Source organism: Rhinoraja longicauda, chromosome 29 (genome assembly GCF_053455715.1).
Source record: "Rhinoraja longicauda isolate Sanriku21f chromosome 29, sRhiLon1.1, whole genome shotgun sequence".
Lineage (NCBI taxonomy): Eukaryota > Metazoa > Chordata > Chondrichthyes > Rajiformes > Arhynchobatidae > Rhinoraja > Rhinoraja longicauda.
In genome coordinates, this window is record NC_135981.1 from 30,014,165 (window position 1) to 30,140,889 (window position 126,725).

The window sequence follows — 126,725 nt, forward strand, 5'->3', positions numbered from 1 at the left end:
CAATATGACATAGAGTCTCTCATTGGAGACTGGTATAAGATGATCAATGAGAGTATCTTCCAAACGGTATGTGCCTGGAAACGAAACAAAATTATACTCGTGATAGATATTGTTTCAGAGATAAAGAATGGAAACAGGCCCTTCAGCCACAGAGTCCACGCCAACTATCAGCCACCCATTCACACTACCTCTATGTTATACCACATTCTTATCCACATCCTACATTTACAGAGGCCAATTTACAGAGGCCAATTAACCTACAAACCCACACGTCTTTAGGATGTAGGAGGAAACTGGAACACCTGGAGAAAACCTTCTGGCTCTGTGAGACAGCAGCTCCACCAGCTGCATCATTATGTAACAATAATATTCAGTGGGGTCGTTAAAAATGGTACTGCCTCGCAGTGCCAGAGACCCGGGTTAGATTCTAACCTTGGGTTAAAGATGGGGTACTGCCTCACAGCGCCAGAGACCCGGGTTAGATTCTAACCTTAGGTTAAAGATGGTACTGCCTCGCAGTGCCAGAGACCCGGGTTAGATTCTAACTTGGGTACTGTCTGTGGAGTTTGCATGGTCTCACTGCGACCGCATGGGTTTTCCCCAGCTCCAGTTTCCTCCCACATGCCAAAGATGTGCAGGTTTATAGGCCTCTGTAAATTGCCGTTAGTTTGTAGGGAGAGGATGCCATACAATACGATAGAACTGTATTTATCCCAGGAGTGAAATTATCTACCAACAGTCATAAAAACACAAAATACATGAAACGTGAAGTTAAAGTGATGTAGAATGGCTTGGAGAAGGGTCTGAAGAAGGGTCTCGACCCGAAACGTCACCCATTCCTTCTCTCCCGAGATGCTGCCTGACCTGCTGAGTTACTCCAGCATTTTGTGAATAAATAGAATGGCTTGGAGATGTGCAAAGATTGGGGAGGGGAAGGGGGAGGGGAGTCAATCTCAATCTACCCCACAGAATGGGTAGGAGTTGTAAAGTTTGATAGCCACAGGGAAGAAGGATCTCCTGTGGCGTTCTGTGCTGCATCTTGGTGGAACCAGTCTGTTGTTGAAGGTACTCCTCAGATTGACCAGTGTGTCATGGAGGGGGTGAGCTGTATTGTCGAAGATGCTCCACAGTTTGAGGAGCATGCTTCCCTCCAAAACCACCCCCCATGAATCCAAATCCACCCCCAGGACGGAGCCAGCCTTTCATGAGAGTTTGTTGATCCTATTGGTGTCCGCGGCCTTGGCACAAGGCAGCGAAGAAGATGGCACTGGCTACCACCGATTGGAAGAACATCTACAGCATCTTATTGCAGATGTTGAACTGCAGCACTTTCTCAAAAAGTACAGCAGGCTCTGTCCCTTCATGTACAGCGTTCCTGGACCAGTCCAGTTTACTGTCCAGGTACATTCCAAGGTCTTCCCTGGTCAACTGCACATCCACACCATCGATGGAGACAGGGGATACGGGTGTTCCTCTCCTCCTAAAGTCCACCACCAACTCTTTTGTCTTGGTGTTGAGCTGCAGGTGATTCAGCCCACCCCACTCAACAAAGTCATGGACTACACCTCTGTATTCAGCTTCCCTCCCCTCACTAATGCAGCCCACAATTGTAGAGTCACCTGTAAACTTCTGCAGGTGGCAGGAGCCGAGTTGTATCTGAAGTCCGAGGTGTAGATGGTGAACAGGAAGGGAGAGAGGACCGTCTTCTGTGGGGCCCCTGTGTTGCTCACCACCATGCCTGAGACACAGTTCTGTAGCCTGACATATTGTGGTCATCCAGTCTGGAGGTTGGTGATCCAGGACACCAATGGTTCATCCACCGGCACCTATGTCAGAGAATGTAGAATAACAAAGAACTAGTGTAAATGGGTGGTTGATGGTCAGTGTGGACTCTGTGGCTTTAGGGCTGTTTCCATGCTGTATCTCTAAACTAATAATGGGTATTACTTGCCCCCGAGAAGATGGAGGGGAGTATCCATCCTGATCAGTGCAGCCCGGATGGCTAGATGATCAGATGGTGAAGGAACTCCCGAAGTGTTGTTTTATCATTTTGATCCAGCAATAAAGCAACGTGTTGTAGCACAGCTTGTGTATCATGGTGTTTCCATGCATCTGCTGCCTTTGTACCCCTGGGGTTGGAGGTCTGACACTTTGGATGACATTTTATTTCTAAACGATATTCCAGTTTTAAGATTTTTAAAAACTGTCTGTTTCTTCCCATTTCCCTACTATCTCCATATATGGTGTGTTGTGGGTTTTGTCGATCTGTTGTTGGTGAAATATGAAAGTGGGTCTGGAAATACTAAAAGTATTCCCATTCAAGCTTCTACTCTGATTCCTTCATGGAAACATCGAGAGTGGTGTGTTTACTCTGCAAACTTTGCATGGTTAATCTTCCCGTTTCCCTTCAAGATGGACTCAGTGAGCACAGAAGAGGTTGACTCTGCTCATGACACAGCCAGTCCGGAGAGGCTCAACAACAAAGAGAAGGACGAGAAGCGAAACCGCCGTAAGTCTTTGAAATGTTATCAAAAAAGCAACAATGATGAAGATGTCCAATATCAATAGCACTGAGCAAAATAATTGACAAAATAAAAGTAGTTAGAGGTTTTTAGTACTGGAGTACTTATTAGTTCATGACAAAATAGGCCGGTCAACATGGTTTTGTGAAGGGGAGGTCTTGCTTGACCAATTTGTTGGAATTCTTTGAAGCAATAAATAGCAGGACAGGCAAAGTTGGTGGATGTTATCTATATTGTCAGAAAGCCTTTGATAAGGTGCCACAGGTGAGGCTGCTCAGGAAGATGAGAGCCCATGGTATCAAAGGGCAGATATTAGCTTGGATAGCAGGTTGGCTGGATGGCAGAAGGCAAAGAAGGGGCAATAAAGGGGGTTTTTACTGGCTGGCTGCCAGTGATTAGCGGAATTCCACGGGGTCTGTGCTGGGGCCGACTCTTCACGTTGTATATTAATGATTTGGACGAGGGGATTGAAGGCTTTGTGGCAAAGTTTGCAGATGATACGAAAAAAAGTGGAGTAGTGGAGAGAAACCAGGGACTCTGCTGAAGGACTTGGACAGGTTGGGAGAGTGGGCAGAGAAGTGGCAGATGGAATATAGTGGAGCTAAGTGTGGAGTCCTGCATTTTGGTAGTAGGAATAATGGCATAGACTATTTTCTAAATGGGGAGAGAATCCAGAAATCGGAGGTGCAAAGGGACTTGGGGATGCTGGTGCAGGATTCCCAAAAAGTGAATCTGCAAGTCAAATTGGTAGTAAAGAAAGCAAACGTAATGCTAGCATTTATTTGAAGATGTCTAGAATACAAAAACGGATGTAATACTGAGGTTCTATAAGGCTCTGGTCAGGCCGCATTTGGTGTATTGTGAGCAATTTTGGGCACTGATCTGAGGAAGGATGTGCTGGCTCTGGAGAGGGTCCTAAGGAAGTTTATTAGAATAATCCCAGGAATGAGTGGGTTAACATATGATGAGTGTTTGTCAGCACTGGGCCTGTACTTGCTGGAGTTTAGAAGGATGAGGGGGGGAGTTCATTGCAATGTATCGAATAGTGAAAGGCTTGGATAGAGTGGGTGAGGAGAGGATGTTTCCACTAGTGGGAGAGTCTCAGACTAGAGGGCATAGCCTCAGAATTTAAGGACGTTCCTTTAGGAAGGAAATGAGGAACAGTTTTTTTAGTCCGAGGTTGATGAATCTGTGGACTTCTTTGCCACAGAAGGCCGTCAATGGATATTTTTAAAGCAGAGATAGATATTCTTGATTAGTATGGGTGTCAGAGGTTATGGGAAGAAGGCAGGAAAATTAGGTTAGATGGGAGAGATGGATTAGCCATGATTGAGTGGCAGACTACACGATGGGCCGAATGACCTAACTCTATTATCACATGAGCTAAGTAAGACCAGTCCTGTCAGTAGCCAGATCACTGGGGTGAAAAAAGAGGAATGAGAGCTTCAATCGTATGTCGGGCGGCACAGTGATGCAGTGGGTGGAGCTGCTGCCTCAGCGCCAGAGACCTGCCGTCCATCCTGGCCTTGGGTGCAGTCTGTGTGGAGTCGGCAAGCTCTCCCTGTGACCATGGGTTTTTTCCCGATGCTCCGGTTTCCTCCCACATCACAAAGAAGTGCAAGATTGCTGCTTCATTGGCCTCTGTAAATTGCCCCTAGTGTGTAGGGAGTGGATGAGAAAGTGGGACCACATAGAATTGCGTGTGGGTGATCGATGATCGGTTTGGACTCGATGGGCCGAAGGATCTGTTTGTAGTATCTCTAAACTAAGCTATGGTAGCCAAGACTTGCCCAGAAATGTGGTTCTTGGGTCTGCTCAAAGCTTCAAGTAACCTTGAATCTTCAAGATGTACATTTCCAGCACTCTGGCTGTGGTCCCTGCTGCTCCTGTTAGTAATGGGTTTGGGAGAGATGGCAACGAGGCCCATCTGCTTCAGGGTGTGGGCTGTGGGGGTAGATGTTGGACTGACTGCTTGAATGGTGGTGAGAGGGGCTGTTGCAACACCAGTTTACATGCTGCTGATCCCAAGGTGGTGAATTGGGTGGCAAATGATTGGGAGGTGGGTGGGAGTTGTGGGGGGGTGGTGGGGGGGGGGGGTGGTGGGGGGGGTGGTGGGGGGGGGGGAGCACACACACATACTCCCAGTGAAAAGAAATGTGTGGAAATGATTGCTACTGTACTGCACTTTGGGGGGATGTATATCAATTTTTAATGTAGTTCAATTCCCGCTCAACAAATTCTACTTCCATAAGATTAACAGATACGTCTATATTTCAGTTATTATGGAATTTAATCCCGTGTTTCCAACATCAGTATAAAATACCTCGGGAGCATTGGCCATGATTGGAAAATAAATGAATGTAAAACTGACCTTGTATAGACATGTGGCACAGTGCCTCCACGCTGTTCACCTCAGTCCATTGCCGTACTCCCCTGCCCGATACCCGCTGTGACATTGCCTGGTGGCGTGAAGGCCAGGGTTTCACTGCCCACCAGTGGGTCGGGTCTGCCCTCGCCCATCCCTCTGCTTGTGCCATATTCCTTGCACAGAAATCAACACAATCATGAGCACTATTTCCTCTTAGACAATTTTTCCAGAACAGTTTTATCATGATCAGTTTTGACCAAGGACGTCCATTAATTCACTGTATCTCACCTTCCCTGAACATCAGCCATGCTGCCATCCCATTACTGCATCTGACAGTTTCTCAGAGTAATCTAGTGTCTTGTCCTGGTAATCTGTTTAGAGTCATAGAGTAATAAATTATGGAAACGGGCCCTAAAGCCCAACTCATTCATAACCAAGTTGCCTTTGCTGGCATTTGCTGGCATTTAGTCCAAACCCCTCTGGGCCTTTCCTATCCATGCACCTGTCCAAGTGTTTCTTAAATGTTGTATTGTCCCTGCCTCAACCAACCTCTCTGGCAGCTTGTTCCATTTACATGGAGAACATAGAATATTGAACAAGGAACAATGCAGCCCTTTGGCCCACAATATCCCCGACATGATGCGAATTCCAATTCTTATCAGCCTGCACATAATCCAGTTCCTTCCATTCTCTGCACATTGATATGCCTATCCAAAAGTCTCTGAAATACCACTATTATATTTGCCTCCACCACCACCCCTGGCATTACATTCCAGCACCCACCACCCTCTGTGTAAACAAAAAAAACTGCCCCTCGCATCTCCTTTAAAAGTTGCCCCTCTGACTTTAAAACTACGTGTATTTGTTATATCAATCCTGGGGAAAAGTTCTGACTGTAAACATTCTGTATGCCCCTTATAATGTTATATGCATAAGGTCATAAGTGATCGGAGCAGAGTTAGGCCACACAATCAAGTCTACTCAGCCATTCAATCATGGCTGATCCATTAGTTCTACAGATACTTCTATCAGTTGTATCCTCAACTTCCAGTGTGTTGCAGAGAAAACAGTTCAAGTCTGTCCAATCTCTCCCCATAGCTAATACCCCCTAACCAAGGCAGCATTCTGGTAAGCCCCCTCATGCTTTCCAATGCATCCTGGCCCCTCCTGTATTGAGGTGACAAGAGCTGAATGCATTACTCCAAGTGCAGCCTAATCAAAGTTGTATAAAGTTGTACATGACTTCCTGACCCATGCGCACAATGCCCCTACCAATGAGGGCAAGCATACCGTAACCCTTTCCACTCTCTACCTGGTTGTGTTGCCACTTTCAGGGAGTTATGGACACAGACCCCAAGATTCTTTTCTACATCAATGCTGTTTGTATATTTTCCCCTTGCAATTCACCCCCCACAGTGCAACATCTCAAACTCGCTGGATTGAACTCTATCTGCCATTTTTCCACCAATGATTGTAGTTGATCTATATCCCACCATATACTCTGACAGCCTTCCTCACAGTCTGCAACCCCAGCTATCTTGGTGTCGTCTGCAAACTTTCTAACCAACCCAACTATGTGTACATCCAAATATATATGTATAACACCGGAAGTTATAGAGTCATACAACACAGAATCAGGTCCTTCAGCCCACCTTGTCCATGCCGACCAAGATGCTACATTTAAGCTAGACTGATTTGTCTGCATTTGGCCCATATCACTCTAACCTTTCCTATCCACGATCCTGTCTTTGAAATGTTGTTGTGGTATCTGCCTCAACTTTCTCCTCTGACATCTCATTTCATATACCCACTACCCTTTGAGTGAAAGCATTGCCCCTTTTGGTTAAACCAATGAAGGAAAGCATACCACACACCTTTCCCACTTTATCTACTTGTGTTTTCTCAGTGTATTTTATTGCAAAGAGTTGATGGGCTGCTTTGTCTCTTCAGCAGCTGTCTCCAAGAACCCTGTGGTTAGCACCGAAACTGCGGACACCAAGAAAATAAAAACCAAACTAAAGAAGTTCCTACAGCGGAGACCTACGCTGCAGACTGTGAAGGACAAAGGTTATATCCAAGGTAAGGGTATTAGACTGCTCACAAACTGGTGAAATTCACTGGGCAGAGTTGAGGCAGCCATTTATTTTCAGCCACTTTGCTTTAACTGGAGTACCTCAGAATTAAATGGTGTTTCAAATGAACTCATTATTTCTAACCCTGGTAACAAACTGATCAGCATCCAGTGAGACCACTTTGGTGCAGGCTGCAACTTTACTGTGTCACCATGTTGTGGGTTGAGCGAGCTGCACCTGTTTTTGGACAGAAGCCCCAAGGGCAACTCTTCTGCATGGTTTTTCATTCCTGTCCGTTCACTAAATAATTACTGCCTACACAAATGCAACAGTAAGCAGTGGACATCCTGTTGCAACTGGGTGAACAGAGCACAGGGAAATATTGCCCGCAGTGAAGATCGCAGAAAGCAAACTGTCATATTTTTACTACAATACTAGACCAAGTGGACCTGTTGGGCCCATTCCTCGTGGAGGGGGGACAGGGAAGGGGAGAGGGTGTGAGTGAGTGAGCCCTGGACCCAAAGCCTCTCCTGTATTGGTGTAGCACCCTCAACTCCTCCACTCAATCCCCCTTACCCCCCCCTCCTCCACCCACTGACCCACTCCATCCCCCCTACCCACCCCACTTGCCCCTCCCCTGCCCCCACCCCCACTTGCCCCTCCCCCACTTGCCCCTCCTCTACCCCCACTCCCCCCAGCCCTGTCTCCACCCCCATTTCCCCCTCCCCACCCGTATTCCCCCTCCCCCTTCCCTCACCCCCACCTCCCTCCCCTCCTACCCCCACTCTCCCTGCCTGCACACCACTCCCCCCCACCCCCAATCTTCCCTCCTACCCACCCCCACTCTCCCCCACCCCAACTCTTCCCTCCTCCCAACCCCCACCCTACCCTCCCCACCCCCACTGTCCCCCCCACTCTTTCCGCCCCCCCCACCCCCGCCCCCTCCTCCCCAACCCCCCCACTCTCTGCTCCCCCACCCCCCTTTCCCCCCCACTCTCTCCTCCCTCCCCTCTTCCCCACCCCCATTCTCCCCTGCCCCTCACTGTCCCCCTTCCCCCCCCACCCCTACTCTCTCTTACCCCAACCCCCTCACACCCACCCTCCCCTGCATCCCACCCCCACTGTCCCCCTTCCCCACACTCCTCCTCCCCCCACTCCCACTCTCCCTCGACCCCCTCCCCCCCCCACCCCCACTCTCTCCTCCCACCCCCCCTCCCACACTCTCTCCTTCCCCCCCACACCACTCCTACCTCCACCCTCCCCTCGACCCACTAGACCCCCCTCCTCCTCCCCCCTCCTCCTCCCCCCCCTCCTCCTCCCCCCCTCCTCCTCCCCCCACCCCCCTCCTCCTCCTCCCCCCCATCCCCCTGTCCTCACCCCCCACACCCACTCGACCTCCCCTCCTCCTCCCCCACCCCCTCCTCCTCTTACCCCCCATTCCCCCTCACCTACTTGACCCCCCCCTCCTCCTCCCCCACCCCGCCTCCTCCTCCCCCCACCCCTCCTCACCCAATCCATCCCCCCTCCTCCTCATCCCCCCATACCCCCCTCACCCACTCCATCCCCACCCCCTCCATCACCCCTCCTCACCCACCCCTCTCCTCCTCCCCCCTCCTCCAACTCCCCATCCTTCCCCTGACGCTCTCGTCACCCCCTCCCCTCCCCCCATTGGCCACTGCTGTCACTCGGGCTGGTTTGTTAACTATTTTAACGGCTTTTTTGGCTGTGGGCCCGGCAACGCAGCTTTAAGCTCCTCTGGGGTTGCGGGCGTTTGAGGGGAGAGAGGAAAGGGGAGAGGAAGGCACTCAGCATGGCATTCCCATCAATCGGGCGGGAGTCCACCCCCCCTCGGAGTGGGATAGGCGACGACACCTCCCGACGGTCAGCTCTGCCCGATCTGAGGAATGTCAGGCACGAGGCATGCCGGGACGGGCGGCGGTGCACCGGGACGGGCGGCGGTGCACCGGGACGGGCGGCGGTGCACCGGGGGGGGGGAGGGGGGGAGCGCGAGCTCATCTCCTGAAGACCTGCGGCTGCCATTGTGACGTCACACGCTGAAGACCTTCAAGAAATGGGTTAGGAAGGAAATTTTTAAACCTTAAAATCTCTCTAGTTTTAAAAATGTAGCTTCAATTTGAATGAGAGTTGTTCGACATTATGCCCAGGATAATGGTGAGTAACGTGGGCCAAACATTGTGGCACTATGGTGTACCGTTTTGGCTGTGCAAACCACAAAAGTTATGGTGGACACATACACACAAACAGAGAGTTTTAGTAATATACTAGACCAAGTGGACCCGTTGGGCCCATTCCTCGTAGAGTGGGGACAGGGAAGGGGAGAGGGTGTGACTGAGTGAGCCCTGGACCTAAAGCCTCTCCTGTATTGGTGTAGCAACCTCAATCCCCCCACTCAATCCCCCTTATCCCCCCATCCTCCCCCCACTGACAAACTTCATCCCCCCTACGCACCCCCACTTGCACGTCCCCACCCCCAGTCCCCCAGCCCTGCCTCCACCTCCATTCCCCCTCCACACCCCTGTTCCCCTCTCCCCTCACCCCCACCTCCCTGCCTGCACCCCACTCTCCCCCCACCCCCAATCTTCCCTCCTCCCCACCCCCTCTCCCCTCCTCCCCACCCCCACTCTCCCCTACCCCCCTTCCCCCCACCCCACTCTCTCTTACCCATCCCCCCCATTCACCCCTCCCCCAACCCTGGCTCATCCACTCCATCCCCACCCCCTCCAACCCCCCTCACCCATCCCTCACCCTCTCCACTCCCCTCCTCCTCCCCATCCTCCTCCTCCCCATCCTCCTCCTCCCTCATCCCACCTCCTCCCCCCTTCCTCCACCCTCCTCCTCTGATGCTCTCGTCACCCCATCCCGCTCCCCCTCCCCCCCATTGGCCACTGCAGTCACTCGGTCGAGCTCTGCCCCCCCCGGGTTTGTTAACTTACTTGGATGGATGGATGGATGGATGGATGGATGGATGGATGGATGGATGGATGGATGGATGGATGGATGGATGGATGGATGGATGGATGGATGGATGGATGGATGGATGGATGGATGGATGGATGGATGGATGGGTGGATGGATGGGTGGGTGGGTGGGTGGGTGGGTGGGTGGGTGGATGGATGGATGGATGGATGGATGGATGGATTGATTGATTGATTGATTGGTTGGTGGATTGGTGGATTGGTGGATGGATGGATGGATTGATTGATTGATGGGTGGATTGATTGATGGGTGGATTGATTGATGGGTGGATTGATTGATTGATGGGTGGATTGATTGATGGGTGGATTGATTGATGGGTGGATTGATTGATGGGTGGATTGATTGATGGGTGGATTGATTGATGGGTGGATTGATTGATGGGTGGATTGATTGATGGGTGGATTGATTGATGGGTGGATTGATTGATGGGTGGATTGATTGATGGGTGGATTGATTGATGGGTGGATTGATTGATGGGTGGATTGATTGATGGGTGGATTGATTGATGGGTGGATTGATTGATGGGTGGATTGATTGATGGGTGGATTGATTGATGGGTGGATTGATTGATGGGTGGATTGATTGATGGGTGGATTGATTGATGGGTGGATTGATTGATGGGTGGATTGATTGATGGGTGGATTGATTGATGGGTGGATTGATTGATGGGTGGATTGATTGATGGGTGGATTGATTGATGGGTGGATTGATTGATGGGTGGATTGATTGATGGGTGGATTGATTGATTGGGTGGATTGATTGATTGATTGGGTGGATTGATTGATTGATTGGGTGGATTGATTGATTGATTGGGTGGATTGATTGATTGATTGGGTGGATTGATTGATTGATTGGGTGGATTGATTGATTGATTGGGTGGATTGATTGATTGATTGGGTGGATTGATTGATTGATTGGGTGGATTGATTGATTGATTGGGTGGATTGATTGATTGATTGGGTGGATTGATTGATTGATTGGGTGGATTGATTGATTGATTGGGTGGATTGATTGATTGATTGGGTGGATTGATTGATTGATTGGGTGGATTGATTGATTGATTGGGTGGATTGATTGATTGATTGGGTGGATTGATTGATTGATTGGGTGGATTGATTGATTGATTGGGTGGATTGATTGATTGATTGGGTGGATTGATTGATTGATGCATGCATCCATCCATCCAATTTTAGACTGCGCTTCATGGTCACGATGGCGGTCTCTTGATGAGGTGAGATTCACCCCATTCAATGTGTGTTGTGATGCATATGTTTCTCCAATTGCACTGGATGAAGTTCAGCCCAGACCATCACACAAACCAAATTCTCTTCCATTGACTCCATCTATACCACACGCTGCTTCGGCAAGGCCAGCAGCATAATCAAGGTTGACTCGCACCCTGGCCATTTCCTTTTCTCCCCTCTCCCATCAGGCAAAAGGTACAGAAGTGTGAAAGCGCACACCTCCAGATTCAGGGACAGTTTCTTCCCAGCTGTTGTCAGGCATGTCCACATCCTACCACAACCAGAGAGCAGTCCTGAACTACTATCGACCTCACTGGGGATCCTCGGTCTATCTCTGATCGGACATTATTAGCTTTACCTTGCACTAAACGTTATTCCCTTATGTAACTGTGTACTGTAAATGGCTCGATTGCAATCATGTATCGTGTTTCCGCTGGCTGGTTAACACGCAACACAAGCTTTTCACTGTACCTCTGTGCACATGGATCTGGAAAAGAGGAATTGTTTGATGCAGGAAATGTTGGATTATATCAGGCAAATGTTGCTGGCCTCAGAGATGGGGTAGTCAACAATATGTCATTCAGTAGGTGACGAGCACTTGCCCAATATTGATCTCTCACCCCAATATTGATCTCTCACCCCAATATTGATCTCTCACCCCAATAATCAGCAGGCTGATATTGCTTCAATGGAATATGAATGTGATGGTCGATGTAACTGATCTACAATAATATAGTTATGTCTCCCATTATTAATGTTTTTATTCAATTTATTGCGTGCAGCTACATTGATGTCCGAGCTCCCTCATGTTAATGTACATAACTATAATCGCAAAAAGTCCATTCAGCCCATTGATTAACAGAGCAATCCCATTAACAAATACCTTTCACTGCAGCGTATGCAACTGATGTATTGTGTGTATGTTGCCAGCGTTAATGAAGTGATACACATTGTTTTGAAAACGTGGTCTATGTGAATTCTAGACTGAGGATACAAGTATATTTATATCAATGTATTTGGAGATGAATACATTTATGTCTGAAAAAGGGTCTCAACCCCAAATGTCACCTATTCCTTTACTCCAGAGATGCTGTTTGACCCGCTGAGTTACTCCAGCTTTGTGTGTCTATCTTACATTTATGTTCTCTGTGTAGGTGCAGATAGACAATGGGGTGACAGTCCCACTGCTGTATATTGGCCATATTCAGTTTGATCTTTGTCCTTTTCCTGCTCTCTTCTTTTGCTGGGTTATTTGTAGTGTGGCTGCTGTGGTTCAACGTCAAAGTCAGAGACTCAGTGCTTGTCTGGTTTTTGTTTTCCAGACCAGGTATTTGGCTGTGAGTTGGCGGACCTGTGCCGAAGGGAAGGCACCACAGTGCCACGCTTTGTGCTGAAATGCATCCAAGATGTTGAGAGACGAGGTAATGGTCCCATCACCCATGTGGAGGTGACATCTTGGATTACTTGTTCCCAGCAGAAGAATATATTTTCAGCTCTATTTTTCATGATTACTCTTAAATATCCAATGGCACACATTAACAGGAAAGATAATCCTCCCTGTCCTTTCTCTACAATAATGATTTTACTCCTCTCCTTTCTTTAATAGGTGTAGAAGGATCTGGACCAATTGCAGGCAAATAGAATGAACTTATATAGGCTATCCTGGCTAGCAGACGAGATGGGCCAAAGGGCCTATTTCCATGCCCTCTGACTCTATGACTCTTTTAGCCCCTGTGTAACATTACACCATTAACTCTTTCTAACACTTTGCCTTCCATACTTTACAGTTTGCATTTATGGGCACTTGTGTAACAGGTGACTTATGTAAACTCACATTAACATGAGAAAATCTTTAAGCCCACTGATGCCCCTGGTGTCTGACGCGCTATGTTCTGCCAGCCCTGGATATTATTCTCAATTTGCTAGAAACAGGAGTCAGCCTGTCCATCCCTGAAACTTGCTTCGCTGCCCGATAAGATCATGACTGAAGATAGACACAAAATGCTGAAGTAACTCAACAAGACCGCTGAAGAAAGGTCTCGACCCGAAACATCACCATTCCTTCCCTCCAGTGATGCTGCCTGTCCTGCTGAGTTACTCCAGCATTTTGTGTCTATCTCTGGTGTAAACCAGCACCTGCAGGTCCTTCCTGCACTAGATCATGAGTAATGTGGTCTTGGTCTCAGCACCACTGTCTCACACACTTGGAATTCAAATATCTGCCAGTCTCCATCTCCTCCCATTTCTTAGACGTGAGAGTTTGTACATTTGGTCTCTGTAAATTGTTCCTCCATTTGGATCATAGATGGAAGACCTTATTCTGAAACTTGCCTCCCTATTTCAAGATGCCTCTGTGAAAGGAAACATCCTCTCAGCATCTACTCTATCCGTGCCTCTGAGTCTTTACATGGAGCATGAATAACTGGAGGAATGCATTGATTTATAACAACTACAGCATGGAAACAGGCCTGTCCGGCCCTACCAGTCCACGCCGACCATTCTCCCTGACCTAGTCTCATCTACCTGCACTCAGACCATAACCCTCTAACCCTCTAAACAAACGACATTCTCCTCTCCTCCGACGCTGGCAACCTCAACATCCTCATCCTACTTGACCTCAGCGCCGCCTTTGACACCATAAATCACTCCATTCTCCTCACCCGACTTGAAACCTCCCTTAACATCACCGGCACAGCCCTATCCTGGTTTAAATCTTACCTCTCTGACAGACACCAGTTCATCTCCATTAACAACTGTAAATCCCCCACCGCTCCCCTCCCCCAAGGTGTCCCCCAAGGCTCAGTCCTTGGCCCCCTCCTCTTCATCCTCTACCTGTTCCCCCTTGGTCAATTAATCCGCCGTCATGGTCTCAACTTCCACTGCTTCGCCGATGATATCCAGCTCCTCATCTCCACCAAGTCAATCTCCTCCACCACACACTCTACACTGACAAACTGCATTACTGAAATAAAATCTTGGCTTCAATCAAACTTCCTCAAACTCAATTGCAACAAATCTGAAATCATCATCATTGGTCCAAAAATGCTCACCAAATCCACCCAAAACTTCATCCTCAACATTGATGGTCTCCCAGTATCCACCTCACCTCACATCCGGAATCTTGGAATCATCCTTGATCAAACCCTCTCCTTCGACAAACACATCAAACACATCACAAAGACAGCCTTCTTCCACCTCAAAAACATTGCCCGTCTCCGTCCATCCCTCTCCTCCACAGCTGCAGAAACCCTCATCCACGCCTTCATCACCTCCCGTCTGGACTACTGCAACAGCCTCCTCTATGGCGCACCCTCAAAAATCATCAATAAACTTCAATACATTAAAAACTCCGCTGCCCGTCTACTCACACACACCTCGATCCGTGACCATATCACCCCCGTCCTTTATAAACTCCACTGGCTCCCCATCCCCCAGAGAATCCAGTACAAAATCCTCCTCATAACCTACAAAGCCCTCCATAACCTGGCCCCATCCTACCTGACCGACCTCCTCCACAGGCACACTCCCACCTGCACCCTCCGCTCTGCCGCTGCCAATCTCCTATCCCCCCACATCCGGACTAAACTCAGATCCTGGGGGGACAGGGCTTTCTCCATCGCTGCTCCCACCCTATGGAACTCACTACCCCAAACCGTTAGAGACTCCCCCACACTCACCACATTCAAAACATCGCTGAAGTCTCACCTGTTCAGTACTGCCTTCAACCACTGAAGGTCACCTCACCTACTGTCTCCTTTCTCTGTTCATTTATTTATTTACTTATTTATCTATTTATTAATTTCCCTATGTTCTCAAAATCTCTGTAAAGCGTCTTTGAGTATATGAAAAGCGCTATATAAATAAAATGTATTATTATTATTATTATTAATCCCCTCTTATCCATATACCTATCCAATTTACTCTTAAATAATAAAATCGAGCCAGCCTCCACCACTTCCACCGGAAGCCCATTCCATACAGCCACAACCCTCTGAGTAAAGAAGTTCCCCCTCATGTTACCCCTAAACCTTTGTCCCTCAATTCTGAAGCTATGTCCCCTTGTTGGAATCTTCCCCACTCTCAAAGGGAAAAGCCTACCCACGTCAACTCTGTCCGTCCCTCTCAAAATTTTAAAAACCTCTATCAAGTCCCCCCTCAACCTTCTACGCTCCAAAGAATAAAGACCCAACCTGTTCAACCTCTCTCTGTAGCCAAAGTGCTGAAACCCAGGCAACATTCTAGTAAATCTCCTCTGTACCCTCTCCATTTTGTCGACATCCTTCCTATAATTTGGCGACCAGAACTGCACACCATACTCCAGATTCGGCCTCACCAATGCCCTGTACAATTTCAACATTACATCCCAACTTCTATACTCGATGCTCTGATTTATAAAGGCAAGCATACCAAACGCCTTCTTCACCACCCTATCCACATGAGATTCCACCTTCAGGGAACAATGCACAGTTATTCCCAGATCCCTCTGTTCCACTGCATTCCTCAATTCCCTACCATTTACCCTGTACGTCCTATTTTGATTGATTTGAATCTCCTTTCTCTGCACTTTCCAATTGAGGCATTCAATCTTTATCATTGCAGTGTCTACTCCTAATTTCCTTGTAATTAATGATTTGGTGCTAATTAACTGAAGACAGGGTGGTGCAGCTGGTCGAGCTGCTGCCTCATAATGCCAGAGACCTGGATTTGATCTTATGTCGGCAGCTGCACGTTCTCCCTGTGACCACGTTCTCCCTGTGACCATCCTCTGGGTGCACTGGTCTCCTTGGATATCTCACACATGAATGTCTCTGTAAATTGCCTGGAGTATTTAGGGAGTTGGTGAGAACGTTGGTTAACGTAGAACTACTATGAATGGATGAACAATGGTTGGTATGGACTCAGTGGGCCGAAGGGCCTGTTTCCATGCTCAATCTTTCAATTTAATCAAAAGGTGTACGATACTGCTGCCTCTGATAGCCTTGTTTGATGCCACAATGTTTTCAGTGCAATTCTAACTGAAGATGATCCATGCAGAGGTTGTTTACTGATGTCTCTTTGTTGATAGGTTTGGATATTGATGGTTTGTACCGAGTCAGTGGGAATCTGGCTGTCATTCAGAAACTACGGTTCAAGATCGATCACGGTAAGCCACCGTCACATTGTAATGTCTTTTTTCACACCCAACAGTTTGCATTTACAGGCACTTGTGTAACAGGTGACTTATGTAAACTCACATTAACATGAGAAAATCTTTAAGCCCACTGATGCCGCTGTGGTCTCTGGGCTGGAGCTCCCCCCCCACCCCCGTGGTCTCCACCCTGGAGCCCCCCCCCCCCCCACCGTGGGCTCTGCACTGGAGCTCCCCCGTGGTCTCCACCCTGGAGCTCACCCCCCCACCGTGGGCTCTGCGCTGGAGCTCCCCCCTCCCCCGTGGTCTCCACCCTGGAGCTCACCCCCCCACTGTGGGCTCTGCGCTGGAGCTCCCCCCCTCCCCCGTGGTCTCCACCCTGGAGCTCACCCCCCCACCGTTGGCTCTGCGCTGGAGTTCCCCCCCTCCCCCGTGGTCTCCACCCTGGAGCTCACCCCCCCACCGTGGGCTCTGCGCTGGAGCTTCCCCCCTCCCCCTCCCCCCCCCAGTGGTCTCCACGCTGGAGCTCCCCCCCTCCCCTCTGTGCTGAATAGTAAACGTATGTATGCATAGTGAGAACTTGCCTTACATCCGACTTGCACGAAGGTCTGCAGAACATAACCCTTATGTACGTCAGGAGGCATCTGTATAGGGTACAGTTAACAATAAATGTGGCAGGGGTGCTTTGAAGGAGTGATAGGAAACTGGATCACTGCCTTGCTAATGCTAGTCACCTTGGGGAGTCCCAATACCATGCAGCATGGCGATGACCTTGTGTGCAAACGTTTGTAGGCAAGACATGAACCCTTGGGAGAGGAGGATTGTCATTTGCACTGAAAAATGTTTGACATTTGCCCTGGGCAGGGGTTGACCTTTTCTCTGGGGATGGGGTTGACCTTTGCCCTGGGGATGGGGTTGACCTTTGCCCTGGGGATGGGGTTGACCTTTTCCCTGGGCTGTTTGACCTTTGCCCTGGGGATGGGGTTGACCTTTGCCCTGAGGATGGGGTTGACCTTTGCCCTGAGGATGTGGTTGACCTTTGCCCTGGGCAGTTTGACCTTTGCCCTGGGGATGGGTTGATCTTTGCCCTGGGGATGGGGGTGACCTTTGCCCTGGGCAGTTTGACCTTTACCCTGGGGATGGGTTGATCTTTGCCCTGGGGATGGGTTGATCTTTGCCCTGGGGATGGGGGTGACCTTTGTTCTGGGCAGTGTTTGTCCTGGGGCCAACTCAGTGGAAGCAGATCGTGATGGTACTTTCCCTCTTCCTGGCCAGACGAGAACGTGAACCTTAATGATGGCCCGTGGGATGATGTTCACGTTATCACGGGGGCTCTGAAACTCTTCTTCCGGGAGCTGCCTGAGCCACTCTTTCCATTCAACTACTTCAACAATTTCATTGCCGCAATCAGTAAGTAAAAATGGAAGGTGTTTTTGCGATCCTATCACTCTTTGCAGTTATTACCTTTCCCAACAGTTATTGCTAAAATCGCTAAATTGTCTGTGATCGTTTCATGAGCAAAACACGAAGTGCTGGAGGAACTCAGGGGTTCGGGCAGCATCTGGGGAGGAAATTTCTTCAGACCGGTTCCTCAAAACTTGCATTCAGCGGTCTGAAGATATGTTCCAACTCAAGACGACACCTGCACATTCCCTCCCCAGATCCTGCCTGACCCACTGAGTTCCTCCAGCAATTTGTGTTTTGCTCAAAATTCCAATGGCTGCTGTCCCTTGTGTATCATAGAAACATAGAAAATAGGTGCAGGAGGAGGTCATTTGGCCCTTCGAGCCAGCACCGCCATTCTTTGTGATCATGGCTGATCATCCACAATCAGTAACCCGTGCCTGCCTTCTCCCCATATCCCCTGATTCCGCTAGCCCCGATAGCTCTATCTAACTCTCTTTTAAATTCATCCAGTGAATTGTCCTCTACTGCCTTCTGTGGCAGAGAATTCCACAAATTCACAACACTGGGTGAAAAAGTTTTTTCTCACTTCAGTTTTAAATTGCCTCCCCTTTATTCTTGGACTGTGGACCCTGGTTCTGGACTCCCCCAACATTGGGAACATTTTTTCTGCATCTAGCTTGTCCAGTCCTTTTATAATTTTATACGTTTCTATAAGCTCCTCTCTCATCCTTCTAAACTCTCGTGTATGCAAGCCAATCTTTCCTCATCCGACAGTCCTGCCATCCCGGGGATTAACCTCGTGAAACTACGCTGCACTGCCTTGAGAGCAAAGATGTCCTTCCTCAAATTAGGAGACTAAAACTGCACACAACACTCCAGATGTGGTCTCACTGGGGCCCTATACAACTGCAGAAGGACCTCTTTACTCCTATACTCAAATCCTCTCGTTATGAAGGCCAACATGCCATTAGCTTTCTTCACTGCCAGCTGTACCTGCACGTTTACTTTCAGTGACTGATGTACAAGGACACTCGGGTCTCCTTGCACTTCCCTTTTTCCTAATCTGACGCAATTGAGATAATAATCTGCCTCCTTGTTCTTGCCTCCGAAGTGGATAACCTCACATTTATCTACATTATACTGCATCTGCCATGCATCTGCCCACTCACTAAACCTGTCCAAGTAACCCTGCAACCTCCTAGCATCCTCTTCGCAGTTCACACTGCCTTCTAGCTTTGTGTCATCTGCAAATCTGCTAGTGTTTTAATTCCATCATCTCAATCATTAATATATATTGTAAATAGTTGCGGCCCCAGCACCGAGCCTTGCGGCACTCCACTCGCCTCTGCCTGCCATTCTGACAGGGACCCATTTATTCCTACTCTTTGTTTCCTCTCTGCCAACCAATTGTCTATCCATGTCAATACCCTACCCCCAATACCATGTGCTCTAAATTTGCCCACTAATCTCATTTGTGGGACCTTATCAAAGGCTTTCGGAAAATCCAGATACATTCCCTTTTTTGTTACCTTCTGTTGTCCTTTGAAAGTTTCCCAATCCTCTGGCGTCCCGTTACTCTTTGCTATGTTATACCCCTTTTCTTTTAGTTTTATTCCATTCCTAACTTCCCTTGACAGCCTCTTACTCCCCTTAGAATCTTTCTTCCTCTTTGGAATAAAATGACCCTGCATCTTCTGGATTATGCCTAGAAATTCCTGCCATTGCTGTTCCACCGTCATTCCTGCTAGGATCCTTTCCCAGTCAACCTTGGCCAGCTCCTCTCTCATGCCTTCATAGTCCCCTTTGTTTAACTGCAACACTGACACTTCTGATGAAACCTTCTCCCTCTCAATTTGCAGATTAAAACTTACCAAATTATGGTCACTACCTCCTCGCAGTTCCTTTACCTTGAGTTCCCTTATTAAGTCTGGTTCATTGGACAACACTAAATCCAGAATTGCCTTCTCTCTAGTAGGCTCAAGTACAAGCTGCTCTAAGAATCCATCTCAGAGGCACTCTACAAACTCCCTTTCTTGCGGTCCAGAACCGACCTGATTTTCCCAGTCTACCTGCATATTGAAATCTCCCATAACCACAGTGGCATTACCTTTGTTACATGCCAGCTTTAACTCCTGCTGCAACTTACGCCCTACATCCAGGCTACTGTTTGGGGGTCTGTAGATAACTCCCATTAGTGTCTTCTTACCTTTACAATTCCTCAATTCTATCCACAGCGTCTCCCAATGTCACCCCTCGCAAGGGATTGAATTCCATCGCTCACCAACAGAGCTACCCCACCTCCTCTGCCCACCTGCCTGTCCTTTTTACAGGACATATAACGCAGAATATTCAGTTCCCAGTCCCGATCCTCCTGCCGCCATGTCTCTGTAATCCCCATAGTGCCATATCTACCAATCTCTAACTGAGCCTCAAGCCCATCCACTTTACTTCTTATACATTGCACATTCATATTTCATACTTTTAATCCATTACTTACCTCACCTTTCACATCAATTCCTATTTCACTTGGCCATACTCACCTCTCCCTTCATGAGCTTTTTGTTCCCTTAATTCTGGTGTCTTTCTTAACTTTTTCAATACTCTCTTTCCCTTTAACTCCAGCCTTGTTTACCCCATTTGACCCCCCCCCCCCCCCTCCCACTATTTAGCTTAAACCCACCCGTGTAGCAGTGGCAAACCTGCCTGCCAGAATGCTGGTCCCCCGCCTGTTGAGGTGCAACCCGTCCCTTTTATCAATTCACCCTTACTCCAAAACAGATCCCAGTGGTCTAAGAATCTAAATCCCTGCCCCCTGCACCAGCTCCTCAGCCACACATTCAGGTCCCATATCTCCCTGTTCCTGCCTTCACCAGCACGAGGAACTGGAAGCAGACCGGAGATAACCACCCTGGAGGTCCTGCTTTTCAGCCTTCTTCCGAGCTGTCCAATGTCGTGTTGCAGAATCTCTTTCCTCTTGTTCCCGACGTAATTTGTGCTGACATGCACGACCACTTCCCACTGCTCACCTTCACACTTGATGATAGACACAAAATGCTGGAGTATCTCAGGGACATCATTGTTTCGCTCAACAGCTTCGCCCAGTCCGCTTTAACCAACCTGATCTCCCGGTGGCTCAGCACTTCAACTCCCCCTCCCATTCCCAATCTGACCTTTCTGGCCTGGGCCTCCTCCATTGTCATAGTGTGGCCCAGTGCAAATTGGAGGAACAGCATCTCATATTTTGCTTGGGCGGTTTACACCCCAGCGGTATGAACATTGACTTCTCCAACTTCAGATAGTTCCTCTGTCCCTCTCTTTCCCCTCCCCCTTCCCAGCTCTCCCATTATCTTCCTGTCTCCTACTGCATCCTATCTTTGTCTCACCCCCTCCCCTGACATCAGTCTGAAGAAGGGTCTCGACCCGAAACGTCACCCATTCCATCTCTCCCGATATGCTGCCTGACCCGCTGAGTTACTCCAGCATTTTGTGTCTACCTTCGATTTAAACCAGCATCTGCAGTTTTTTTCCTACCCTTTCACCCTTGAGGATGCTCGGCAATCAATAGACAATAGACAATAGGTACAGGAGGAGGCCATTCGGCCCTTCGAGCCAGCACCACCATTCAATGTGATCATGGCTGATCATTCTCAATCAGTACCCCGTTCCTGCTTTCTCCCCATACCCCTTGACTCCGCTATACTTAAGAGCTCTATCTAGCTCTCTCTTGAGAGTGATCAGCCATGATCGCATTGAATGGCGGTGCTGGCTCGAAGGGCTGAATGGCCTACTCCTGCACCTATTGTCTATTGTCTATTGAATGCATTCAGAGAATTTGCCTCCACTGCCTTCTGAGGCAGAGAATTCCACAGATTCACATCTCTCTGACTGAAAAAGTTCTTCCTCATCTCAGTTCTAAATGGCCTACCCCTTATTCTTAAACTGTGACCCCTGGTTCTGGACTCCCCCAACATTGGGAACATGTTTCCTGCCTCTAACGTGTCCAACCCCTTAATAATCTTATACGTTTTGATAAAATCTCCTCTCATCCTTCTAAATTCCAGTGTATACAAGCCTAGTCGCTCCAGTCTTTCAACATATGATAGTCGCGCCATTCTGGGAATTAACCTAGTAAACCTACGCTGCACGCCCTCAATAGCAAGAATATCCTTCCTCAAATTTGGAGACAGGTACTCCAGGTGCGGTCTCACTAGGGCCCTGTACAACTGCAGAAGGACCTCTTTGCTCCTATACTCAACTCCTCTTGTTATGAAGGCCAACATTCCATTGGCTTTCTTCACTGCCTGCTGTACCTGCATGCTTCCTTTCAGTGACTGATGCACTAGGACACCCAGATCTCGTTGTACGTCCCCTGTTCCTAACTTGACACCATTCAGACAATACTCTGCGTTCCTATTCTTACCACCAAAGTGGATAACCTCACACTTATCCACATTAAACTGCATCTGTCATGCATCCGCCCATTCACACAACCTGTCCAAGTCACCCTGCAACCTCATAGCATCTTCCTCACAGTTCACACTACCACCCAGCTTTGTATCATCTGCAAATTTGCTAATGGTACTTTTAATCCCTTCATCCAAGTCATTAACGTATATTGTAAATCAGTCCGTGATGTCCTGGATCCTGGCACCAGAAAGGCAACACACCATCCTTGAATCCCGCTTGTTGCCGCAGAAACCCCTGTCTGTACCTCTCACGATGGAGTCCCCTACTACCACGGCTCTGCCTGACGTCGGTCTCTTCGGCTTTGCCTCAGCGCCACGTTTTGCCTCGCAGTCCTGTCCGCCGCTCAGACTGGCAGTGTCTTCTGTCCCAACAGCTTCCAAGAGGGTGAACCTGTTTTCAAGAGGTACAACCCCCGGGGTCTCCTGCACTCCAAGCTTCCATCCCTTCCTCACCGTCACCCACCTTCTCTCTTCCAGTTCCTTTGGTGTAACAATCTCACTGAAGGCCTTGTCCAGGAATGTCTCGTTTTCTCGGATGATCCTGAGGTCATCCAATTGCCTCACCAGTGCCTCAACACGGTCCTTCAGGAGCTGAACCTGGACACACTTTCCACAGTTGTAGCAGCCAGAGGCACCAGCGGTGTCCCTGACCTCCCACATCCTGCAAACATCACACTGACTCAGCTTACCTGTCATTTCTTCACTGTGTCTCACCCTCTCCAACTTTTGGGCGTAATCTCCTCCCTCAGCCTCCTCGCCAAAGACTCTCGAGCCAAAGACTCGCACTTTTCTCACAAGGCATTTCCCTCGACAAGGCCGCTCCCCTTCTTAGCCAATCCCCGCACTCACTCCTTCACCTGCCGCTCCTCTGCCAACTCACTCCTTCACCTGCCGCTCCTCTGCCGACCTTGAAGGTGTCTGTGCTCAGTTCATGATTGAATAAAGACAACATTGAGTAAGTCTGTGATTGTTAGACTACAGACCCATCTGCTGGCCAGCCCCTGCCAATACAAAGGAATAACTGTGGTTGCAGAGGAATTGGGGACAGCGTGATCATTGTGCTATTTTAAAAGGCATTCTTAATACTGCTGTAAAAATGACATTGAACCCATAAAGCAGGAACATTTTGGTTGTATTGTAAGATTTGTCTTGCAGTTTCTCCTCACTGAACTAGCACTGGAGGGTGTGAGCTATAGGGAGAGGTTGAGTAGGCTTGGACTCTATTCCCTGGAGTGCAGGAGGATGAGGGGTGATCTTATAGAGGTGTATAAAATCATGAGAGGAATAGCATAGAGTCTCTTGTCCAGGGTAGATGAATCGAGGAACAGGGGACATAGGTTTAAGTTGAAGGGGAAAAGATTTAATAGGAATCTGAGGGGTAATGTTTTCACACAAAGGGTAGTGGGTGTATGGAACAAGCTGCCAGTTGAGGTTGGAACTATCTCATTGTTTAAGAAACAATTAGACAGGTACATGGATAGGACAGGTTTGGAGGGATATAGACCAAGCGCAGGCAGGTGGGACTAGTGTAGCTGGGACATGTTGGCTGGTGTGGGCAAGTTGGGCCAAAAGGCCTGTTTCCACATTGCCACTCTAAGACTCTTTAAACTTGTGCAATGTGTTTACAGTCACAAGCAGCCAGGGTGTGTAATGGGCTACATGATAACAGGGTGTGTAATGGGCTACATGATAACAGGGTGTGTAATGGGCTACATGATAACAGGGTGTGTAATGGGCTACATGATGAACAGATGTGGATTTGCATGACTCTCTAGATCTTAGCTGTGGCTTCCTTATTTCTCTGCATGCCTGACAGAATAGAAAATGTTTAATATGAATTAAATAATTGTCATAAGTTAAGCTTTGGTCTGCATGCATCTTTACTGAAGTGTTAGTTTTTTTTAATTTATTTCTAATGCTCTCTACCCAGTTCAATGTAGTTCTTCGAAGTTGGACATGGGAGTCATAGAGTGATACAGTGTGGAAACTGCCCCACATACAGTTTCAGGACACCTTCTGGGATCCATCTCATAAATTCTGCCCCGTGTAAGCCTTTAGCACTGAGCAAGCCCCGATCAATATTGGAAGAATTAAAGTTGCTCAGTGTGACAGTCTGTTGCTTTGGCTTGTTTCTGTGATCTGTCTATATATCTGTTGATCCTGTCTATCTCTATCTATTGGGAGGCCAATTGTATAATCCAATTAGAGTGACTATGGCTTTCTTTAATTTTGAGCTCAACCCATACAGTCTCAGTGGACAAACCTTCCATGTCTCTGTGCCGCTGAATCCTTGATATGTCAAGTAACTCCTCCACCTGTCTGTCACGTCTGAAGTATTGAAACTCTGGAACAATGAGCTGTCAGATGGTTCCTCTAATAATCAAGTCTCCATAATGGCCCCCAACATCATGGTTCCAAGCATTGATTCAGGCTCTATGTTCATCAGCTTTACCTACGATAGTCTTTGCGTTAGATTAAACACACTTCAGGCCATTAGTTTCATGCTATTCCTTACCCTCTCCCTGCTTGTCGTATGACATTAATATTCGACCCATCAAAAAAACCCAGGCCTGCATCCACCATCTCTTGCCAGACTTTGTCCTGCCCCATCACCCAGCTTTATCCCCAATCAGAAAAAGAGTCCCAACACAAAACATCACCTATCCATGTTCTTCAGAGATGCTGCCTGACCGCTGAGTTACTCCAACATTTTTTTTTGTAAACCAGCAATGTTCATACCGCTGGGATGTAAGCTGCCCAAGCGAAATATGAGGTGCTGTTCCTCCAATTTGTGCTGGGCCTCACTATGACACTGGAGGAGGCCCATGACAGAAAGGTCAGACTGGGGGTGGGAGGGGGAGTTGAAGTGCTTGGCCACCGGGAGATCAGGTTGGTTAAGGCAGACTGAGCGAAGGTGTTGAGCGAAACGATCACCGTCTGTTAAGTGGCTGTAGGTAAGAATGTCATTGTTCCATTGTCAGTATATGTTAGAATTGAGCACCTGTGACTTTTGGATTTGCCTCTGAAGAGATCCCAATGGTCCAAAAGTCTGAATCCCTGCCCCCTGCACCAACCCCGAGCTGCCAGATGAAGTAGTTGAGGCAGATACAATAACATTTAAAAGACACTTGGATAGGTACATGGATGGTAGAGGTTTAGAGGGACATGGGCTGGGCACAGGCAGCTGGGACTAGGTTGGATGGGGCATCTTGGTCAGCATGGACGAAGTGGCTGATGAGCCACCTCCCTGCTTTATGACTCTTTAACTCCTTGTATTCCACCAGATCCCAGATCGTCTTTGGGATCTGGATCGAAATGGCAATACTCAAAGGAAACTGATGCAGTTTCATGGGGAAACCTTGCAAACTCCACTTAGTCAGCACTGGAGGTCAGTATTGAACCTGGGTCACTGGAGCTGTGAGGCAGCAGCTCTCCGATCTGCACCACTGTGATATTCTGGTACGAGAGGCCTTGCCTTCACTATCTGCCAATGTGAACATTTACTAATAGCAACCCTCTGCTGGACGCTCTGTTAGCCCTCATTGCACTGACCTTTGGTGGACTTGCACAGCTTTATTTCTGTCAGAATAGTACACACCACCACCCTGGGAGGGGGACCATTCCCAAAATTTGAATTTTGTGATTTTGTTCCCGACACATTCAAATTGCTGCCATTTATTTTCCAGAACTGGGAGACCCTGTTCAGCGTTTGAGCTACATGAAGGAACTAATCAATTCACTCCCTGAACCCAACCATGACACCATGCAAGTTCTCTTCAGACACCTGTGCAAGTGAGTATTGCCCACACGCACCCCCTCCCCCACCAGCGATGAATATGAATGCACTCCAGCCTGCAGTTCCTGGCCGCACTTGCCTTTAATGGTGTAGATAAGGTAGACAGTCAGAACCTATTTCCCAGGATGAAAAACACAAAGAGCAGAAGGCACAGCTTTAAGGTGTGAGGGGCAAAGTTTAAAGGAGATGTGCAGGGCACATTTTTTAACACAGGATGGATGGTGAGTGCCTGTAATGTGTGCCTGGAAGGCGGTGGTTGAGGGAGGTACAATAGTGATTTTTAAGAGATGTTTGAATAGGTATATGGATATGCAGAGAATGGATGGATATGGATTATGTGCAGGTACATAGGAATTGGTCTTGTCATGTTCAGCACAGTCATTGTGGGCTGAAGGGCCTGGTCTTGTGCTGTACCACTCTATGTTCTAATGGTGTTAGTTGATGCAGTGAAGTGGTATGTTTGAAGCCAAAGACAGATATCTTTTTAAATGGTGGCGATTGTTGACATTTTTGTAAATAAAAGAGTAGGAATCCCTTTAACTTCACCATGGCTGCATCCCCACCCACAGCCTCTACTCGCATACAGTTGCCTCTTCTGCTTATTTTAATAATTTTCTTTGCCTCTTTTGACTCCCTCCATCTCTCCTATATCTCTGACAGCTAAGGAAGCATTTCGTATTAATATCTTACTTCTGAAGTGTTTTTGCCAATGAAACTCCTCTGTGCCAATTGCTTTCATCAATTTGAGAATGTTTAGTACTCATCAATTAAACTAAAGACATTACCCCATGCAACAGGGCGTGTGGTCCAGCAGGTGCTTGTTGGTGCTCCATGTACATCCAGGCAAATAATTCTAAACACATTCCCCCTGCTTCTACAATGCCTCTTAAAGATGGGTCCTTGTCCTTAGATCCAGTTTTCAATTCATTCAATGTTGCATCTACACCTTCATTCTGGACACTCAAACTACTGGAAGCAATCTGCCCTGATCTACCTTTTCCCATCCATTCATCACTTTAGTTTAATTTAGAGATACAGAATAGAAACAGGCCCTTCAGCCCACTGGGACAGCACCGACCAATGATCCCTGTACACTAGCACCGTCCAACACACTAGGAACAATTTACAATTTTAACCGAAGCCAATTAACCTACAAACCTGTATGCCTTTGGAGTGTGGAGGAAACCAGAGCACCCGGAAAAAACCCCACTCAGTCACAGGGAGAATGTACAAACTTGTAAAGACAGCACCCGTAGTCAGGATTGAACCGGTTCTCTGGTGCTGTAAGGCAGCAATTCTACCCACTGCGCCACTGTGCCACCCTCAAAATCACTTGATAAATAGAGAATGTTTTACCCTATAAGTTGCTAGCAACATTGTGTGCTCATTGATTGCATAAAATTACTTGTGACCTGTACTTTAGGATGTCTTGAGATGTCTTGAGATTATGAATGACACCATAGAAAGACAGTCACAAACAAACACAGCAGGGAATTGGGAGGAAGCTATTTCCAGAAACTGCTTATAAAGTGGGATGTGCTATCACAAAGTGTAGTGGTGTAAATACCAGGGAAGGTTATGCTGACAAAGTTAGTTAAGGGAAGGTGGAAACTTAGACACCAACATGGACCAATGGGCCGAATGTTCCTGTGCCACACCTCCACGTAATTTCATATTGCCTCAACAAGGTTTAACAGTTAGAGTTCATCTCTGCAGGTGTGAGGAAGAGATTCTGTCATTGGATCTGCATCTGACCAACTGATTCTAGATCACCCCATGATTGTCACACCAACTGATGCTTTTTGGAGAATAAAACACCAATGCGCTGGTTATGTTTATTTAAAATGTTTGCCCCCTGTTCTAGATCAAAGCCGCCTCACAACAAATCAAAGCATTTAGATTATTTTGTTGTATGAATAATCAATGGAGCATGAAATAGCTCCAGTCTTTCAGGTGAAATGTGTCAGAGGGAACTGCAGATGCTGGTTTACACCAAAGATACACAAAATGCTGGTATAACTCAGCGGGTCAGGCAGCATCTCTGGAGAGAAGGAATGGGTGACGTTTTGGGTCAAGACCCTTCAATCTGACTCTACTCCAGAGAAGCTGCCTGTCCCGCTGAGTTACTCCACCATTTTGGTCTATTTCCAGGCTTTGCAGAGTTTTCAATACCTCTCCCTTTCTCTTGCAGTGTGATAGGTTATCGTAGTCAGAATCGGATGACCTCGCAGAGCATGGCCATTGTGTTTGGCCCCACCCTTCTGAAACCTGAAGTGGAAACGGGAAACATGGCAATCCACATGGTCTACCAAAACCAGATTGTTGAGTTTATCCTCAATCAGTTCCAGCATCTTTTCAATGAAAACCAGGAGTTGGCGGGTATTAGATGAGCAATGGTGTGAGTGGAGCGTGCGCGTGTGTGTGTACATAGTGAAATGAGACAGAGGTGTCTGCATGCACTAGATCCAGCAAACTCGGCCGTGACAAAGACTATACTTCAAGACAGGATGGATTTCAACTTCAAGACAAGCCCAGTAAAGAAATTATTCAAAGTAGTGGGTGAACTTTTCGGACCCAGGCCCATGTAAATCAGCCTTCACCTGCAGATGGATGACTCTGCTAATCCATTGATCCTGTCTTTAAAGACAAAGTTGGTTGTTTCTGCATTTGAGAAGAGATGCCATGCTGCCTACAACATCCTCCTGGGAGCCACATCTGGGTGCTTCTGTCTGCAGCTGTTTCTCTCTGTGTAATGGTGGTTCCTGGGACTTGACTTAATAGGAAGTGCTTGCAATGAATCTGCACACAGCATGTTAATACATGCTTCTCTCTCTGTTGCTCAAGACATCTTTTAAAAGACTTGAAACCATTGATAAGGAAACTGTCAAAGGCTGATGGTGATTTGTGTTCAAGAAGCCCTCGTTCTGCTGGGTGAGATTGCACTGAAATCAAAATGCATGATTTTATAAAAACACAATTGAAATGGGACAAAGTTAACACTGGAGAATAAGTCTGGCATGAGGAGCTGAAACCCAGATGTGAAGTGTTCTGATGACTCGGATAGCAAAGCACATGAGGGATTACGTGTGGTTGTCTGTTCAGGATGACCAAATCTTCCATTAACCTAAATACTCGGTCTCTTCTGACACTTTAGACCAAAGAAGAAAATTTACTTAAACAAGAAAAATACTGACAATTGGGGGAGAATATAAAATTGAGTATAGGTAATACTGGGCTTGAGAAACCAGGACAGATGACCAATGAGCAAGGACAAATGTGTTCCCTTAACTCCAATTAACCAGCAAGCATTTTTGTTTTGAAAGATGGAATTAATTTTTTTAAGGCCAAAATCCATTGTGCAGAGCACCAAGGAAAGCTGAGGTGAGGTAAATGAACATGTGGCACGGTGGCGCAGCGGTAGAGTTGCTGCCTTACAGCGAATGCAGCGCCGGAGACTCAGGTTCGATCCTGACTACGGGCGCCGTCTGTACGGAGTTTGTACGTTCTCCCCGTCACCTGCGTGGCGTTTCTCCGAGATCTTCGGTTTCCTCCCACACTCCAAAGACGTACAGGTATGTAGGTTAATTGGCTGGGCAAATGTAAAAATTGTCCCTGGGGTGTGTAGGATAGTGTTAATGCGCGGGGATCGCTGGGCGGCGCGGACCCGGTGGGCCGAAGGGCCTGTTTCTGCGCTGTATCTCTAAATCTAAAAAAAAAAACAATGGTTTCAGAATAAAGGAGAAGGGTTTTGGATTGTGGAATTTCATCCCTGAAGTCCTGGTTAAGGATGAACTGGATTAGCAAAAGAGTAGCTCAGGACCACGGTCCTTTATTCCATGTCATTAGTATATCTCTAGTGATGCCAATCATAAATGAAGTCTTAATCTCCATCTGACATGAAGGTTGATAAAGGACGACTGCCTGACTCTGCGTTTCCAATGAGAAGCATTGGCAGGAACATTGAAAGTGCCAATTCATTTCCCTTGTTGTTTTTCATTATAGCAGAATGTTACTAATGGAGCATTACAATGGAGTAATGTCAGATTGGATGGATTATTGGGAGGGGCCCAGGAAATCTATATTGTTGTGGGGTTAAAGGATACAGTTTTATGCTTTGATCACTTGCACTAAACATGCAATTCACTAGTGGCTTTGTGGATACTTGGAGTGCTTCCAAAATCCAGGTCCATTGTGAAAGTGAATTGTGGAAACAACAGCAGCCTACAGCCACTGTTTTATTGCATGTTCAGCACATAGATACATAGGCAATTGGTGCAGGAGTAGGCTATTTGGCCCTTTGAGCCAGCATCGCCATTCAATGTGATCATGGCTGATCATCCACAATCAGTACCCTGTTCCTGCCCTCCCCATATGCTTTGAATCCGCCCGCCCTAAGAGCTCTACCTAACTTTCTTTTGAATGCATCCAGTGAATTGGCCTCCACTGCCTTCTGAGGCAGAGAATTCCACAAATTTACAACTCTGTGTGAAAAAGTTTTTCTTCATCTCAGTTCTAAATGGCTTGTGTGCACAAGCTTTTTTTATAAAGTAAAAGTGCACAAATGAGGGGAAGTTACAACAAGGCATTCAGAGTGTGAACGGGGACACGCTGGAGAATGATGGGTGGAATCAAACCAAAAGTGATCAGAAATGAAAAAAAACCACTTATGGTGAAGTGAATTAGCAGAAGAAATTTGGATGGGTTTAATGAAGTGCAGACCGCAGCCACATTGCCCATGTATACTGTGCTGAGATCACCACTGTATGAGCTCTGTGCACATGGACCAACACACACATTGCTGCCTTGTGCACATATTTTACACTTTAGAGAAGTACATCGCAAAACATTGACCAGAAATGTGGACAGATCCTTGCAGTGATCTGACATGTTAGTGTCGTTGGTACTCCACACTGTTAGATGGTCTGGCATTAATCACTCTAAAACGATTAAAGGTGGGAACTTGTTTCATTCTCCTTTCATCCCTTCCATTCACCAGTGTGGAACACTGTATCCCCATTGACTGACAAGGCCTTTTGCACATTAAACATTAAGGATGGGAGCAATCTGAGAGATGGAACCCTCGAATACTTTCCTTTTTAAAAATGTTCTACTTTCTTTAATAAAATTGGTACTCTGGTGATGATTATCCCAATTAAATGGAAAGATTAAATGGAAAAATACTTACAAACAAAAAATAAATTCAGCGGAAAATCTTGATTTAATTCCTGTAAGATCTGCCTTAGCTGCCCATGCAAGAATAATAGAATGATGGAACAATCCTGTTCTTTAACTTGGTTAATCATGTTAGCATCATGGTTAACACGCAGTACAATAACTTCATCAGATCGTTATTTGGTAGAGTAGTTACATCATGTGCAAAACTCTTAACCATAATTTCTGCAATAAGGGACCATTTTACATGTTACTTAGACAAGTGGCTTTCTAAGCAGGTAATATTGAGGTTTGCTGCACATTTTCTTGGGATTAATTTTAATCCTACTTTAATACTTGCTCCCAAATCCCTTAAAACTCAAAGGTATGTTTTTGGCAAGGTGCAGTTTGCTTCTGCTAATTTGCTTATTTAATGTTTGTGCCTGCTTCCTGTGTTCCTTCAGAGCCTATACTTTTGAACATTGTAAATAGCTTTTAGAAAGAGACTCAAAAGTATGTATATTATTTTAAATCAGTTTAAATGAAAGCAAACTGTGGATCTGGGTTTGTTGTTTTAAGAATAGTTTTATAGCATTAACTCTGAAACTGCTGGTTTTGAATGCAATGAAGTCTCCAGCCTCTGCTCTTACAGTAGTCGTTGGTGTCGGATGTTTTAAAACTTTAAATATGGTGCTGGTCACCTGACAAGAATTAAAGCTTGAAATCCTTCTCTTAATATGCTGAATTTAATGTCCAGCATTAAAATACCAAATGTGATCAATTCATGCTTCCAAGATGGCACCGAACCCAGGCGATTGCTTGCTAGCCACAGAAGCAGATCTACAATCACACGTTACAATCGCTCCACACTCTTAAATCTCTACCTTATCTTGTACCTACACTGTAAATGGCTCGATTGTAATCATGTATTGACTTGCTGCTGACTGGTTAGCACACAACAAAAGCTTTTCACTGTACCTGACAATAAACTAAACTGAATTGAGATATCCAGTGTGGGCAGAGGGGAGAGATTAATTTTCCACACAGTCCCTGTGTGGGCCTCTTCCTTGTATGCTCAGAATCTGTCACACAGTCCCTGTGTGGGCCTCTTCCTTGTATGCTCAGAATCTGCCACACAGTCCCTGTGTGGGCCTCTTCCTTGTATGCTCAGAATCTGCCACCCACCACTGTCCGTTTTACAGCAGCTTCTCTGTTCCCTGCAGAAGCAAGATCCCTGCTTCTGTTTTGGAGTTTGGAGAGGTTCCTCAGATCAGGGGACGACTGCCTCCATTCCCCGCTCTCCAGTAACACTGGACAATTCCTCAAATCACGGTACTTAGGCCCACTGGGTGTGAAGCTACTTTGCCCCTGTGCCTCCCTCTCAGCTCCTCAGACCCTCCAGAGATCTGCAGCTTGCTGGTGCCTTCAGTCTATCCCCATAGTTCAACCCTTCCATTCCCACTAGTGTTCCCCCATCCTCCAGCAACATTCCCTGCAACATTCAGCCTGTAAATGACGAGCCCCCTCACCCTTCCTGTCTCGCTCCTCATCCCACTGCATAAAGTGCACTGAGACTTCTCAATTTAAATACTTGTTCTTGTACATACATAAAAAATAAAGTATTGTTCGGAAATTGTAACTTCAGCTCTCTCGTTCCACCTGATGCTTCTACCTGGTACCTCTACTGGAACATGAATGTATATTGATAAGCAATGACATTGTTGGAGATTGCAGGTTATGTACAATACTTTTTTCCATTAATAAAGAAATGGAAATGTTATCATGCCATTTAAAAGTTTATAATTTATTTTTAAAATGTTAACTTGATTAATTTATTGCATAATTGTAGGGGAGATGGTTGTAGTCGCGGAGAAGGTAGAGAAACAAAGAACTACATAGAGTGATACAGTGTGGAAACAGGCCCTGCAGCCCAACTTGCCTACACTGAACAACATATCCCATCTACACCAGTCCCACCCGTCTGCATTTGGCCCATATATCCTTGTACCTGTCTAATCATTTCTTAAACATTGTGATAGTCCCTGCCTCAACTACCTCCTCTGGCAGCTCGTTCCAACACCCACCACCCTATGCGTGAAAAAGTTACCCCTCATTTCTATTAAATCTTTCACCTTAAACTGCAGATGCTGGTTAATATACAAAAGGATACAAAGTGCTGGAGTAACTCAGCAGGTCAGGCAGCATCTCTGCAGAATGAGGATAAATGACATTTCAGGACGAGACCTTTCTTTAGACTCAAGTGGAGAGCGGCAGGAATCACAGCGGTGGTGCAGTGAGAGAGGGTCTTAGAACTCCTGTCAGAGAGGAGGAGAACTTCTTCATAGCAGGCGTAACTTGAGAGTTTGCAGTGGTGCAGTTAAAATGCAGAAAGAACTGCATATGCTGGTTAATACACAAGGACACAAAGTGCTGGAGTAGCCCCAATGGGTCAGGCATGAAACAAAGAAAAACAGTAAATTAAGGATGATTACTATGTTATTACCACACATAAACACAATCCCACATTAAGTACAAAGTATGTAGAAATAGCCCACTGAGAACATATACAAGAGTTGCCAGTTTTTGGCTCCATTTTCAAGGTCCAAGTTGCAGCTGTCCGTAAAGGCCCGTTGTCCTGGTGGCATTGCAGGGTTGGCCTGGCCGAGTGAAGTTGTAGGCGTGCTTCACCATTGCTCCACTGCTCCATGCTGTTGTACTTCGTGGTCCGGTACCTTTTGTACCTTTGTTGAGACTCTGGACGGACCACAAGTACACGTATGTAAAAGGTTACAATGCTGGAGCTTCACTCCAGGCAGTTTATTCCGTGGCCACCTGGAACCAGAGTGGCCGCCTAATCACATCAATCACTTATTTACACAGGCATACAAAGTAGTCCTTGTGACCAACAAAGTAGTCCTAGCAATATCACAACATCCCCCTTGTCTTATATATTACAACATCCCCCTTGTCTTATATAAAATCTTTGTTTTGTCTACATCTTGTTTTTTGTATTGTTTTCTTTACCATTCTAGGGCTAAAATATATTTAACAAACAAAACCAAAATACCATTGCATTTTGCAAACAAAACCAATAACACAACTAAACACAATTGCTTTTTTCGCCTTCATGGTGGTCACTCCTCTGCGGGAGTTCACTCATCTCCGGGTGGTCACCCATCTCCGGGTGGTCACCCATCTCCGGGTGGTCACCCATCTCCGGGTGGTCACCCATCTCCGGGTGGTCACTCATCTCCGGGTGGTCACTCATCTCCGGGTGGTCACCCATCTCCGGGTGGTCACTCATCTCCGGGTGGTCACCCATCTCCGGGTCACTCCGCAGATATATACATATATATACCAGAGCATCAAATATAATACATTAAGCTTTCAGTACACAGATCATTACACAGATCATAAACACAAAATATTCATTTTGTTCCATATCTTCCCCTCAAGAAGACTTGCTGTGGAGATCAAACATAGTGTAGGCTCTAGATGCTCCACCACCATGATTTGGCTCTCACAACGCTGGGCTCGCAAAACGCTGGGCTCCCACTGCTGGGCAGCCACTGCTGGGCTCCCACTGCTGGGCTCCCACTGCTGGGCTCCCAGCTGCTGTAACCGCGGTGCAATCGGGCCTTGGCTGCGGTGCGCGCTGGCCCTGCCCACAGGTGCTCCCGGCCACTGCCGCTCAAATTCGAACGCGCTGCCTCGGGCCCAGGGCGGTCCCGACTCTCCGGTCACCGCGCCTGGGTAAGTACGCAGTGCCTTGGCCTTACTGGCCGCCGCACCTCCGCGGGTGGTCGGTCCCTCCGGTCGCCGACCCCCTCCGGTCGCCGCACACCTCCCTGGGTGTCGGGTCTCCCGGTCTCCTCCAGTCACCGCACACCTCCGTGGGTGTCGGTCTCCCCCGGTCGCCGCACACCTCCCTGGGTGTCGGTCTGCTCCAGTCACCGCACACCTCCGTGGGTGTCGGTCTCCTCCAGTCACCACACACCTCCGTGGGTGTCGGTCTCCCCCGGTCACCACACATCTCCCTGGGTGTCGGTCTTCCCCGGTCGCCGCACACCTCCGTGGGTGTCGGATCTCCCGGTATCTCTCCCCCGCGAAGCAGTCGCAGGCTCCTAATCTCGGGCCTGCACAGGTGCTGGGGCGTGATGTGGGCTTTCACACACCGCCCTCAGCAGCTTGCAGCGTCACGTCGGCAGCCCGGCGCCGACTACTGAACAGGTAAGTATACCTACAATTATTGGCCCCGTCGAGTTGCACTCCTAGCATCCCGGACCCAGCTGGAAACTTTCTTTCTTTAGGGCTCTATTTTTTTTTTTTTTTCCTGTTAACCTCTTACTTGGGTTCCTTTTTGTTAACCTTTTTTTGTTCTTTGGTTTCTCATTACCTTTCTAGGCTAATCACCAAACCGCTGCTACCATGTTGTACTTCGTGGTCCGGCACCTTTTGTACCTTTGTGGAGACTCTGGACGGACCACAAGTACACGTGTGTAAAAGGTTACAATGCTGGAGCTTCACTCCAGGCTGTTTATTCCGTGGCCACCTGGAACCAGAGTGGCCGCCTAATCACACCAATCACTTATATACACAGGCATACAAAGTAGTCCTTGTGACCAACAAAGTACTCCTAGCAATATCACAACACATGCCACTGCAGGTCACGTCTGGTCTCTTGGCCGGATCCAGGTGAGCCCCAGGCCGTTACAGGGCCTACAGCCGTCGCCTTGGTCCGGATCGACCAGCGAATCATCGTCCCTCTCCTCGCCCGGCCACCATTCAGTCCTTGTGCTCCGGGGGGTGCCTCGTTTGCTCTTGTACCTGTCGTTGACTCTCTCCACCCTCTTCTCCTGTACCTGGGGATGAACGGGGGCCGGGCTCGGAGGCTTCCCTCCCTGCAGGTTTCCTGGTTCCGTGGCAGGTGAGCCAGGCACCACGGTCTTAAAGCCTGAAGTCTTTTAGTGCAAACAAGATAGTTCATAGTCTAGTTGGTGTCGCGTTCAAAAACCTGATGGTTGTTGGGAATAAACTGTTCATGAACCTGGATGTTTCACCTTTTAGACTCCTGTACTTTCTTCCGCATGGCAGGAGTGAAACAGGAGTGTGGCCAGGGTGGCGTGGGTCATTTTTGATGCAGCACCTCCAGTGGACCCCTTCGATGGTGGAGAGGTCAGTACCCCTGATGGACCAGGCAGTGCCCACCACATTTTATCATCACCTTCATTCCTGGGCATTCAAATTACCCACACAAGCTGTGATGCAACCAATCAATCTCCTGTCTTAAAGGAATATTGAAAATCAGAGTAAATAAGTGAATTTTTTTTTTTACAAATTGTTGACTCATATTTTAATCGTTTTTCTGTCAACAACCTCAGGGGTAGTGTTGCCATACGGCAGCAAGCACATCATGCAGGTTGACCAAAGATACACACAAGATGCTGGAGTGACTCAATGGGACAGGCAGCATCTCTGGAGAGAAAGGGTGGGTGATATTTCAGGTCGAGACAGTCTTGGCCCAAAACATCACCCATTCTTTCTCTCCAGAGATGCTGCCTGTCCCGCTGAGTTACTCCAGCATTTTGTGTGTATCTTCAGTTTAAACCAATATGTACAGTTCCTTCCTACACATGTAGGTTGGCCATCCGATGGTGCTCTCGTTCAGGCCCCAGTTCTCAGCAGATGGTAAACAAGAACATACATTGTTCTCCGATTATTATCTGAATGGTGTCAGTTTAGGAAAAGAGGAGGTGCAACGAGAGCGCGGCATCCTCATACATCAGTATGAAAGTAAGCATGCAAGTACAGCAGGCTAATGGCATGTTGGCCTGCATAGCGATTGGATTGAGTAATGGAGCAAGGAGGCCCTACTGCAGCTGTACAGGGCCCTGGTGAGACCTTATCTAGAGTATAGTGTGCAGTTTTGGTCTCCTAATTGAAGGACGAAGGTTCTTGCTATTGAGGGAGTGCAGCGTAGGTTCACCGGGATGGCGGGACTGACATATGATGAAAGAATGGATCGACTGGGCTTGTATTCATTGGAATTTAGATGGATGAGAGGAGATCTTCTGGAAACATATAAAATTCTTAATGGATAATTTTGGATGATAAGCCATGATCATATTGAATGGCGGTGCGAGCTCGAAGGGCCGAATGGCCTACTCCTGTACCTATTTTCTATGTTTCTTAGCTGGATGTCATGTGGTGCTATTTTGAGGAAGAGCAAGTGAAGTTCTGCTCTGTCCCTGACACATGAACAAGAAGCTGAATTCTAAATTCAACAGCGTACAAACAGAAAACAAACATTACAGCACAGGAACACGTCTTTGGCACACGTCTGTACCTTGCATGATGCTGTTAAACTAATCTCCTCTGCCTGCCTGCCTGTAACTGCAGAGGCTGCATATCCATATGCCTATCTAAAAGCCTCCACCACCCCAGGCAGTGGATTCCAGGTACTCCCTGTGTGAATAATCTGCTTTAATCTTTGATGCTCTCATCGTAAAGCTATGCCCTCACGTCATTGACATTTCCACCCGAAGAACGATTGTTCTGACTGTCTACTTTTTAGCAGCGCCCTGGCAAGCAGCGGCCAATCCCACGAGCAGCTTTGGCTGGGCTGGGCTGAGCTGAGCTGGGCTGGGCTGGGCTGGACTGGACTGGGCTGGGCTGGGCTGAGCTGCGCTGGGCTGGGCTGGGCTACCGTGGAGCGGGGACTCGTTTGCCGTGGACAGGGGACTGAGGATCGCCCGGCTCTCCCACCGTGGACCGACAACAGAGGACCGACAACGGAGGACCGACAACGGAGGACCGACAACGGAGGACCGACAACGGAGGACCGACAACGGAGGACCGACAACGGAGGACCGACAACGGAGGACCGACAACGGAGGACCGACAACGGAGGACCGGCTGGAGAGACCAGCTCATCCACCACAGGCTCCGAACTTGGACCCGAACCACCAGTGTCGACGGTCCCAGTGCCGCCGACAGCCAGGAGCGACCCCTGGGCAAGGTGGTCCGTGGAGAGTGAGGTGGCCACCTAAGAGCGAGGGTCGTGACCCACGCGGCCGGAGATACCCAGCGGGAGGCCGCCAGGAATGTAGAGGGGACCCAGTGGGGGGGGCACCGAGAATGATGGGAGAACCCGGTGGGTTGGTGAGAATGAAGGGCCCGGTGGGCGGGGGGTCGTTGAGAATGAAGTGCGGCCTGGTGGGGGGGGGGGGGGGGGGGGGTGTGGTTGGTGAGAATGAAGGGACGCCCGGCGCGGGCCACCTGTGGCCTTTTGTGGTAGGAGGTCTGGTTTGCCGTCGTGAGCAGGAGATAAAACTGTACGATTAACCTTTTGTAACTTTGTCGGCACCAGAAACGTGGTGACACTTGTGTGCTGCCTGGGTGAGGGCTGCTACATGTTCTTACTGGGTTCTAAGCAAAACAAAGCCTTTCACCGTACCTAGGTACATGTGACAATAACGTTTCATTGAATCATTGATGTTTTCTGTGCCTCTCCTAATTTTCTATATCTGTATCAGGTGTCCCCTCATCATCTGATGCTCATTTGTCTGGATAGAGTGGATGTGGAGAGGATGTTTCCACTAGTGGGAGAGTCTAGGACCAGAGGTCAGAGCTTCAGAATTAAGGGACGTTCCTTTAGGCAGATGAGGAGGAATTTCTTTAGGCAAAGGGTGGTGAATCTGTGGAATTCTTTGCCACAGAAGGCTGTGGAGGCCAAGTCAATGGGTATTTTTAAGGCAGAGATAGATAGATTCTTGATTAGTACGTGTGTCAGGGGTTATGGAGAGAAGGCAGGAGAATGGGGTTGGGAGGGAGATATAGATCATCCATGATTGAATGGCGGAGTAGACGATGGGCTAAATTCTGTTCCTATCACTTGTGACCTTATGACCTCTCCTTCTAGCTCATAGCCTATAATCCAGGCATCATTCTGGTAAACCTCCTCTGCACCCTCTTCGCAAAGCCTTCACATCCTTCCTGGATTGGAGTGACCAGAACTGTACACAATAGGCAAATGCAGCCAAAACAAAGTCCAATACAGCTGCAAGGTGACTTCCTGACTCATAGACACCCCATTAAGTCCTTCAGCACTGTCCTAATTTGCCAATTACTCCTCATGAATCTAACATGCCACTCCAGGAAGCAAGCTGGTGAACGTGTGCTGCACACCCTGACCTCACGATCATCCCCAGGGAGACCCATCCCATACACAATACTTCAGGTGCAGTATCAGCAGGGGACTGTATCATTGGTACAGACATCTCCTGATTGCAGAAGTCAGTTACGTGCAGTGCATGCAACATATTTCTTTCTCAATAACTCACCATTTAATATTGAAAAAGCCCTTGTTTTGGTGCTTTAAGCATTATTTTTCTGATTAACCGGTGTAAATGCTGCGGGGCAGATTCTATTCATCTGTTGCTTTAGACAGGAGGATAGTATTTGTGTTGCTGTCTGTTCTGTCTGTTGAAGTAGCATGGCGAGCCGGCAAAGTAATGCACAGGAAGTCCTGAGATCTGTGAAGCTGTGTTGGGTTTATATGGGGAGTCTCGGTGCACATATCGAAGCACACATACATCATACAACGAGGTCACACTCAGTAAGGATACACAGTTTAGTTTAGTGTAGGGATCGAGTGTGGTAACAGGCCCCTTGCCCACCGAGTCCATGCCGACCAGTCATCTCCACACACTAACACTATCCTACACACACTAGGGACAACTTACAATTTTACCGGAGCCAATTAACCTACAAACCTATATGTCTATGGAGTGTGGGAGGAAACTGGAGCACCCGGAGAAAAACCACAGGGTCACGGGGAGAACGTACAAACTGTGTACAGACAGCACCTGTAGACAGGATCGAACACGGGTTTCTGGCGCTGCAAGGCAGCAACTATACTGAGCCGCACCTAAACATTAAATAAGAATTGCTGACTCCCATTATAAAACTGGAATGCCTTCTGGAGGCGCACACACACTGTGCAGGGATTTTATACAGGAAATGGAAATGACAAGGGTAAGAGATGTGGAATGGCAAGATGCAGCTGGACTGAAGAAGACAAGGCGTGGGGGGAGGTGGGGAGGATGGAAAGTGAGCCTGTTTTCAGTGTGCACAGTTCAGTGTCTTTCCACAGTCCCCTCTCCCTGAGCATGTCAAACAAGCAGTTTGTTTAGGAAGGTGTACATATTCTGTGCACAGCAACAAAAAGTTAATATTATACAACATTGGAGAAAATATATTTTGAAGAAAATAGTTCATTTTGAAACAAGCCAGTTTCTGCAGGGTCTCCACATCCACACATCCACAGCTGACAAACCAGATACAGGGGTTTATTACATAGAAAATAGGTGCAGGAGGAGGCCATTCGGCCCTCTGAGCCAACACTGCCATTCATTGTGATCATGGCTGATCATCCACAATCAGTAATCTATGCCCAACTTCTCCCCCTATCCCTTGATTCCACTAGCCCCAAGAGGTCTATCTAACTCTCTCTTAAATCTATCCAGTGATTTGGCTTCCACTGCCCTCTGTGGCAGAGAATTCCACAAATTCACAACTCTCTGGGTGAAAAAGTTCCTTCTCACCTCAGTTTTAAATTGCCTCCGCTTGATTCTAAGACTGTGGCCCCTGGTTCTGGACTCGCCCAACATTGGGAACATTTTTCCTGTATCTAGCTTGTCCAGTACTTTTATAATTTTATACGTCTCTATAAGATCCCCTCTCATCCTTCTAAACCCATGTGAATACAAGCCTAGTCTTTTCAATCTTTCCTCATATGACAGTCCCGCCATCCCAGGGATCAATCTCGTGAACCTACGCTGCACTGCCTCAAGTACAAGGATGTCCTCCCTCAAATTAGGAGACCAAAACTGTACACAATACTCCAGATGTGGTTTGACCAGGGCCCTATACAACTGCAGAAGAACCTCTTTACTCCCATACCGAAATCCTCTCGTTATGAAGGCCAACATGCCATTAGCCTTCACTGCCTGCTGTACCTGCACGCCAACTTTCAGTGACTGGTGTACAAGGACACCCAGGTCTCGCTGCACTTCCCCCTTACCTAACATGACAACATTGAGATAATAATCTGCCTCCTTGTTTTTGCCGCCAAAGTGGATAATCTCACATTTATCTACATTATACTGTGACAATAGCCCGACGTAGAGTGATGCTAAAATCTGACATTATCACAGTGCCACTCAGACAGCAAATTATGTGGTATACTTAATGTTTCCAAACAACTGCTACACTTCAATGTGTTTCATCAAAGATTGTCTCAGATACAGAAGCAAGTGTGGCACGGTGGCACAGTGGTAGAGTTGCTGCCTTGAGGCACCAGAGACCCTGGTTCGATCCTGACTGTGGGTGCTATCTGTACGGAGTTTGCCATAGAGTCATAGATACAGTGTGGAAATAGGCCCTTTGGCCCAACTTGCCTACACCGGCCAACATGTCCCAGCTACACGTCCCACCCGCCCACGTTTGGTCCATATCCCCTCCAAACCTGTTCTTTCCATGTACCTGTCTAACTGTTTCTTAAATGTTGGGATAGTCCCTGCCTCAACAACCTCCGGCAGCTTGTTCCATACACCCATCACCCTTTGTGTGAAAAAGTTACCTCTCAGATTCCCATTAAATCTTTTCCCCTTCACCTTGAACCTATGTCCTCGAGTCCTCGATTCCCCTACTCTGGGCAGGAGACTGTGCATCTACCCAATCTATTCCTCTCATGATTCTGTACACCTATATAAGATCACCCCTCATCCTCCTGTGCTCCAAGGAATAGAGTACCAACCTACTCAACCTCTCCCTATAGTTCAGACCCTCTAGCACTGGAAACATCCTTGTAAATCCTCTCTGTAACCTTTCCAGATTGACAACATCTTTCCTAAAACACGGTGCTCAGAACTGAACACAATACTATAAATGCGGCCTCACCTACATCTTATGCAACTGCAATATGACCTCCCAACTTCTATACTCAATAATCTGACTGAAGGCCAATGTGCCAAACACCTTTTTGACCATCTGCGATTCTACCTTCAAGGAACCAGGCACCTAGATCCTAGATCCCTCTGCTCTACAACACTCCCCAGAGACCTACCATTCAGTGTACGTCTTACCCATGTCAGTCTTTCCAAAATGCAACACCCCACATTTCTCTTTATTAAATTCCATCAACCATTACTCAGCCCACCTGGCCAATCGATCCTGTTGCAATTTTACACAACCATCTTCACTATCTGCAAAACTACCCAATTTTGTATCATCAGCAAACTTGCTAATCTTGCTCTGTAAGTTCTCATTCAAATCATTGATATAGATGACAAACAGTAACGGGCTCAGCGCCGAATCCTGAGGAACACAACTAGTCACAGGCCTCCAGCCCAAGAAGCAACCTTCCACCATCACCCTCTGCTTCCTTCCATGAAGCCAATTTGCTGTCCATTCAGCTATCTCTCCTTGAATCCCATGCGATCTAACCTTCCAGAGCAGCCTACCATGCAGAGTTTGTACATCCTCCCCTTGACCGCATGGGTTTTCTCCGGGTGCTCTGGTTTCCTCCCACACTCCAAAGACGTGCAGTTTTGTTGGTTAATTGTAGGCAAATTGTCCCTAGTGTGTAGGATTTGCTGTTGTACGGGGATCACTAGTTATGGTCTTGGTGGGTCGAATAGAAACATAGAACCATGGAAACTAGGTGCAGGAGTAGGCCATTCGGTCCTTCGGGCCAGCAGTGCCATTCAATATGATCATGGCTGATCTCCCAAAATCACTACCCATTCACGCTTTTTCTCCATATCCCTTGATTCCATTAGCCCTAAGAACTACATCTAACTCTATCTTGAAACCATCTAGTGAATTGGCCTCCACTGCCTTCTGCGACAGAGAATTCCACAGATTCACAACTCTCCAGGTGAATTTTTTTTCCTCATCTCAGTCCTAAATGGCCTACCCCTTATTCTTAAACTGTGACCCTTAGTTCTGGGCTCCCCCAACATCGGGAACATTTTTCCTGCATCTAGCCTGTCCAATCCCTTAAATATTTTATATGTTTCTACAAGATCCCAACTCATCTTTCTAAATTCCAGTGAATATAAGCCCAGTCGACCCATTCTTTCATTATTTGTCTGTCCAGCCATCCCGGGAATTAAACTGGTGAACCTACGCTGCACTTCCTCAATAGGAAGAATGTCCTTCCTCAAAATAGGAGACTAAAACTGCACACAATATTCCAGGTGCAGTCTCCCCAGAGCCCTGTACAACTGCTGTAAGACCTCCTTGCTCCTGTACTCAAATCCTCTCGCTATGAAGGCCAATATGCCATTAGCTTTCTTCACTGCCTGCTGTACCTGCATGCTTACTTTCAGTGACTGATGTACAAGCACACCCAGGTCTCGTTGCACCTCTCCTTTTCTGAATCTGACACCATTCAGATAATAATCTGCCTTCCTGTTCTTGCCAACAAAGTGGATAACCTCACATTTACCCACATTATACTGCATTTGCCATGCATCTACCCACTCACACAACCTATCCAAGTTACCCTGCAGCCTCTTAGCATCCTCCTCGCAGCTCACACTGCCACCCAGCTTTGTGTCATCCGTAAACTTGGAGATGTTACAGTTAATTCCCTTGTCTAAATCATTAATATATATTGTAAATAACTGTGGTCCCAGCACTGAGCCTTGCGGCACCTCACTAGTCACTGCCTGCCATTCTGAAAAGGACCCGTTAATTCCTACTCTTTGCTTCCTGTCTGACAACCAGTTCTCTATCCATGTCAATACCCTAACCCCAATACCATATGCTCCAATTTTGCCCACTAATCTCTTGTGTGGGACCTTGTCAAAGGTTTTTTGAAAGTCCAGATACACCACATCCACGGGCTCTTCCTTATCCATTCTACTTATTATACCCTCAAAAATTCCAGAAGATTAGTCAAGCATGATTTCCTCTTCATAAATCTATGCTAACTTTGTCACTGCTTTCCAAATGTGCTGCTATTACATCTTTAATAAAGGACTCAAGCATCTTCCCCAGTCGACTCAAGGCCATCTGGTCTATAATTCCGTTTTGTCTCTCCCTCCTTTCTTAAAAAGTGGAGTTACATTGTCTACCCTCTAGTCCACAGGAACTTATCCAGAGTCGAGAGAACATTGGAAAATGATCACTAACGATTTCTAGGGCCACGTCCTTGAGTATTCTGGGATGCAGACTATCAGGCCCTGGGAATTTATCTGCGTTCAGTCCCAACAGTTTACCGAACATCATTTCCTGACTAATGTGGATTCCCTTCAGTTCCTTCCTCCCACCAGATCCTCGGTTCCCGAGTATTTTGGGAGATTGTTTGTGTCTTCCTTCGTGAAGACAGAACCAGAGTACTTGCTTAACTGATCTGCCATTTCTTTGTTTCCCTTTATAAATTCACCTGTTTCCGCGTGGTATCGCTGAACTGAACTAAACTAACCTAACCCAAACTAAACTAAACTAGGATACTCTACACCTCCATCACCACCATCAAGGCCTTAAAGTCTCGACTGCAGAACCATCCAATATCCCTCTACTTACATGCTATTCCATCTAACCGACCTGGTCGTCACCCTTAACAACTTATCCTTCAACTCCCCCCACTTCCTCCAATTCAAAGGCATAGCTATGGGCACCTGCATGGGTCCCAGCTATGCCTGCCATTTTGTAGGGCAGGTTGAACAATCCCTGTTCCAGGTGTACTCTGACCCTATCCCCAAACTCTATCTCCATTACATTGACGTCTGCATCGCTGCTCCCAATTCCTCCGTCTGTGCCCAAGATGAGGTGTTCCATACCAGGACATCACAGTTGTCCTCATTCTTTAGGGAACAAGGGTTTCCCTCTCCCATCATAGATGGGGCCCTCACACCTGTCTCCTCGGTACCCCGCAGCTATGCTCTTGCTCCCCCTCTGCCTAGTCGCAACAGAGACAGAGTCCCCCAAACCCTTACTTTTCACCCATTAGCCGTCGCATACAACACATAATACTCCGACATTTTTGCCACCTCCACCACTAGTCACATCTTGCAATCTCCACTCCTTTCCGCCTTCCGCAGAGACCGTTCCCTCCGCAACTCCCTGGTTAACTCATCCCTTCCCATCCAAGCTACTACCTCCCCAGTTACCTTCCCCTGCAACCGCAGGAGATGAAACACCTGTCCTTATACCTCCTCTCTCGACTCTGTCCAGAGAACCCAACAGTCCTTTCAGGTTAGGTAGAGGTTCACTTGCACCTCCTCCAACCTCATCGACTGTATCCATTGTTCAAGGTATGGACACTTATACATTGGCGAGACCAAACATAGACTGGGCAGTCATTTTGCTGAACACCTTCACTCAGTCTGCCTGGACCTACCTGATCTCCCAGTTGTTGAACACTTTAATTCCCCTTCCCATTTCCACACTGACCTTTCTGTCCTGGGCCTCCTCCATTGTCAGAGTGAGGCCAAACGCAAATTGGAGGAACAGCACCTCATATTTCCCTTGGGCAGCTTACAACCCATTGATTTTTCTCACTTCAAGTGACCCTTGCATCCACTCTCTTTACCCCACCCAAGTCATTCGTCTAGTTGTCTCATTGTCTGTATCTTGTTTTCACCTAGCCCACAGCTAATAATGTTACTTTTTTGCATATCTTTCATTCATTTGTTCCATATCTCTCTACATCACTGTCTATATCTCTCGTTTCCCTTTCCCCTGACTTTCAGTATGAAGAAGAGTCTCTACCCGTAATGTCATCTCTTCCTTTTCTCCAGAGATGCTGTCTGACCCGCTGAGTCATTCCAGCTTTTTGTAACTATTTAAGATACATCAGACCTTGGTTATGGAACAGCTCTGCCCAAGACCGTAAGAAATTGCAGAGAGTTGTGGATGTAGCCCAATCCATCACAATGACCAGATTGCCCACCATTTACTCCATCTACACTTCATACTGCCACGGAAAAGCAGCCAACAAAATCAAAGACTAATCCCATGCTGATCATTCCTCCTTCTTCCCACTCCCATCAGGCAGAAGATATGAAGCTTCAAAGCTGCTGAAACTGTTCTTCCATAAGCTATGTCCATCTGAGCAGGCATCGCTCAATGCACTCGACAATCCTGAGGAATTCCTGCCCTTCATCTTCAGCAGCAAGCGATGCAGAGAGCGCGGACCCTGGCCCAGAGGGGCAGAAAGCATCTCTGCTCAGGTTTAGAATGAGTACTTACCCCACTATTCAGTTCTGCGCACCATGTTATAGGAAAGATATTGTCAAGCTTGAAAAGATTCAGAGAAGATTTACACAGATGTTGCCAGGAATAGAGGGTCTGAGCTATATGGAGAGGTTGAGTAGGCTGGGTCTCTATTCCTTGGAGCGCAGAAGGATGAACGGGGATCTTATCGAGGTGTATAAAATCATGAGAGGAATAAACCGGTTAGATGCACAGAATCTCTTTCCCAGAGTAGGGGAATCGAGGACCAGAGGACATAGGTTCAACATGAAGGGGAAAAGATTTAATAGGAATCTGAGGGGTAACTTTTTCACACAAAGAGTGGTGGGTGTATGGAACAAGCTGCCAGAGGAGGTAGTTGAAGCTGGGACTATCCCAAGGTTTAAGAAACAGTTAGACAGGTACATGGACAGAACAAGTTTGGAGGGATATGGACCAAACGCGGGCAGGTGGGACTAGTGTAGCTGGGACATGTTGGCTGGTGTGGTCATGTTGGCTGGTGTGGTCATGTTGGCTGGTGTGGTCATGTTGGCTGGTGTGGTCATGTTGGCTGGTGTGGTCATGTTGGCTGGTGTGGTCATGTTGGCTGGTGTGGTCATGTTGGCTGGTGTGGTCATGTTGGCTGGTGTGGTCATGTTGGCTGGTGTGGTCATGTTGGCTGGTGTGGTCATGTTGGCTGGTGTGGTCATGTTGGCTGGTGTGGTCATGTTGGCTGGTGTGGTCATGTTGGCTGGTGTGGTCATGTTGGCTGGTGTGGACATGTTGGCTGGTGTGGTCATGTTGGCTGGTGTGGTCATGTTGGCTGGTGTGGTCATGTTGGCTGGTGTGGTCATGTTGGCTGGTGTGGTCATGTTGGCTGGTGTGGTCATGTTGGCTGGTGTGGTCATGTTGGCTGGTGTGGACATGTTGGCTGGTGTGGTCATGTTGGCTGGTGTGGTCATGTTGGCTGGTGTGGTCATGTTGGCTGGTGTGGTCATGTTGGCTGGTGTGGTCATGTTGGCTGGTGTGGTCATGTTGGCTGGTGTGGTCATGTTGGCTGGTGTGGTCATGTTGGCTGGTGTGGTCATGTTGGCTGGTGTGGTCATGTTGGCTGGTGTGGTCATGTTGGAACTCTGCATCACTCTATGAATCATCGCAAACTGAGGACCCTCTGGCCACAATGACATTGCTGGGATGGTAACCAGACTGAAGGCCGGCAGAGGAGGGAGGACAATAGAGGGGATGAGATACCCTGGAATGTAGCTAAATGTTGATTAATAGGATCAGGGCGCAATACAGCCAGATCACAACACATCCAGATTGTCCAATTTACTTCCACTTCATTGCGGACAATGAACTTTGTCTCGGGAACTGATGTGCAACAATGCTGACACTATATTCTGCACTCTGTATCTTTGGTTTTGCTTTAATTATTGTCATTGAGTTTGACTTGAATGTATTGAATGTAATCTTTGACTTGATTGGAATGCGTGCAAAACAAGGCCATTCACTGTATCTTGGTACGTATGACAATAATAAACCAAAACCTAAATAAAAACTTGGGAGACTCAAGGAACTGCAGATTGGGGTTTATAAAAGAAGACACAAAATGCTGGAGAAATTCAGCAAGTCAGGCTGCATCTCTGGAGAACATGTATGGGTGACGTTTTGGGTCAGGATGGTAGACACAAAATGCTGGAGTAACTCAGCGGGTCAGGCAGCATCTCTGGAGAGAAGGAATGGGTGACATTTCGGGTCGAGACCCTTCTTCAGACTGATGTCAGGGGATAGGGCGGGACAAAGATAGGTTGTAGTAGGAGACAGGAAGACTAGTGGAAGAACTGGGAAGGGGAGGTGATAGAGAGGGAAAGCAGGGACTATCTGAAGTTAGAGAAGTCAATGTTGATACCGCTAAACTACCCAAGCGAAATATGAGGTGATGTTCCTCCAATTTGTGCTGGGCCTGACTTTGGCAATGGAGGAGGCCCAGGACAGAAAGATCAGATTGGGAATGGGAGGGGGAGTTAAAGTGCTGAGCCACCGGAATATCAGATTGGTTAAGACGGACTGAGCGGAGGTATTCAGTGAAACGATCGCCGAGCTTGCGCTTGGTCTCGCCGATATAGAAAAGTTGACACCTGGAACAGCGGATACAGGAGATGAGGTTGGAGGAGGTGCAAGTGAACCTCTGCCTCACCTGGATTGACTGTTTGGGTCCTTGGATAGAGTCGAGGGGTAAGGTAAAGGGACAGGTGTTGCATCTCCTGCGGTTGCAGGGGAAAGAACCTAGGGAGGGGGTGGTTTAGGTGGGAAGGGACGAGTGGACCAGGGAGTTTCAGAGGGAAAGGTCTCTGCGGAAAGCAGAAAGGGGTGGAGATGGGAAGATGTGGCCAGTAGTGGGATCCCGTTGGAGGTGGCGGAAATGTTGGAGGATAATATGTTACATCCGACGGCTGATGGGGTGGAAGGTGAGGACAAGGAGGACTCTGTCCTTGTTACGAATAGGGCGAGGGGGAGCAAGAGCAGAGCTGCGGGATATAGAGGAGGCCCTAGTGAGAGCCTCATCTATCACGGAAGAATTTCCCTAAAGAATGAGGACATCTCTGATGCCCTAGTGTGGAACACCTCATCCTGAGCGCAGATGTGGCGTAGACGGAAGAATTGGGAGTAGGGGATAGCATTTTTACAGGAAACAGAGTGGGAAGAAGTGTATTCAAGATAGCTATGGGAGTTAGTAGGTTTGTAGTAGATGTCGGTCACTAGTCTGTCTCCTGCGATGGAGATGGTGAGATCCAGAAACGATAGGGAGATTTTGAAGGTGGTCCAAGTATATCTAAGAACAGGATGGAAATTAATGGTGAAATTGATGAAGTCCATGAGTTCTGCATGGGTACAAGAGGTAGCACCAATACAGTCGTCAATGTAGCGGAGGTAGAGTTCGGGGATAGGGCCAGTGTATGCCTGGAACAGGTATTGTTCGACGTACCCTACAAAGAGGCAGGCATGGCTGGGGCTCATGTGAGTGCCCATAGCTACACTTTGGATTTGGAGGAAGTGGAAGGAGTCGAAGGAGAAGTTGTTGAGGGTAAAGACCAGCTCTGCCAGGCGGAGGAGAGTGTTGGTAGATGGAAATTGGCTGGTTCTACGGACGAGGAAGAAATGGAGACCCTCCTGATGGGGGTTGGAGGTGTAGAGTGACGACATCCACAGTAAAGATGAGGGAGTGGGGGCCTGGAAAAAAGGAAGTTATTGAGGAGACAGAGAGCATGTGAGGTGTATTGGACATCGGTAGGAAGGGATTGGACCAGGGGGGATAGGATGGAGTCGAGGTAGGTGGAAATTAATTTGGTGGGACATGAACAGACAGAAACAATGAGTCTGCCAGGACAGTTCTCTTTGTGGATTTTGGGGAGAAGTTAAAATCGGGCCGTGCAGGGCTGGGGAATGATAAGGTTGGAGGCTTTAGAGGGCAGAGAGCCGGAAGTGATGAGATCAGTGATGGTCTTTGAGATTAAAGGGCCTGTCCTACTTCCGCCATTTTTAAGACGATTGCTGGCGACTGTCAAAGTCGTAGCAGATCGCCGAAAAACCCTACGACAATGCCTACGTCTCCCCCTACGACAATGCCTACGTCTCCCCCTACGACAATGCCTACGACAAGCTATGACAACCTACCACCTAGGCGATGGCCAGCTGCCGGCGACCCAGTTGTCGCGACCTAGGACGTCCACCTACGACAGCATCTACGACAAGCTACGACAACCGAAGTCAACCTACCTCCACCCTCGACAAGCTACGACCTGTCGGTCACAACTGATGACAACGGTTGCTGTTTCACGTACGTTTGGCGCAGAAATGGGTTTGGATAGTCTCCGATCATTCAACATCATGACTGCCAGGAAGCAACATATGATGGCATTGCTCTTACATCAAACGCAAGCCCTGCTGCTTGCAGTGGCCGTCATGCTTAAAATTCTGCAAGACAGAAGGACAAGAAGAATGGGGATGAAGAAACCCAAGAAGAGGTCTGTGTGGTTGAAGCACTTGTCCCTGAAGGGACCCAATACAGTGCAATGTCAAAATAAATGAAAAGAGTTCGCTTTTCAATGCAGTGCAATGCTTGTGTTTGTGTTTGTTTTATTGGTCAAAATAAATGAAATTAAAATATTTGAAAGAGATGCCGTGAGAAACTACTCTAAAATACAATAACTTCAAACATCAATCTTTGGTCAAAATGTCCAAAATTTACTTTATTCAAACAAACAAAATTCTTATAAAAGGTGGATCAGCACCGGCGACAACCAAAGTCACCTGGGCGACAACCTGGCGACAGGAATCGACAAGCAATGATCATTGGCGTCAAGCCAGCTGTCGCCGAAAATTTTCGTCCTGAGAGAAATTTCCGCGATGGTCCGAGAACAGCTACGACTCATTGGAGATGACTCACGACCGTGCGGCGACACCCTGGCAACCGTGCCCGCGACACCCCGGCAACCGTGCCCGCGACACCCCAGCAACCGTGCGGCGACACCCCGGCAACCGTGCGGCGACAGCCTAGTCGCCGGCAGTCGCCTTAATAATCGCCGAAGTGGGACAGGCCAGTGGACAGGCAGACAGGCTCGTCTGTGGGGTCATGACACAAAATGCTGGAGTAACTCAGCGGGTCGGGCAGCATCTCCGGAGAGAAGGAATGGGTGACATTTTGGGTCAAGACCCTTCTTCAGACTGATGTCAGGGGATGGAGCGGGACAAAGATAGGATGTAGTAGGAGACAAGAAGACTGGTGGGAGAACTGGGAAGGGGGAAGGGGATAGAGAGGGAAAGCAGGGACTATCTGAAGTTAGAGAAGTCAATGTTGATGCCAAAACGGTCAGGACTGTAATGTATTCATGCATATTGAACCAACCTGAAACATCACCGACCCAGGAGATGTGTGTGGCCTGTATTTTACATGGAGAATGGCGCGTATCGGTAGTGCCAGGGGTGGTAGTGGAGGGAGATACAACGATAGTGTATCAGATGGCAGATAGTGGAGGACACAGTCTGAAGAAGGGTCTCAATCCAAAACATCACCTATTCCTTTTCTCCAGAGATGCTGAGTTACTCCAGCTTTGTGTGTCTTTTCGGTTTAAACCAGCATCTGCAGTTCCTTCCTACAAACTTCTGTCAGACTCAGCCATGCTCAGGCTTGTAGTTAGTTGTGTGTTCATAACGATCATCCCGTGCAGATGTGAGTGTGGGGAGTTAATGAGAAACATACTGTCGGTCTGTGGGGGAGGGGGGAGTGAGTGCAGATGACTTGGTTGAATGGAGTTGCTCCGTGCAGTGGGGGGAGGTGCAGACTCCGGCTGGATTGTGCTCTGATCCTATTAAAGGCATTAGCAACATTCCAGGGTACCTCATTCTCCCTCTGGGCCACTTCCTGCCTCTGGGCTGGATCTCTCCCCAGCCATGTAACTGGGCGGAGGGTCCTTGGCTTGCCGTGGGGGTGAGTACCATGCAGTGTAGCCGCTTGCTGTCTGTGTGTCTGTTGGTGTCAGGGGCAGGGGCAGGGTCTGGGCCGGTCTTGCTGCTGAATATTGAAGGGCAGGGATTGCTCAGCATTGCCCAGTGTACCGAGTGTTGTCTGCTCTGTCTGTTACCTCGCGGCCCCGGGCGGCTTCTGTCAAACACGGGCAAGACCCACCCTCTGAAACTTCTTCACAGAGGTCCCCGAGGTGGGAAGTTGGTGTGATCGTTCGCTGGCGGGAGGGTTGCAACTCTGGCGGTGCCGGGCAGCGGTGCATCTGTTGCGGTGGCCAGGTGGGTCAGGAGGGTGTTGAGGGGGTCATAGTTTTCATGGGGATTGGGGGGGGGGGGGGGATGAAACCTGGCCGGCCAATTTCACCAGCCCCCCCCCCCCCCCCCCCCCCCGGTGTTTTCTCAATGAAAGACGAAGACTTCTTTGAGTTTTGTAAAGGTTTGAAGATTTGATCTTGAAACTCCCCTCTCCTCTATAATCAAGGGTCCTCGAGCATATTAAAGAAATTACACATTTCGTTTTACGATACGATAGAAGTTTATTTATCCCAGGAGGAAATTGGTCTGCCAACAGTCATAAACACAAGGTACATGAAATTAAAGTGATCAGTGGAAAGGATTGGGGGTGTGCAAAGATTGTGGCTGGGTGGGGGGGGGGGGGGGGGGGAGGGGAGAGGAGTGGGGGGAGTGGGGGGTCAGTCTAGCCCACGACAGAAGTTGTGCAGTTTGATAGCCACAGGGAAGAAGGATCTCCTGTGGCGTTCTGTGCTCCATCTTGGTGGGACCAGTCTGTTGCTGAAGGTGCTCCTCAGGTTGACCAGTATGTCATGAGCTGTATTGTCCAGGATGCTCCGCAGTTTGAGGAGCATCTTCCCCTCCAAGACCGTAGCATAGGGACAGGCGTTACATCTTCTGCGGTTGCTGGGGAAAGTACCTGGGGAGCGGGTGGTTTGGGTGGGAAGGACGAGTGAAGCAAGGAGTTGAGGAGGGAACAGTCTTTGCGGAAAGCAGTAAGGAATGGAGATGGGGAAGGTGACTGGTGGTGGGATTACATTGAAGATGGCAGACATGTCAGAGAAATATGTGTTGGATGTGGAGGCTGGTGGGGTAAAAGTTAAAGCCAGGGCAATACTGTTCTGTCTGGGGAGAGGGAAAGCAAGAGCTGAACTAGAGCAAGAGCACAGAGGAGGCACAGGTGGGGGACCCATCTATGACAGGCTGGGAGAAACTACATTGGCTAAAGAAAGACATCTCAGATATCCTAGAATGGAAAATCCTCAACTTAGAAGCAAATGAAGCAAACATAGAAAAATTGAGTGTAGGCAGTAGCATCTTTGCCAGATGCAGGTGGGAGGAGGTATAGTCCAGATAGCTGTGGGAATCAGTCGGTTTATAGTAGCTGGACACAAAATACTGGACACAGAGATATGGAAGATAAGGTGTGAAAATGATACATCAAAGGGGACGTAGCTCAAGCAAAATGTAGAATAGATCACTGTTAGCCAGGGGAAGGTGACATCGAAGCTACAAAGATGAAATTTAATCAGGGACTAGGATGGAAGAGGGATGGAGAGAGAGGGAAAGCAAGGGTTACGTGACGTTAGAGAAGTAGATATCAATCATAGAAACATAGAAAATAGGTGCGGGAGGAGGCCATTTGGCCCTTCGAGCCAGCACCGCCATTCATTGTGATCATGGCTGATCATCCACAATCAGTAACCTGTGCCCAATTTCTCCCCATATCCCTTGATTCCACTAGCCCCCAGAGCTCTATCTAACTCTCTATTAAATTCATCCAGTGATTTGGCCTCCACTACCCTCTGTGGAGAGAATTCCACAAATTCACAACTCTGAGTGAAAAAGTTCCTTCTCACTTCAATCGGCAGTTGATGGTATGATGGTTAGTTACCTAAAATTGGAGAATTCAACTATTGCACTGACATAATGGTGTCCCCAGTAAGCTATCCTGGGGAGGATTCCGGCAGAATATGAGGTGCTCTTCCTCCAATTTGCGTGTGGCCTCACTCTGGCAATGGAGGAGGCTCAGGATAGAAAGGTCCACATGAGAATGGGATGGGGAGTTAAAATGGTTAACAACCAGGAGATTTGGCAGAACGAGTATATAAAATAATGAGCGGAATAGATCGGGTAGATGCACAGAGTCTTTTACCCAGAGTAGGGGAACCTAGGACCAGAGGACATAGGTTCAAGGTGAAGGGGAAAAGATTTAATTGGAATCCGAGGGGTAACTTTTTCACACAGAGGATGATGGGTGTATGGAGCAAGCTACCAGAGGAGGTTTGGACTATCCCATCATTTAAGAAACAGTTGGACAGGTTTGGAGGGTTATGGACCAAGCGCAGGCAAGTGGGATTAAGGTAGCTGGGACATTGTTGGCTGGTGTGAGTGAGTTGGGCCGAAGGGCCTGTTTCCACACTGTATCAATCTATGACTATGACTATGAGTGCAAGTTCGGCAAAACAGTCAACTCGTCTACACTTGGTCTTGCCGATGTACAGGAGGCCACATCGGGAACACCAGATACAGTAGATGAGGTTTGAGGAGGTGCACGTAAACCTCTGTCTCACCTGGAAGGACTGCTGAACTCCCTGGATGGAGGTGAGCGAGGAGGTGTAGGGACAGGTGTCACATCTCGTGCTGTTGCTGGGGAAAGTACCTGGAGAGGGGCTTGGGTGAGAAAGGATGAGTTAACCAAAGAGTTGTGGAAGCAGTGATCTCTGAGGAAAGGGGTGGGAATGGGAAGGTGTGTTTGATGGTGAGGTCACATTGAAGGCAGAAACTCATGTGAGTTGTCAGTAGGTTATTGGGTAATCATAGCATGCAGGGCGAAGCCAAACAAGACCGAAGATAAAAGTCTCGATCCACAATCTGCACCAAATGGATCTCAATTAGGACAACATATCAATAGGCCACTGGGCATAGATGAGATGAATGAATGCAGTCTTGATCTCAGGGAAGGAAAATCAAACACCTGAGGACATAGATTTAGAGAGAAAGATCTAAAAGGGTCCTGAGGGACAACTTTTTCCACAGAGAAAGAGATATATGGAATGAGCTGCCAGTGAAAGTGGTTGAGGCCGGTATAACATCACTTAAAATACATTTGGACAGGTTTATGGATAGGAATGTTAAGAGAGATGTGGGTCAAATATGGGCAAATTGAATTAGCTTGGATAAGCACAGCGGTAGAGTTGCTGCCTTACAGTGCCAGAGACCTGGGTTCGATTCTGACTGCGGGTGCTGTCTGTACGGAGTTTGTACGTTCTCCCTGTGACCACGTGGGTTTTCTCCAGGTGCTCTGGTTTCATAAGTGATAGGAGCAGAATTAGGCCATTCAAGCCTACTCCGCCATTCAATCACGGCTGATCTATCTCTCCCTCCAAACCCCATTCTCCAGCCTTCTCCCCATAACCCCTGACAGCCATACTAATCAAGAATCTATCTATCTCTGCCTTAAATATATCCACTGACTTAGCCTCCACAGCCTTCTGTGGCAAAGAATTCTTCCCACATTCTAAATACGTGCAGGTGTTTAGGTTAATTGGCTTTCGGAAATTGTCCCTCGTGTGTACAATAGAACTAATGTGCTGGTGGGCCAAAGGGCCTGTTTCCATGCTATATCTCTAAAACGCATGTGTCGGCATTGACGAGTTTGACTGGTCGACTGTGTTGTATTGCTCTATAAAGTTATGGTATACCCACCACTATAATCTGCTTCATTGAGTCTAGACATGAAATGAGGACACCAGGTGACATTCACATTCCGGACTCCCACCCATAACCCAACAGGCAGGCAGGCTCGAGTATGGACATTGTGGGAGAAACAGTGAAATCCCCCACAACAGGGTGGACTGTTCTCCATCACACCAGATGCCAAAGTAGAGAAAGGTGTGCAACAATAGAGACAGGTGAGAAACAATATGGAAACTCAGAACCATTTGCCTTAACTTTTCTAAGGTTAATTCAATACTGGAATGCAGACTTGAATATTGAGCATTGTCAGTGGCGATTTACTATTTTGATGAAAGCAGGAACTGGAAGCTGTCATCATCATGTGTGGATGTCAGTCATCATCAGGTGTGGATTGTTACTGGGGTTTAAGCTTGGAGCCAGAGTGACTGAACTGGGGACAAATGCAGTCTGCTCCAACAGTCTTCCAAAACACCAACTGATCAGTCAATGTGAGCACCAGATAACGATCGGTGTTTGGAAAGGTCATTCCATCAGCCTGGGTACTGAGTAATCAGTGTGGGTACAGGTGGTCAGTGTGGGTACAGATGACTACAGTCAGTGTGGGTACAGGTGGTCAGTGTGGGTACAGATGACCACAGTCAGTGTGGGTACAGGTGGTCAGTGTGGGTACAGGTGGTCAGTGTGGGTACAGGTGACCACAGCCAGTGCGGTTACAAGTGATCAGTGTGGGTACAGGTGGTCAGTGTGGGTACAGGTGGTCAGTGTGGGTACAGGTGGTCAGTGTGGGTACAGGTGACCACAGCCAATGTGGGTACAGATGGTCAGTGTGGGGACAGATGACCAGTCAGTGAGGGTACAGGTGGTCAGTGTGGGTACAAGTGACCACAGTCAGTGTGGGTACAGGTGGTCAGTGTGGGTACAGGTAGTCAGTGTGGGTACAGGTGACCACAGTCAGTGTGGGTACAGGTGACTGCAGTCAGTGTGGGTACAGGTGACTGCAGTCAGTGTGGGTACAGGTGACCACAGTCAGTGTGGGTACAGGTGACTGCAGTCAGTGTGGGTACAGGTGGTCAGTGTGGGTACAGGTGGTTAGTGTGGGTCCAGGTGATCAATGTGGGTACAGGTGATCACGGAGAGTTGGCCTGGAGTTGTCAACCTGTTGTCCCATGGCACTAGTCTGGTTGAGCTTTTCAGATGTGACTTGGTTGGTAGATAGGTTGTTGGCAATGTCTATGAGGACTGTCATAAGGTCATTTACTTAATAGGCCTATTACTTAATAGGCATAGGAATTAGGCTAATCATGACTGATCTATCTCTCCCTCCTAACCCCATTCCCTTGTTTTCTCCCCATAACCCCTGACACCTGAACTTATCAAGAATCTATCTATTTCTACCTTAAAAATATCCATTGACGGCCTCCATAGTCATGTGTGGCAAATAATTCCACAGATTCACCATCCTCTGACTAAAGAAATTCCTTGTCATCTCCTTCCTAAAGGAACATCCTTTACAGTCGGATATGGACCAGCTGCAGAAATGGGCAGACGAATGGCAGATGGAGTTTAACCCGAGCAAATGTGAGGTGTTGCACATTGGGTGGTTGAATGTAGGGGAAAGTATGGATAGAGTCACAGTGAATGGTGAGACCCTAAATTGCATTGATGAGCAGGGGGATCTTGGAGTCCGTTCATCTATATATTAATACTTGGGAGGGGGGGGCGGACAAGGGAGGGGGGGGAGGAAAGGGTGCTGCACCAATGCAGGAGAGGTTTGGGCCCATCGGTCCACTTGGTCTAGTAACTCACTAAAGGTGGCAGCATAAGTAATTACAGTAGTAATGAAGGCGTATGGTATGCTTCATTGCTGGGAGCATTGAGAAAATAAGTCAGGAAGTCATAATGGTTTTGGTTGAGAATTATACTGGGTACAGAAAGTAGGGTGATCCCTTGGTAGTTGTTACATTTTTTTAGGTCACCTTTTTTTGGCAGTTTCACATTGTGTCCCTCTGCCCATTCTGTGGGTGTCTTTTCCTCCTCCCAAATTCTCCCAAAGTAGCCGTCGAGCATGCCTGTTGATGAGTCTATATCTACTTTAGGGGCTTCAGGTGGAATATTATCAGGGCCAGCTGCCTTGCCAGTTTTCAGTTGCTTGATTGCAGCCTTTATTTCTGATTTTGTTGGTCTATCACACTTAATATGTAGTGGTATCCTGGTTTTGGGAATATGTGGCTGCACTGCCGGTGGTGGCCTGTTTAGGACTTCTTCGAAATGCTCTACCCATCTGTCCAGCTGCTCCTCCTGGGTTGAAAGCAGTTGGCCGTTTTTGTCTGTAATTGGTTTATTACCGTGCAGGTGTGTTCCGGACAGTTTCCTTGTGATGGTATACAACTCCCTCATGTTCCTTTGAGTCGCCACAATTTCTGCCTCCTTGGCTAGCCTCTCCACTAGTGTTCTCTTGTCCCTCCTGATGTTCTTTCGCACTTCTTTGTGGCACCTGTTGTACTCCTTTTAGGCCAAAGCCTTTTCAGCTTTTCTTGAGTTGTTCACCTTCTCTTTGAACTTTCTCGTCTGTTGGATTGTGTTGAGGGTTTCTAGTGTTATCCACTCCTTGTGCTTTTGGGTCCTTCTCAACCGGGTCATCCTCAACCGTGTTTAGGAAGCTGTAGACGAGAGGCTACGGGACCAGCAAGCAGGATTCAGGAAGGATCGCTCATGCACAGACCACATAGCAACACTACGCATCATCATTGAACAGTCTATTGAATGGAACATGTCCCTGTACATCAACTTCATCGACTTTGAGAAAACGTTTGACAGCTTAGACAGGACAGGTGCCTAATGGACCACTATGGAATTCCCACCAAGATCATAAACTTAATCAAGAACTCGTATGATGGAACCTCATGCAAAGTTATGCATGCAGGCCAGCTCTCCCAGAGCTTTAGTGTCAAGACGGGCGTCAAGCAGGGATGTCTACTGTCACCATTCCTGTTCCTCCTGGCAATTGACTGGATCATGATGGAAACAACGGAAGGGAAAAGAAATGGAATTCAGTGGACAATATGGGAGCAGCTAGATGACCTTGATTTTGCAGACGACATAGCTCTCCTTTCACACACACAGATACAATGCAGGAGAAGACGGACAGACTCTTACAAGCTGCAACAAAACTTGGTCTTACACCCAATACAGCGAAGACACAGGTGATGAAGATCCACTCCAAAACCACCAACCCTATCCTCATGCACAGCACTGCCCTGGAGGAGGTAGAAACATTCACATACCTAGGCAGTGTTGTGGACACCACCGGAGGGGCAGGTGCAGACATAAAAAGCAGAATCAATAAGGCTAGGGTGATGTTTAACATGCTCAGGAAGATCTGGAGTTTAAAATACATCTCAATCAACACCAAAATATGCATCTTTAATTCAAATGTGAAACAGGTAATGCTGTATGGATCAGAGACATGGAAAACAACAAAACACACAACAAACAGGCTGCAAACATTCATTAACACCTGCCTCAGGAGAATACTAAACATCTGGAGGAGAGACAAAGTAAGCAATGTGGACCTGTGGAAAAGAACAAGCCAGGATCCCATTGACTTACAAATTCGAAAGAGAAAATGGAGTTGGATTGCACACACCCTCAGAAAACCTGCCACAAACATCACCGGCAAGCACTGAAATGGAACCCCCAAGGAAAAGGTAAAGAGGTCGCCCCAGGAACAGCTGGAGAAGAGGTGTCCAGGCAGAAATGTCTGGGAGTGGCTCAACTGGGGAGATCTCGAAAGAACCGCCAACAACCGAGTGAGGTGGAGGACATTTGTCAATGGCCTATGCTCCCTAGAGGAGCAAAGGGCTTAAGAAGAAGAAGATATGATTTTGGTTAGGCCTCATTTAGAGTATTGTGTACAGTTCTGATCGCCCCATTACAGGAAAGATGTGGAGAGTTTGAAGAAGGGTGCAGAGGATGTTCAACAGAATGCTGCCTGGATTAGAGGTTTCAGCTACGGGGAGAGGTTGGATAGACTTGGATTGTTTTCTCTGGAACATTGGAGGTTGAGGGGATGCTTGATAGAATTATATAAAATTAGGAGAGGCATAGATAGGGTAGACAATCAGAACCTTGGGGCTTGGGGCTACTCACTATCTCGCGGTCTAGGCTTAAGCTCAGGGGTGACCGCACTTTTGCGGTTGTAGCTCCTAGACTGTGGAACAGCATCCCTCTCCCCATCAGAACTGCCCCCTCTATCGACTCCTTTAAGTCCCTAGCATTTGGAGCCCTCTGAGGGGGCACTGTGAACTGTTTATGTATGTGCTGTTATGTTTGTGTGCCATTGTATGTTCATTCTTCGTACCTGAACTGATGTACAGCACTTTGGTCAACATGTGGGTTGTTTTTAAATGTGCTATACAAATAAAATTGACGACTTTATTCCCAGATAGAAATGCCCAACACTGGAGGGCATGGCTAAAATGTGAAAGGGGGAAAGTTTAATGGAGGTGTGGTGGTGGAGGCAGATGTGATAATGTCCATTATGAGGCTTTTAGATATACATGTGGAAGTGCAGGGAAGAGAGGGATATAGATCACAGAGTCATAGAGTCCTACAGCACAGAAAGAGGCCCTTCGGCCCGTCGTGTTCGTGCCGCCGTTACCAAACACAGTCTAATTTTAATCCCATTTTCCCGCATTTGGACCGTAGCCCTGAATGTTGTAGCATTTCAAGTGCCCATCCAAATGCCTCTTAAACGTTGTGAGTGTTCCCGCCTCCACCACCACCCCAGGCAGTGAGTTCCAGACTCCAACCACCCTCTGGGTGAAAAAGTTATTTCTCACATCTCCCCGAAACCTCCCTCCCCTTACCCTGTATCTATGTCCCCTCGTTGTTGAACCTTCCACCAGTGGAAGAAGTTCCCCGCCATCTACCTTATCTATGCCCCTCATGATCTTGTACACCTCGATCATGTCCCCTCTCAGCCTTCTCTGCTCCAGGGAAAACAACCCCAGTCTGCTCAGTCTCTCCTCATAGCCGAGGCCTTTCATCCCTGGCAGCATCCTGGTGAATCTCATGTGCAGGTAGAGGAGATCAGCTTAACGGCATTATGTTTGGCACAAACATTGTGGGCTGGAAGGCCCATTTCTGCGCTGTACTATTCATTCTCAATAACTTGGAAGTGATGGTACCAAGCCAAAAGTGTAGGTTTGCACAGGACAATAAACTGGGAGACACAGTAAGTTGTAAGCCAGGAAAGAACATAGACTGTAATTGGACAGTGTTAAGGTAGGTGGATTTTGATGATGGAAACTTTGGATGAAATGTTGACAAATCAAATGTACTGAGTGCCTGGTGTGCCGAGGGTCCAAGATACGGATCAAGAGCTGGAGAACAAGAGAGGGAAGGTGGTGCTCACTTATGCGAGCTTTGAAAGGCTTGGACAGAGTGAATGTGGAGAAGATGTTTCCACTTGTGGGAGACTCTAGGACCAGAGGCCATTGGTTCAAAATAAAAGAACATAACCTTTGAAAGGAGATGTGGAGGAATTTCTTTCGACAGAGGGTGGTGAATCTGTGGAATTCATTGCCACAAACGGCTGTGGAGGTCAAATCAATGGATATTTTTAAGGCAGAGATTGGCAGATTCTTGATTAGTACGGGTGTCAGGGATTATGGGGAGAAGGCAGGAGAATGGGGTTGAGAGGGAAAGATAGATCAGCCATGATTGAATGGTGGAGTAGACTTGATGGGCCGAATGGTCTAATTCTGCACCTAGAACTTATAAACTTGTGATGTTTGGCTTGACTGTATCTCAGGTACTGTGTTCATTTTGGACAGTGCATCAGAAAGTGTACAGTGGCGTTGCAGAGAGTCCAGTACAGATTCATCTCTCTGAAACCAGAATTTAAAGGGTTAAATTGTGAAAAAAGACAAGCTCTAGTGTTTGTGATTAGAGGTTGGGCAAATTAAGATGTAATAAAAAGGATTCAGTACAAAGGTTGAGTGAGCACATTATTTCCGAGAATTACATTAACATGCATAATATAAACACTGTTTGTTATGTAGGTTTGGTGAGGAGAAGCAAACTGTGTTGAAAACCAGCATTTACACTGCAGGTTTACACAAGCTCCTGGTCTCTATGGAGAACTGGCTATTAGTTCTGGTTGTTCTGGAGATGGGGGCCTGCAGTTTAACTTACGGTTCACTTCATCAGATTCAAATGATTTTATATCGGAGTGAAAACCCTGTAAAACCTTTAGATACTTTGTGGGCAATTTTTTGCAATTTCTGTTTATGCTTTTAACAATATGAAACACACCAATTTCAACAACTCTCTCAATATCTCTCAACACAAGTTGCCGGAGGAAGTAGTTGAGACAGGGACTATCCCAACATTGAAGAAACGTTTTGACATGGATATGGGCAGGCAGGTCGGACTAGTGCAGATGGGACCTGGACCAGAACCAGGGGTCACAGTTTAAGAATAAGGGGTAAGCCATTTAGGACTGAGATGAGGAAAAACTTCTTCACCCAGAGAGTTGTGAATCTGTCGAATTCTCTGCCACAGTGGCCAATTCACTGGATGTTTTCAAGAGAGATTTAGATTTAGCTCTTAGGGCTAAGGGAATCAAGGAGAAAGCAGGAGCGGGGTACTGATTTTAGATGATCAGCCATGATCACATTGAATGGCAGTGCTGGCTCAAAGGGTCAAATGGCCTACTCCTGCACCTATTTTTCTATGTTTCTATGACGTATAGGCCGGTTTGGGCCAAAGGGCCTGTTTCCACGCTGTGAGACTCTATGGCTAACTGACCTCTGGTAAGTCCCACACTAAATAAAGTAGCAACAATACTGGCAGCAGTTGGTCATAGAGTCATAGCATCAAACTATGTCCATTTGTCTTATAAAGGCTGTTATAGTACCTGCATCAATGACCTCCTCTAGTAGCTTTATCCATAAACCAACCATCCTTTTAGTGAAAAAGTTGCTCCTCAGGTCCCCATTAAGTCTTTCTCCTCTCACCTTAAATTGCTGGAATAAACATCTGTCCATGCTGCACTGCAATAAACATCTATCTGTACAACACTGTAAGAAATAGTTGCATGCGTAGTGCAGGGATAACCTCTGTCTGTGCATCATGGAATAAACATCTGTCTGTGCAACGCTGGAATAAACATCTGTCTACAAAACTGTAAGAAATAGTTGCATGCGTAGTGCAGGGATAACCTCTGTCTGTGCATCATGGAATAAACATCTGTCTGTGCATCATGGAATAAACATCTGTCTGTGCAACGCTGGAATAAACATCTGTCTACAAAGCTGTAAGAAATAGTTGGGTTAACCTTTTTCTGTGCAGCGGTGAAATACCAGCTGTCCCTGTTTAGTCTCTTGTAATTGGAGAGGCAGGCTAAGCAGTGCAGTGTATATGTGACTCCCTAATAGAGCCAGCAAAATCAATATCCCCAGTGCAAACCAAGTGATCCTCCTCACACTCCATTCCCAATATCAAGATAGTCAATAAATAATCAGGCAGGAGGAACCAATTGCCATAACCAACTGGATAAAGCAACCTGCTCTAATGTAACTATGAGGATGTAAATCTCTGCTCCAATTGTAGCTTACTAAACCATTTTTCTAATTCTTGATGTGTGTGCCTTGTTTAACAACCCCCACTTAAACTAGACTTTCTCTGGTGATCTGCATCTAGCAGGTCTATGCTGCCGTGTGCATCTTAATATCTCTTGTGAGATCATGAAACTTCTTTCATCATTGCCCCATGATGTGAAGATTTTCATTCTTAATGGGCACCACTTAATCACCTCGTTTCAGGTTCTACTGGGGTGCCCCGACCCTCCTCACTCATGGACCCATTCTAACTCATGAAGCTGAACTGGTATGTTGCTTTAGTGAGAGCTGTCTCCCTCTCCTCTTGTACCTTTCCAGGTCAGTCAACGTGTGAGATGGCAGTGGGTTGCTACCAGAGGGATATCTGACAGATGTAGTGTGGATATTTCCCCAGACTAAGTGTCTAGTACATAGTTTCAGACTATGAATGGTGAGGTAAATTTTCTTCAGTCACGATGCTGGCATCTGGAATTCTCTGAGAGCCATGGTCTAATTCATTGAGTTCATTCAGAGCAGAGATCAATAGATTTCTGGACATAGGCCTTCAAGTAATGTGGGAATAGTGAAGGAAAATGGGTTTGAGATGAGAGATCAGTTAATCTTGCTAAAGGGTGGATGGCTCCTGCTCTGACATTCCTATGTGATTTAATGTGATGTTCCTATGTGACGTTCCTATGTGATTTAACACCTGATGCTGTTCTCTAATTAAATGTGGTGAGATGTGTGAAATTGGATGACATTGATTGGACTGAAAAATTTACAGGTCTTGATTTACAATTTCTTTCTGGCGCTAAAACATCCAAGCACATTTTCAAAATGGATTTGGGCCAATGTTCAATAAATTCCAGGACCCAGGTAGGCACAAAGTCAAACAGCATGAGAACAGGCCCTTTGGTCCAACTTGCCCATGCTGATCAACATGTCCAATTTATACCAGTCCCACCTGCCTGTGGTTGGTTGATATCCTTCTAAACCTTTCCTATCCATGTACCTGTCCCAATGTTTTTTCACTGTTGTGATAATATCTGTCTCAATTACCTCCTCCAGCAGCTCTTTCCATTTGCCTACAACTGTGTGAAAAAGTTGCTCCTCGGGTTCCAATTAAATTTTCCCCAGTCACCTTAAACCTATGTCCTTTGTTTCTTGATTCTCCTACTCTAGGTAAAGGACTGTGTAGTTATCCTATCTCCCCTTCATACGATCTTAATTGCCTCTATAAGATCACCCCTCATCCTCCTTTGCTCCAAGGAACAGAGGAGTCCTAGCTTGCTCAACCTCTCCCTATAGCTCAGGCTCTTGAATCCTGGCAACATCCTCGTAAATCTTCTCTGCATCCTTTCCAGTTTGACAACATCTTTCTTTTAAAAGGGGTGACTGAAACTGATCACAATACTCCAAATGTGAATTTACCAATGTCTTGTACAACTGTAACATGACCTCCCAACGTCTATGCTCAACATCCCAACGTCTAAACTCACTTGAGATAAATGTGCACATATCCTTGCAGTCTAGACCAGCTACAAATTAATTTCTAGACAATTGATTTTTGCACTTATCAGTATTAGTGTGCAGTACATGAGATATCTCCCTTCCTGCCTGCCCTGTGTTTGAGGACTTTTGAAAAATAATTTGTCAAGAGATTCTAAGAGGGACTGAGCTAAGTTAAGGTAGTCCAATGATCAGCCAATGATCAGCCTCTGCTAGGAGATGGCGCTGTTTTGTGTAATAATCTTAGTTAGTGATTGGGTCAAATGTCAAACCAAGCCTTTGCTGTTTACTTTCCAAATGATTGGAGCAGGTTTGGAAACAATTGCTCAGACGGATGGCTTGAGAGCGAATGACAGTGTTTAGGAAGTCTATCCACCGGAGAAAAGTAAGTAAAGGATATTATGACCAGTGCTCACAACTTATTCTTCGATTTGTCATTTATCCTTTTTTTCCGGGTTATGTGAAATGCCAACAGGTATCATGAGATGCCAAACTGAAATCTGCAAACTGTGAATTGATTGTGGGAATGGTTACTTGGAGAATGATTGTATCAAGGGCAGGGCATTCAGTGGAAAACACAACAGTGGCTTCTCAAATACAAGTTGCTTGATAGCGAAAGGGGGAAGTCTTTGACTAGGCCTGGAGCAACAAGAGGGAACCATTGTGGGCTCACCTTTCCTGTGCCGGCTCTGATTTGTTCTGAACCTTTTCATATCTCGAGTTTCCCTCCACCCTGACTCTCAGCCTGAGGAAAGGTTTCGACCCGAAACGTCACCTATTCCTTATCTCCAGAGAAGCTCCCTGACCCGCTGAGTTACTCCAGCTTTTTGTGTCTATCTTTTTGTGTTCAGCAGTGAACTGGTTGCACTTAGTTCTGTAGATCATTACTGAGCCTTATTACTGAGTGGTCTTATCAATGTGTAACAGCTGAGGAAAGCATATCTACTTGGAACAACTAGCTGAAGATTCTGCCACAGGGCATGATGTGATTTCAGTTTAGGTAGCGATGTTACAGTTTGCTCCTCAGTACCATCTTATGATCACCACACAGTAAGCTTTGCTCGGAAGCTGGGGTAGTGGGTAGGGTTAGGTTTATTTATGTTGCCCCTATAATGCAGTAAGGGATCCATCCATGACCTCGTGGGCTCCCTGTAGGAAGTTTGCTGGGTGTCACCGAGTTGTATTCCCACTGAAGTCGTGGAGAAAGGACACAACAAATGTTTGGGAATGCAGACACAGCTGCTGACCTGCTGCCTCTCAGTACCAGAGATCATGGTTCAATCTTGACCTTGTGTTTTGCCTGTGTGGAGTTTGCATGTTCTCCCTGTGACCACGTGGGTTTCTCCGGGTGCTCGGGTTTCCTCCCACCTCCCAAAGGCATGCATGTTTGTAGGGTTAATTGGTCCCTGCAAATTGCCCCTAGGTTGGATGTGAAAGTGGCTTGACATGGAACTGGTGTGAACGGGTGATCGATGGTCAGCTTGGACTCGGTGGGCCGAAGGGCCATGTCCACACTGTACCTTTTTTTATCAATTCAATCAATCTCAACTCTACCCTTGTAATCTGTTCTCATGAATTCACCCAAAAACTGTCCGAAGTCATTGAAGAAAGTCCACAAGTAAAGTTTCATGTTTTCTGCGAAGATGGACACAAAATGCTGGAGTAACTCAGCGGGGCAGGCAGCATCTCTGGAGAGAAGGAATGGGTGACGTTTCGGGTCGAGACCCTTCTTGAAACTGATCTGATTCTATTTAGACCAGCATCTGCAGTTCCTTCCTACACTTTATGTTTTCTGCCTTTTGTTGAACCATTGGATAGTATCAGGTACAAGCATTGCATGCATTGTTCTGCACAAAGTACCGCAACACTTGCTGAGGTGAGGGGAGGAAAGGGGTCACAGTTCTCCAGTGGTGTGTTAAGGCGAAGGACAATCACCTGGACTATTTTTCTGCAGATCTAGGATGGGCTGGTTTAATTTAGTTTATTGTAGAGACAGTGTGGAAATAGGCTCTTCAGCCCACTGTCCATCACTCGTACATTAGTTCCAGTTTTGCACTGTGGGCAATTTACAGAGGACAATTAACCTACAAACCTGCGCGCCTTCCCATCCCTTGATTTTTAGTTTAGTTTAGTTCATTTTATTGTCATGTGTACTGAGGTACAGTGAAAAACTCTTGTTGCGTGCTGACCAGTCAAGGGAAAGTCTTATACATGATTACAATTGAGCCATCCACAGGGAACAGATACATGATAGTTTAGTGCAAGATAAAGTCCGATTGAAGATAGCCTTCGAGTCTCCAGTGAGGTAAATAGTAGCTATGGACTGCTCTCTAGTTGTTGACAGAATGGTTCAGTTGCCTGATGACAGCTGGGAAGAAACTGTCCCTGAATCTGGACATGTGCGTTTTCCAGTATCTTTTCTGGATGTGGCAGGTTTTCTCTTACCTCTTGCGATCCAGGCTTTGAAAGCTTGCTTCCAATCTCCAATGGTCTAGAACCTGTAATTCTCCGAAGGCCAGAATCTGACTTCCCAAAGTCATCAACTGACTGAGTCACACCAAATTGCCCTCCAGGGTTTCTGCATCTGCTCCTTCACCTCCACCCCCCATACACCATCCCTATCCCGGCCACTTCACCTGCTGGTGGCTCTCAGCTCTGGCCTTGATCCTTGGCTTACTTGCCGATAATTGAAGGGTAAGGCATTGGGTTAGTGCAGGGAAGTGATGCTGAGGGAGGAGATTTGATTGGTGATGATCATACTGAATTGCAGAGCAGGCATGAGCTGCTGGATGGCTGCCTTCTGTTACTGTTCCTTACATTATAGATTGGTAAAGTCATGGAGTCACAGGGTTGCACAGCACAGACACGGCCCTCTGGTCCATCGTGCTGACCTCTAGAGCTGCTGACCCTGTTGCCCTCTGACACTTCCAGGCTCCACATTTTCAACACACAAGGGCGCAACTGTAGAGTTGCTGTCTTACAACATTTACAGTGCCAGAGAACTGTATTCAATCTGGCTTGTGTGTACGGAGTTTTACCTTCTCCCCATGACCGTGTGGGATTTCTCTGAGAACTTCGGTTTCCTCCCACACTCCAAAGACGTACAGGCTTGCAAGTTAATTGGCTTGGTATAAATGTACCAAAAAATGGCCCTAGTGTAGGATAGTGTTAGTGTGCGGGGATCGCTGGTCGGTAAGGACTCAGTGGGCCGAAGGGCCTGATTCCACGCTGTATCTCTAAACTAAACAAAACAAGGTCTCTGAACTCTGAAAGTTGCAAGGACCAGACCACAACAGGAATAGCCATTTTGCACATTGTGGCACACCACCATCTAACACACTCATGTAGTATAAGAAGATAACTGCAGATGCTGGTACAAATCAAAGGTATTTATTCATAAAATGCTGGAGTAACTCAGCAGGTCAGGCAGCATCTCGGGAGAGAAGGAATGGGTGATGTTTCGGGTCGAGACCCTTCTTCACACCACCATCTAACACACTCATCACTGAAATTACCAGTCAAATACTCCAGTCCTGGTTTATTGCTGGAGGGGTAAGTCTGTTTGCTTTTCTGCAGCTTTAGTCTTATCATTAAACAAATCTTCTGATTTGTCTTTTTCAAATCCAGAGTGAAAGATCTGAGACATTGCCACACCTAACTCCAGTTATTGTCCGGCCAAATGTTTCTTTGTGCAGTCCTGCCTTCACCAATTCCTTGTGGTTTCTGCTCTAATATCACGTTCATACTTGAATAAACAACTCCCTCTGAGTCGGGTGTTAGTTCATGTGGCCCCAGTGCAGATGCCTGCACTGTAAACTTCAATGGCTCAGCAACCTCCGGCTGAACTGGTTGCCTTAACAACAGTGAGGAAACCAGTTTGCAAATCACCAGGCTGACTTCTCTGCTGCACAGTTTATGTGGAGACCAGCAGGGACGGTATGCCAAATAAATCATCAATAATCTTGGAATAGTTTGTCCATGAATTTGATCTGTACACCCAGATCTGTACTGTGATTGCCAGCTAGGTATATGAATGGGAGATACAACATTATAACATGTTAAATTGTGCTGTTTTGAAAAGGGGGTGGCAACTCCATGACAGCAAGGCTGTGAGCAATGGTGGGCAGCAAGGCTGTGAGCAATGGTGGCAAGGCTGTGAGCAATGGTGGGCAGCAAGGCTGTGAGCAATGGTGGGCAGCAAGGCTGTGAGCAATGGTGGCAAGGCTGTGAGCAATGGTGGCAAGGCTGTGAGCAATGGTGGCAAGGCTGTGAGCAATGGTGGCAAGGCTGTGAGCAATGGTGGGCAGCAAGGCTGTGAGCAATGGTGGCAAGGCTGTGAGCAATGGTGGCAAGGCTGTGAGCAATGGTGGCAAGGCTGTGAGCAATGGTGGGAATTGAAACTACCATTAGCATCGTGGCTTTCCAAGTCTAGGGAGATTTGTGCAGGAAGGAACTGCAGATGCTGGTTTATACTGAAGATAGGCACAAAATGCTGGAGTAACTCAGGCAGCATCTCTGGAGAGAAGGAATGGGTGACGTTTCAGATCAAGAAGGCTCTCGACCTGAAACGTCATCCATTCTTTCTCGCCTGTCCCGCTGAGTTACTCCAGCATTTTGTGTCTATCTAAGGAAGGTTGATGGGCATGAGGGAAGAATGAAATAGGAACAGTGCTGAATGGTCATTGTGGACTCGCAGTGCTGAAGGCCCCATTTCCATCCTGTATGTTTGGATGAATCTATTATGCGGTAATATAAAAAATCCACATTTGGAGTATAGTGTGCAGTTCTGGTCGCTCCGTTTCAGGAAGGTTGTGGAGGCTTTGCAGAGGGTGCAGAAGAAGTGTAGCAGAATGATGCCTGGATTAGTGGCTATAAGGAGACGGATACATTTGGATTGTTTTCTCTGGGGTGCTGGAGGGTGAGGGGAGATCTAAGTGAAGTATCTAAAATTCTGAGAGGTATAGATAGAGTGGACAGTCAGAACCTTTCTCCAGGAGTGTTCTGGAGGTCATAGCTTTAAGGTCAAAGGGAAAACGTTTCAAGGAGATGCGGGAATTGGATGGGTATAGATAACCTGCTGACAGATGAGATATGTTTAGTTTGGCATCAGGTTTGGCACAAACAGTGCAGGATGCAGGGCCTGTTCCTGTGCTGCTCTGTCCTATGCTCACCAGTGTAATTCAATGGCATCAGAGGAGAGGATAGTTAGAAACATAGAAAATAGGTGCAGGAGTAGGCCATTCGGCCCTTCGAGCCTGCACCGCCATTCAATATGATCATGGCTGATCATCCAGCTCAGTAACCTGTACCTGCCTTCTCTCCATACCCCCTGATCCATTTAGCCACAAGGGCCACATCTAACTCCCTCTTAAATATAGCCAATGAACTGGCCTCAACTACCTTCTGTGGCAGAGAATTCCACAGACTCACCACTCTCTGTGTGAAGAAATGTTTTCTCATCTCGGTCCTAAAAGACTTCCCCCTTATCCTTAAGCTGTGACCCCTGGTTCTGGACTCCCCCAACATCGGGAACAAGTTGGGGTGACAAGGCATAATAAAGTCATTCCTAAAAAGAACAGAATCAGATCCAGGAGGTTTGTAGACCATGCCACAAGTTGGTAAGATGTGGGTCAATGAGCATTTATGTGCGTTTGTTTATTTGTGCTTGGGATGTGGGCAGTGCTGGCTAAGCCGTTCGCAGGCTCATTCTTGCTCACCCAGACAGGTTAAGAATCAACCACAACATTGTGTTTGGATGATGAACAAGGAGACAGGTTGGTCTGGGGTATTGCAACCAAACATACAGCAATCGGGGTGGCATATAGTAGTGGTGCAGTGGTAGAGTTGCTACTTTATAGTGCCAGAGACCTCGGTTCGATCTTGACGACGGATGCTGTCTGGACAAAGTTTGTACATTCTCCTTGTGACTGTGATGTTCAGACACTGTGGCAGGGCTTGAATGCCATCACTTCCTACAAGGCAAAATCAGGGGGCAGCTCAAGCACCACTCCCTGACAAGGTCAATGTGTTCTAAGCACGTTTGATAGGGAGAATACTGATGTGCCTTTCACAGTTACAGAGGCCGATGCAGTAGATCATTCAGGGGGGTGAACCCGTGGGGTGGGAAAGCACCTGGCCCTGACGGTATACGTGGTCGAGTTCTCAAAACCTGTGCAGACCAAGTGGCTGGAGTGTTTGCAGACATTTTCAGCCTCTCATTACTGAGGTCTGAGGTTCCCACCTGCTTTAAGAGGGCATCAATAATACCGGTGCCCAAGAAGAGCAAGGTGACGTGCCTCAACCACTGTCGACCAGTGGCAGTAATGTCCGTGGTGATGAAGTGCTTTGAGAGGTTGGTTATGGTGGATGTCAACTCCTACCTCAACAAGAACCTCGAGCCACTACAGTTTGCTTACCGTCACAACAGGTGGACAGAGGATGCGATAGACGAGGTAGTTGAGGCTGGGACTATCCCAACATTTAAGAAACAGTTAGAGAGGTACATGGATAGGACAGGTTTGGAAGGATATGGACCAAGCAGAGGCAGGTGGGACTAGTGTAGTTGGGACATGTTGGCCAGTGTGGGCAAGTTGGGCCGAAGGGCCTGTTTCCACACTGTATGACTCTATGACTCTATGACTTGATGGTAATGAGTCAGAGTATAGAAGTGAGATCGATCGATTGACCAAATGGTGCAAGCACAAAAACCTGGCTCCCGATATCAGTAAGACCAAGGAACTCAATGTGGACTTTGGAAGAGGAAGGATTAGGACCCACAAACCTGTCTATATCGACAGGATGATGGTGGAGAGAATCAAAAGCTACAACTTCCTGGGTGTGCGTATTTCTGAAGATATTTCCTGCACCACCACACCGATGCAATTATAAAGAAAGCCCATCAATACCTCTACTTCCTGGGAAGATTACGGAGATTTAGTACGTTGAGAGGATTCTCTTGAACTTCTGTGTGTACAGCGGATAACGTATTGACTGGTTGCATCACGGCCTGGAGAGCAACTTGAACGAAGCAGACTGCAAAAAGTTGTGAACACTGCCCAGTCCATCACTGCTGTGACCTCCTCACCATCGAAGGGATTTATTGGAGTCGCTGCCTTAAAAAGGGAGCCAGCATCATCAGAGACCCACACCACCCTGGCCACACTGGCCCACACCACCCTGGCCACACTCTCACTGACCCACACCACCCTGGCCACACTCTCACTGACCCACACCACCCTGGCCACACTCTCACTGACCCACACCACCCTGGCCACACTCTCACTGACCCACACCACCCTGGCCACACTCTCACTGACCCACACCACACTGACCCACACCACCCTGATATTTGACTCTGCATTAAAATTTGATAAGCAAGTCAATGCTGTGGTAAAAGCCAGCTTCTTCCAACTTCGAACCATAGCTAAAATCAAACCTTTCCTCCAATTCGACGACACAGAAAAAATCATTCACGCTTTGATTTCCTCCCGCCTAGACTACTGCAACTCCCTATACACTGGGATCAGCCAATCTTCCCTGTCCCGCCTGCAACTGGTCCAAAACGCCGCAGCGAGACTCCTGACGGGTACCCGTAAAAGGGACCACATGACCCCGATTCTGGCCTCTCACCACTGGCTCCCTGTACGGTACAGAATCAACTTCAAGCTCCTCCTATTCACGTATAAAGCCCTAAATGGACATTCCCCCCCCCCCCCCCCCCCACATCAAAAATCTTCTAACCCACCTCTCCAGGACTCCAGGTCCCTCAGGTCGGCCGACTTGGGGCTACTCACTATCCCGCGGTCTAGGCTTAAGCTCAGGGGTGACCGCGCTTTTGCGGTTGCAGCTCCTAGACTGTGGAACAGCATCCCTCTCCCCATCAGAACTGCCCCCTCCATCGACTCCTTTAAGTCCAGGCTCAAAACCTATTTCTACTCCCTAGCGTTTGAGGCTCATTGAGGAGGCGCTGTGAACTGTTTGCGTGCTACTGTATGTTTCATTTTTTTTCCTCCTCCATTGGAACCTAATCAGATGTACAGCACTTTGGTCAACGTGGGTTGTTTTTAAATGTGCTATACAAATAAAATTGACTTGACTTGACTTGACCCTGGCCACACTCTCACTGACCCACACCACCCTGGCCACACACTCACTGTGCCACACCACCCTGGCCAAACTGACCCACACCACCCTGGCCACACACTCACTGACCCACACTCACTGACCCACACCACCCTGGCCACACACTCACTGACCCACACTCACTGACCCACACCACCTTGGCCACACTCTCACTGACCCACACCACCTTGGCCACACTCTCACTGTGCCACACCACCCTGGCCACACTGACCCACACCACCCTGGCCACACACTCACTGACCCACACCACCCTGACCACACTGACCCACACCACCCTGACCCACACCACCCTGGCCACACTCTCACTGACCCACACCACCCTGACCACACTGACCCACACCACCCTGGCCACACACTCACTGACCCACACTCACTGACCCACACCACCTTGGCCACACTCTCACTGACCCGCACCACCCTGGCCACACACTCACTGACCCACACCACCCTGACCACACTGACCCACACCACCCTGGCCACACACTCACTGACCCACACCACCCTGACCACACTGACCCACACCACCCTGACCTACACCACCCTGGCCACACTCTCACTGACCCACACCACCCTGGCCACACTCTCACTGACCCACACCACCCTGGCCACACTCTCACTGACCCACACCACCCTGGCCACACTCTCACTGACCCACACCACTCTGACCCACACCACCCTGGCCACACACTCACTGACCCACACCACCCTGGCCACACTGACCCACACCACACTGACCCACACCACCCTGACCCACACCACACTGACCCACACCACCCTGGGCACACTCTCATTTCACCCCTGCCATCGGGGAGAAGGTACAGCCTGAAAACTGTAACATCCAGGTTCAAGAACAGCTTCTGCCCTACAGTCATTAGGCTATAAAACACTACAACCTCAAATAAGCACTGAACTACACAGGCGATCATTGTTATTTTTGTTTTTTATGTGCACGTTTGCGTGAGTGTGTGTTCACACACTGAACCATTTTTTTCTCTTATATTGTTTACAGTGCACTATGTTGACATATCTTGTTGTGCTGCAGCAAGTAAGAATTTCATTGTTCTATATGGGACATATGACAATAAAACACTCTTGACTCTTGATTGTGTGGGTTTACTTTGGGTGCAAAGTACACTCCAAAGATGTACAGGTTTGTAGGTTGATTGGCTTTGGTAAAGAATGTAAGTTGTCCTTATTATGTAGGATAGTGTTAGTGTACGAGTATCGTTGTTCAGTGTACACTCGGTGTGCCAAAGGGCCTTTTTCTGCACGTTATCTCTAAGGTCTAAGGATGTCATCTCAGATAAACCAATCTTTGTCACCATCAAACATGTAGACACATGGAGCTATTCCTCAACGATTCAGTGAGCAGGAATCAGAACCGTTCAGCAAATCCAACTATTCCCCCATCACTGGCCCAGAGACAGTGGACAATGTGGAAACAGGCCCTTCCAGCCAACATCCCCATGCCGACCAAGATCTACATGGATGACATTGCCAAACTGACCAAATTGAACCTGGAATCTTCTTGAGCTCTACAAATTATACAGCAACATCAACACTACATCATTGCATGGCAATGTTTCTGCAGCAGAGCTTCCTAAAGCGTTTCACTGAAGCCATCGGACAAAAGGTTGACATTGACAGAGGTAGTTATGAACGAAAGTTGGGAAGTGGTGAGGTTCAAGGTGCAAATTCCAGACGTCCTGAAGTTTAGTTTAGAGATACAGCACGGAAACAGTGGTGTTAAAAGCAGAGCTAAAGTCCACAAACAGAATCCTGGCAATCCTTGCGGTCTTGGTGATGGAGGAGGAAGTGCAGGTCTAGGTTGACTGTCTCATCCATCGATCTATTGGCCTTGTATGCAAACTGCAGGGGGTCCAGTAGGGGGATTGCCAACGTAGTAAAGCATCTGAATATGAGAAAATTGTTGGTGTTGGGCTACCAGGAACCAGGGTATTTCTATCAGCACAGGCGATTGGGTCAGTATCGCCTGGCATCACTTTGATGCTGCTGTGTAGAGAATGGGAGACTGGTGTGGGAGAGGATTTGTAAACTTCAGCCTGAATGAGCTGTTTAATGTGATGTTGTGTAACCAGAAGTAAAACAGATGATGGGGAGACTCAGCGGAGAAACACAGAGATGTCAAGTCAATGACCCTTCAAACGCGGTGGAGGAAGGAACTGCAGACGCTGCTTTGCACCAAAGATAGACACAAAATGCTGGAGTAACTCAGAATTACACCTGAATTTTGTTTCTATCTTCGACCCTTCGTAAGTTGCTTATTATTATTCCATACGAGACCAAGTGGACCCGTTAGACCCAAACCACTCCTGCATTGGTGCAGCAACCTCTCCTCCCCCCCACCCTCCCTCCCCTCCCTCCCCTCCACCTCTCTCCCCTAGGGTTGCCTCTCCTGCATTGGTGCAGCACCCTCTCCTCCCCCCCACCCCCCTCCCTCCCTCCCCTCCCTCCCTCCCCCTCCACCTCTCTCCCCTAGGGTTGCCACTCCTGCATTGGTGCAGCACCCTCTCCTCCCCCCCCACCCCCCTCCCCCCCACCCCCCCCTCCCTCCCTCCCCCTCCACCTCTCTCCCCTAGGGTTGCCTCTCCTGCATTTGTGCAGCACCCTCTCCTCCCCCATTCCCCCTACCCGCTCCCCCTACACCCCTCCCCCTCTCCTCCCCTCCCCTCCCTCCACACCCCTACCTCCCCTCCTCTCTCCTCCCTCCCCCACCTCATCCACCCTCCCCATCCCCACACCTCCCACCCCCCCTCCCCACCTCCTCCGTGCCGCCCTTCCCTTCACCTCCCGAACATCTTCCCCTTCCCCCCTCCCTCCCCCCCACCCCCTCTCTCCCCACTCCTCCCTCCCCCTCCCCCCATCCCGCTCCACCATCTCCCCCCTAGGGTTGCCTCTCCTGCATGGTGCAGCACCCTCTCTTCCCCACTCCCCCCTCTCCTCCCCCCTTCCCTCCCCTCCACCCTCCCCCTCCCCCTCCTGACCCCCTCCATCCCTTCCCCCACACCCTTCCCTCCCCCACCCCACCCCACTCCCCTCCCCCCCACACCCCCCTCCCCCTTCCTCCCTCCCTCTCCTCCCTTCCCTCTCCCCCCATTTCCCCGTCCCCTCTCCCCTCCCCTCCCTCCACCCCCTCCCTCCACCCCCCTCCCTTCCCCTCCCTCCACACCCCTCCTCCCCTCCACGTACCTCCTCCCTCCCCTCCCACCGCCTCCCCTCCTCCACCCCCTCCCCTCCTCCACCCCCTCCCTCCCCCACCACTCTCCCACCCCCACCTGCCCCCTACCCTATCTCCAATCCTCCCTCCCTCCCTCCCTCCCTCCCTCCCTCCCTCCCTCCCTCCCTCCCTCCCTCCCTCCCTCTCTCTCCTCCCCCCTCCCATCCCCCGCCTCCCCCCTAGGGTTGCCTCTCCTGCATTCAGGCAGCACCCTCTCCTCCCCCTCTATTCCCCCTCCCTCCAGCCCCTCCCTCCCCTCCCCCCCTCTCTTCCCTCCCCCACCCTCCCTCCCCCTTTGGGTTGCCTCTCCTGCATTGGTGCAACACCCTCTCCTCCCCCACCCTCCCCCTCCCTCTGCTCCCCCTCCCCTCCTCCACCCCCCCTGCCTCCCCCACCCACCTCCCTCTCCCCATTCACCTCCCCTCTCTCCTCCTCCCCCCTCCCTCACACCCCTCCTCCTCTCCCTCCCTCTCTCCTCCTCCTCCCTCCCTCACACCCCTCCTCCTCTCCCTCCCTCCTCCCCCTCCCTCACACCTCTCCTCCCCCCTCCCTCCTCCCCCCGCCCCCTCCCTCCTCCCCCCTCCCCCCTCCCTCCCCAAACAAACAAACAAACGAGAGATTTAGTATATAGATTTACAGCATCTGCTGTTTTTTTCACTTTTCACTTACGTGCTGGAATTAGATTGTCTTTGTAATGAAGGGAATGTGGGGGCAATCCAGGGGTAGTAGAACACTGAGGTTGTGGACAGATGCCATCAGTGTGGGTTCATGGTGGGAAGGGCAATAACATTAGTGACAAGGCCATGTTGCTGTGACCAATGGGACCAAAATCACCCAGACAAACACAGGACAAAGCTGAACTCACTCGCTCAGAATCCCAAACAGTATTCAATCATCCAAACGTTGTTAATCTTTAGTGAGCTCAGCCAAGAAACCTTTAGAATAGTTTGTGGCAGGGTAAATGTAAGCAAAAGAGGTCATTCCAATTCAATGCTGTTCTCAATTATTCTTGATCTACTCATGGATTTATTGCAAGTGCACTGCATTTGTTTGCATTCAGGCCCCACAGTGAAAGGGACTGACACTCCCAGATTTGTGCGGCAATAAATCAAAACTTTTTTTTTCTGAGGTCACTGACTTGCCTTCTCCTTCAGGTTTAGATTTGGGTATATTGTGGTCACGTGTGCAGAGATACAGTGAAAAGCTTTCTATCTGCATTTTATCCAATCAATAGACAATAGGTGCATGAGTTGGCCATTCGGCACTTTGAGCCATTCATTGTGATCATGGCTGATCATCCCCAATCAATAACCCATGCCTGCCTTCTCCCCATATCCCTTGATTCCACTAGCCCCTTGAGCTCTATCTAACTCCCTGTTAAATCCATCCAGTGATTTGGCTTCCACTGCCCTCTGTGGCAGAGAATTCCACAAATTCACAACTCTCTGGGTGAAAAAGTTTTTTCTCACAGTTTTTTAGATTTTTTAGATTTAGATTTAGAGATACAGCGCAGAAACAGGCCCTTCGGCCGACCGGGTCCGTGCCGCCCAGCAATCCCAGCACATTAACACCCACTAGGGACAATTTTTTTACATTTGCCCAGCCAATTAACCTACATACCTGTACATCTTTGGAGTGTGGGAGGAAACCGAAGATCTCGGAGAAAACCCACGCAGGTCACGGGGAGAACGTACAAACTCCGTACAGTTTTAAATGGCCTCCCCTTTATTCTAAGATCATGGCTGTTCATCCACAATCAGTACCCCGATCCTGCCTTCTCCCCATACCCCCTGACTCCGCTATCATCAAGAGCTGTGTGTAACTCTCTCTTGAAAGCATCCAGAAATCGGCCTCCACTGCCCTCTGAGGCAAAGAATTCCACAGCTCCACAACTCTCTGAGTGAAAAGGTTTTTCCTCATCTCTGTTCTAAATGGCCTACCCCTTATTCTTAAACTGTGGCCCCTGGTTCGGGACTCCCCCAACATGTTTCCTGCCTCTAGTGTGTCCAATCCCTTGATAATCTTATATGTTTCAATAAGATCCCCTCTCATCCTTCTAAATTCCAGAGTATACAAGCCCAGCCGCTCCAGTCTTTCAACATACGACAGTCCCGCCATTCCGGGAATTAACCTCGTGAACCTATGCTGCACTCCCTCAATAGCAAGAATGTCCTTCAAATTTGGAGACCAAAACTGCACACAATACTCCAGGTGTGATCTCACTAGGGCCCTGTATAACTGCAAAAGGATCTCTTTGCTCCTTTGCTCAACGCCTCTTGTTATGAAAGCCAACATTCCATTGGCTTTCTTCACTGCCTGCTGTACCTGCATGCTTACTTTCAGTGACTGATAAACTGGGACACCCAGATCTCGTTGTACTTCCCCTTTTCCTTCAGACACATCTAAAGAAGAGTCTCGACCCAAAACATCACCCATTCCTTCTCTCCTGAGATACTGCCTGACCTGCTGAGTTACTCCAGCATTTTGTGTCTACCTGCAGTTTTATAGGACTTTGGTAAGGTCACATTTGGAATATTGCATGTGTGGATTCTGGCTGAGGATGAGGAGGCTTTACCAAGGGTCCAGAGGTGGCTTACTAGAATGGTGCCTTGGATTAGTAGCTCTCACTGGGGCACTGGCTACAGTGAGAGGTTGAACAGGCTTGGATTGTTTTCTCTGGAACACCGAATGTCGTGGGGAAACCTGATAAAAGTATGTAAAATGATGAGAGGCAGAGATAGGGTAGGCAGTCAGAACCTTCTTCCCAGGATGGAAAAATCAAATACTAGAGTGCATAGTTTTAAGGTGAGGGGCAAAGTTTAAAGGAGATGTGGTGACAACATTTTTACAGGGAAGGTGGTGAGTGTCTGTCATGTGATGTCAGGGGGGGGGGGGGGGGTTGAGGTAGATAGAACAGTGATGTTTGAGAGGCTTTTAGATAGACATATGGATATGCAGGGCATGAAGGGATATGGATTTATTCTGGAGTAAGTTCAGGAAGTTCTGGACATGCAAGGTGTAGTTTAGTTTACACCGCGCCAACCATTAACATTATCTACACACACACTGGGGACAATGTTCAACTTTACTGAAGCCAATTAACCTACAAACGTGTATGCCTTTGGAATGTGAGAGGAAACCAGAGATCCCAGGGAAAATGCAAGTCACGGGGAGAAAGTACAAATTCCGTACTGACAGCGCCCACAGTCAGGATCGAACCTGGCTCTCTAGCACAGGGAGGCAGCAATTCTACAGCCACGCCACTAAGCCGCCAGTGATGGAAGCATGAGGGCATTAGTCACCAGATGGGAATTAGATGTGCTGAGCATTGGAAAGCTGGGATGGTTTGGATGGGATGCAATGCTGGTGGTGTGAGTTGGTGGTGGGAGAGGGTTGGGTCTGGCCCTCTGGAGAATGATGGGGTTGGAGATTCTGGCTCTGGGCATCAGAGGATTGCAAGGCTGGGGTTGGTCCCATGTTGGGAGTTTCAGAGAGGATTGCTGTCAGGACTAAGATCAGGGGATTGGTGGTAGAACTTAATACTGTCTGGTGGGTGGGGATGGAGGTGTGGTGGGAATGCTGGAAGTAAGGATGCAGCAACTTGGCAAGTTTAGTTTGGTTTACTTTTGTTTCGCTTTGTTTAGTGAAGTGGGCCCTTTGGCCCACCAAGTCCTCACCAACCAGCCAACACCCACACTACCCTACACACCAGAGACAATTTACCATTTTTATCGATGCCAAATTAACCTACAAACCTGTAAGTATTTAGAGTGTGGGAGGAAACCGGAGCACCCAGGGAAAGCCCATGCAGTCACGGGGAGAACGTACAAACTCCATACAGACAGCACCCGTAGTCAGGATTGAACCCGAGCCTCTGGCGCTGCAAGGCACAACTCTACCACTGCACCACCTACCACTGTTCCTTGCGCCACCATGCTTTAGTTTCGAGATATAGCATGGAAAAAGACCCTTCGGCTCGCTGAGCCTTCGTCGACCATCAATCACCCATTCACACTAGTTCGATGCTATCCCAATTTCTCATCCACTTTCGACACACATGGAGCAATTTACAGAGGTCAAATATGCTGCAAATCTGCACATCTTTGGGATGTGGGAGGAAAACAGACCTGAGAGGAAACCCATGTGGTCACAGGGAAACTCCACACAGACGGCACCCAAGGTCAGGATGAAACCCTGTGAGGCAGAAACACTACCTCCAATGTTACTGTGCCTCTCATTTTAATTGATGTCCAAGTACACCAGATTAAAATAGGAGATCAGATTGCCCCAAAGTCAATCATAGTCTGTGCAGATAGGAACAGCAGGAGATAGACTATCGACTGACATCTATTATAAACCTACTAACTCCCATAAACTTCTTAAACTCCCATAACTATCTCAACCACACTTCGTCCCACCCTACTTCCTGCAAAGACTCTATCCGCTACTCCCAATTCCTCCATCTACGCCGCATCTGCGCCCAAGATAAGGTGTTCCATACCAGGACATCCTAGATGTCCTCATTCTTTAGGGAACGGGGGTTCCTCTCTCGCATCATAGATGAGGCCCTCACTCGTGTCTCCTCAGTACCCCACAGCTCCGCTCTTCTCCATCCTCCCCTAGTCACAACAGAGACAGAGTCCCCCTAGTCAATAATAGACAATAGGTGCAGGAGTAGGCCATTTGGCCCTTCAAGCTAGCACCACCATTCAATGTGATCATGGCTGATCATTCACATTCAGTACCCCGTTCCTGCCTTCTCCCCATACCCCCTGACTCCGCTATCTTCTTACCTTCCACCCCATCAGTCATCGCATACAACATATAATCCACCAAAATTTCTGCCACCTCCAACGGGATCCCACATTTTCCCCTTTCCACCTTCCACAGAGACCGTTTTCTCCGCAACTCCCTAGTTAATTCATCCCTTCCCACCCAAACCACCTCCTCCCCAGGTACCTTCCCCAGCAACCGCAGAAGATGCAACACCTGTCGCTATACCTCCTCCCTCGACTCTGTCCAGGGACACTGACAGTCCTTTCAGGTTAGGCAGAGGTTCACTTGTACCTCCTCCAACCTCATCTACTGTGCCCGTTGTTCGAAATGTGGACTCTTATACATCGGCGAGACCAAATGCAGATTGGGCAATCTTTTTGCGAAACACCTTCGCTCAGCCCGCCTGAACCTACCTGATCTCCCGGTTGCTGGACACTTTAATTCTCCTTCCCATTCCTACACAGACCTTTCTGTCCTCAGTCTCCTCCATTGTCAGAGTGAGGCTAAACGCAAATTGGAGGAACAGCATCTCATATTTCGCTTGGGCAGCTTCCAGCTCAGTGGTATGAGTATTGATTTCTCTCACTTCAGGTAGCCCCGGCATTCCCTCTCTCTCTCTATCCTCCCCCACCCAAGTCGCACCAGCTTCTCGTTCTCACCCAACAAACAAGCCTGTTTCCTTTATCATCGTTACTTTTTGCGTATCTTTCATTCATTATTCTTTATCTCTCCACATCATCGTCCATATCACTCGTTTCCCTTATCCCCAACCAGTCTGAAGAAGGGTGTCGACCCGAAACATCACCCATTCCTTCTCTCCAGAGGTGCTGCCTGTCCCGCTGAGTTACTCCACCTTTTTGTGTCTATCTCCTGCTCCATGAAAAACTTGTTTTGATCTTGCAATATCTTTCATGGTTTTTCTATCTTCATACCAGCGCACTCAATCGGATTGAATAAATATTTAATCAGAGTGGTGAATATGTGGAATTCATTGCCAAAAGACGAATGGCCTACTTCTGCTCCTATAACTTATGAACTTAAGAAATTCCACTTCACAGCCGCTAAAGGAGAGAGTAGAAGGAAGGATAGTGGTTGAGTTTATGGCAGGCCGAAGGTACAACAAGGGGAAAGAGGACAGTAGGACAAATAATTGAGACATGACAGGTTGACCTGCACTCGCTGGACTTTAGAAGAATGAGGGGGGACCTCATTGAAACGTACAGAATAGTGAAAGGCTTTGACAGAGTGGATGTGGAGAGGACGTTTCCACTAGTGGGAGAGTCGAGGACTAGAGGTCACAGCCTCAGAATTAAAGAACTTTCCTTTAGCAAGGAGATGAGGAGGAATTTCTTTAGTCAGAGGGTGGTGAATCTGGAATTCTTTGTCACAGAATGCTGTGGAGGCCAAGTCAGTGGATATTTTTGAGGTGTAGATAGATAGATTCTTGATTAGTATGGGTGTCAGGGATTACGGGGAGAAGGCAGGAAAAGTGGGTTAGGAGGGAGAGATAGATCAGCCATGATTGAATGGCGGAATAGATTTAATGGGCCAAATGGCCTAATTCTGCTCCTGGCACTTATGACCTTATGACAATGACAATAGAATTATGTAGCACGTTTCTGATTGTCCCCGCAAGTTATCATTGATTGGTAGAGCACGGACACACCAGCCGCTGTGCCAGTGGTAGTTATTCATTTCTTTCTCTCCTCTACATTTTTCCATTGGCCCTGCCGTCTTTTCTCACATACATGTATCTCCTTCCACCACCCTTTTAGACTTCAGAGATGCATCGCCGAAACAGGCCCTTCGGTCCACCAGGTCACTGGCAAGCGATCACCCCATACACTAGCACTATCCTACATACTAAGGACAATTTACAGAAGCCAATTAACCGACAATTAACCGACAAGACATACGTCTTTGGAGTGTGGGAGGAAACCGGGGGTAAGCCCATGCGGTCATGGGGAGACCATACAAACTCCATACGGACAGCACCCGTAGTCAGGATCGAACCCTGGCCTCTGGCGCTGTAAGGCAGCAACTCTACCCTTTGCAGCCCAGGAAGAACTTTCTGGATCCAGGGCAGCACAGTGGCACAGCTGGTAGAGCTGCTGCCTCACAGCTCCACTGACCCAGGTTCAATACTGACCGCAGGTGCTGTCCACACAGAGTTTGCACGTTCTCCCATGGATTTCCCCCAAGTGCTCCAGTTTCCACATCCCACATCCCAAAGACGTGCTGGCTAATAGGTTTACTGGGCACCTAATGTAAATTGCACCTAATGTGAAGGTGAGTTGTAATATTTGGGAAGAAATGATGGGATTATGGAAAAATAAATTGGAATTAATACAAATACATGACTCATGGTCAGTGCATAACATAAGAAATCGATCCATAAAACAAACATACTCCACCTCTCCCCCCTTTTATTTAGTCAATTATTTTCAAGTTACCATGTCTTTACATCTCATGTATAAAAAAAGGAACAGATCCACATATTTAGATGCCCAGAGTCTCTTGCCCAGAGTAGGGGAATTGAGGACCAGAGGACATAGGTTCAAGGTGAAGGGGAAAAGATTTAATTGGAAAATCTTTTCCACACGAAGGGTGCTAGGTGCATGGAACAAGCTGCCAGAAGAGGTAACATATAACATATAACAACTACAGCATGGAAACAGGCCTGTCCGGCCCTACCAGTCCACGCCGACCATTCTCCCTGACCTAGTCTCATCTACCTGCACTCAGACCATAACCCTCCAATCCCCTCCTATCCATATACCTATCCAATTTACTCTTAAATAATAAAATCGAGCCAGCCTCCACCACTTCCACCGGAAGCCCATTCCATACAGCCACAACCCTCTGAGTAAAGAAGTTCCCCCTCATGTTACCCCTAAACCTTTGTCCCTCAATTCTGAAGCTATGTCCCCTTGTTGGAATCTTCCCCACTCTCAAAGGGAAAAGCCTACCCACGTCAACTCTGTCCGTCCCTCTCAAAATTTTAAAAACCTCTATCAAGTCCCCCCTCAACCTTCTACGCTCCAAAGAATAAAGACCCAACCTATTCAACCTCTCTCTGTAGCCTAAGTGCTGAAACCCAGGCAACATTCTAGTAAATCTCCTCTGTACCCTCTCCATTTTGTCGACATCCTTCCTATAATTTGGCGACCAGAACTGCACACCATACTCCAGATTCGGCCTCACCAATGCCCTGTACAATTTCAACATTACATCCCAACTTCTATACTCGATGCTCTGATTTATAAAGGCAAGCATACCAAACGCCTTCTTCACCACCCTATCCACATGAGATTCCACCTTCAGGGAACAATGCACAGTTATTCCCAGATCCCTCTGTTCCACTGCATTCCTCAATTCCCTACCATTTACCCTGTACGTCCTATTTTGATTTGTCCTACCAAAATGCAGCACCTCACACTTATCAGCATTAAACTCCATCTGCCATCTTTCAGCCCACCCTTCCAAAAGGCCCAAGTCTCTCTGTAGACTTTGAAAATCTACCTCACTATCAACTACTCCACCTATCTTAGTATCATCTGCATATTTACTAATCCAATTTGCCACACCATCATCCAGATCATTAATGTAAATGACAAACAACAGTGGACCCAACACAGATCCTTGGGGCACTCCACTAGACACTGGCCTCCAACCTGACATACAATTGTCAACCATTACCCTCTGGTATCTCCCATTCAGCCATTGTTGAATCCATCTTGCAACCTCACTATTAATACCCAACGATTTAACCTTCTTAATCAACCTTCCATGTGGAACCTTGTCAAATGCCTTACTGAAGTCCATATAGACAACATCCACAGCCTTGCCCTTATCAATTTCCCTGGTAACCTCTTCAAAAAATTGAAGGTAGTTGAAGCTGGGACTATCCCATCGTTTAAGAAACAGTTAGACAGGTACATGGATCGGACAAGTTTGGAGGGATAAGGACCAAGTGCAGGCAAGTGTAGCTGGGACATTATTGGCCGATGTGGGCAAGTTGGGCCGGAGGGCCTGTTTCCACACTGTATCACTCGATGACTCTATCTGATTTCATTAGTATTGGCCAAGATCATCCATCAGCTGTCACGATATAAAGGGATGTATCCTCTATCAAAGAATAACACAAACCCTCTGTAGTTTGAACGGGACCTGAAACGGTGAACAGTTTTCATGTTACAAGGACATTCTACACGCGATATTCTATGGAACACTTACAAGAATTACTTCAAAGGCATGAGGCAAGAGTTTGCACAATAACTTCTTAATGCTACTAATGTGCAGCCTTTCCAGTTTCAGATTTAGTGCAATGGCTTGTGAAATGAAAACAACCAAAAGCAGTAAAATACTTAATGAATCAGGACCTGAGCTTCAGAAAATGTTGTTTATTTAACCCTTGGCTTGCACTCACACAGAAATAGATCACTATATGAAGACTGCTCACTGACGGTGTTGATAAAAATTGACCTTTGTACAATTACAATGGGTCCAGTCTAAGCATAATCAAGTAGAGTGTGTTATCAACCCTCACCTTCACTGTACTCTGTGAATAGTAGATTGCTGTTCTCAAATTTCGTTAAACTTTCACCAACCAGCATATATTTAGTCACAACTGGATGTAAATAAAAAATAAACAAAATGCCATTTTTTTCTATTGAAATACTGATTTATATTTCAAAGCAGCTAACTTTGTGAAGAATGTAGAATTAAGACTGATGTAAAGACGTATAAAGAAGCCGTTCATCACATCATGTAGAAATCGGAGGCAATGTTGCCAATTATTTCTACATCCTGCTCCCGGAGTGTTTTTCTCTTTCCCTTGTATCCCTGTCTTCCTGCAAATTATTTACTCCCACAACTTCCCTTTTATTACTTTTGCCAATGACTTGGTGGCTCAACGGTAGAGCTGCTGCCTTACAGTGCCAGAGACCTGGGTTCCATCCCGACTACGGGTGCTGTCTGTACAGAGTTTGTACGTTCTCCCCGTGACCTGCGTGGGTTTTCTCCGGTATCTCCGGTTTCTTCCCATATCCCAAAGTATCACAGGTTTCTAAGTTAATTGGCTTGGTAAAATTATAAATTGTCTCAAGTGTGTGTAGAAGAGTGTTAATGTGCAGGGAAAACTGGTATCCATGCGATATCTCTAAACTAATCTAAACTAAACTAAGACTTACATTGAGTAGTATGTTACAGTGGCCAACTAACCTACCAGCATGCCAAAGGGATGTGGGAGGTGATTCCAGGTGAACATGCAAACTTCTCACGGACTGTAGCTGTCAGGATCAAGCCTGGTCCTCTTGAGACACGAGCATGTAGCACTACCTGCTGCATCACCCGACGGTTAGTTGTACTGGCTTGTACTGGCTTGCTGGTTTCCAATATCCTCTAAATCCAAGGAAGAGGCATAGTTAAATCTAAGGTAGAGGCATATAAATTGTCCAGAGGAAGCAGCAAACCGGAGGACTGGGAGAAATTTAGAACTCAACAGAGGAGGACAAAGGGGTTAATTAAGAGGGGTAAAATAGAGCATGAAAGAAAACTTACGGGGAATATAAAACTGACTGTAAAAGCTTCTTTAGATATGTGAAAAGGAAAAGATTAGTGAAGCCAAATACAGGTTGTAACAAGTAGAATGGATAAGGGAGAGTCAGTGGATGTGGTGTATCTGGACTTACAAAAAGCCTTTGACAAGGCCCCACACAAGAGATTTGTGTGCAAAATTAGAGCACATGGTATTGGGGGTAGGGTATTGACATGGATAGAGAACTGATTGGCAGACAGGAAGCAAAGAGGAAGAATTAACGGCTCCTTTTCAGAATGGCAGGCAGTGACTAGTGGGGTGCCGCAAGGCTCGGTGCTGGGACCCCAGTTATTTACAATATATATTAACGATTTAGATGAGGGAATTAAATGTAACATCTCCAAATTTGCAGATGACACAAAGCTGGGTGGCAGTGTGAGCTGCGAGGAGGATGCTATGAGGCTGCAGGATGACTTGGATAGGTTGGGTGAGTGAGCAGATGGAGTATAAAGTGGATAAATGTGATGTTATCCATTTTGGTGGCAAGAACAAGAAGGCAGATTATTATCTGAATGGTGTCAGATGAGGAAAAGAGGAGGTGCAATAAGACCTGGGTGTCCTTGTACATCAGTCACTGAAAGTAAGCATGCAGGTACAATAGGCAGTGAAGAAAGCAAATGGCATGTTGGCCTTCAGAGCTAGAGGATTTGAGTATAGAAGCCAGGAGGTCCTACTGCAGTTATACAGGGCCCTGGCGTGACCGCACCTGTGTGCAGTTTTGGTCCTAATTTGATAAAGGGCATTCGTGCTATTGAGGGAGTGCAACGTAGGTTCACCAGGTTAATTCCCAGGATGGCGGGACTGACATATGATGAAAGAATGGGTTGACTGGGCTTGTATTCACTGGAATTTATAAGGATGAGAAACATATATATTAAACATACATATATATATAAACATATTATAGAAACATATAAAATTCTTAATGGATTGGACAGGTGAGATGCAGAAAAATTTATTATCACCTGCGAAACAAATCTGTCTCACACTGAAGAAACATTTAAAGATGCTCAGTCTTAAGCTGTGTTTAAATTATTAGAGTTACAAATTCTGATCCCATTACAATGTGACAACTAAAGAGTGATGATATTTTTTCATTAGTTTTCTCTGATTTCACTACACAGTGTTGACGGTTATGCACCAGCGGATATATGAAGTGTCATAGACTCTGAGTTCAATAACTTGATGTGGAATTATGGCTGTGTCCTGCTCTTACCTTGATAATTATACCACAGGAACAAATAGGAGTGAGTCTTGTGAATTGAGGGTCTAAACCCAATAAATATCTATTCCGAAGTAAAGTCTAGAAATCTGAAAGAAAGATAATGCTGAAAATATCCAACTGGCTGGGAGGTGAACCAGAGTTAATGATTGAGGACTTTGATGTGAAGTGTTCTTTCTGCTTCTGTCTCCACATGAGATACGTGTTCAGCTTACTTTGACAGAAGTAACCAATTGATATTTACTGCTTCTTTCAGGAGTTTGCCTAATGCGGTCTACACTGCTGGCTATCAACAACATAGAACATAAAATGGTACAGCATTGGAACAGGCCCTTCGGCCCACAATGCCTATGCTGAACATGATACCACGACCATCTCATTCGCTGCACATAATCTATATTCCTCTATTCCCTGCATATCCATATGCCTATTAAAGGCTCTTAAAGCCTCTATTACACCTGCTCCACCACAACCCCTGGCAGCATGTTTCAGGCAACCACCATTCTCTGCAAAAATATTTGTCCCAATCAGCTCTTTTAAACTTTATCGTTCTCAACTTAAAGCTATGCCCTATATTTGATAACTCAGGTAACATCAAAAGCATCAGAAACTAAATTTTTCATAAACTATTAATGGTTAAACCATTCATGTATTTTGGCCAACACGACTAGAACAATCAGTAGTTAGGCATCCATAAAGTAATCTAAACTGTTCCTCCATAAGGCTTAAGTTTCATTATCACATGGTTGATAATTAGGCCATTGGACAATGCTACTTCTTTAGCAAGGTTCTGAAGAGTCTTGACCCGAAACATTACTTCTCCAGAGTTGCTGCCGAACCCGCTGAGTTACTCCAGCTTTTTGTGTCTATCTTCGATGTGAACCAGCATCTGCAGTTCCATCCTAGATATCTTCTTTTGTTTGATTGCTCTTGACAATGGAGCAGAGAATATTCACATTGTCTTTGTTCAACTTGCACCTCCGAATTAATATCCCCAAAGACTGCTGACACCTTCACCTCATGCCTGTGAGTGAGAGTGCAACGTACACTTGGCAACTCTTCAACAGTGACTTCACACAAGGACAATTCAGACTAGGCCTTGTTACTTGCCCCCCTTCCTCCACCCTAGTCATTTTACCAGTTCCACAGTTCACCACAACATATTCCTCTTGAGATCATACCTTCCCTGGACAACAATCGGTCTACCAGGGCTCCACCTTTCCTGAGGTCATGTGTTGCTGGTCCTGATTAGTCATGGTCTTTTCTCGCCTCCAGCTCTTCATCTCTCCCCATCCCCTACTTTCAATTTGTAGAAGGGTTAGGGTTGCCAACTATCTCACTCCCAAATACGGGACAAGGTGACGTCACCCAGCCAGCGGCCATGTGCTCCCGCTCCACCAGTGGCGGCCGCCCGGGCCGGGGGGCGGGTTGCTACGCAAACGCCCAGGCCTCCGGACCTAGACTTTCCGGAGCTAAAATGTCGGAAATCTAGAGTGTCGGGACCTAAACTGTCGGGACTTACAGCGTCGGGGCCTACAGCGTCCGGGCCTACAGCGCCCCCCCAGGGCATAATATGGGACAAGGGCGGTCCTGTACGGGACAAACCAATTTAGCCCAAAATACGGGATGTCCCGACTAATACGGGACAGTTAACAACCCTAAGAAAGGTCCCGACCCGAAACGTCACATCCTTTTTCTCCAGAGATGCTGCCTGACCCGCTGAGTTACTCCAGCATTTTGTGTCTATCATAGGCTTAGTTTTTATATTGTTTCTCTAATGCATTGTACAAATCTTTCTTTACTTAATATCCATGCGATACTTAGCACCAATGAAATTCTCTTTTATTCATAAATTTCAGATAAAATGAAGCCATAAAGGACGGCAATAGAGATTCAAGGATCAGCCAACGTTAACCACATACGGTGTTGTTGCCATGGAGACAGTGGTTATTGTAGCAATTGGGGTCCTCGCAACAATCTTTCTGGCATCATTGGTGGCTCTTGTGGTTGTCTGCAGACATCGCTATTGTCAGTCCAGCCGGCTCTTACATCAGTTCGACTCGAAGTAAGTACCAACTACGGTAGAGGCATAGTCTACGTTGAAAATTGCTCATTTGATTTTAACTCAGCGGTCAGGCAGCATCTCTGGAGAACATGGAGACCCTTCTTCAGACTTCCGACCCAAAACGTTATTTTTCCATTTCCTCTGGAGATGGTCTGATTCGCTGAGTTACTCCAGCACTTTGTGTCTTCTTATATAAACCAGCATCCAAAGTTCCTTGCGTGTTCATTTAATTTGAATATTATTTAATTTTTTACTGTGCTGAAAACCTATTAATATACGAGAAGGTCAATTTGATGTACAAAACTGCAGCAGTGGATATAGAAGGTAGACCATGGAACAGTACAGCACAGGAATGGACCCTTGTTTGCGCGGAACTGATGAAGTTAAATTGATCTCATCTGCCTGCACATGATCCATATCCCTCTATTCTCTGCATTTCCATGTGCCTGTCTAAAAGCCTCGTAATCGGTACTATCATATCTACCTCCACCTCCACCCCTGGCTGTGTGTTCCAGGCCCTCACCATTTCTTGTAAAAGAAAATTGCTCCACACATCAGCATTAAATTTTCCTCCTCTCACCTTACAGCTATAGCCTGTTGGACATTTCCACATCGGGGAAAAAAGCTCTGACTGTCTACCCTATGTATGCATCTCCTCATTTTATTTCCTGCTATCAAATCTCCCCTTAATCTCCGATGTTTCAAGGGCATAGGATTCCAGACGGATAGCCTGAGCTCCAATGCCCATGTGATACTAATTACGTTTAAAACAGGTTCATTGACATTGAAATATGTAAGAACATGTCCCAAGTATGTGAAACATTCTGAATACATGCACACTCTCACTGTGTGTAGTGTGTGTATGAGATTGCAGTAACCGGAAGAATCATAGCTCTTGCGAGAGATCTAATCTTACTGAGGTAATCAACAGCCTAGCCAAGAAATCACCATCAGTAAGGGCGTTATCATGGCCTTATGAAGTTCGAGGATTTAATTATATTAATAAGTATTTCTGCTCATTTACAAAATTCAAACGAAATTAGGAAAAAATAAATTTGTGTTTTCAGAATATCAGCCAAAAGATTGTTTAAAGAGCCCACTTTATATGAAAGGAAATATTTGATGTGCTTGTGCATAAAGAAGCTGTGACATCTCAAGCTGATGTGTATAGCCTAAAGGGCCTGTCCCACTTAGGCGATTTTAAGGCGACTGCCGGTGACTAGACTGTTGCCAACAGTTCGCCGGGGTATCGTGGGCATGATCGTGAGGAGTCTTCAAAGAATCATAGTGGATCTTGGCGCGTCGCTGAGAAATCAACCGGTATGAAATTTGTCGGTGACAGCTGGCTTGTCGCCAGGTATCGTTGCTTATTGCGGGCACTGTCGCATGCTGTCTCCAGGTTTGCTAGGTTGTCTTAGATGCATTTGGAAGCATGTAATATTAAATTAAGTAAAGTCATTTGAAGATACCATAAAAAACTTGTGTTTAACCAATTTATTTACCGTCAGGACATTTGACAGGTAGATTGGAGGTGACAGTTTGATGGTCAGGTAAGCGTGGGAACTTTTGCGATGTTTATGGCCATTAGCGATTAGATTTAAATTGGGCTCCCAACCCAGATATGCAACCCAGAAACCTGATATGCATCTCCACGTACATTTTCAAAGAATGCCCTCACTCCGCACAAAAATCCATTTAACCACTTTTAAAATTAAATTTCTTAATACTGCTATTAGTAAACTGGAAGTCAATCCAGTTTATGCCTTGTTACCGTGAAGCTTGGTATGACGCTACAAGCTTGGCACACCTGTATTTGGGTAATTTCTCCCATTCTTCTCTGCAGATCCTCTCAAGCTCTGTCAGGTTGGATGGGGAGCATCGATGCACAGCTATTTTCAGGTCCCTCCTAATCCTAATTTTCGCTGAAATCACTGACAAGTCGGTAAGATGTTATATTTCAAAACTCTCAAGTAATTACCGACTTGTCAGTGATTTCAGCGAAAATTAGGATTAGGAGGGACCTGAAAATAGCTGTGCATCGATGCTCCCCATCCAACCTGACAGAGCTTGAGAGGATCTGCAGAGAAGAATGGGAGAAATTACCCAAATACAGGTGTGCCAAGCTTGTAGCGTCATACGCAAGAAGACTTGAGGCGATAATCGCTGCCAAAGGAGCCTCAACAAAGTACTGAGTAAAGGGTCTGAATACTAATGTAAATGTGATATTTCAGTTATTTCTTTTTAATTACTTTGCAAAAATTTCTAAACACCGGTTTTCACTTTTTTATTATGGGGTATTGTGTGTAGATTGATGATTTAAAAAAATGAATTTAATCCATTTAAAAATAAGCCTGTAACATAGCAAAATGTGGAAAAAGTGAAGGGGTCTGAATACTTTCTGAATGCACTGTAAATCTTCTCTGCATTCATTCCAGCTTGATAACATTTTTCCTATAACAGGATGACCAGAATTAAACATAATACTCCAAAAATGCTGGAGTAATGCTGAATGTGGCTCATGCAGCATCTCTGGAGAAAAAGCAAAAGAATAGGTAACGATTCAGGTCGTGACCCTTCTTAAGACTGAGAGTCAGGGGAGAGGGAAACTAGAGGTATGAAAAGGTACAGAACAAATCAGAGCTGGCATCGATGACCAAGGAAAGGTGGAGCCCACAATGGTCCATTGTTGGCTGTGGAAGAGATGATAATGAAGGGATACGAACGCCTAGCAGCAAACACCCTCCAATCCAGCCATGATTCTATCAATCTGCACTCTCTCCAAAATCTCCACACCTTCCTGTAATGGGGTGAGTGAAACTGCAGCAATGCTGTAAATGCGGGCGAACCAAAGTCCTATTAAAGCTACACATGACTTTCTAACTCTTATGCTCAATGCCCCACCTATGAAGGCAAGCAGATCAGATGCCTTGTTCTTCACTCTATCAACTGCTCCCCCCCAAGCTCCTGTCTAATAAATTTGTAATTTGTCTTACTCCAATTTAGCACCTTCCTGCAAGGTTCAGAGTTTCACCGGCTATTACTGGGAATGGCCAAGTTTCGAGTCTTTCTCAATTTCCCCATTGTTCATCAGAAACTCCAAGGTCAATTATAGCAACCTCCTTCCAGCCTGATTGACATCAGTGACCTTGTCAAAGACTATTTATTGTGTAGGAAGGAATTGCAGATGCTGGTTTAAACCGAAGATAGACACAAAATGCTGGAGTAACTCAGGCAGCATCTCTTGAGAGAAGGAATGGGTGACGTTTTGGGTCGAGACCCTTCTTCAGACTGAAGACTATATATTGATACTTGGTCTCTCCACATTACCAATTTGTTGTCACGGACTTCGGTGCTGAACCTGATGTGTCATTGAAAGTTGGTAACTTAGAATCATAGAGTCATAGACTTACTGCATAGAAACAGGCCCTTTGGCCCAACTTACCCACACCGACCAACATGTTCCATCTACATTAGTCCTGCCTGCGTTTGGCCCATATTCCTCTAAACCGGTCTTATCCATGTACCTGCCTAAGTGTTTCTTAAAAGTTGCAATAGTACCTGCCTCAACTACCTCCTCCGACAGCTCGTTCCATACACCTACCATCCTTTGTGTGAAAAAGTTCCCCTCAGGCTCTTATTAAATCTTTCCCACCTCACCCTAAACCAATGTCCTCTGGTTCTCGATTCCCCTACTCTGGGTAAGGGACTCTGTGCATCTACCGATCTATTCCTCTCATGATTTTATACACCTCTATAAGATCACCACTCATCCTTCTGCGCACCAAGGAATAAAGTCCTAGCCTGCTCAACCTCTCCCTGGAGCTCAGGCCCTTGAGTCCCGGCAACATCCTCATAAATTTTCTCTGCACCCTTTCCAGCTCGATCCTGATACAGGAAAGATGTTGTTAAGCAGGGACTTCTGTTTTATCTTTCCAACAGACCTACAGTGGACCTCATTGGAGCAATGGAGACCCAGAGCGAGCCCTCCGAGCTGGAATTGGATGATGTTGTTATCACAAATCCTCACTTTGAGGCAATCCTGGAAAATGAAGAGTGGATCGAGGATGCCTCGTATGTATATGGGGGCTTTTGTTGTCTGGAAGAGCAATGAGTGAATCTTATTTCATGAACTAAGGACAATGACCAGGTGTACTGTGTACACCCCATCATTCATATCCATTTCTACAGGCGTTTGCAACCAAAGACCAGTAGGGCGATTGCTTTTAGATTGATCATCAAAGACTTGGTGAGCTGTCCATTGCAGTGGGAAGAGAAGGCTGCTGTTATCTGTCAGATGAGAAGCAAAGCTAAGATCCATTACATTACATACATTAATGACTTAGACGAAGGGATTAAAAGTACCATTAGCAAATTTGCAGATGATACTAAGCTGGGGGGTAGTGTGAATTGTGAGGAAGATGCAATAAGGCTGCAGGGTGACTTGGACAGGCTGTGTGAGTGGGCAGATACATGGCAGATGCAGTTTAATGTAGATAAGTGTGAGGTTATTCACTTTGGAAGTAAGAATAGAAAGGCAGATTATTATCTGAATGGTGTCAAGTTAGGAAGAGGAGGAGTTCAACGAGATCTGGGTGTCCTAGTGCATCAGTCAATGAAAGGAAGCATGCAGGTACAGCAGGCAGTGAAGAAAGCCAATGGAATGTTGGCCTTCATAACAAGAGGAGTTGAGTATAGGAGCAAAGAGGTCCTTCTACAGTTGTACCGGGCCCTGGTGAGACCGCACCTGGAGTACTGTGTGCAGTTTTGGTCTCCAAATTTGAGGAAGGATATTCTTGCTATGGAGGGCGTGCAGCGTAGGTTCACTAGGTTAATTCCCGGAATGGCGGGACTGTCGTATATTGAAAGGCTGGAGCGATTGGGCTTGTATACACTGGAATTTAGAAGAATGAGGGGGGATCTTATTGAAACATATAAGATAATTAGGGGATTGGACACATTAGAGGCAGGAAACATGTTCCCAATGTTGGGGGAGTCCAGAACAAGGGGCCACAGTTTAAGAATAAGAGGTAGGCCATTTAGAACGGAGATGAGGAAGAACTTTTTCAGTCAGAGAGTGGTGAAGGTGTGGAATTCTCTGCCTCAGGAGGCAGTGGAGGCCAGTTCGTTGGATGCTTTCAAGAGAGAGCTGGATAGAGCTCTTAAGGATAGCGGAGTGAGGGGGTATGGGGAGAAGGCAGGAACGGGGTACTGATTGAGAGTGATCAGCCATGATCGCATTGAATGGCGGTGCTGGCTCGAAGGGCTGAATGGCCTATTCCTGCACCTATTGTCTATTGTCTATTGTCTATCCCACCTGCTTCTCTGGGGATGTACAATTGCTGATAATCTGACTTTGGGACTTTGGTTCCAGACCTATGGGCTGTTGCTCTAATAAATACAGCCAACACACTTTTACTTTGCTTTTTTAAAAAAGTGTCATACAAGAGCGTAATATAGTTCTATGTTCTGTGTTCTAGAAATATCTTGCTTCTGTTTTATTTTGTACTTCCATAACATCTGAGAAATTGTGGGAACGTAGTGATTGAAGGATATCTGGGGTTTTGATGACTTCCACAGGTGAACGTGTGTAACTGAGGTAAACTTCTATTTTCCAGGGGCTTGGTGTCGCATTGCATTGAGATTCTCAAGGTAAGAATTGTGTTAGCATTTGTTGGGAAGCAAACTGAAGTGTCAAGTTTATATTACCAAGTCATTTATTTATTTTTTGGAAACTTTACCTTCGGGCTACAACATTCAAATACTATTGATGTCAACACTATGCACTTGAAAAAAATGTTTTTCATGGAATGACTACTTCCAGATGATTTCAAATCCTTCCAGACCTTTGACCAGGCACTCCCTGACTGCATGGCATTCCATGTGCTCCGTGTGATTTCCGACATTGGCAGTCAAGATGTAATTCCTATCCAACTGTCCCATTGCAGGGGATGTCAATCCCATGGTCCAAAGAGTGCCTGAAAATGGGCATTCCTGAGATACCACGACAGTAGAATACTAGGAAGGCAATGCCTCTGTCCTAAAGTTCCCAACCCAATCTTCAATCCTCCCACCTTCCACTGAGACCAGTGACTAATGACCCTGACCCACCCTGTCCCAAACTTACATGGATACATAGATATATAGAAAATAGGTTCAGGAGTAGGTCATTCAGCCCTTCAATGTGATCATGGCTGATCATCCACAATCAGTACCCCGTTCCTGCCCTCTCTGCTATCATTAAGAGCTCTATCTAACTCTCTGTTGAATGCATCCAGTGAATCGGCCTCCACTGCCTTCTGAGGCAGAGAATTCCACATATTCACAACTCTCTAGGTGAAACATTTTTTCCTCATCTCAGTTCGAAATGGCCTACCACTTATTCTTAGACTGTGGGAAAATGTTTCCTGCATCCAGTGTGTCCAAACCCATAATAATTCTTTATGTTTCATTAAGATAGCCTCTCATCCTTCTAAATTCCAGTGAATACAAGCCCAGTCATTCCATTCTTTCATCATATGACAGTCCCTCCATTCCGGGAATTAACCTCGTGAACCTACACTGCACTCCCTCAATAGCAAGAATGTCCTTCCTCAAATTTGGAGACCAAAACTGCACACAATACTCCAGGTGTGGTCTTACCAGGGCCCTGTACAACTGCAGAAGGACCTCTTTATGTCCTCTCGTTATGAATGCCAACATGCCATTAGCTTTCTTCACTGCCTGCTGTACCTGCATGCTTACTTTCAGTGACTGATGTACAAGGACACCCAGGTCTCGTTGCATTTCCCCTTTTCCTAATCTGACACCATTCAGATAATAATCTGCCTGTTTGTTCTTGCCACCAAAGTGGATAACCTCACCTTTATCAACATTATTCTACTGCATCTGCCATGCATCTGCCCACTCACCCAACCTATCCAAGTCACCCTGCAGCTTCATAGCATCCTCTTCACAGTTCACACTGCCACCCAGCTTTGTGTCATCTGCAAATTTGCTAATGTTACTTTTAATTCCTTCATCTAAATCATTAATATATATTGTAAATAGCTGTGGTCCCAGCACCGATCCTTACGGCACCCCACTAGTCACTGCCTGCCATTCTGAAAGGGACCCGTTAATCCCTACTCTTTGTTTCCTGTCTGCCAATCAGTTCTCTATCCATGTCAGTACCTTACCCCCAGTAATGTGCTCTAATGTGCCAACTAATCTCCTGTGTGGGACCTTATCAAAGGCTTTCTGAAAGTCCAGATACAGTACATCCACTGTTAAGCATGATTTCCCCTTCGTAAATCCATGCTGACTTGGACCGATCCTGTTACTGCTATCCAAATGCACTGCTATTACATCTTTAATAATTGACTCCAACATCTTCCCCACCACTGATGTCAGGCTAACTGGTCAATAATTCCCTGCCTTCTCTCTCCATCCTTTCTTAAAATGTGGGATAACATTAGTTACTCTCCTATCCACAGGAACTGATCCAGTATCTATAGAAACATAGAAAATAGGTGCAGGAGGAGGCCATTCGGCCCTTCGAGCCAGCACCGCCATTCATTGTAATCATGGCTGATCATCCACAATCAGTAACCTGTGCCCAACCTCTCCCCATATCCCTTGATTCCACTAGCCCCCAGAGCTCTATCTTAAATTCATCCAGTGATTTGGCCTCCACTGCCCTCTGTGGCAGAGAATTCCACAAATTCACAACACTCTGAGTGAAAAAGTTGCTTCTCACCTCAGTTTTAAATGGCCTCCCCTTTATTCTAAGACTGTGGCCCCTGGTTCTGGACTCCCCCAATATTGGGAACATTTTTCCTGCATCGAGCTTGTCCAATCCTTTTATAATTTTATATGTCTCTATAAAATCCCCTCTCATCCTTCTAAACTCCAGTGAATACAAGCCTGGTCTTTTCAATCTTTCCTAATATGACAGTCCCGCCACCCCAGGGATCAATCTTGTGAACCTACGCTGCACTTCCTCAATTACAAAGATGTCCTTCCTCAAATTAGGAGACCAAAACTGTACACAATACTCCAGATGTGGTCTTACCAGGGCCCTATACAACTGCAGAAGAACCTCTTTACTCCTATACTGAAATCCACTCGTTATGAAGGGCAACATGCCATTAGCTTTCTTCACTGCCTGCTGTACCTGCACGCCAACCTTCAGTGACTGGTGTACAAGGACACCCAGGTCTCGCTGAACCTCCCCCTTACCTAACCTAACTCCATTGAGATAATAATCTGCCTCCTTGTTTCTGCCGCCAAAGTGGATAACCTCACATTTTTCTATATTATACTGCATCAGCCACGCATCTGCCCACTCACTCACTCAACCTGTCCGGGTTACCTTAGAAAGGTAACTTTGAGGGTATGAGGCGTTAATTGTCCAAGATAGACTGGCGATTGATGCTGAAAGGGTTGACGGTGGACATGCAATGGAAGGCATTTAAAGGTCGCATGGATGAACTACAACGAGTGTTCATCCCAGTTTGGCAAAAGAACAAACCAGGAAAGGTAGTGCATCCATGGCTAACAAGGGAAATCAAGGATAGTATTAAAACAAAAGATGAAGCATACAGATTAGCCAGAAAAAGTATCATACCAGAGGACTGGGAGAAATTCAGAGTCCAGCAGAGGAGGACAAAGGACTTAATTAGGAAAGGGAAAATAGATTATGAGGAAAACTGGCAAGGAACATAAAAAGTGACTGCAAAAGCTTTTATAGATATGTCAAGAGAAAAAGATTAGTTAAGACAAATGTAGGTCCCTTGCAGTCGGAAACAGGTGAATTGATCATAGGGAACAAGGAGATGGCAGACCAATTGAACAAATACTTTGGTTCTGTCTTCACTAAGGAAGACATAAACCGTCTGCCGGAAATAACGGGGGACCGGGGGTCTAATGAGATGGAGGAACTGAGGGAAATCCAGGTTAGTCGGGAAGTGGTATTAGGTAAATTAAATGGATTAAAGGCAGATAAATCCCTAGGACCAGATAGGCTGCATCCCAGAGTGCTTAAGGAAGTAGCCTCAGAAATAGTGGATGCATTAGTGATAATTTTTCAAAACTCTTTAGATTCTGGAGTAGTTCCTGAGGACTGGAGGGTAGCTAATGTAACCCCACTTTTCAAAAAGGGAGGGAGAGAGAAAACGGGGAATTATAGACCAGTTAGCCTAACATCGGTAGTGGGGAAAATGCTAGAGTCAGTTATTAAAGATGTGATAGCATCACATTTGGAAAGTGGTGAAATCATCGGACAAAGTCAGCATGGATTTACAAAAGGCAAATCATGTCTGACGAATCTTATAGAATTTTTCGAGGAGAGTGGATAAGGGAGAACCAGTCGATGTGTTATATCTGGACTTTCAGAAGGCCTTCGACAAGGTCCCACATAGGAGATTGGTGTACAAACTTAAAGCACACGGTATTGAGGGTTCAGTGTTGAGGTGGATAGAAAATTGGTTGGTGGACAGGAAGCAAAGAGTAGGAATAAACGGGTCCTTTTCGGAATGGCAGGCAGTGACTAGTGGGTACCGCAAAGTTCAGTGCTGGGACCCCAGTTATTTACAGTGTATATTAATGATTTGGACGAGGGAATTGAATGCAACATCTCTAAGTTTGCGGATGACACGAAGCTGGGTGGCAGTGTTAGCTGCGAGGAGGATGCTAGGAGGCTGCAGAGTGACTTGGATAGATTAGGCGAGTGGGCAAATGCATGGCAGATGCAATATAATGTGGATAAATGTGAGGTTATCCACTTTGGCGGCAAGAACAGGAAAGCAGAGTATGAATGGTGACCGGTTGGGAGAAGGGGAGATGCAACGTGACCTGGGTGTCATGGTGCACCAGTCATTGAAAGCAAGCATGCAGCTGCAGCAGGCAGTGAAGAAAGCGAATGGTATGTTGGCATTCATAGCAAGAGGATTTGAGTTTAGGAGCAGGGAGGTTCTGCTGCCTTCTTCTTCACCGCTATCCTTAAGAGCTCTATCCAGCTCTCTCTTGAAAGCATCCAACGAACTGGCCTCCACTGCCTTCTGAGGCAGAGAATTCCACACCTTCACCACTCTCTGACTGAAAAAGTTCTTCCTCATCTCCGTTCTAAATAGCCTACCCCTTATTCTTAAACTGTGGCCCCTTGTTCTGGACTCCCCCAACATTGGGAACATGTTTCCTGCCTCTAATGTGTCCAATCCCCTAATTATCTTATATGTTTCAATAAGATCCCCCCTCATCCTTCTAAATTCCAGTTTTAACTTTTGCTGCAAGTTACACCCTACATCCAGGCTACTGTTTGTTTGGGGGCCTGCAGATAGCTCCCATTAGGGTCTTTTTGCCCTTATAATTTCTCAGTTCTATCCACAATGACTCTTCTGATTCTATGTCGCCCCTCTTATAGGACTGAATTTCATTCCTTACCAAAAGAGCTGCCCCACCCCCTCTGCCCACCTGTCAGTCTTTTCGATAGGACGTATACCCCTGAATATTCAGTTCCCAGCCCTGGTCCTCTTGCAGCCACATCTCTGTAATTCCCACAACATCATACTTGCCAATCTCCAACTGAGCCCCAAGCTCATCCACTTTATTTCTTATACTTCGCGCATTCATATATAACACTTTTAATTCAGTATTCACCTCCCCTCTCACACCTATTTCCTATTTCACCTGACCTTACTCTCTTATCCCTTCGTGAACTTTCCGTCCCATTATTTCGTAACTTTTCCTGTCCTCCTTCCCCTTTAACTCCATTCTTATACTCCCAATTTGTCAACCCCTCCCCCCACTATTTAGTTTAAACCCACCCGTGTAGTACTAGCCCCGTTTCCATTACAGATGAGGCTCTCACTAGGGCCTCCTATATCCCGCAGCTCCGCTCCTGCTCCCTCTCCCCCCATTCGTAACAAGGACAGAATCCCCCTTGTCCTCACCTTCCACCCCATCAGCCAACGTATCCAAAAAATTATCCTCCAACATTTCCGTCACCTCCAACGCGATCCTACTATTGGCCACATCTTCCCATCCCCTCCTCTTTCTGGTTTCCGCAGAGACCGTTCCTTCCGTAACTCCCTGGTCCACTCGTCCCTTCCTACCCAAACTACCCCCTCCCCGGGCACTTTCCCCTGCAACCGCAGGAGATGCAACACCTGTCCCTTTACCTCCCCCCTCAACTCCATCCAAGGACCCAAACAGTCTTTCCAGGTGAGGCAGAGATTCACCTGCACCTCCTCCAACCTCACCTATTGTATCCGCTGTTCCAGATGTCAGTCCGCCTTAATCAACCTGATCTCCCGGTGGCTGAGCATTTCAATTCCCCCTCCCATTCCCAGTCTGACCTTTCTGTCATGGGCCTCCTCCTGTGTCATAGTGAGGTCCACTGTAAATTGGAGGAACAGCACCTCATATTTTACTTGGGCAGCTTACAGCCCAGCGGTATGAACATTGACTTCTCTAACTTTAGATAGCTCCTCTGTCCCTCTCTTCCCCTCCCCCTTCCCAGTTCTCCCACTGTCTTCCTGTCTCCACCTATACCCTTTCTTTGTCCCGCCCCCCCTGACATCAGTCTGAAGAAGGCTCTCGACCTGAAACATCACCCATTCCTTCTCTCCAGAGATGCTGCGTGACCCGCTGAGTTACTCCAGCATTTTGTGAATAAATACCTTCGATTTGTACCAGCATCTGCAGTTATTTTCTTATAACACTTAGTTTGAAATGCACAAACACAGCTGAGGCTAACTTTGTGTTTTAGTTGTTGTAGTGGTTCAAGAAAGCCCGCTGATGATCTTGATGGATTTATGTTTCATTTTACAGATATGTCATACTCTAACTGAGAAACTCGTTGCCATGACGATGGGATCGGGTGCGAAGATCAAATCTCCAGCCAGGCTGAGTGACATTATCGTGGTAGCGAAGAGGATTAGCCCAAGGTGAGAATCGGACAACTGTACCTGAATGCACAGACATTAATGAGTAGAACACATCTGCAGAGCAAACGTTCCAGCAGTGATGGCTTAGAAACCCTGGCTGTTAAAGAGCATCAAGCATGGAAAACAGATCCTTCACCCCAACCTGCCCACACCGACCATGATGTTCCATCTACACTCGTTCCATCTACCTGCATTTGGCCCATATCAGTCTAAACCTTTCCCAATAATGTACCTGTCCAAATGTCTTTATATCACCATTTATATCTCTCGTTTCCCTTTCCCCTGACACTCAGTCTGAAGAAGAGTCTCAATCCAAAACATCACCTCTTCCTTTTCTCCATAGATGCTGTCTGATTCGCTGTTACTCAAGCTTTTGGTATCTATCTTCAGTCTCTTAAATGTCGCTATAGTACGTTCTTCAACAACTGTACCCTCTGTGTGGAAAGGTTGCCCCTCAGGTTTCTCATCTTATCCCTCTCGCCTTAACCCTATGTCCTCTGGTTCTTGATTCACTTACAGTGTTAAAGACTGTGTGTATTCACCCCATCTATTTCCCTCATGATCTTTTACACTTCTTTAAGATCATCCCTCATTCTCCTGTGCCCCAAGGAATAATATCCTAACTTGCCCAATCTTTCCCTATAGCTCATGCCCTCAGGTCCTGGCAACATCCTCATTAATCTTCTCTGCAGTTTCACAACATCCATCTTAAAACCGAACATAATTCTCCAAATGCGGCTCACCAATCCCTCGTAAAACTGTAACAAAACATCCTGAGTTCTATACTCAATACGCTGGCTGATGAAAGCCAATGTACCAAAAGCCTACTTTACCACCCTATCTACCTGTCACTTCACTTTCAAGAAACTATGTACCTGCACTCGGCAGAGCCCTGCCATTCACTGTGAAGGTCCTGCCCTGGTTTGACTTGCCAAAATGCAACACCTCACACTTATCTGCATTAAACTCCATTTACTATACCTCAGCCCACTTGCCCAACTGATCAAGATCCTGATACAATTTTTGATAACCATCTTCGCTATCCATAAAACCACCTATTTTAGTGTCATCTACAAACTTACATGCCTTCTACATTCCAATCCAAATCACTGATATAAACCACAAACAGTAATGTGCTCAGCACTGATACCTGAGGCACCCCACTAGTCACAGGCTTTCAGTCCGATAAACAACCTGTCACTATCACCCTCTGTTTCCTTCTATGAAGCCAGTTTTCCATTCAGTCTAGCTCTCCCTAGATCCCATGCAATCTAACCTTCCAGAGCAGCCTACCATGTGGAACCATTACAATCCTTGCTGTAGTCTATATAAACAATGTCTATGGCTTTGTCCTCATCAATATTTTTGGTTACTTCTTCAAAAAACTCAATAATATTCGTAAGACATGATCTCCCACGTGCACAACCATGCCTAATCTGTCCAATCTGTCCAATGCATATATCTTATCCCTCAAAATCCTCTCCAATAACTTGGCTACACTGATGTTCAGCTCATGATCTATAGTTCCCAGGCTTTTCCTTGCAGCCCTTCTTAAATAGCAGCACAACATTAGCCACCCTCCAGTCTTCAGGCACCTCACCCGTATCTAATGATAATACATATATCTCAGCCTGGGCACCTGCAATTTCTTCTCTAGCTTCCCACAGTGTCCTCAGGTATATCTGATCAGGCCTGGGAGATTTACCTACCTTCATAAACCTTAGGATGGTCAGCACCTCCTTGACCATAATATATCTACCCTTAAGATATCTCCATTAAATATTGAAAGGAACTAACTAAATTAAGGGAAGGGCTTCTATTTTTCTGGGCAATCTGACAATGTTTATGAAACTTTAACTTAAGGAAGAAATTTCATGCAAAGGAAATTGCCAGTGTTTATAAGTAGTTTCCCATTCCCATTTTGAAACGTACTTGCTATTTACCAAATGTAATCAGGCTGCAGATGGAGCTGTACATGAGTTAAGTGGCCTAATCTCAATAGTCTTGTTCACAGACCAGTTATGGGATACTTGCAGCCATGACCAACTCACTAGGAAAGGCACAATGTTGTAGACCCTGGCTACAAACCTGAGCCCAGCAGGACAGCTGGACCCGTTGCAATTAGATTAAGTTAGATATCCTTAGGTTTGGCTGTTTGGATTGGCCATATTTGTTTCAGATTTAGATAATGTTTTAATTTACACCTAAGTTGATCTTTAGAAAATTGTAAAGTCCACCATAGGAAAATATAAAATTGATTGAAAAGACATTGTATAAATATACCTAAAAGCTGCCCAAGATGAGTGGTTAGAATGATGAAGAGCATCGACTAGTGTCACAAGGCTGGAAAGATCAAGACTGTGAAGTTAAGTGATTCTGCATGCTGTAAATAATCAAAGTGATTTTTCAATTCCAACATTAAATTTAAATGTCTAAATGTCTAAATAGATATACTCACTGCTATCTGCATGGTAAGAATTCCTCCCACTTGGCAGAGTTTGCCAGGCTTATCTTGGAGCCCTCCATTAAATAGAGGCACAACACTAGCCACTCTCTTACTTCCAGCACCTCACCCATGCCTAATAATCTATATACTAAAACTCTTGTTTGTTTGTTTGTTTGTTTGTTCCTGAACTACTGCCAAAACGGTACACGATAGTGCGACAATTTTAGGCCCACCTTACTCACCGTCATCCCTTTGATGCTAATGGAAGAAGTTTCATTGAAATCAGTGTTATATTTTTTAAGTTATTCACATTTTAAAGTTTAAATCTATCTCCTAGGGAGGGAGTGGGGAGGGAGGAAGGGAGGTAGGGAGGGATGGGGGGGAGGGAGGGAGGGAGGGAGGAGGAGGGAGGATGAGGGGGATGGAGGGGAGGGGAGGGGGAGGGGGGAGGAGGGAGTGGGGGAGGAAAAGATGCTGCACCAATACAGGAGAGGTTTGGGCCCAACTTGATCTAGTGATTCTTAAATCTCAGCCAGTGCGCCTGCAATTCCTTCTCTAGCTTCGCACAGATATATCTGATCAGGCCCGGAGATTTATCTACCTTCATCTGTTTCCTTTGTTGTCCACATTTAGGGTGGATGATGTTGTGAGATCGATGTATCCACCGCTGGATCCCAAGCTCCTGGATGCCAGGTCTGTTACTCTTCTACTCCTAAAATGATTGAGTAGTTACCATAGTGTTTTATACAATCAAGTGCCTGTGAATACTTCCCAATCTGCAGTATGTTTGGCTCTGTCCAAGCCAGCTGCCTACCCCTTTGCTGGGGTTACGTCCGCGCCCCGGTGGTGTTGGAGAGGAACTAGGCGCTGTCCACGGGCACTCTGGGGAATTTCCGGAACCGCTGGGTACTGCGAGGGATTGGATGCATCCTGGATGGGGATTGTAATACAGTTGAATAATAGTTTATTTTGGTGTATTTGTTTGTATTGTATTCTGGTGGTTGGGTTCTGTTTTGTTTTATCGTATTGTAAATATTGTTTTAAAATAATTGAATACATTTTTTGGGAAAAAAAAGAAAAATAATCTGCAGTATGATGAATTAGCAAAACTAAAGTATGTGGGCAGAAAACTTCATCTGGTTTCACTGGCAGGGGAGATTCACTTGCCACTCACACATTTCTTGCACGCATTTTTTTAATCGCTGGGATATCTCACAGAACAGTTTCCGTGAATGTGTGTGACAGCCAACTGCAAGAGTGAGACTATTTAATGCTGCTTATGTTGATTGAGAAGTTAGAGACAACCTCAAGAGAGACAGAATGATGCTGACAGAAAGAAGAGCAATCTGAAGAAGGGTTTTGACCCAAGACGTCACGTATTCTTTTTCTCCAGAGATGCTGCCTGACCCACTGAGTTAAACCCCTGTCCCACTTAGGTGATTTTTTAGGCGACTAGGCTATCGCCACACGGTCGCCGGGGTATCGTCTGCACGGTCGTCAGTCGTCTCCAAAGAGTCGTAGCATTTTAAACATTTTCGGCGACTGTTGGTTTGACGCCAATGATCGTAACTTGGCGTCTCCTGACGTGGGCGCTGTCGTAGGTTGTCACCAAGTTGTCGCCAGGTGTTGTAGGTTGTCGCCGGTGCTGACTTCATTGAATTCCATTGGCGACTACCTAGGTCAACCGGCGACAGGTCAAAACCGGAGGCCAAAATGACATGAATTGTCTTCAGTTGTCGCCGACAAAGTGCTGGAGTAACTCAATGGGTCAGGCAGGATCTCTGGAGAAAATGGATGGGTGTCGTTTTGAGTTTGGACCCATATTCTGATGTGGTACAACCTATAAATGGGAGATGTATGTTACTGGTGTAGATGCACACATGGCACACACACACTGGGAGAAACTTAACCCAAGTGGTGTGCCAATGACTTGTGCTTTTATCATTCTTTTAGCTCGGTGAAACATTCCAAGACACTTCAGAGGGTGATGTCAACTTTAGTTTGGCAATAAATTAAAGATGGAGCTGGCGGGTTGTGTGACAAAAACTTAATCACAGGGATTGCATTGAGAGAAAGGCTTTAACCTGGGAATTCCGGGTTTCAAGGCTGCTGAAATTCCAGGCTTCCATCCATTGCGTGATTACATTTGAGGATGCACAAGTGAGCAGAGGAGCAGAAGGAGTTTCAATGACAGTCGTGACAAGGAGGTAACTGAGACTGGGGCTCGGTGAGCATGGCAGAGATCAGTGTGGATTGAAGATAGCTGTTTTGCTCAAAGACTGCGATATTTATTCAAAAGCTGCTTTAGTGCAAAATTCAGGAAGAAAATTGTGAGAAAGAAACCAGGCTGTAAAACTGTCTCAGTGAGCACCATTTGTGGCAGCACCACCAGTGCTAACATGTGGTTAGTTTCTATCACAAATGGCAAGTGCCTTTAATGTGACTTGTGCTGTCCACAAGTTGCAGTTCAGAGCTACATGTGCATTGTGGAGTACCAGATTTAGTTTAGTTTCGTTTAGAGATACATCGTGGAAACAGGCCCTTCAGCCCACCAAGTCTGCGCCGACCAGCGATCCCCACATACTAACACTAGGGACAATTTACAATTATCAAGCCAATTAACCTACAAACCTGTATGTCTTTGGCCAGATGTGCCAGATTAATGCAGTGTCGGCAAGTTTTGATAGTCAGTACTTAATGTGCTGTGTGAAGCTCCTGTTGTTATCATTGCCCCTGTGTAACACACATTTGGGTGCGATGCAGATGTGCTAGGCTGCATCTGGTCATTGGTAGATATGATTTACTTAACAGCATCCCAAATCTATGCTTATTATCATAGCGCAGTCTATGGTACAGATCATTCAGGTGTAGACCAAAATCAGGGAACAAGCCTTGAAGCTTTTCCATTCAAAGCAGAAAGATCTTCCTTATATCAAGATGTTCAATGATTCAATGATACTTTATTGTCACATGTTCCCAGGTACAGTGGAATGTACTGTGATATCATGAGAGGTAGAGTCATAGAGGGGAGATACATTTCCTCCCGGTGGATGCAACAAGGACTACAAACCATGATGGCTGCCAGCAAAAGACTACAAAACCCATAGTCAGCAGGGCTGCCTGCCCTGCTGATACTGATTGCTGCTGACATTGATTGCTGCTGATACTGATTGCTGCTGACACTGATTGCTGCTGACACTGATTGCTGCTGACACTGATTGCTGCCCAGCTGAACCAGTGGAGCTGATTGCCTCAGTGAGAGAGCTAAAAGGGAAGGGAAGCAGTGTATTTAAAAAGAGAGACAACGACTGGAGCAGACAGACAGGGAGAGAGACAACGACTGGAGCAGACAGGGAGAGAGACAACGACTGGAGCAGACAGGGAGAGAGACAACGACTGGAGCAGACAGGGAGAGACAACGACTGGAGCAGACAGGGAGAGAGACAACGACTGGAGCAGACAGGGAGAGAGACAACGACTGGAGCAGACAGGGAGAGAGACAACGACTGGAGCAGACAGGGAGAGAGACAACGACTGGAGCAGACAGGGAGAGACAACGACTGGAGCAGACAGGGAGAGAGACAACGACTGGAGCAGACAGGGAGAGAGACAACGACTGGAGCAGACAGGGAGAGAGACAACGACTGGAGCAGACAGACAGGGAGAGAGACAACGACTGGAGCAGACAGGGAGAGACAACGACTGGAGCAGACAGGGAGAGACAACGACTGGAGCAGACAGGGAGAGACAACGACTGGAGCAGAGAGGGAGAGAGACAACGACTGGAGCAGAGAGGGAGAGACAACGACTGGAGCAGACAGGGAGAGACAACGACTGGAGCAGACAGGGAGAGAGACAACGACTGGAGCAGACAGAGAGAGACAACGACTGGAGCAGACAGGGAGAGACAACGACTGGAGCAGACAGAGAGAGACAACGACTGGAGCAGAGAGGGAGAGACAACGACTGGAGCAGAGAGGGAGAGAGACAACGACTGGAGCAGAGAGGGAGAGACAACGACTGGAGCAGAGAGGGAGAGACAACGACTGGAGCAGAGAGGGAGAGACAACGACTGGAGCAGACAGGGAGAGAGACAACGACTGGAGCAGACAGGGAGAGAGACAACGACTGGAGCAGACAGGGAGAGAGACAACGACTGGAGCAGACAGACAGGGAGAGACAACGACTGGAGCAGACAGGGAGAGACAACGACTGGAGCAGACAGAGAGAGACAACGACTGGAGCAGACAGGGAGAGACAACGACTGGAGCAGACAGGGAGAGAGACAACGACTGGAGCAGACAGGAAGAGAAGCAGACAGGAAGAGAGACAACGACTGGAGCAGACAGGGAGAGACAACGACTGGAGCAGACAGGGAGAGAGACAACGACTGGAGCAGACAGGGAGAGAGACAACGACTGGAGCAGACAGGGAGAGAGACAACGACTGGAGCAGACAGACAGGGAGAGACAACGACTGGAGCAGACAGAGAGAGAGACAACGACTGGAGCAGACAGGGAGAGAGACAACGACTGGAGCAGACAGACAGGGAGAGACAACGACTGGAGCAGACAGAGAGAGAGACAACGACTGGAGCAGACAGGGAGAGAGACAACGACTGGAGCAGACAGGGAGAGAGACAACGACTGGAGCAGACAGGGAGAGAGACAACGACTGGAGCAGACAGGGAGAGACAACGACTGGAGCAGACAGGGAGAGAGACAACGACTGGAGCAGACAGGGAGAGAGACAATGACTGGAGCAGACAGGGAGAGAGACAACGACTGGAGCAGACAGGGAGAGAGACAACGACTGGAGCAGACAGGGAGAGAGACAACGACTGGAGCAGACAGGGAGAGAGACAACGACTGGAGCAGACAGGGAGAGACAACGACTGGAGCAGACAGGGAGAGACAACGACTGGAGCAGACAGGGAGAGACAACGACTGGAGCAGACAGGGAGAGAGACAACGACTGGAGCAGACAGGGAGAGACAACGACTGGAGCAGACAGGGAGAGAAGCAGTGTTTGAGTTATAGTTTGTAAGAAGGCAGCAAGCTACAGTTTTGATTTAACTACCTGTTTTGGTTTTGTGTACCTGTCTGCAAACAATTAAGTTTACCTGTTTTTGGAAAAGACTAAATATATGGAATTTAAGTTTGAAAACAAGAACTTTTCTGTCTTCATTTCCGGCACCCACACCTCCGAACCTTCAAGAGAAAAGCTCCCGACCTCTCAAGACATCACAGTACACAATACACAGAGTACACAAAGGGTCGTCATGTATCTGGCGCCAACAAAGTTACAAAAGTATTCATTAGAGTCGCGTTGGTCCTTCTTCCTTCTCGGAGACCCCACCCCGTCGGACCCCTCTTTGTTCTCGGCACCTCGACACTCGGTCCCTCTTTGGGTCCCTCTTTGTTCTCGGTGGCCCTCTACCTAATGATTAAACAGATTTACTCCATTATTCCTGTACAGAGTGTGTAGGAAAGAACTGCAGATGCTGGTTAAATTGAAGATAGACACAAAATGCTGGAGTAACTCAATGGGACAGGCAACATCTCTGGAGAGAAGGAATGGGTGACGTTTACCCATTCCTTCTCCCCAGAGATGCTATCACCCATTCCTTCTCTCCAGAAATGCTGCCTGTCCCGCTGAGCTACTCCAGCATTTTGTCCATTCCCATACAGAGTACAGGATGAGGTGGAATATTATTCAAAGACCATTTACAACATCCCATTATCATCAGCTGTAAGAGAGATCAGATACTGAATGAGAGGTGCTTGTAATAAATCCCAACAGGCTGATGGGCACTATGCCAATAACTGGTGGTACGTCTGTCTGTTGACAGAGAGAACACATGCACATTGAATAACGGGATCAAAAATACAATGGGACTATTAGCTAAGCAGTCTCGCTGAAAACACATGCAGAGGAGTCTGTTTTCTCTGGAACGGTGAGCATTGAGGGTGGACCTGATAGAAGTATATAATATGAGCGGTATAGACAGGGTGAACTATATAATATGAGCGGTCTAGACAGGTGAAGTATATAACATGAGCGGTCTAGACAGGGTGAAGTATATAATATGAGCAGTATAGATAGGTGAAGTATATAATATGAGCGGTCTAGACAGGGTGAAGTATATAATATGAGCGGTCTAGACAGGGTGAAGTATATAATATGAGCGGTCTAGACAGGGTGAAGTATATAATATGAGCGGTCTAGACAGGGTGACGTATATAATATGAGCGGTATAGACAGGTGACGTATATAATATGAGCGGAATAGACAGGGTAGACAGTCAGAGCCTTTTCCCAGGACGGAAACACTAAATACTAGAAGGCACAACTGTAAGGTGAGAGGGGCACAGTTTAAAGATTATGTGTGGGCCAAGTTTTTTTACGCAGAAAGACATGCTCCAAAGACGTATAGATTTGCAGGTTATTTGACTCAGTAGAAGTGTAAAATTGTCCGTAGTGCATGTAGGATAGTGCGAATGTGCGGTGATCGCTGGTCAGCGCGGACTCGGTGGGCTGAAGGGCCTGTTTCCTCTGTATCACTAAACTGAACTAAACTAAGATGGTGGGTACCTGGAACGGGCTGCTGGGGTTTGTGAACGGGCTGCTGGGGTTTGTGAACGGGCTGCTGGGGTTTGTGAACGGGCTGCTGGGGTTTGTGAACGTGCTGCTGGGGTTTGTGAACGTGCTGCTGGGGTTTGTGAACGTGCTGCTGGGTTTTATGAACGTGCTGCTGGGGTTTGTGAACAGGCTGCTGGGGTTTGTGAACAGGCTGCTGGGGTTTGTGAACAGGCTGCTGTGGTCACTAAGGAGGATACAAACAATCTCCCAGATGTTCTAGTGGCCAGAGATCCTAGGGTGACAGAGGAACTGGAGGAAATCCACATTAGGCAGGAAAAAGTTTTCGGTAGACTGATGGGACTCAAGGCTCATAAATCCCCAGGGCCTGATGGTCTGCATCCCAGGGTGCTTAAGGAGGTGGCTCTAGAAATTGTGGACGCATTAATGATTATTTTCCAATGTTCTATAGATTCCGGGTCAGTTCCTGTGGATTGGAGGGTAGCTAATGTTATCCCACTTTTCAAGAAAGGAGGGAGAGAGAAAATGGGAAATGATAGACCAGTTAGTCTGACATCAGTGGTGGGGGAGGGCAGGGGAGGCCAATTCTCTGAATGCATTCAAGAGGGAGCTAGATAGAGCTCTTAAGGATAGCGGAGTCAGGTGGTATGGGGAGAAGGCAGGAACGGGGTACTGATTGAGAATGATCAGCCATGATCACGTTGAATGGCGGTGCTGGCTCGAAGGGCTGAATGGCCTACTCCTGCACCAATTGTCTATTGTCCATTGTCTATAGCAAATTGGTGGAAAAAAATAGAAGTAATATTCAGGGAACATGGAAAGTGATTAACAACATAATTAAAACAGGTATTGGGAAAGCAGATTACCCTAGCTACTTTGTTAAAAATCATAATAACATAAATTGCTGATGAATTTAATGACTACTTTGTAAAAGTTGGGCCTACCTTAGCAAATGAGATTACTAAACCGAGTAGCAAGGAAGGTCTAGAACATGAGAGCTCTGATAGAAATGCACACTCCATGTTCCTCAGTGGAGTACACAAAAATGAAGTCATTGATATTGTTAAAAAATACAGTAACAAAAAGTCTACTGATTACAATTCCATTGATATGACACTGGTCAAAAATATTATTTAATGTATAGTAAAACCGTTAACACATAAATGTAATCAATCCTCCTCACAGGCACATTTCCCAACAAAATGAAAATAGCGAAAGTCATTTCCTGTCTACAAGAATGGAGACAGACATTTATTTTCAAATTACAGGCCGATATCTCTGCTTCCTCAATTCTCAAAAATATTAGAAGATTATTTGTACAAAGACTTGAAATCTTTATTGATAAATATAATATACTAAGTGATCATCAGTATGGATTTCGAGCTAAAAGGTCTACCTCACTAGCGCTAATGGAACTAGTAGAGAATATTTCAACTGCAATTGATAATAAAGAATATACTGTGGGAGTATTTATAGATCTCAAAAAAGCCTTTGATACTATAGATCATGGTTTACTGATGAATAAGCTAGAAAGATATGGTATTAGAGGACTAACATACTCCTGGTTAAGAAGCTACCTTGAAAACAGATATCAGTATGTTCAAGTAAATAATTTTGATTCAGAACTTATGAAGGTTACCTGTGAGGTTCCGCAAGGCTCTTTATACTCTATATAAATTATATTTGTATGGTGTCAAAATTGTTACATTTAGTTATATTTGTGGATGACACAAATTAATTTTGTTCTGGGAAAAACATGGAGCAACTTTTGGACACAGTTGAAGGGGAATTGGAAACCCTAAAGAAGTGGTTTGATACTAATAAATTTTCATTAAATCTAAGTAAAACAAAATTTATTGTGTTTGGAAATCGAAAATTATATTCAGAGGTAACACTTATGATTAATGATGTAGAAATTGAAAGAGTGTATGAAAATAAATTATTGGGAGTGATAATAGATCATAAACTCTGTTGGAAACCCCACATAAAACATATCAAATCAAAACTGTCTAAATCCATTGCAATACTGCACAAAACTAAGGCCATCTTGAATCAAAATTCACTATTTATGTTATATTGCTCACTCATTATTCCATATATTACATACTGTGTAGAAGTATGGGGAAACACCTACAAAACAAGCACTAATACAATCTTTATATTGCAAAAAAGAGCTATAGGAATTGTCAATAAGGCTGGTTATAATGACCCAACCAACCCATTATTTATGAAATCATATGCCCTAAAATTTATGGACCTAGTAGACTTTAAAATTCTACAAATGATGTTTAGAGCAATAGAAAGAACACTTTCCTGACTGTATCCAAGGTTTGTTTTCAGTGAGGGAGAGCAGGTATCCACTCAGGGGTAATTATATATTTGAAAAAATGAGGGTAAGAACAAATGTGAAAAATAGATGTGTGACTGTTAAAGGGGTCAATTTATGGAATAGTTGCAACAATGAATTGAAAGAGTGTAGTAATATGTGTACATTCAAGAAAATGTTCAAAAATATTATATTTGAAAGATACAAAATATGTGATCAGCATTGAGAAATGACTGATATGACAGAAATGATGGTTCTTGACTATATTTGTGTTTCTTTCTATGTTTTGTTTATCTGCTTCTGACCTATGATGTTGTGTTTTTAATTATATTTTGTTAAGTATTAAGGGTAGGCATAATAAGCTTTGGCTTCTGCCTACACCTTTATTTTTTTCGGTCAGAAAATATCATGTGTGATTATATTGTTTTATTTTTTGATACAATGTTTTTTGCACTATTTAACTTTCACAACTGTATGGTCAATCTGTTGTATTGTATTGACCGGAAAAAAATAAATATATATATATATTTTTTTAAAAAGATATGAAAAGAGGCCCAGTGGTTATAGGCAGCAATGGTCAGAAATAATAATAATAATAATAATAAGCATTTATTTTATATAGCGCCTTACCAGAAGCTCAAAGCGCTTTACAAAAACAATCATAACATAAAAACAAACAGACAAACTATCCTAACGGAGAACCGGCGAATAAACAACGCCAGCGTCCTCTCACGTCAGGGTCCGGCAGTATACAACACAAAGCACAGGACACACAGATACAATTTTTACACAAACAGCCATCACAGTGATTGCTCTAGGCACACCCTCACTGTGATGGAAGGCAAAGAAAAGTCTTATCTCCTCCTCGTTCTTCTCCCGTGGTGTCACGAGGTGATCGAGGCTCCCAACTTTTTGAAGCCCCCACCGGGCGATGGAAAGTCCCAGGGCCAAGCCGAGCAGGCCGATGAAGGTCCTGAGCCCCCACCGGGCGATGGAAAGTCCCAGGGCCGAGCCGAGCACGGTGGGCAGCACGGTGGCACAGCAGTAGAGTTGTTGCCTCATAGCGCCAGAGACCCTGGTTCGATCCTGACTACGGGTTTGTACGTTCTCCCCGTGACCTGTGGGGGTTTTCTCCGGGTGTTCCAAGTTCCTCCCTGCGTGGGTTTTCTCCGAGATCTTCGGTTTCCTCCCACACTCCAAAGACGTACAGGTATGTAGGTTAATTGGCTGGGTAAATGTAAAAATTGTCCCTAGTGGGTGTAGGATGGTGTTAATGTACGGGGATCGCTGGGCGGCACGGACTTGGAGGGCCGAAAAGGCCTGTTTCCGGCTGTATATATATGATATGATATGATGATATGACACTCCAAATACATTCAGATTTGCAGGTTAATTGGCTTGGTTCAATTGTAAATTGTCGTTAGTGTGTTAATGTGCGTTGGTCGCCATGGACTCGGTGGTCCGAAGGTCCTGTTTCCATGCTGTATCTCTAAACTAAAATAAAAATTAAATTATGCCCCCCCATAACATGTCACCAACATGCCTGACAAGTGGCTAACAGGCAAGATGCTTGTAGGGATCAAGATAGGCAAGAAAATGACTTGTCAAGAGAGGGGAAGAGACAAACAAATAGTTGGATAATTTAAAAACACTTCCTCTTGGACAATCCATCTCATTTAATGGGAACATTTCTGCATTTATCCCTGATCTAAAATCAACAGCTATTAAAATGTAGGAATCACATCAACACATTAATTCTCCTTAAAGGTCCATCTTGGTGCTCAACTACACTTTGAAGGTCCACATTAGAAAGTCCACAGAAGCTGACTTGCACTTGGCTAACCCGGTCATCTGATTTGAATTGAATATTTGAGCAGAAGCCCAAATGAAGAGTGTAACATGATTGTGATCTTTTCACTCATATATCACGGTGTGACAATGCTGCTTTACTTTCTTCTGCAGAACCACTGCCCTCCTGCTCTCCGTCAGCCATCTTGTGTTGGTCACCAGGAATGCCTGTCACATGACTGGAAGCCTTGACTGGATTGATCAGTCCATCTCCTCAGCTGAGGAGCACATGTTGGTGCTGAGGGAGGCTGCTCTGGCAAGTGAGCCCGACAGAAACCTCCTGGGTTGTGATAATTACTGCCAGGAACAGTCTGCAATATAGCCTTGGGCCTGGCCAACAATCAGTAGGAGAGAGCCTGGACTCTTCCAGCTCAAACGGCTCCGTTTCATCTACAACTATTTCATAACCACCACAGCACGGTTTAATCAATCTGTGGAGTGCGTGTTCAATGTTAATTGAACACTACTGTTCAAATGATTTTTGGACTGAAGGTCAGACAGTAAAATCAATCACAGTCTTGAGTCTGGTTGGTTTTTCATATTCACGATAAACCTTTAAGAGTATTTTTGATAATTGTTTCATAACATTTCAAGCAATCCCACGCTTTACTGCTTTTAAAACCTCACTTATTTTCAACTCTTTGCTTCCTGCAGATGTTTCTTCAAATATATTTTTCTTAGATTGCCATGCCTGAGTTGTTAAGGAAATAGTACAATGGGAGAGTGGACTTCCTTTATTTTAATATGCAGTGACTGAGAATGGTTGATAGGTTTAGTTGCTAACTATTTGAATCTACACATGATCATGAATATAGATTTACTTCCTTCATCTGATATCCCAATGTTGATGCAAAACCTGTAAAGAGATTGTAATGGCATTGGAAATTCTCACAAACAATTATGAGAGGTGCAAAATGTGCATTACAGGCAATTTCCGTTGAGATTGGACTACAAAATGCCATTAGGGAGTATAAGCAAATAAAATAATGCAATCCAATTGCCTTTATTGGATGGATGATGGAAGACAGAAGCAGGGAAGACTTGCCACGAGAGCACAAAGTGTTGGGAAGGTGGCAGTGGGAGCAATGTCCTTGGGAAAAATAACATATTTTGAACTGGTGCAACAAAGATTTGCTGGATTAATTCCTCGGATGAGAATTGACCTCCAAAGCAAGTTTGTGGAAAATGGAGCCAATATTTTCTGGGGTTCAGAAGTGGGAATGGTAATCTGGAGTTATTTGGGGGTATTGTGTGTTCCATTACAGGAAGGATATGGAAGCTTTCAAGAAGGTGTAGAGGTGGTTTACTAGAATGTTGGACACAACGTATTGGAGTAACTCAGAGGGTCAGGCAGCATCCCTGGAGAACAAGGATAGTTGACATTTTTGGTCGTGACCGCTCAACACTTTACTAGAATGTTGTGTGGATTACGGAGTATTAGCTACATGGAGTGATTGGACAGAGTATGGATTGTTTCCCTGGAACGCCAGAGATTGAGGGGAGACCTGAAAGAAGTATATAAAATGATGAGAGGCAGAGATAGGGTAGACAGCCAGAGCCTTTTTCTCAGGATAGGAATATCAAATAGTAGAGGGGTTGGTTTTAGGTGGGAGGAGCAAAGTTTCAAGGAGATGTGAGGAGCAAGTTTTTAAATCCAGAGTGCCCGGAACTTGGTGTTGGAGGCAGATACAATAGTAACATCAAGGGATAGATTCATGGATATGCAGTGAATGGAGGGATATGGATTATGTGCAGGCAGATAAGGTTCGATCTTGGCATCTTTTTTGTCACAGACATTGTGCTGTCCTGTCTATGATCTCATTAAAACATAATATTCTTAGAAAGCTTGCCAGGATAGTTCCTCATATGCTGGGGGAGTGCAGAACATAACTTGGCACTTGACAGAAATAGGAAATTATTTATTCTGTTAAAAGGTTGTGATCTTTGGAATTCTCTCTACCCCATTAACTGTGAATGTTGAACTGTTAAGCATATTTATGGTTGGCATAGTGGGTCCTGGATTTTAATGGCCAAAAATGAGAATAGCTGGGGTAATATTGAATTGAGGGGCAAGTTTGGGGACTGGTTTGGCTGACTCCTGTTCATATATCTTACATTCTTGCTATTTTTAGCAAAGCTAATGATCACTTTACTTTAAACAGATTAGCAGGATAGATCAGAGATTGCTGATATGTGAGCAATATTATGAGGTGCAATTTCTAACCATTTATGTTCGGAGAGTAAATTGTGCAAAGGATCTCAAACTGAGTGGGCTGCTCTGATCTGTCCTTCATTCTACATCCCTGGCAAGCAACTCTTCATTCACAGTCACTGCGTTACCTTGCATTGCATAGTGGCTGTGTTCTCATCTGAGAAAGATGCAGTGATATTTGCCTTGTGTGAACAGGTGACTTTAGATTCTAGAGATACACTGTGGAAACAGGCCCTTCGCCCCACCATGTCCGTGCCGACCAGCAATCACCCCGCACACTAGCACTAGTGATCGATAGTCAGCATGGACTTAGTGGTCTGAAGGGTCTGCTTCCATGCTGTATGTCTAAACTAAACTAAAGATTAAACTTCAAAGTCCTGGTGACAGGCACCTGCGATGGTTCTTAAAATAAATCTGCGCATCTGATCATTTTTTATATTCTAATGTGTGATACTGCTTTTAAAGCTTTTTATTTATTATGTAGACTCTGCTGGCAGGTAAGGAATTTATTGTCTATCTCAGCAGTGGTCGCACGATGCCTTCATCAGCAACTGCAGCTGTTCTTGTGGAGGTGCTCCTATGGCACTGTTGGATAATTGCTATTAATATGGAGTGCCAGGGTTTAGAATGAATGAATGAATGAATGAATGAATGAATGAATGAATGAATGAATGAATGAATGAATGAATGAATGATGCTTTATTGTCACATGTGACAAATCACAGTGAGATTCTTAGTTTTGCATACCCAAGGCATGCAAAGAGTCGGCACCCAAAGGACGCCGACAAAGTTACAAAATATCCCACACCTGGCCCTCCTTTGACCCCCCCACCCCCTCCTTCACGGCGGTTCCCCCACGTGTGACAATAAATTATCTAATTTCTGCATGCAGTGAAAATTGTATAGCCTTCAACAGGATGAGAATGGTTGGTTGATACGACTGAGCATGCAAGTGTGCGTATGCACCCTTATTGCTTTCAATGACTGGAGTTATATTTATGCAGTTAAATAATACTAACTATCCTCCTCTTTATGTATTTTGTTTCTGGGGGAATAACCCCATTTATCTTGGAAATTGCTCCTGTTTCCATTTTCTTTAAATAGAGCCTCTTTTTTCCCGAATATTTTAACTTTGGTTACAGACCCAACTCCAAGTCATTGGTTATTCCTCCTTTAGTTAGTTGACCTTTTTTTAAGTTTGCAAACTAGGTAACAAAAATGGTTCCATTTACGTGGTACCTTCTGTAACCCAGGAGATCCCCCAGTGTTTCACACCCAATGAAGTACGATAAAGTGCTGTCACTGCAGCAACTAAATAGCACAAGCAAGCTCCCAACACAGCACTGTGAGAGTGACCAGGTACATTTGTGGAGGTGAGGGGAACACTCTCCTTTTGTTGTTTTGCAAATATGCCACAGGATGTTTATATCCAATAAAGAGAGTCTCAGAGTAACATCTCATCAAAAAGCTGGCAGGCCCACCGCAGCATCACTCTTGTCTGTACCGTATTACAGTGAGCTTACATTGTTGTACCCAGGTCTTTGGTCTAGTGACCTTCAACATCCCAGCACCTTCCCTTAAACATTCTGTCTACCTTTCCGTGCCACTGATGCCCTTTAAATAAACCACCATCTTTTAGCTCAAGACCACAGGTACTGGAAGTGGTTTACATGCACAGTTTTGGAATCATGGAAAATAGATATTTTTTATTATGAAGTTAGACAGTGAATTAAAACAGGTGTGCTTGGATTTAAACGGTGCAGAATGACATTTCAGTGTGCTTTATGGGTTAGCTCATCTCTCAGACTAGCAGTGATGGCACAAAGACCTGGAGAACATTCAGCAGACTATGATTTGCAATGGTGAAGAGCTTGATTCAGTCATTTATACATAATTATAATCATTCAATTCCATTCAATACAAAATCATAATTTGAAAGTAAAACAGTGGGAGTTCAGGTGATGGATGAGATCAGCACAGGAATCTAATAAATGAGTTCTTAATTTGCATGGTGGTGCAGGGGTAGAGTTGCTGCCTCGCAGTGCGAGAGACGTGGGTTCGATCCTGACCACGGATGCTGTCTGAACGGAGTTCTCTCTGTGATCTGCATGAGGTTTCTCCGGAAGCTCCAATTTCCACACACACTCCAAAGACGTACTGGTTTGCAGACTAATTAGCTGGCTGAAATTGTAAATTGGCCCTAGCGTGGTTAGTGTAAGTGTGTGGGGATCATTGGCCGGCATGGACTCGGTGGGCTGAATGGCCTTTTCCACGCTGTATCTCTAAACTAAATGAATGAAGTTCAAATCAAGGAAGGCTAACAAAACAACACACATTTTTACACTCCTTGCCAGCTTTGCTTACTCCGCATTTCCCAAACTATTGTGTTCTCCTCAGTTTTGTTCACACTTGCTTTACATTCCTGACCTTTCATGTTCTCTCGATTCCTCGTAGACTCTGAGGACATGTGACATTGGCAGTGATTGGCTAATGTTAAATGACAGGTTGGCTCCAGAATGGTGATGGCCACATAATGCAAATATGAAAGAATGAATGCGTGAGGTCCTGCATAAAACTGCATTGTTTAACCTGGCATATTTAACTGTTGAAAACCTATGTTATGTGGTAACAGTGTTAATTAGTGCTGCATTAAACTCACATAGCACCATTTTAGAGTGACAATTTTGTGCCACGTACCCAAAAGTTTTACTGCCTAGTCTCAGTTCTGTTAAAGTGCTTCACACGTCCCTATCATTGTATCTTCCGTCACATTACCTTCCCAACTGTACATCCCTCTAACTCTGGAGCCCTTTAACATCCTGCATTTCCCCTACTCCATGGAAAGTGCCCCAGCCATCAGCTACCAAGACCTAGATTATGTATTCACTTCCTCAATCTTCTTTTGGCTGATGTGAAGTAGATGCTTGCTGACTGAGGCTGCTATCAGCAGCAAAATTGCTGTTCGCAACAAAACAGCTTTCCAGCTAGACAGAAGAGGAATCTTCGAAAGAAGCAAAATCCATTCATCATTGACAACTCCCAGGTCCACCAATGGATTTGAATGATCACAATATCTGGAGGTAGATTTGAAGGCTGTAGTTCTTCGTAAAATAGTTTTAAATGTGAAATTAACTGTGTTTTAAGATGTTTGGGCAGTTAGACTGTTGTCCAGAAACACAACATGTGTGCTGTGGGTAGAACGTGAAGCCATCAGACACGTGTTCTTCCTCCTGTTATACCACCAAGAATCAGATGATGGAAGCTTTTCATGACACTTTCTGTTCTTATTCTTCAGGATGCATTGCCTACAGAACTTTTAACCAGAGGCTACAATTCCCTGCAATTTTCTTGTTTGCCATGAATTCCACCATAAAAGCTACAGTAATGTAGCTATTAATGCTAACTCACTTGTAGATATAATCATAGCAGTAGATAATTCCACTCCTGTTTGCTCTGCAGATGATAGTTCATACTGCAGCTAATGTCCAAGGATTTGGTTTGTGGAAAAGTCCCATGAGAAACATTTTCAGGCTGGGCAATGCAACCTCAGTTTTTGTGGTTTTTTGTTTGATCGAGAAAAGGAAAATAGTGTACATCACCATCAAGGACAAGGGATTTCATGGGCATAGGAGCAACTCTAACTAAAAGTTCCCTCGAACCGCATAAAGTTCAGAATCGGAAATACATTGTTCCTTCATTGTTGCTGGGTCTAGATCCTGGAAATTGCCAAAAGCACTTTCACCAGAAGGACTGCTGCCATTCAAGAATATTGCTCATCACTGCCTTCTCAAAAGCAGCAGGATCCTGGCCTTGCCAGCAACATACGGAGATAGATGGAAGAGCAGGTAGGGTAGACAATAGACAATAGACAATAGACAATAGGTGCAGGAGTAGGCCATTCAGCCCTTCGAGCCAGCACCGCCATTCAATGCGATCATGGCTGATCACTCTCAATCAGTACCCCGTTCCTGCCTTCTCCCCATACCCCCTCACTCCGCTATCCTTAAGAGCTCTATCCAGCTCTCTCTTGAAAGCATCCAACGAACTGGCCTCCACTGCCTTCTGAGGCAGAGAATTCCACACCTTCACCACCCTCTGACTGAAAAAGTTCTTCCTCATCTCCGTTCTAAATGGCCTACCCCTTATTCTCAAACTGTGGCCCCTTGTTCTGGACTCCCCCAACATTGGGAACATGTTATCTGCCTCTAATGTGTACAATCCCCTAATTATCTTATATGTTTCAATAAGATCCCCCCTCATCCTTCTAAATTCCAGTGTATACAAGCCCAATCGTTCCAGCCTTTCAACATACGACAGTCCCGCCATTCCGGGAATTAACCTAGTGAACCTACGCTGCACGCCCTCCATAGCAAGAATATCCTTCCTCAAATTTGGAGACCAAAACTGCACACAGTACTCCAGGTGCGGTCTCACCAGGGCCCGGTACAACTGTAGAAGGACCTCTTTGCTCCTATACTCAACTCCTCTCGTTACGAAGGCCAACATTCCATTGGCTTTCTTCACTGCCTGCTGAACCTGCATGCTTCCTTTCATTGACTGATGCACTAGGACACCCAGATCTCGTTGAACTCCCCCTCCTCCTAACTTGACACCATTCAGATAATAATCTGCCTTTCTATTCTTACTTCCAAAGTGAATAACCTCACACTTATCTACATTAAACTGCATCTGCCATGTATCCGCCCACTCACACAACCTGTCCAAGTCACCCTGCAGCCTTATTGCATCTTCCTCACAATTCACACTACCCCCCAACTTAGTATCATCTGCAAATTTGCTAATGGTACTTTTAATCCCTTCGTCTAAGTCATTAATGTATATCGTAAATAGCTGGGGTCCCAGCACCGAACCTTGCGGTACCCCACTGGTCACTGCCTGCCATTCCGAAAGGGACCCATTTATCCCCACTCTTTGCTTTCTGTCTGTCAACCAATTTTCTATCCATGTCAGTACCCTACCCCCAATACCATGTGCCCTAATTTTGCCCACTAATCTCCTATGTGGGACCTTGTCGAAGGCTTTCTGAAAGTCGAGGTACACCACATCCACTGACTCTCCCTTGTCAATTTTCCTAGTTACATCCTCAAAAAATTCCAGTAGATTTGTCAAGCATGATTTCCCCTTCGTAAATCCATGCTGACTCGGAATGATCCCGTTACTGCTATCCAAATGCTCAGCAATTTCGTCTTTTATAATTGACTCCAGCATCTTCCCCACCACTGATGTCAGACTAACTGGTCTACAATTACCCATTTTCTCTCTCCCTCCTTTCTTAAAAAGTGGGATAACATTTGCTATTCTCCAATCCACAGGAACTGATCCTGAATCTATAGAACATTGAAAAATGATCTCCAATGCTTCCACTATTTCTAGAGCCACCTCCTTAAGTACTCTGGGATGCAGACCATCAGGCCCTGGGGATTTATCAGCCTTCAGTCCCATCAGTCTACCCAAAACCATTTCCTGCCTAATGTGGATTTCCTTCAGTTCCTCCATCACCCTAGGTTCTCCGGCCCCTAGAACATTTGGGAGATTGTGTGTATCTTCCTCAGTGAAGACAGATCCAAAGTAACGGTTTAACTCGTCTGCCATTTCTTTGTTCCCCATAATAAATTCCCCTGCTTCTGTCTTCAAGGGACCCACATTTGCCTTGACTATTTTTTTCCTCTTCACGTACCTAAAAAAACTTTTGCTATCCTCCTTTATATTATTGGCTAGTTTACCCTCGTACCTCATCTTTTCTCCCCGTATTGCCTTTTTAGTTAACTTTTGTTGCTCTTTAAAAGAGTCCCAATCCACTGTCTTCCCACTCTTCTTTGCTATGTTATACTTCCTCTCCTTAATTTTTATGCTGTCCCTGACTTCCCTTGTCAGCCACAGGTGTCTCTTACTCCCCTTAGAGTCTTTCCACCTCTTTGGAATAAATTGATCCTGCAACCTCTGCATTATTCACAGGAATACCTGCCATTGCTGTTCTACCGTCTTCCCTGCTAGGGCCTCCTTCCAATCAATTTTGGCCAGCTCCTGCCTCTGTAATCCCCTTTGCTATACCGTAATACCGACACTTCCGATTTTCCCTTCTGCCTTTCCATTTGCAGAGTAAAACTTATCATGTTGTGATCACTGCCTCCTAATGGCTCTTTTACCTCTAGTCCCCTTATCAGATCAGGATCATTACACAACACTAAATCCAGAATTGCCTTCTCCCTGGTAGGCTCCAGTACAAGCTGTTCTAAGAATCCATCTCGAAGGCACTCTACAAACTCTCTTTCCTGGGGTCCATTTCCAACCTGATTTTCCCAGTCTACCTGCATGTTGAAATCTCCCATAACCACCGTAGCATTACATTTTTGACACGCCAATTTTATCTCCTGATTCAACTTGCACCCTATGTCGAGGCTACTGTTTGGGGGCCTATAGATAACTCCCATTAGGGTCTTTTTACCCTTACAATTTCTCATTTCTATCCATACTGATTCAACATCTCCTGATTCTATGTCACCCCTTGCAAGGGAATGAATATCATTCCTTACCATCAGAGCAACCCCACCCCCTCTGCCCACCTGTCTGTCTTTTCTATACGTTGTGTACCCCTGAATATTCAGTTCCCAGCCCTGGTCCTCTTGTAGCCATGTCTCAGTGATCCCTACAACATCATACTTGCCCATGACTAACTGAGCCTCAAGCTCATCCACTTTATTTTTTATACTACGCGCATTTAAGTACAACACTTTAACTTCTGTTTTTACCTCCCCTCTCACATCGTTCACAATTGGCCCTGCCCTTAATTTCTTTTCCGCTCTAGAACTTCTGTTCCCATTCTTCCGAGAGTCTTTTGCAATATCTCCTGTATTCCCTTTTACCTCATCTTCATATTCACAATTTGTTAACCCCTCCCCCCCACTACTTAGTTTAAAGCCACAGGTGTCGCTCTAGCAAACCTGCCTGCCAGAATGTTTGTCCCCCTGCTGTTAAGATGCAACCCGTCCCTTTTGTACAAGTCACCCCTAGCCCAGAAGAGATCCCAGTGGTCCAGAAATCTAAATCCCTGCTCTCTGCACCAGTCCCTCAGCCATAAATTCATACCCTCTATCTCTCTGTTCCTGGCCTCACCAGCACGAGGTACCGGTAGCAGTCCGGAGATAACTACCTTCGACGTCCTACTTCTCAGCGTTTTTCCCAACTCTCTAAACTCCCGCTGTAGCACCTCCTTCCTCTTCCGCCCGACGTCATTCGTGCCCACGTGCACAACGACTTCAGGTTGATCGCCTTCCCTCGCTAGGATTTTCTGAAGCCGGTCTGTGATGTGTTGAACCCTGGCACCAGGGAGGCAACAGACCATCCTCAAGTCCCTCCTGCTGCCACAGAATCTTCTGTCCGTCCCTCGGACTATGGAGTCACCGACCACTACGGCTCTAGAGAAAGCAGGGACTCTGCAGAAGGACTTGGACAGGTTGGGAGAGTGGGCAAAGAAGTGGCAGATGGAATACAGCGTAGCAAAGTGTGGAGTCATGCATTTTGGTAGTAGGAATAAAGATGCATACTATTTTATAAATGGGAAGAGAATTCAGAAAGCAGAGGTGCAAAGGGATTAGGAGTGCTGGTGCAGGATTCCCAAAAATTTAACTTGCAAGTCGAATCGGTATTACGGAAGGCAAATGCAATGCCAGCATTTGTTTCAAGAGGACCAGAATGTAAAAGGAGGGATGTAATGCTGAGGCTTTATAAGGCACTGGTCGGAACGCATTTGGAATATTGTGAGCCATTCTGGGCCCCAGATCTGAGGATGTGCTTGCTCTGGAGAGGGTCCATAGGTTGTTTACGAGAATGATCCCAAAGATGATTGGGTTAACATCATGAGTGTTTGATGGCACTGGACCTGTACTCGCTGGAGTTTGGAAGGATGAGGTGGAACCTCAATGAAACTTACCGAATTGTGAGAGGCCTGGATAAAGTGGATGTGGAGAGGATATTTCCACTAGTGAGAGAATCGAGGACCAGAGGTCACAGCCTCAGAATAAAAAGTTGCACCTTTCGAAAGGAGATGAGAAGGAATTTCTTTAGTCAGAGGGTGATGAATCTGTGGAATTCATTGCCACAGACAGCTGTGGAGGATGTCAATGGGTATTTTTAAGGCAGAGATTGACAGATTCAGAATAACTTGAACAGAGAGCAGTCAATGGTCAAACATGGACCATCTTGAGTTACATCGGGGCCTGACTAGGTAATTTGGTTCCCTGAAGTACATTGGTGTGAACCACTTGGACTTTTGCAATAACCTGGTCACAGCCTGGAATTATTGATTATTTAAGTTCCTCAGCTGCCTTGATGAAATTTAAGCTTATTTCTCCCAGTCAACAGTCCAGTATCTGAACAGCGGTTGAGAAGGTATTCTGTGCTACGATATATCTGTCCATTTTATAACAAATAATTAAAAACCAAACTCAAGATTCATCATTCAGCCATTTATATTTGAAGCATTTGTCACAAGGTTATCAATCGGTTTATTTTATTTAAACTAGCGATGGACTATTGCAGTGTTCAATTTAATAACCAAATGAGTGATTGTCACTGAGGTTCAGGATGTGGATAGACTTGGTTTCCAGAATAAGCAGTAACAAAACTGCAGACTACAAATCTACACATTTCCACACATTCCACCCCATGCGGTCTCAGTGCACTATTTCTGTACACTTTGCTAATCGGGGATTGTGCTTAGATATGGCAATACTTTACTGGACTGTATGGAAGAAAATAATTTCACTGTGTGCTTGCACATGTGACAATAAAGAACTATTGAACCACACCGAGGATGTTGAAGGTGCGGTGAGCAAAGCAGGGGAACCGTGCTCCAATCATCTGAACTTCAATACTCGTAACAGATGCTCGTGTGTCTGAAGGTAGACCCACAGAGTAACCAGGGGTGCGGTACCGCTGGAGCTCACTACAGCGCCGCTCTAGTAACCAGGGGTGCAGTACCGCTGGAGCTCACTAGAGGGCCGCTCTGGCACATCTGTAATAAAAAGCCAAAATTAACAGCAAGGAATTCTAACCAGTGGGGAACTTAACAGCGGCCGCCCCGGACCCAGTGACAGCTCCGGCACCTAAAACATTAGCACTGCAACACTGGGACAAACTCAGCAGGACAGGCAGCATCTCTAGAGAGAAGAAGTGGGTGACGTTTCAGGTCGAGACCCTTCACATGCTGTCTGTATACAACACAAAATATTTTACTTTGTACTTTTAATATATTATATGTATTCTGTTTTTTTTCAAAGTTATTTTGTATCACTAAATTGTGCCTTAATAAGAAAAGCACTTTAAATTACTTAATAAAGTAAGTTGTAGAGTCAGATCCTGTGGCACTGTTTCTCCGTGGAATGTTAACTAGAACCTGACTGGTGGAAGAAAGCAGACATGCTTTGCTCCAAAGACGAGTAATGCTAATGCACAGACAAACATTATTCCACCTCCAAGCTTTGCACTTGCACTTCTTCTGATTGTTTCTGTGTAATTGACTGATTACACAGACCGCCTCTTCCACTTGCCCAGTTTTATGCTGC

The 126,725-nt window shown here is 46.4% G+C and overlaps 2 protein-coding genes across 5 annotated transcripts in view; both read left to right on the forward strand.

The window, feature by feature from the left end:
• The window catches only part of LOC144607513 (rho GTPase-activating protein 27-like), a 235,782-nt gene extending 202,903 nt beyond the window's left edge, over positions 1 to 32,879 (forward strand). Inside the window, exons 10-17 of one of the 3 annotated variants that reach the window (XM_078424405.1) lie at positions 1 to 66; positions 2,413 to 2,509; positions 6,841 to 6,969; positions 12,526 to 12,624; positions 16,269 to 16,346; positions 17,607 to 17,741; positions 25,891 to 25,996; positions 28,192 to 32,879. The exon at positions 1 to 66 is cut by the window's left edge and continues 33 nt beyond it. In XM_078424405.1, the coding sequence (XP_078280531.1) occupies positions 1 to 66; positions 2,413 to 2,509; positions 6,841 to 6,969; positions 12,526 to 12,624; positions 16,269 to 16,346; positions 17,607 to 17,741; positions 25,891 to 25,996; positions 28,192 to 28,390 (909 nt within the window). In that variant the 3' untranslated portion in view covers positions 28,391 to 32,879. The remainder of the gene's footprint in view (positions 67 to 2,412; positions 2,510 to 6,840; positions 6,970 to 12,525; positions 12,625 to 16,268; positions 16,347 to 17,606; positions 17,742 to 25,890; positions 25,997 to 28,191) is intronic. The other 2 variants (XM_078424406.1, XM_078424408.1) reach the window with 2 other exon arrangements.
• Positions 32,880 to 51,794: 18,915 nt separating this feature from the next.
• Positions 51,795 to 119,801, forward strand: tmem98 (transmembrane protein 98). 2 transcript variants are annotated; one of them, XM_078424743.1, is made up of 8 exons: positions 51,809 to 51,885; positions 65,055 to 65,129; positions 89,581 to 89,786; positions 93,726 to 93,857; positions 95,402 to 95,435; positions 101,595 to 101,710; positions 104,790 to 104,849; positions 115,044 to 119,801. In XM_078424743.1, the coding sequence occupies exons 3-8, from the start codon at positions 89,656 to 89,658 to the stop codon at positions 115,249 to 115,251; spliced, it is 681 nt and encodes a 226-aa protein (XP_078280869.1). In that variant the 5' UTR covers positions 51,809 to 51,885; positions 65,055 to 65,129; positions 89,581 to 89,655; the 3' UTR covers positions 115,252 to 119,801. The 2 variants fall into 2 exon arrangements, with proteins under 2 accessions (XP_078280870.1, XP_078280869.1); XM_078424744.1 differs by lacking the exon at positions 65,055 to 65,129 and having other exon boundaries at positions 51,795 to 51,885.
• Positions 119,802 to 126,725: the final 6,924 nt, after the last annotated feature.

Excerpts from the sequence above, each read along its gene's own strand:
- tmem98 (XM_078424744.1), top strand. The coding sequence starts at position 89,656 with ATGGAGACAGTGGTTATTGTAGCAATTGGGGTCCTCGCAACAATCTTT. Across the intron at positions 101,711-104,789 it reads GCGAAGAGGATTAGCCCAAG|GGTGGATGATGTTGTGAGAT; the intron begins GTGAGAATCGGA and ends GTCCACATTTAG. Across the intron at positions 104,850-115,043 it reads CCCAAGCTCCTGGATGCCAG|AACCACTGCCCTCCTGCTCT; the intron begins GTCTGTTACTCT and ends TTTCTTCTGCAG.